This window comes from Gigantopelta aegis, chromosome 13 (genome assembly GCF_016097555.1).
Source record: "Gigantopelta aegis isolate Gae_Host chromosome 13, Gae_host_genome, whole genome shotgun sequence".
In the NCBI taxonomy this organism is placed as follows: Eukaryota; Metazoa; Mollusca; class Gastropoda; order Neomphalida; family Peltospiridae; genus Gigantopelta; species Gigantopelta aegis.
The window spans coordinates 38,722,870-38,867,048 of record NC_054711.1 but is presented as its reverse complement, the minus strand read 5'-3'; the positions used below and the strand labels follow the sequence as shown (position 1 = coordinate 38,867,048).

Below are 144,179 nucleotides of genomic sequence, written 5' to 3'. Positions count from 1 at the left end.
GATATTAAACATGTTTCTGATCGATCTAATATTTGTACTAGGTTAAATTTCATTTTATTTCCTAATATATTATTTTTTCGTACTTACGTAAGTTTAATCGTAGAAATATTTTATTAGTCAGAAACATCTTACAATGCAGCAAACTCAGGAATGTCCCTTTAAGAAACTGTTTTATATTATTATTGATGTAGACAGGGGTTTTTTTTAATTTTAAATATCTTTTGGGAGTTCCTCTGGGGTGTATGTTTTTATATAGCTATATAGAAAATACTACATGAGTAGCTAATAGATACTATTTATTTTATTGAGTTATTTTAAAACGTATCTAACGAGCAAAAACGTCTAGCTCTCTTACCGTCAGAGTTCTCGGGATAGCAAACGTACTACAATAAAACTAAACACCGTTTGCCCAGCACTTATCTCCCTTGTCGCACCGGTGGGACAGGATATGTTCATCTTTCGCGAACACCCGGTATCATCACTGTTTTGAAAGTGATTCTTGAGTACATGTCATCACAGCTGTACGTATTCCAATGAGCTCTGTCCTGTGCTAGTTTTGATTTAGTAAACTAGTATCGGAGTGGCAGTCCTCTTTGCGCGGCGCGTGAAGGATGTATTGAAAAGGTCTCCTCTGGAGTGGCAGTCCTCTTTGCGCGGCACGTGAAGGATGTATTGTAAAGGGTCTCCTCTGGGGTGGCTGTCCTCTTTGCGCGGCGCGTGAAGGATGTATTGTAAAGGGTCTCCTCTGGAGTGGCTGTCCTCCTATAGACCAGGGCCCTGTTCCACGAAGCGATCTTAGCGCTAAGATCACCTTAAGTGCATATGTCAGGTGTGCAGTTACGGTGATCTTAAAGGGACATTCTCGAGTTTGCTGCATTGTAAGATGTTTCCGACTAATAAAATATTTCTACGATTAAATGAAGGAAATGTTTTATGTAACGACGCACTCAACACATTTTACTTACGGTTATATGGCGTTGGACCTATGGTTAAGGACCACACAGATATTGAGAGAGGAAACCCACTGTCGCCACTTCATGGGCTACTCTTTTCCATTAGCAGCAAGGGATCTTTTATATATACCATCCCATAGACAGGATAGCACATACCACGGTATTTGATGTATCAGTCGTGGTGCACTGGCTGGAGCGAAAATTAGCCCAATGGGCCCACCGTTAGGGATCGATCCCACACCGACCGCACATCAAGCGAGTGCTTTACCACTGGGCTACGTCTCGCCCCTCTCTACGATAAAACTTTCATATTAAATATATTTTCTTGTTTAGAATATTAGTGTCTGTATATTCAATGTGTTTCTGGTCGTCTTAATATTTGAAAGAAGCCCAAACTGGATTTTGTCTTCAAATATATATTTTTTTTAGGAAATAAAACGAAATTTAACCTAGTACAAATATTACAACGATCAGAATCATATTTAATATAGAGCCACTAATATTTTATGCAGAAAAATATATTTGATATGTAATTACAATTGTTAAAAAGTGTCTGTTGGTCGATAACATTTTAAAAATTGCAGCAAACTCAGGAATGTCCCTTTAAGGCTAAGATCGCTTCGTGGAACGCGGTCCAGCTACTAGATAGAGATTCGTGGCATCAACCACTATTTTGCTAAATGCCCATTCGACTGCATTGTGCAGAAATACGGTCTTGATCATGGACAGTGGTTTTGCCGTTCAGAATTGTTGAAGATTTCAAGACAAAACCTCGGCTGATTTAATACAGCAAATATATGTGAGCATTCAAGGTTTACGGTGTTACTAATGCCCTTCGTGAAAACATTGATGTCAATTTTATGTATTTTATTGCATTTTGTTTTCCGCCATCTTGTTTTTCAACATATTGGACAATTAAAGGGACAATCCTGAGTTTGCTGCATTGTAAGATGTTTCTGACCAATAAAATATTTCTACGATTAAACTTACATATTAAATATATTTTCTTGTTTAGGATATCAGTGTCTGTATATTCAATGTGTTTTTGTTCGTCTTAATATTTGTAAGAAGCCCAAACTGGATTTTGTCTTCAAATAATTTCGTACGTACGAAAAACATTTATTGTAGGAAACAAAATAAAATTTAACAAATATTAGAACGATCAGAAACACGTTTAATATACAGCCACTAATATTTTATGCAGAAAAATATGTTAGATATGTAATTACAGTCGTTAAAAAGTGTCTGTTAGTCGATAACATCTTAAAAATTGCAACAAACTCGGGAATGTCCCTTTAAACAATTTTCAGATTTTCAACATAGATTTTTTTTTTATAAATGTATACACATATATGTTAATGCCATAAACATCACATAGAAATCGCCGTGGTGACCAATTGAATACTTTTTATTTGACAGTTTTCTGTCACTTTGTTCTTCACCATTTGGAACCATAAAACGTAATTTTGTATATATATTTTAGGAGGATTCAGCATCCCCAAATTAAGTTATAAATTTACTATGGACCCAATCCTCAACAAAACTAAAATATTCCCACGTTTCATTCCTGGGAACTGATATGTTTAGTAAAATATCCTACAGGATAGTGAGATAAGACTGTTTATTAAAACTGCAGTTCTGTTTATATTTTGCATTAGTAAATGATGTTTTAATCTGGTGGTGAGAGATTGTGAGTTTATTAAAACTGTTGTAACATCCATTAGTAAATAATATTATGCTATGATGAGTTGAGATTGTGTTTGTATTTTGTATTAGTAAATGATATTTATAATATAAGGCGATATTGTAATTATTGTGTGTTTTATTTTTATTTTAAATATGTTTAATTAAAACAAAAAGATTTAATTTGTGTGCTGTATGTGTGTGTGCTGTGTGTATGTGTGTGTGTCGTGTGTGTGTGTTGTGTGTGTGTGTCTGTGTGTGTTGTCTCTTTCTCTGTGCGCGTTGTGTGTGTGTGTGTATGTGTGTTGTGTGTGTATGTGTGTGTGTATGTGTTGTGTGTGTGTGTGTGTTGTGTTGTGTATATATATATATATATATATATATATATATATATATGTGTGTGTGTGTGTGTGTTGTGTGTGTTATGTGTTGTGTGTGTGTATATATATATATGTGTGTGTGTGTGTGTGTGTGTGTGTGTGTTTTTTTATTATGGGGGGGGAGGACGTAGCCCAGTGTTAAAGCGCTCGCTTGATGCGCAATCGGTCTAGGCTCGATCCCCGTAGGTGGGCCCATTTGGGCTTTATCTCGTTCAGATAGTGCACCACGACTGGTGTATCAAAGGCTGTGGTATGTGATATCCTGTCTGTGCATATAAAATATTCCTTAATGCTAATGGAAAAATGTAGCGGGTTTCCTCTCTCTAAGACTATATGTCAAAAATTACCAAATGTTTGACATCCAATAGCCGATGATTAACAAATCAGTGTGCTCTACTGGTGTCGTTAAACAAATCAAAATTTAACTTTTGGTTGTTTATTTGTTTTATTTTCTGTTTTGTTCGATGGGACAATAACCACACAATTAACTAACGTCATATATACACACTATCAACGTTTAGTAATAAATCGTTTTACCTCACTTCACCCATATAAATAAACTGACAGATCAAATAAACACGAATTCATTTCTGGTTATTCACCCGTTGTCCATGTTGTAACTAACCCGTCGTACAAAGGACTTGTTTTGTATATACTGAGAGGCATAAATAACATATTTCACGTAGAGCAATGTCATATCATATATTAGTATTAAGCATGTGAACAAATGACATATTGGTAACACCTGTAAGTGAAAGTGGATTCTATTCAAATCGGAAAAAAATGGAATAAAATGCGTTTGAAGCAAAAAACATAACTTCTTGTTTATTGTAAATTTTGCGACTGTTATAATTTTATTATATATTAATTTAAAAAAAAAAATCATGTCACCCCCAACCCCCCCCCCCCCCCCCCCCCCTCCCCAAATGGATTTTCTGGATCCGCCACTGGTTGCCTACACTCGTCTCCCTATAAAAGCAACCGTATGCCAGTATAAGTAATAAGGTCTAAAATTAACGAGCTACTCTCGATTCACTAATATCAAAACCTATATTAGCTCGGCCATTTACCTTTCGACCGACCGTTCAAAATTGCGCCAAATTCCCTCAATCAAAATTGCGCACCCTTTTCTCTTTGGCATTTAACTGCTCCATTCAAATTCCATAGCACCACCACCACCACCACCACCACCCGCCTGCTACCGATTTGATCGGGCTGCTGGTGCTCCCTTGCACCTGCCAGTGCAGGCGGTCCCTCCTCTCCCCTCCCCCACCTTTCCTGTCATGGACGGAGGAGCCGGCCAAGGCCGGCTCTTGCGCCCACGACAGGCGTGCGCTCAAACAGCTTGTTCTGAATGTGCACGTAAAACCCTATGACATGACATGGATAAGTAATGCTGGGGGGACAAATGCTGTTTTTAAACACATTTTATTCCTTTATTCCGATTTGAATAAGATCTTATTTCGGTTACAGTTGTTACCAATATAGCATTTGTTCACATGCTTTATATGATATTACATTTCTATAATAAAATATCAATGAAACACCCATTGCGTTATTTATGTATCTCTGTATAGAGGGATTAACCACGATGTCGTTCATTGTGTGTAATCTATTAGAGGCTTCTGTTTGTACAGACTTTCGCCGACTTAAAAGGAAACTATCATGAGACCTGTTTTTTAGATTTAACCTGTGAGAAAAGACACTGAGTTCGGTTAATCTACAAACTTGTAACACGTCATAGTGAAAGAAGACTGAGGCGTTAAAGGGACATTATTGAGTTTGCTGCAATGTTTAAGATGTTGTCGACTAAAAGACTTTTTGACGACTGTAATTACATATCAAATATATTTTTCTACATAAAATATTAGTGGCTGTATATTAAACGTGTTTTTGATCGTTTTAATATTTGTACTAGGTTAAATTTCATTTTATGTCCTAAAAAGATTACGTACGTACGAAATTATTTGAAGACAAAATCCAGTTTGGGCTTCTTGCAAATATTAAGACGACCAGAAACACATTGAATATGCAGACACTGATATTTTAAACAAGAAAATATATTTAATATGTAAGTTTAATCGTAGAAATATTTTATTAGTCGGAAACATCTTACAATGCAGCAAACTCAGGAATGTCCCTTTAAAGTGGGAAAATATCCTCTAAAAATAGACTAGAGCTCGTCTCCATAACCGTTACCCCCGTCGGTGGGCCCATTGGGCTATTTCTCGTTCCAGCCAGTGCTCCACGACTGGTACATCAAAGGTCGTGGTATGTGATATCCTGTCTATGGAATAGTGTGCATATAAAAGATCCCTTGCTGCTAATCGAAAAGAGTAGCCCATGAAGTGGCGACAGCGGGTTTCTTCCCTCAATATCTGTGTGGTCGTTAACCATATGTCCGACGCCATATAACCGTAAATAAAATGTGTTGAGTGCGTCGTTAAATAAAACATTCCTTCCTTCCTTCCATAACCTACCGGCCTCGATGGTGTCGTGGTTAGACCATCTGTCTACAGGCTGGTAGGTACTGGGTTCGGATCCCAGTCGGGGCATGGGATTTTTAATCCAGATACCGACTCCAAACCCTGAGTGAGTACTCCGCAAGGCTCAGTGGATAGGTGTAAACCACTTGCACCGACCAGTGATCCATAACTGGTTCAACAAAGGCCATGGTTTGTGTTATTCTGCCTGTGGGAAGCGCAAATGAAATATCCCTTGCTGCCTGTCGTAAAAGAGTAGCCTATGTGGCGACAGCGGGTTTCCTCTAAAAAAAAAAACAGTGTCAGAATGACCATATGTTTAACGTCCAATAGCCGATGATAAGATAAAAAATTAATGTGCTCTAGTGGCGTCGTTAAATAAAACAAACTTTACTTTTTTTCCTTCCATAACCGTTAGTTGAAGGGACTTGCTTCTCCAGGGGTACGCGCGTTTCTAGAATTATTTTAAAATGTATTTCGTAGTGTTACAAACACCAGGATGTCCTGAAACATTTCGGATGTATGGAAATGGTTAATCTAAAAGAAAAACATTTCAAAAAAAAAAATGCAAGTAATGTCTAATTTGAGTTATCCACCACCATCCTCATTATCATCATCACCACCACCACCACTACTGCCACCACCATCATTATCACCATCATCATCATCCTCACCATTACCACCACCACCACTACATCATACCACCAATCATCCACCGTCATCAGCAGCATCATCCTCACCATTACCACCACCACTGCCACCACCACCATCATCCTCATTACCACCACCACCACTACTGCCACCATCATCATCAGCAGCATCATCCTCACCATACCACCACCACCACCACTACTGCCACCACCATCATTATCACCAGCATCACATCTCACCATTACAACCACCACCATCATATCATCATCACCATCATCACCACAACCAGCAGCACCACCACTCATCATCATCATCATCAACACCACCATCATAATCACCAGCATCACCACCACCATCATTATCACCACAACCACCATCATAATCACCATCCACCATCATCACCATGAACCACCATCATCATAATCACCAGCATCATCATATAATCACCACCATCCACCACCACCATCATCATCCACCAACATCACACCATCATAATCACCATCATCATAATCACCATCACAACCACCACCACCACCATCACCACCACCACCATCATAATCAGCAGCATCATTATTACGAACACCACCATCATAATCACCATCACCACCACCACATTCACCATCACCACCACCACCACCACCATCATAATCACCAGCATCATTATTACGAACACCACCATCATAATCACCATCACCACCACCACCACACCATCATTAGCCATCATTACCACCACCATCATAATCACCACCACCACCATCATAATCACCACCACCATCACCATCACCACCACCACCATCATCATAATCACCAGCATCATTATTACGACCCACCACACCACCATCATACCACCACCATCCATCACCACCACCATCATAATCACCATCACCACCACCACCACACCACCATCATATCACCAGCATCCATCATGAACACCACCACCATCATAATCACCACCATCACCACCACCATTACCATCATTATCACCACCATCATAATCACCATCACACCACCACCATCACCACCATCACCACCAACCACCACCACCATCACACCACCATCACCACCACCACCATCACCATCACCACCATCACTACCACCACCATTATCACATACCATTACCATCACCACACCACCATCATGAACACCACCACCACCATCATAATCACCACCACCATCATAATCACCACCACCACCACCATCATAATCACCACCATCACCACCACCACCACCATCATAATCACCACCATCACCACCACATCATAAACACCACCATCATAATCACCATCACCACCACCACCATCATAATCACCACCATCACCACCACCATCATTATTACCAACACCACCATCATAATCACCATCACCACCACCACCATCATAATTACCAGCATCATCATGAACACCACCACCATCATAATCACCATCACCACCACCATCATCATAATCACCAGCATCACCACCACCATCACCATCACCATCACCACCACCACCATCACCATCACCACCACCACCATCACCATCACCATCACCACCACCACCACCATCATCATCACCACCACCATCATCATCATAATCAGCAGCATCATTATTACCAACACCACCATCATAATCACCATCACCACCACCACCACCATCACCACCACCACAATCAGCATCATCATCATGGACACCACCACCATCATAATCACCACCATCACCACCACCATCATTATCACTAACACCACCATCATAATCAACATCATCACCACCACCATCATAATTACCAGCATCATCATGAACACCACCACCATCATAATCACCATCACCACCACCACCATCATTATCACCAACACCACCATCATAATCACCATCACCATCATGAACAACACCAACATCGTAATCACCATCACCACCACCACCACCACCAACATAATCACCAGCATCATCAGGAACACCACCACCATCATAATCACCATCACCACCACCATTATCATCACCACCACCATTATTATCACCACCACCATTATCATAACCACCATTATCATAACCACCACCATTATCATCTACACCATTATCATCATCACCACCATTATTATCACATCATATCACCACCACCATTATCACCACCACCATTATCATTACCACCACCATTATCACCACCACCATATCATCACCACCACATTATCATCACCACCATCATCATCCACCATTATCTTCATCATAACCACCACATTATCAGCATCAACTTTCACTGAAACCAGTATCACACCACCACCATCGTCATCCTAACCACCACATCAGCATCAACAACTGTATCACCACCACCACCACCACCATCATCAAACACCACCATCACCACAACCACCATCACCATTGTATGGTATATACAGAACTGAGTGACAGTCACTGGCGTAGACAGGGTTTAATATTGGGGGGGGGGGATGACCTCCCATTTTGTGGCGGGGGGGGGGGACCAGTCTTCCTTTACACATGTAATGGGGCGACAAGTAAATGTAAAAAAGTAGCGAAAGAAGAAAAAAAAGTGTGATTGGGGACCATTAAGTCCTCCAACCCCACCCCTCCCTCCACTCTGGCTACACCAGTGAGGTGAATGTTTTACATGACTGTGTGTTCCCAAGCTTAACAAATCTGCACTTGCTGAGTTATGTCCCCTGACAAAGAGGCGGACATCTCGACACGTCAGAGCCACACGTGGTTGGTCGTAACTTGTTCTCCAAGTGGACTGATACCGCGCTGACAAAATTAACAGAAGCGCCGGCTTACTCATAAAGCGCAACACGTGTCGGTACTGGTGTACTTTTTTTGTGTGTGGACAGTGTGTCATACACTTCAAAGAGGTCAATGAACTGAAACCAAACACCTGTATATTGTAGGTTTTCAAAGAGACGGTTCCCACTCTTGATAAAGTGTAAGATGTTTTACATAATTAAAGGGATGCTCGCGCAAGGCTTTTTGGACTGGTATGCATATTCAACGATATATAATGCCACTGGTGTAGGAAGGTGGGGAGGGCATATATCAGATATTTTGCTTTATATTTGCTTTATAATAGTGTAAAAGTGTGTAAATATAAAAGTGTGCCCTCTCCACTTTTTGGTACCTTCCTACTCTAATGAATGCACATTATTGCTTAATATCAAGTATAACCATATAGTTAATTAATAAAACGGTTAAATGTGACGGCTATTATATATATATATATATATATATATATATATATATATATATATATAACGAGCGCAGCCATATTGTACCATCCCAGTGAATACGCCATCTGGCGAACCAGTGGTTACGTAATACTTAACGTATTACGTCAGGAATTAGTCTTAGAACTGAAGAAACAAAACGTGCCTGATTTTTGTGGATGGATCGCAATGTTCTGTAATAATATCCATCCCAGTAAACCAGCAATAAGTGTCTTCTTAGTTAATTGATATTTTCTTTCCGTGGCCTGTACCTGTGGTTCCTGATTGGCAGGTGTATATTTAGACGGTCCCCAGTCAATGTGTCTAGATAAACCAAAAATACGTGCCTCTGTTCTTAAGATCACAGGGTATTATGTGATAACCGCGCGTACACCCTAAAATCGTATTATCAGCCGTCCCGCTTTATTACTGTAAATAAATCTGTAAAACCCTTGATTAAGTAGACTTTCCCATCTAAAATCACAAAACTGACCAAGTACGTAGTCTAAAAGAAAAGAAAATGATCAGTTTTTCTTTGGATTTTTAAAGAGAGAAACATACTATAACACCATTTCGTTCTATTGCTGCAAATTGAAATATATTTAGTTAAATAGTTAATTACACTATCAAGTCATTTATGTTGTTTTACAAGTCAGGTTGATGAAAGCGAAGCGCCTTTTCGTAAATTAGAGCGTTTGTTTACACTGTGTTGGTCGGAGCTGACGTCACTTCGCCCCAAGCTATAGCACCGGACGCCACAAAAACGAAACAAAATGGCTGTCCCCAGATAGCAGGAATAATCACGGGTTTTTTATTAGGTCTAAAATTACGCGTTTTTCATTTGTTAAAGTGTTAGTATGTGTTGGTGGTCCGGATATGCATCTTTCCAACACAAAGGCTCTTGTTTGAGTTGACTGTCTCTTTAATGCATGGGTATTTGGAATCACCCCCAGCACAAAGGGAAATCATTGAGTATTGGACAAGCAAAATTAATATGAATCAATCAATCATACTGAATCAATGAAAAACAATTGTTTTAACAGTTTTATAATCGTTCTGATCGCTTCTCCTGTTTTATTGTGTACTACCGCCCGCCGCCTTTGTACTTACCCCATGTGCACTTCGCAAGGATCTTTTGTTGCTCAGGCCCAGTCGACTACTGTACCACACATTGTACTAAATGTTGCGTACAAATTAATGAATGTTTAACGACACCCCAGCACGAAAAATACATCGGCTATTGGGTGTCAAACTATGATAATGCAAACAAACAAAGTGATGATCAACATCAATATAAAAATTCAAGATTTAAATAAAAACAGTGTAAAGAACTGTGCAAAAATACAAATATCACAGATAGATACTGACTTTTAGTCAAAATTTCAATTGTATCTCGAAGAAAACAAGGGGATTTGTGCTGTATTGGCCATTCTCAAAGAGAATGTTACACCCCTGCACCACGGTGAGGTTACAGCACGCGCAGGGGGGTTGCGTACAAATAAGAATTTTATACATTCATCTGCAATGGAAATCGCCACCTTTGTCACTTAATATAGTGTTGAAAATAAATGGAGATATTCCATTTCAAATATCAATAATTATAGAATGAAATGAGATATAAAACTCAAAATAAATATAGAATGAAATGAGATATAAAACTCAAAATAAATGTTCTCACTCAAAAAGCATGAAAAAACGCACCGATTGTTTTGATCGCGAATCACGTGACGTGACGTTGCACGTACGAAGGGTGTGATTTAAAATTGAACACTTAGTTTGTGTGTTCGTTGTGTGCACACTGTGGAAATATTATTTCTTGTTTGTTACTGAAACACTAAATCATAACCTTGCTGTCACATTCTTTATAACATTATGTAACTTTTCAACAACGCGATGTCTCCAATGTCAGGAACGTCACAGGGCTGTAGGCATGCTCCAGCCAGCGAATTGTGGCACCACCCAGCGAATTGTGGCACCACCCAGCGAATTGTGGCACCACCCAGCGAATTGTGGCCTGTAGACTTAATGTGTCACAGTCAGTCATTAGCCGATTGTGGGCCCGATATCGACAAACCAGAAATGTGGATGATCGTCCCCGTTCAGGACGGCCAAGTGCCACAACTCCGGTTCAAGACCACTTCATTAGGACTTCATGAGGAATCGAGGTCAAACAACCAATCAAATCGCAGTAGAAGTCCGTGTTACAACTGGCGTTACAGTGTCTGGTCAGACTATTCGTAACAGACTGCATAGAAGTAACATCCACACATGTCGACTCTACGTTACCTCACATTTGACTGCGAGACACATTGCTGCCAGACGTCAATGGTGTACACATCATAGACATTGGGCTAACATGCGTTGTGCTCGAGCACTGTTTTCAAATGAGTCCAGATTAACACTAGACTTCCATGATCGAAGACAGCGTGTCTGGCAACGTCCCAATGTACGCTACGCCAACGTCAACGCTCGTCCTCATGACCGATTTGGAGGAGGGTCCATTATGGTGTGGGGTGGCATCACCCTGACTGCCGGAACCCAGCTCCATATTGTTCATGGGAGGGTCACAGGGAAATACTACAGTGACAACATCCTTGCATCGATCATTGTGCCCTTTGCACGTCAGGCTCGATGCTATGTTGTTTTTAAGGACGACAACGTTCGTGCTCTCCGGAGTCTACTGGTCACCGTGTATGCATCAGAACATCACAACACTATCGTGGCCAGCCCTAAGCCCAGACCTTTCACCCACTGAGCACATGTATGTCATCATCGGACGACGTTTCCGAGAACGTCAACGTCATCCAACCAACTTGGATGAATTAGGTGCCTCTCTCCAAGAGGAATTGGACAGCATCCCCCAAAATGTTATTGGACGTTTAATCAGGAGCATTCGGATTCGTGCGTGTTTGGCGAACCGCGGGGGGGGGGGTTTACCCGTTAATAAAGTAAATATTGAAAACGTTCAATTGACAAGCACCACCCCTGTTGCTTAATTGTGTCTCCTCCGGACCTACATCACTATTTTGGCTATAATATTTATTGCCAATCCCTTATAACATGAGTGCTCGTGTTTTACCATTGATTAATATTGCAATGAAAATTAATACATCTCTGTTATATTGTGTTATATTTGAATATCCTCTGCTTATTTTGAACATTATATAAAAGTGGATATAATACACACACACACACACACACTCTCTCTCTCTCTCTCTCTCTCTCTCTCTCTCTCTCTCTCTCTCTCTCTCTCTCTCTCTCTCTCTCTCTCTCTCTCTCCCATAGGCGTACGGGCTCTCATTTTTGTAGGGGGCAGGCTGATCCCCGTCTGTGGGCCCATTGGGCTATTTCTCGTTCCAGCCAGTGCACCACGGCTGGTATATCAAAGGCCGTGATATACACTACTACCCTGTCTGTGGGATGGTGCATATAAAAGATCCCTTGCTGCTAATCGAAAAGAGTAGCCCATGCAGTGGCGACAGCGGATTTCCTCTCTCATTATCTGTGTGGTCCTTAACCATATGTCCGACGCCATATAACCGTAAATAAAATGTGTTGAGTGCGTCGTTAAATAAAACATTCCTTATTTTTTTCTACTGACTGTGAGGCATAGCTGCAATGGCCGCATACCATCAAGTCTCTATCGTAACTTCTTTTGGAATCAGTCTTCTGTGGAGATATGGTATTGAATATATATGTTAATGAAAGGCTCATAATGGTCATGCACGTTACGGCTTCTTGAACTTGTGCACACTTTTAAAATTTTACATATGTTTGGTTTGTTAGTGGCGAATACTTATACGTTAAAGCATATTATTATTGTCAAATTTCTCGGGGGAAAAGAATCTTCTTTTTGAGGGCAAAATCGTCTTTGTTTTCCTTGCGCAGTTTGACCCGATTTATGACCCGATTTATATACGATTGATCTCGGCTAAAAACGAGACCCTCTCAGAACACGTGCTACTGCGACAATGCAGACACCTGCTTTTCGTGCTTTGAAAATATGCCAGTTTTAGCTGTGGGCTTTATTTGGTGGATTAACCTCCTTCCGTAAGTACATGCATTAACTTTCTTGCTTTAACCCAGTCACCAGAATCACACGCCAAACACTAAACTCTCGTCCGGCTGGGAAAAGCTAAAGTGAGGTCCTGTCAGCCAGAATGACAGAGCTCGTTTTTTAGCAGCGCCGAAAAAAGACGCAACGCCCTATATGTAAAAACACAGGTCAGAGGTCAGAGGTCAGATGATTGACTAAATTACTACTGGGTCTACGCATCGGAAATGAAATAAAATGTTTCGGCTGTTTTGTTTTGTTTTTGTTTTTGTTGGCATTTTTTTTGTTGTTTTTTGTTAAGGGCTTTTTTGTTTGTTTGTTTTTTGTCTTGTTTGTTTGTGGGGTTTTTGTTTTTTTTGTTTTTGTTTTTTTAAATCGAGGAGGAGGAGGTTAAAATTATATTTCAGAATGATTGTTTGATATCCAGTAGCTGATGATTTATAAATCAATCTTCCCCTAGTGGTGTCGTTAAACAAAACAAAACAAACAAATAAAACACTGCCCATAGTAAGTCAGCTATGTGGCTCTATTTGAAATCCATAACTGGTTCAACAAAGGCCATGGTTTATGCTATCCTGCCTGTGGGAAGCGCAAATAAAAGATCCCTTGCTGCTAATCGGAAGAGTAGCCCATGTAGTGGCGACAGCGGGTTTCATCTCAAAATCTGTGTGGTCCTTAACCATGTCTGACGCCATATAACCGTAAATAAAATGTGTTGAGTGCGTCGTTAAATAAAACATTTCTTTCTTTCTTTCTATTTGACATCCAATAGCCGATTATTAATAAATTAATGTGCTCTAGTGGTGTCGTTAAACATAACAAACTTTATGTGGCTCTACTTTTTATTTAATAAGTCGCACGCCAGCATATTCTCCTGCCATCTAAAATAGGGCACTTCGACCTGCATTAATCAACCATCTTAAGAGATCGTTTCATTATCACCTACATACTTTAATCTAGAACACACTGACGTAGGCTAGGCCTACAATAATCGCTGACTTTTCTTAAGAAGTCGCATTAATACTCTAGATCTCCGTGTAATTTATTAAAGAGTCTGTCCTCACAGTTTGCTGACATTTTTCGAAATACTGCCGTCCTGACCGGTTTTTGCCGGAACCGTTTGGTTTAAATATTCACACATTAGTCTACGTCAGACATGTTTAGTCTGACCGGTTTTGATTCGGCAGAATTTGTAGCTTGCCGGACCTATTCATATCATTTTGATATCAACTTCTGTTCGTGCTTATAATCCAATTAAGGTTCAAGCACGCTGTGCTGGGCACACACCTCAGCTATCTGGGCTGTCTGTCCACGACAGTGGGTTAGTTGGTTGGTGGTGTTATGCAGGCGTCACACTGTTCCGAAATTGACACCAGATGGACACACGATAAAGGAAATGTTCAAATTCGGATCTGATCGTAAAAACATCGGGCCATTCGTGAGGGCATCTTAAGCCATCGTATGACCGCCGGTTGAATTTCTCAGGCTCCGGCAGCAACTTCGTGAACGGTGGCAAAATCTTTGGCATGCCAAAAAATTGCCGAAAGACCTTGCGAAGGTTCATTTTCGTGTTGAATTCGTGTGTCCATTTTGCCCTTCGTAAGGCCATCGTGAGGACATCTTGTCAAATCGTGTCATCTTCGTCTTTACTTCGTGTGATCATCGGTGCCATCGGGCATTTTTCGCCTCACGAAGACAATACGAAGGAAACAAGAAGCTGCCCGATTGTCTTAGGAAGGCAACACGACTACGTGAAGCCCTCGCAATGCCGTCGTGTAGCCATCGTATTATAGTACGATGACATCGAGATGGGACCACGGTGTCGGCGAAGACAGCCGAATTTGAGTAGCTCAAGCGTTTCACATGTGTCATGGTAACGTGGACATATAAAAGGCCAGCCTCAGAGCATCTTCCTCAGTCAGTCCTGAGCAACTCTACAGAGCAGAGGCGTGTGTAACTCCCAAAGCTTCAATCACAATTAATCACAATTCAGTTCCTGCAGAATGGCATACTTTGATGATGAGACAACCAGGAAAAAGAAGGCAACAGCATTGCTTCTTTTGATGCACCTCAGAGAACATGATGAGCAACTCTTACAGGCCCAGCACCTCCTCTTAAGGTAAAAATAGTCTTATTTCACTTTGTCATTTCTTGCTATTTGCCTTTCTAGCATTCGACAATGTACTTATCTTGTTTTGCTTTTTATTTTCCAGGGCAGGGGCAAACTGAGGCGAAGGAGGGAACCGAGGTCTATGTGGGTCAGGAAATGGCTGTCTGACAAAAGAAGAGAATGCTATGGCCACTATAGCACTCTACTAAAGGAGCTGAAGACAGAAGATGAGAAGGCCTTCTACAACTACACAAGACTTCCCAGAGGCCTCTACGATGAGGTCCTGCGAAGGGTAGAAGGCAGAATAGAGAAGAAGGACACATGGTACAGAAAGTCTCTCCCTCCTGGTCTCAAGCTGTCCATCACTCTACGACACCTGGCCTGCGGTGACAATTATTCAAGCCTGTCCTACAACTTCAGAGTTGCTCCAAACACCATCTCTCTTATCATTAATGAAGTCTGCGATGCCAGTAAAGCCGAGTTTGCTGCTGAGGTGATCCAGTGTCCTACTACAACTGAAGAGTCGACCGCCATTGCTGAGCAGTTTGAGATGAGATGGCAATTTCCACACTGCTGTGGTGCTCTGGGTGACAAGCATGTGGCGGTCACCTGTCCTTGGAATACTGGCTCTGTGTACAGAAACTACAAGGGCTTCTTCTCCATTGTCCTCATGGCCCTGGTCGACGCAGACTACAAGTTTCTCTGGATTGATAGCCAGTGTACTTCTTGGTGGGCTCCCTGGGTTCGTTTGCAAGACTGCCTGCCATGCTACTGTCGTCACTCCCAGCCAGCTCACCCGTCTCAGCCAGGGCCAACTGTCCTTAAACTGCAAAGACAAAAATAGAAAACAAACATAAGTACATTTGAAAGTTGTATTTGGAAACAAAAATTTTGGAAATTGAAAATTTTCAACAAAGTTCAGTTTGAATTTAATTTCAATGATATACTCACACTAGCTGGTGTATCCTTCTTGTAACGTCTGATGTGTGGCTTCAGGAACCCAAAGACCCGGCGGATGAACTTGTCACGGTCACTGTCATTCTCACTGGCCTCCTCAGCAAGGATGGGGTCTTCCTCGTCACCACTCGACACACCATCACCGGACCTCTTCTGGGATTTCTTTTTGGGTTGGCCCTCCCGCAGCTTCGAGAATCGAGTCCTCTGTGTGTTGTACCATTTCTGAATTGAATCATCTGCAATGACAGAAATCAAAACAAATAATTAGTACAATCATTGAAATGTTCATTGACAGCAATGTATGTCAAGTATCTGAAATATATTTCAAATATTTCAAAGTAATTGAAATGTAAATTTTATTATACTTACAATCCACCCCGTACTCCGCAGCCTTTCCCTCCCATAGTTGCCTCCTTGATGCCTCGTCTTTGTACTGTTTGTCCTCCATGTCATACAGTAGCTTCTTACTCTCCACCCAGCGATCGATTGCCTCCTCCTGCGCCTCTATAAAGCTGTATGGTGCACCAGGGGGTAGGTTCTCATTCTGGGCCTTGCCTTTCCCTTTGTCGCCCTTGCCCTTGCCCACTTGAGGCTTGGACTTGGACTTGCCTGCAGGGAGGGTGGGGGAAGCTGACTCATCTGAAAAGATACCAAATGGAAAATGTTTTAAGTACATGCAGGACAACAATGTATGGGAATATATAACAAAATCAATAACCCCTCTTGCCCCCATCCATACCAAAAATAAGTTATAAATATTTACCTTCATCATCCGAGGATTCGGGCTGTCTGTTACGAGGAGGAGGGGGAGAAGGTAAATGCTGGCGAGACTTGCGACTGCTGAGGAGACCTCCTAGACTGCTGAGGAGACCTTTCAGACTGCCGAGGAGACCTGGAACCCTCTGGGGACCGCTCTGGAGTTTTACTTGGACAAGGACTGACATCTTTCTAGAATTTCCTCCTTCTCTCTCCGGTTGGAGACTCAATGCTGTCTTCTTGGACCTCTAAATCCTGTTTCCTTTGCTTTCCTCTTCTGAGTTCTGTATTTACCAGCCAGCCTCTTCCCCCTGCCTCTCCCTGTCTTGGGTGGCATGTTAAAGTTGAATTACAGTTGAATTAAATTTGAAATAAAGTTGAAATGTACTGTGTGTTCTGCTCCCAATAATCTCCGACCAGCAATTGAATTTCCCACGTCATGACAGGAAAGGTGGGGGGAGGGGAGAGGAGGGACCGCCTGCACTGGCAAGTGCAAGGGAGCACCAGCAGCCCGATCAAATCGGTAGCAGGCGGGTGGTGGGTGGTGGTGGTGCTATGGAATTTGAATGGAGCCGTTAATGCCAAAGAGAAAGTGGTGTGCAATTTTGTTGAGGAAATCTTGGCGCAATTTTGAACAGTCGTGCTCGTTAATTTTAGACCTTTACGATGCTGTGGTGTCTCCCTAGGTTGCCCATCGGGCCGAATTTCCCACGGTCAGCCGAAGGTTTTATACCATCGGGAGGTCACGTGACGCCTTCGTGACCTAGTTCGAACGCATCGTACTCTCAATACGACGTCGTGTAGCCATCGTGTGGCCTTCCTGTGGCCTCCGTGTGTCCTGCGGGTAAACTACTTAATAAAAATTCACATCTTTGTGTTGCCTTCGTGTGTGGTTCGGGTGCCATCGTGTGACCTTCTGTAGGCATCGTACTTGCTTCGGCTGTTGACCAAGTTCGGGGCCATCTTCGCGCGAAATTCAAAATTCCATATTCGTATGGCCATCTGGTGTCAATTTCGGGACAGTGTGACGCCTGCATTATAGTGAGAGAGAAGAGGGTGTAGTGGTCGTTACAACTCGCTCTGGGTGGGATCAGGTACCGAGCTGTGAACCCAATGCCTACCAGCCTTATGTCCGATGGTTTAACCACGACACCACCGAGGCCGGTGCCGGACCGATGGACTTGTTTAGAATATGTATGATCAGAGTGTCTCAGATTGCTGTGATGTTTGTAATATGTAGCAGTGGCGGATCCAGAAAATCCATTTGGGGGGGGGGGGGGGGGCAATGACATGAGGCGGAATGCCAATGGAACTTTGTGGAGGTCTGGAGGGAATTGTAAAAAAAAAAAAATAATAATATATAATAAAATTATAACTCTCGCAAAATTTAGGGAGCCCTGCCCCCTGCCCCCCCCCCCCCCCCCCCCCCCCCCCGATCCACCTCTGTGTATTTCAGTCGTAAACAACAGAAGGGCCGTTAATATAACTGGAAGGATAAGAAAGGGCAGAATTTATGTCTTATTTAATACACAACACATTTTTATTTATGTTTATAACATTTAAATTTTGTTTTGTTTAACGACACCACTAGATCATATTGATTTATTAATCATCGGCTATAGGATGTCAACATTTTCGTAATTTTGACATATAGTCTTAGAAAACAAACCCGCTAAATGTTTTCCATTAGTTAGGGATCTTTTATATGCACCATCACACAGACAGGATAGCAGGTCAGGTCATAGGGTTTTAAGTGCACATTCAGAACAAGCTGTTGTAGTGCACGCCTTAGAATAGCACATTCCACGGCCTTTTATATGCCAGTCATGGTGCACTGTCTGGAACAAGAAACAGCCCAATGGGCCGACCGACGGGGATCGATCCGAAACCGAACGCGCATCAAGCGAGCGCTTTACTACTGGGCTACGTCCCGTCCCTATATAGCTGGATGAATAAAGAAAGAAAGAAATGTTTTATTTAACGACGAACTCAACACATTTTATTTACGGTTATATGGCGTCAGACATATGGTTAAGGACCACACAGATTTTGAGAGGAAACCCGCTGTCGCCACTTCATGGGCTACTCTTCAGATTAGCAGCAAGGGATCTTTTATTTGCGCTTCCCACAGGCAGGATAGCACAAACCATGGCCTTTGTTGAACCAGTTATGGATTACTGGTCGGTGCAAATGGTTTACACTTACCCATTGAGTCTTGCGGAGCACTCACTCAGGGTTTGGAGTCGGTATCTGGATTCAAAATCCCATGCCTCGACTGGGATCCGAACCCAGTACCTACCAGCCTGTAGACCGATGGCCTAACCACGACGCCACCGAGGCCGGTCTGGATGAATAAGAAAAGGAAGTATTTATGTTTTATTTAACGACAGACTGAACTCATTTTTATTTAATTTTATCAAACGTCGGACACATGGTTAAGGATGACATAATGATAATAAGAGGGGAAATCCACTGTCGCCGCTACATAGGCTATTCTTTTCAACTATAATTAGTAGATATTTTGTATACACCATCCGGGATCCCACGATAGGATAGTACATTACCACAGCCTTTGTTACACGAGATGTGAAGAACTGGCTGAGGCCGGCTGTCGTCGTTAAGCCATCGGACATAAGGCTAGTAGGTACAGGGTTCGCAACCCGGTACCGGCTGTCACCCAGAGCGGGTTTTAACGACTCGGTGAGTAGGTGTAAGACCACTACACCTTCTTTTCTCTCACTAACCACTAACAACTAACACCTAACCCACTGTCCTGGACTGACAGCCAAGACAGCACAGACAGCTGATGTATGTGCCCAGGACAGCGTGCTTAAACCTTAATTGGATATAAGCACGAAAATAAGTTAAAATGAAATGAATGAACTGGCTGAAACACAAATTAATCCAATGGATCCATCGACGGGGGTCGATCCTAGATCAATCGCGAATCAGGCGAGCGCTCTATCACCGGGCTACATCACCCCTACCCCCAGGTTGAATAAAGTAATCTACTTTTGAACATTAAATGTTCAGCATTGCTATGTCGAGTTATTTGGTAGGTACCGTAGTTCACGTTTTGTTCGATTCTGGCTTTACGTCAGGTGAATGGTTAATACACTCCACTCCACCCCACACCACTCCAGTCCACCGCACTCCACCCCACTGCACTCCACCCCACCCCACCCCACTGCACTCCACCCCAATCCACTCCACCCCACTCCACTCCAACCTACCCCACCGCACTCCACCCCAACCCAACCCACCCCACTCCACCACCCCACCACCGATAAAAAAAAACAATTTATGATCAACAAGATATATTTTTTTAAATGCAATTGCAATGAGACAGATGTCAGTTCCTACTCACTTTATGGTACAGATAAATATTTTGGGTTGGTTTGGCAGTCACGTGTCCGGGATATTTTATTGACATTGTTAAAATAAGTCGACATAGAGATGGAAAGATGATTTGTGGAAAAAACAACAACAAGTAAATAAATAAAATTTATTTTGTTTAACTAGAGAGGAAACCCGCTACATTTTTTTTACATTGGTAACAAGGGATCTTTTATATGCATCACCTCACAGACAAGATAGCACATACCACGGCCTTTATTATACCAGTCGTGGTGCACTGACTGGAACGAGAAATAGCTCAATGGTCCACCGACGAGGATCGTTCCTAGACCGACCGTGTGTGTGTGTGTGTGTGTGGTGGTGGTGGTGGGGGGGGGGGGGCAGATTTTAGCCCAAATTAAACAAAAATGCCCGTATCTGAATAACATGTTTTTTTTCTTCCATATTAGCATTACCTCCAAATGTCTATGCAGGGTTGCAAACGAATCACTACGTATTTTTATGTGGATTTGGTTATTATGACTCGTAGTCATCAGAGGAAACCCGCTACATTATCTTCTAATGCAACAAGGCACTTTTCCCCAGACAGGAAAGCATATACCACGGCCTTTGATCAGTTGTGGTGCACTGGTTGGAACGAGAAAACCCTCACTCTGTTGAATGGTTATGGGTAGAATGATGGAAATACACGCTGAAATAGATTCAGGCCAGCTAATTTTGCTCGAATTTCTCTATCTTTTTTGCCCCATTTTTGAATTTGCTCCAGCACTGGGGGAGGTAGGGGGTGGCGGCATTAACTGTCCACCCCCTCGTGTTTCGTACGCCTATGGTTGTCTCACATTCCCACCCCATCCTCGCTGAACCGTTAAAACTCGTTACAGGTCGGATTTTGTACTGAGAGGTGGCCTCAGACCACAATTAATTTCGCTATATGTTTCTATATAGCCTTGGTGGCTATAACATTTGTATTAATATCAGCAGGCCCGTGGATTTTTGTATGTACCTTTGCCTGCCTGGGGGACACATACCCTGAAAAGGACAACCCCTGTTGTCCAGCTCTTTCTCCCAGCATAATGGTTTAAACAAACACACCCTTTAAACCAGGCGGGAGTACTCCCATTTTACATAAAAAGCATTACTTTTGCATGGGCCGGAATTACCACAAACAAGTCTTCAATGTCAACAAGTTACACATGTTTACAAACTACATGATCTCCCCTGTCACTTCATTCAAATAGTTGCCACTTCATAGCTGTCTGCCATGAAATAATCACAGTCAAACAGCAGACTACTTGCGTCAAATTTCGGGATTTTCGACAACCAAATGGGAAGATAACTGTAATCTGAGGCCAGGTGAACCCAGTGCATGTATTTTTTTCAGGGGGGGGGGCATGGCTTTACCCTTTATAAACTTCGCTAGCTGGCAGTCTGGACCCCCCACCCCCTCCTACTCTTCACACAGAGCCCAAATTGCACCCTCCGGAGTAAAAGATATGCACATTATCTGGGTTTATTTTGTTACAAAGGGAGGATACTCTGCATGTGTTGGTTATGAAAATAGACATTCATTTCGTTTCAACTTATTTTCTTGCTTATATCCAATTAAGATTCAAGCACGCTATCCTGGGTACCTCGACTATCTGGGCTGTCTGTCCAGGACAATGGGTTAGTGGTTAGTGACGGAGAAAAGAGGATGTAGTGGTCTTACACCTACCCATTGAGTCGTTGAAACTCGCTCTGGGTGGGAGCCGGAACAGGCTGCGAACCCAGTACCTACCAGCCTTAACCACGACACCACCGAGGCCGGTGAATATAAACAAACAATTGTTGAGTCTAAAATAAGGTTATCTCCCTCGAATTAGTGGTATTGAATATAGCAGTCATTATTTTTGTGTTGGTTCACAGTGGGAATATTATCGATTAGCTTATTATTTTAATATTGTTTGGGCATGTATAAAGAAATAGGAAGCGGGGTCAGCCCCTACTACTCTTTTTCTAGACTTTACTTTGTTTTATTGTGATACCATCTCGTATCCTCCGGAGTCGGGCCCTTCCGCACCACTATACCAACCCATGACGATTGGACTATACCCTAGTCTGATTCTCTCTCTCATTCAGACGGATCCGCCTTCTCTAGCAGATCTGTATTTCTGCACAGCACTACACCTTCAACCATGGGCGTCGATCGGTGGGGGACAGAGGGGACGCGTCCCCCTCACTTTTCAACGCCAGCAAAAGCCACCACCACCACCAGCACCACCAACAACAGCAACAACAATTTTGTTTTAAAGTTTAATCACTAATGTTGTACACACACATACACACACACACACACACACTCACACACACACGCCCCCCCCCCCACCCCCCACTTTTAAAGCCGGATTGACGCCCATGCCTTCAACGTCTATTGACAGTCAATCTAGGGGTTTTCTTGACGGGATGCAACCCATCTCGTCCCTACAAGCTGTGCACCCTAACGGCCTTAACGAGGCCACTCACGTGGACATATAGATCTGACTTTAAACTTTTAGACCTTCGTTCAAAACTTTATGTCGAAATTACTTTCTTTTTTTAATATTATTAAATAGTCCGATCCTCTCTTTTTTCTCTTATTTATTTTTGGACTGTCATTCTAAAATGCTCCAAATTATATAAATATTCGACCGAGCAATCAATTCTTTTTAAATTTGGCTTGTAAGTTTTTACCTTTTTACTAATTGCTATTTTCAAAATTATGCCCATTTTCAACTCTACCCCCTCCCCCCATCCCGAGTCAGGTGCCCGATCTTATCTAATTTCTTTTTGGCTACCCCATCTAATCTAGCGACCAAATTTAATGAGTAGATATTTTCTTTATTAATTTTATTAATTAGAGATGCGCATCAAAATTTTAAAGGCCCACTATTTAATTTTTGGATGTTAATTTCAAAATTGTCCGCTTAATTTTGTTCTGTCCCGGGACAGGCCCCGGGACGGACATGCTCGAAACTATAGTCTCTAGTGGTATATGAGCATGTAAAAATTATTCACACTCGCACTCGCATGTATAACCTTGTTGAACCTTGTATTCTGTCAAACGGGTTTGAGAGATTATAATATTCAGAGCCCGCAAATTGCATTTTAACGTGTGTGTGTGTGTGTGTGTGTTTTAATAACCGAGTCCGTATCTGCCCGTGTTACAGTCCCGGCCCGAATTAAGAGAGGTTTTGGTGCATGCGCAGTACTCATGACAACACCGTAAACAAAAATGGCAGCTCGTTGATGAATTCATCATAGTAATTGGTTTTATTTTGTAGTTTTCAGTGTTATTAACAATCATGAGCAGAAGCGCGAGCAGAAATAAGAAGGTTAAAGTGTGGGGGAGAATAAGACCCACTGCACAGTTTGCTACTAATAACCTGGAACTTTTGCAAGACAAAAAGGTTTGGAAATGTTAAGAAATAATGAACTTATGTTTTCTCTGTACACTTACAATTTAACAGTGCTATGACTATGGGATAATGTAACATAGGTTCAATAATAAAACGTCTGCATTTGCGTCTGGAATCAGTGGCCCAATAATACACTTTTTTTGTTTATTTTTGTACCCCCTCCCCCTCCCTAATTTTTCAAGCTATTTTTTCACTTTTATGAAGTGAATTTATGCTGAATTCACTGAAAATTAATTATAATACCCATGAGTATTTTAATTTTGAGACTTTAAGGTTTGTTGTGATTGAATAGACACAATATTAAAATTTAAAACAATATAAATGTCACTTAAATTACCATCACATATAAATTTGTTTATAATACTAGTACATGTAACATACTTTCATATTATACAAATAAGAAATGCTTCATTTAATGCCACACTGAACACATTTTTATCTGTGGTTATATGGTTATGGACCGCATAGACAGTCCTCGAAATTCGTGGTGGCAATCGGCAGTGCTGTCGCAAAAGCTATCGCAAAATTGATTTGCGACAGCATTTCATTGCCATCGCAAATCTGAGAGTGGTGAAAGGTCTGTAGGCATTTTTCTCTGAACTCTGTCCAATTACAAATCCCAGAAAAAAAAATCATTTATAATCTAGTGTTGCCCAATGTTTCCTCAATTAATATAAATTGGTTTATTCCGGTATAGAAGCATACTAAAGTAAAGATGAGATGTCATCTTTTAGCATATTATTACTACAGTGGATCATATAGTGCTGTTGCAAAACTGATTTGTGATGGCACTAAACTGTCATAGCAAACTTGTCAGAATTTCAAGGACTGCATAGATAAAAAGAGAGGAAACCTGCTGCCGCTACTCCATTGACTGCTCTGATTAGCAGCAAGCAGGCTGCAAATTAAACAGGATTCTGTCTGATACTGTATATTAACTGTAAATAAGAATATGTGTTGAGTGCATCATGAAATAAAACATTTTTCTTTTCAAAGGATATCCAGAATGGTACATGCAGGGCTTTTTGTTCAGTTTTGCATCGCAATTTCCTACCGTATACAAGTTTCAGAGATTGCTACACCATTTTAAAACATTAAACAGTAGTTGCTAATCAATTTTCAATTGACTAGAAATATTGCTACTTTGCTCAATATTTTGAAAACAAAGTCTTCCCTAGTTAACCATAAATAATAATGTGTTGAGTTCATCATTAAATAAAACATGTTTCTCTCCTATTTATAAAGATATCAAGAATGGCATGTCATGGAAGAAAAATAAAATTGCATCTATATTATAAAGAAAACTCAGGAATAATCTTTCACAGAAAGAAAATGAAAATGGGTGATCTATTAGTGTTTTCCCTAGCTTGTTTTAGCATGGTGCAATTTCCTGCATTCTACAAAGTAAAATTCATCTCTGCCGTAAGATTTACTACCAATGAATTGTCCAATGCAGAAGATTATTGAACTGATATATATATATAATGTGATCTGTAAATGTGGATATTCATGAACTAAATACTTTAAAAAAAACCTTGCCCACAGTTTCAGCTCATCTTGGTTTTCCTCATGACAAAGACTGATACAAGGCTCGAACTACAGCCATTTTAAAATGTGTTTACACTAGGCAAAATGCTCACCTAAAGCAAGTTTAAGCTGTAACTTTTCCTACAAATATAAGAATAAACATTTATCTCTTCAACATATTAATTGCAATAATTTTTATCCAGTGGCAAACAAACTGCCTTTGCATGGTAAAGCCCATGACCTATGGTAGTTGCTGTCAGTGCCATCATTAAAAAGTCTGTTTTTTGTTTAACGACACCACTAGAGCACATTGATTTATTAATCATTGGCTATTGGATGTCAAACATTTGGTAATTTGGACATATATTTTTAGAGAGGCTACATCTTTCCATTAGTTGTTGCAAGGAATCTTTCATATGCACCATCCCACAGATTGGATAGCATATATACCACAGCCTTTGATATACCAGTTGTGATGCACTGGGTGGATAGAGAATTAGTGCAATGGGTCCACCGACGGAGATTGATCCCAGACTGACGGGAATCGATCCCAGATTGACGGGAATCGATCCCAGACTGACCATGCATCAAGTGAGCACTTGCCAATGGGATACGTTTTGCCTCATGCCATCATTAAGTTCAAGCCTTGTTATGTTATATTTGCAGAGCATCAGCGTCCATCAATACCGCGATCCGAAGAAGGGCGTCGTCAACAACCAGATAGTCGACTGGGCGTTCAAGTTGGATGGGATATTTCACAACGCCAGTCAGGATGAGGTGTTCGACACAGTCGCATCCGAGATTGTCACTGGAGCTCTTGATGGCTATAATGGTATGCTGTGTAAAACCGCTTTTTAAACATGTCCTGCAAATCCTGAAAACTTAGTGATTGCATGAATGTCATGATTTTAATATCCAGGTTGCATATTTTTTCAAAGCTGTCTTATCGCTATGATATCGTAAAACCATCATAAGCTATGGCATCACTGTATGGCATGTGTTGTACTGATGTCATAGCCTATATGGTGGTTTTACAATTTCATAGCACTATATAGACTGCTTCGAAAAAGGTCTGTAGCCTGCATGGATATTAAAATAATAGTCACCCAAACAAAAATGCATGCTTGCGGCTAGGTAGTTATAAGGTTGTTACAAGGTAGTACAACCAATGCAAGCTAACATTGAGCTCGCGTAAGGTAGTCAGTAATTCTGCAAGCTTGCCGCATGCATGTTTTCATTTGTACAAGCATGCTGCATGCATATTGTCAACTGTGCAGACTACAGATTTTTGAAGCTGTCTTAGGGACGGTCCATAAATGTCAATGGTTTTCATAATCCTAACAATGTTAGGATTGGGTTTGACCCCCTCCCCCCTCCCCTAATCCTAACATAAAAAAATTGATATAATGTGTACTACAAGATGACTTTTATTGATGCAGTAGATGACAATTGTAGAGAGCGCCACCGCAAAAACTAGCCCCCAAAATACTGATGTTATGGCCTGAAAAGCAATCAGAACATGGCGTTTACCCCCTCCCCCTTGTTTCGAATTGTAAGAAACATTGACCTTCGATGGACCATACCTGAAAAGCAATCCGAACATGGCTTTTACCCCCCCCCCCCCCCCTTCCGAACATTGTTCAGATTGTGAAGCACATCGATATTTATGGACCGTCCCTTATATAGTGCTATGATATATTGTAAAACCATTGTTGGCCATGATGTCACTGCAACACACACCATAGTGATGCCATAGCCTACAATAGTTTTACGATACCATAGTGCTAAAATGTAGCTTTGAAAATATGGACCCAGAACTGGAATATCCTGGGAAAACTATGTTACATTGTACCTACATGTATGTTGTTCTAGAAAAGTGATTGAAGTTCACTAAAACCAAAAATAATTAATATTAATATAATTTAAATATTAAATGAAAAAAAAAAGGAAAAGTTTTTAATCACAGTTGTAGTTTTGGAAATTGTTATAACTTGTTTTAACCAGTCTATGAATTTGATAATTGGTCAAGGAAATATACAGTATAGACATTAAGTATCATCAATATAATTAGAACAGTGATATGAATGGATATGAATGAAGAACAAAGTATCATTGTGTCTGTATTATAAAGGAAACCTAGAGCAAACCAGATCCTCTGTATCAGCAATGGACATTCTTTTTAAATATCGGTACATAATAACTCTAAACCAAATACTCCTTAAAAGCATACTGTCACAGACCACTGACCTACATGTATTTAATGGTCTAACAACGCATTATCTGAATAAACATAATTTGATTTGTTTCTAAATGTACTTTATTCAACCATCTTCGTAACCACCATACTCCATTTATTAATGATATTTTGTAAAAATAATTGAATTATGGCAATGGTCCATAATTCAAATACTAAAATTGACGAGAGGGTTGACTTAAATTTCACTCCATCATGGTTCAGTTAAGGTGATGCGATAGCTAGATTTGGTTTCCAACAATTAATGTAATTTTTATTTATTATCCATTTTTAGAGAAATAAGGTCCTTGAATCTGTAACAGTATGCCTTTAAAACCAGACTTTTATCTTGGTTCCATGGGTGTCCACTTTAGATGGGTGTCCACTTTAGATGGGTTTCACTGTAGTAATAACAGGAATTGTAAACTTTAAAAATGTGTCACAGCTTATATGTTAAAGTTTGTTTTGTTTAAACACACCACTAGAGCACATTGATTTATTAATCATCGGCTATTGGATGTCAAACATTTGCTAATTTTGACATATAGTCTTAGAGCGGAAACCTGCTACATTTTTCCATTAGTAGCAACGGATCTTTTATATATATCATCCCACAGACAGGATAGCACATACCACAGCCTTTGACATACCAGTTGTGGTATATGTTACCAGGCCTTTATTTTATGGTAACATGTACATGCTTATATCAATGTCTGGGGGCGGGATTTAGCTCAGTGGGTTGAGTGCTCACCTGATGTGCTTGCATCGCAGGATCGAATCACCTCAGTGGATGCATTCATTTGATTGGATTTTTTCTCGTTCCAACCAGTGCACCACAGCTTGTCAAAATTAAGCCATAGTATGTGCTTTCCTGTGGGAAAATGCATATAAAAGATCCCTTGCTGCTAATGGAAAAATGTAGTGGGTTTCTGGACTACAAGTCAGAATTACCAGAATGTTTGACATCCAATAGCTGATGATTAATTAATCAATGTGCTGTCGTTAAACAAAACAGACTTTAACTTTTTTTTAATATCAATGTCTCTTTAAAGTGTGCTGATGTGTTCTTAAACAAATACAGTGAAACTCCCCTAAACCGGAGACTCATGGGACCAAGTAACAAATCCGGTTTTAAGAAGTATCCGGTTTACAAGGTTATAATTATAGGACTGTGAAAAATTTCTGGTTTAGAGAAATTTCTGGTTTATAGTGAGTCCAGTTTAGAGGGATTTCACTGTATGCCTTACTTTGTGCCTCCCTCCCTCCAGGTACCCTGATGTGTTACGGGCAGACAGGAGCAGGTAAAACATTCACGATGACGGGAGCCACAGAGAGTTACCAGCACCGGGGATTGATCCCGCGCAGTCTCTCCAAACTGTTCAAGGAGATCGACGATCGGCCGGAAATGGCCATCACCATCAGGTAGGCAGTGAAAGATGTGTGCTGTAACCTGCTTTTTTTAATGGCAAACAAACCAAACCCCAACATATTTTGGTTTTTAAACTCGATTTGTATTATTTGCAGTGTCCCGCCTATTGGAAAGTTGATATAAAACCATGTCCCTTGATGCTTTGTGTCTGTCTCTCTATCTGTTTCTGTCTGTCTGTCTGTCTGTATGTCTCTCTGTCTCTCTGTCTCTCTCTCTCTCTCTCTCTCTCTCTCTCTCTCTCTCTCTCTCTCTCTCTCTCTCTCTCTCTCTCTCTCTCTCAGTTTTTAAGCTAGTTCATTAATTTTTAATTTTTAATAATTTGTTAATACATTTTTTTCCAATTTATGTGTATGTGTACACCACACCAGGTTACGTTAATCAAGACATTTAACAATGTTTGATCTGCTGGATTGTGTTAAACAAAACATATAAATATTTTGTATTTATCAGAATCTCGTACCTGGAGATCTACAACGAGTCGATGTTTGATCTGCTCGCGACGCTGCCCGAGTCGTGGGCTCAAAGTTCGGCAGAGACAATGGTCGTCGTGGAAAACCAGGACGGAGTCTACGTCAAGGGGCTGTCGTGTCACCTTGCGCAGAACGAGGAGGAGGCTCTCAACCTCCTGTTTGAGGTGAGACTTCAGAGGTTAATGGGTCATCAGAGTGGGTCTTCAACCTCCTGTTTGAGGTAAAAGATCAGAGGTTAATGGTCATCAGAGGGAGACTCAAAATCTCCTGTTTGAGGTAAACGTTTGAGGTAAAAGATCAGAGGTTAATGGGTCATCAGAGGGAGACTCAAAATCTCCTGTTTGAGGTAAAAGTTTGAGGTAAAAGATCAGAGGTTAATGGGTCATCAGAGGGAGCTCTCAACCTCCTGTTTTGGGTGAGAGTTCAGAGGTTAATGAGTCATCAGAGGGGACTCTCAACCTCGTTTGAGGTAAAAGATCAGAGGTTAATGGGTCATCAGAGTGGGCTCTCAACCAGTTTGAGGTAAAAGATCAGAGGTTAATGGGTCATCAGAGGTTGCTATCAACCTCATGTTTGAGGTAAAAGATCAGAGGTTAATGGGTCATCAGAGGGGTTCTCAACCTCCTGTTTGAAGTAAAATATCAGAGGTTAATGGGTTGTAAAAGTCATCAGAGGGGGTTCTCAACCTCTTGTTTCAGGTAAAAGATCAGGTTAATGGGCCATAAAAGGTCATCAGAGGGGGCATGGTCTTGCTCAGTTGGTAAAACATTTGTCTGAGGTGTTTGGGACATAGGGTTGAAGCCTCTTGTTGAACCCAATCTCTTATTGATTTTTTTCACCCAGCCCAACCAGTGCTCCACGACTGATACATGTATATCAAAGTCTGTTGTGTGTGCTGTCCTGTTTGTGAGAAAGAAAGAAATGTTTTGGATAACGACGCACTCAACACATTTTATTTATGGTTATATTGCGTCAGACATATGGTTAAGGACCACACAAATATAAAGAGGGGAAACCCACTGTCGCCACTGCATGGGCTGCTCTTTTCAGTTAGCAGCAAGGGATCTTTTATATGCACCATCCCACAGACAGGATAGTACATGCCACGGCCTTTGTTACACCAGTTGTGGAGCACTGGCTGGAACGAAAAATACCCCAATGGGTCCACCGACGGGGATCGATCCTGAACTGACCGTGCATCAAGCAAATGCTTTACCACTCGGCTACGTCCTGCCCCTGTTTGTGAGAAAGTGCCTATAATAGATTCTTTTCTGCTAACGCAAAAACAAACATAGGGGTCTTCCTTTGAGATTACATGTCGCAATTAAAAAAATGTTTGACATCCAATTGTCGTAGTTGATAATTAATCAGTTAATGTGTGCTCTATTATGGTGGCCAGCAAAACAAATGTTAACTGTCTATCAGTTATTTTTCATGCCTACGTACATATTCTCTAGATTAAGTATATCAACAAAGATATTAATTTGACATATACTCTCTTAATTTGTCTGTGAAAGAAAAAAAAAAGAAAAACGTTTTATTTAACGACGCACTCAACACATTTTATTTACGGTTATATGGCATCAGATATATGGTTAAGTACCACACAGATTTGGAGAGGAAACCCGCTGTCGCCACTTCATGGGCTACTCTTTCCGATTAGCAACAAGGGATCTTTTATTTCCGCTTCCCACAGACAGGATAGCACAAACCATGGCCTTTGTTGAACCAGTTATGGATCACTGGTCGGTGCAAGTGGTTTACACCTACCCATTGAGCCTTGCGGAGCACTCACTCAGGGTTTGGAGTTGGTATCTGGATTAAAAATCCCATGCCTCGACTGGGATCCAAACCCAGTACCTACCAGCCTGTAGATCGATGGCCTAACCACGATGCCACCGAGGCCGGTTTGTCTGTGAAAAAAACCCTATAAGAGATCCCTTGTTGGTGTTCAAAATAAGTTGTGTTTGTGGTGTCTGTGGGTTTTTTTTCCTCTTGGCGAAGTGCTCCACAACTGGTGTAACAAAGGCCGTGGTATGTACTATCCTGTCTGTGGGATGGTGCATATAAAAGATCCCTTGCTGCTAATCGAAAAGAGTAGCCCATGAAGTGGCGACAGCGGATTTCCTCTCTCAATACCTGTGTGGTCCTTAACCATATGTCCGACGCCATATAACCTTAAATAAAATGTGTTGAGTGCGTCGTTAAATAAAACATGTCCTTCCTTCCTTTTTACCTCTTGGCGAAGTGTTGAAATAACTATGATAGCCATATAGTTTAAAATGTGCTTGGGTGATATCAAATGTTCCTTTAATTTCTGGAGTTAATTGATTGTTGTGTATGTTCTACTCCTCAGGGTGAAACGAACAGAGCAATTGCAGCACACAGTCTTAATCAGATGTCTTCGCGATCTCACTGCATTTTCACAGTCTATATTGAGGTGAGTCTTGTGGTGGTTTTTACACTTTATAGACCAGGGCACTGTTCCACGAAGCAATCTTAGTACTAAGATCGCCTTAGTGCATAAGGTAGCTATGCACTTAAGGTGATCTTAGGGCTAAGATCGCTTTGTGGAACGGGGTCCCAGGGCCCGTGCTTATAAAACTTTTAACGACTCAATGGGTAGGTGTAAGACCACTACACCCTCTTTTCTTTCACTAACAACTACTAACCACTAACAACTGATCCTCTGTCCTGAACAGACAGCCAAAATAGCTGGGGTGTGTGCCCAGGACAGCGTGCTTGAACCTTAATTGGATATAAGCACGAAAATACGTTCAAATGAAATGAAATGTGGATCCATTCTCTGATTGTGTTTTTTTCTCATCCCATCTACAATCTATGGTATATCAAATGTGTGGTATGTGCTATTCTGTTTGTGGGAAAGTCCATGTATAAAAGACCCCTTGCTACTAAGACCATTGTCATCAATATCTAATTTTTGACATCCGACAGCCAATGATTAATTAATCAATGTGCTCTAGTAGTGTTGTTAAACAAAGCAAACATCCAAATAGTTGTAATACAGGTTTAAGCTTTTGTTAGCCAGTTGGTCAAATGCAAATTAATATTGAATTTAACAATTAAAATTACATATGTTTATGTCATTATTAGTTTGCTAAAAAGCTCATTTTAAAATCAAATAAATACAATTCACCAAATTGTAAAATTAATATTTGAGGTCAAACCTAAACCCTGGTCACTAACTGATATAACAGGGTATGTTCTTTAGTAATTGGTTTTCTATTTAAACATTTAATTACATACATGTAGTTTTGGTTTGTTATCGTGTAACACTCGTGATTTTTTTTTTATTTTTTTTCCAGTCCCGATCTCGAGTCCAGTCAAATGCCAGGTACACCGTCTCCAAGCTGAACTTTGTCGATCTGGCAGGATCCGAGCGAATTGGCAAAACAAAGGTGACAGTAACCACGTGATGTTTACACTTTAGGCTTTGTTGACTGGTTTCTTAGTCCCCTACCAGTCTAACCTGTCTGTCTGTCTGGCAAAACAAAGGTGACATTAACCACGTAATGTTTACTTTCAGCTTTCTTGGACTGTTTTCTTAGTCCCCTACCAGTCCAACCAATCTGTCTGTCTGTCTGTCTGTCAAAACAAAGGTGACATTAACCACGTAATGTTTACTTTCAGCCTTCTTGGACTGTTTTCTTAGTCCCCTATCAGTCCAACCAATCTGTCTGTCTGTCAGTCTGGCAAAACAAAGGTGACATTAACCACGTAATGTTTACTTTCAGCTTTCTTGGACTGTTTTCTTAGTCCCCTACCAGTCCAACCAATCTGTCTGTCTGTCTGTCTGTCAAAACAAAGGTGACATTAGCCACGTAATGTTTACTTTCAGCTTTCTTGGACTGTTTTCTTAGTCCCCTACCAGTCCAACCAATCTGTCTGTCTGTCTGCCTGTCTGTCTGTCAAAACAAAGGTGACATTAGTCACGTGATGTTTTCTTTAGGCTTTCTTGGACTGTTTTCTTAACACCAGTCCAACCAATCTGTCTGTCTTTTTGTCTGTCTGTGTGTCTGTCAATCTGTCTGTCCCACATATAATTTTCCAGAATTTTGTTTGCAATGCCATGAGATATTGAGCTGGAATTTTGTGTTCAGCTCTATCATTTAGAGTTACATATCAAGTTTGACTTTCCTAGTATTTACCCAATTTTGACAGAGTTGTGGCCCTTGAATTTACAGGAGATATGAAAGTTGGTTGGGTCCCAGTAGGGGGGAATGTATTGCTTTATCAGCACTTGCATAATGTGTGTTGTAACATATTGATGTTCTAAAGTGTTATTTTATATAATGAGACAAATAAACTGACTCAGATAGTTAAAAGTATGAGAAACAAAATGATCTTCTTTTTGTTTTTTTGTAGAAAATATATACAAATATATAATTATTATTTATTTTGTCACTGTTTTATCAGTTTAATTATACACCTCAGATATTGTACATAGGGCTTCTAGATTATGGTAGCCCCACTCCCATAGCTAGTGATATTCAGTGTTGGGCTAATAAATAACTACTATTGCCGTGCCCGACGGCTAGTGAAAAAAGTTGTCAAATGCTGCATTTAAGTCTATTTTGTCAATTTGATTATCTAGCACCCACCCTCAAACCCCAATCTTAGTTTTTTTTAAAACTCTATCTCCCACTTTAGGTGACATAATGATCTGGCGTCTAATTCACAACGGTCTCTTAGGCTCTGCTAGACAACAAAGCATCCTCTTTGCAAGTCTTTTAGCATTGCACTGCGAGATCACAAAGTTGCGAGAGTTTAGTGAATTAGGCCCCTGATTATTACTATTAGTAAAATTGTATTAACTTAAAGTAAAGTAGGGCTAGGAAATTTTTAATAGTGGCTAGGAAATTTTTTAGAAATTCTAGAAGCCCTGTTGTACAAATAGTTCACTGAAATTTTGCACTATTTGCAGATGTTTTAAAAACCATATGAAGTGGAATATCAGTACACACGGATGTTTTACTTGTTTTTAAAAACCATATGAAGTGGAATATCAGTACACACGGATGTTTTACTTGTTTTTAAAAACCATATGAAGTGGAATATCAGTACACACGGATGTTTTACTTGTTTTTAAAATCCATATGAAGTGGAATATCAGTACACACGGATGTTTTACTTATTTTTAAAAACCATATGAAGTGGAATATCAGTACACACAGATGTTTTACTTGTTTTTAAAAACCATATGAAGTGGAATATCAGTACACACGGATGTTTTACTTGTTTTAAAAACCATATGAAGTGGAATATCAGTACACACGGATGTTTTACTTGTTTTTAAAAACCATATGAAGTGGAATATCAGTACACACGGATGTTTTACTTGTTTTAAAAACCATATGAAGTGGAATATCAGTACACACGGATGTTTTACTTGTTTTTAAAAACAATATGAAGTGGAATATCAGTACACACGGATGTTTTACTTGTTTTTAAAAACAATATGAAGTGGAATATCAGTACACACGGATGTTTTACTTGTTTTTAAAGACCATATGAAGTGGAATATCAGTACACACGGATGTTTTACTTGTTTTTAAAAACCATATGAAGTGGAATATCAGTACACACGGATGGTTTACTTGTTTTTAAAAACCATATGAAGTGGAATATCAGTACACACGGATGTTTTACTTGTTTTTAAAATAGGGGGCAGGAGGTAGCCCAGTGGTGAAACATTTGCTTGATGCGTGGTCGATCTGGGTTTGATCCTCGTCAGTGGACCCATTGGGCTATTTCTTGTTCCAGCCAGTACACCATGACTTATGTATGTGTTATTCTGTTTGTGGGATGGTGAATATAAAATATTCCTTGCTACTAGCTAGTGGGAAAATGTAGCGGGTTTCCTCTCTAAGACTGTATGTCAAAATTACCAAATGTTTGACATCCAGTAGCCGATGATTAATAAATCAATGTGCTCTAGTGGTGTTGTTAAACAAAACAAACTTTAACTTTAACTTCATTTGTTTTCAAAACAGATTTTTGTTTTGTTGTTGTTTTCAGTCTGAAGGGAAGACCCAAACAGAGGCGATGTACATCAACAAATCGCTGAGCTTCCTCGAGCAGGTGATAATCGCTCTGTCGAACAAGCACCGCGAGCACATTCCGTTCCGCCAGTCGAAGCTGACGCACTACCTGAAGGACTCGATCGGAGGCCAGTGTAACACACTACTCGTCGCCAACATGTGGGGCGAGGCCACCCAGCTCGAAGAAACGGTTAGACACTGGGTTACTGTTGTCAGAATAGTCATGGTTACTTATGATTATATCATGTGATGTGATGTGATGTGATGTGATGTGATGTGATGTGATGTGATGTGATGTGATGTGATGTGATGTGATGTGATGTGATGTGATGTGATGTGATGTGATGTGATTATGATATATTGATATATTGATATATTGATATGGTATGATATGATATGATATGATATGATATGGTATAGTATGATATGATATGTTATGATATGATATCATATATCATATCATATCATATCATATCATATCATATCATATCATATATATCACATATATCATATCGTATCGTATCGTATCGTATCATATATCATATATCATATCATATCATATTATATATCACATATATCATATCAGTCAGATATCATATCTGATATCATATCATATCATACCTGTCTTACACGTGTGTAACTACATACATTTACAATACATTTATAAACTTTATTACCCCAGATCACTGGCAATGTCAAGGTTGGGGTGCCTTGAGTCATCATCTTACAAATGTACAATCATAATAAAATTATAACTTATTTCATATATACATGTACATATATGCACACATACACATACATATAGATACACACACACACACACACACACACACATACATATATATATATATATATATATATACATACACACATACATACATATACATAGACATACACATATACATACATATACATATACACACATACATATACACATAACCATATGTCTGATGCCATATAACCGTAAATAAAATGTGTTGAGTGTGTCGTTAAATAAAACATTTCCTTCCTTCCTATGTTCCTCACCAAAAAGACAACAACAACAAAAAGTCCGTCCATGATGTATATATATATATATATACATCTTTTATGTTGCTACTCGATGGTCGTGTCTGCAGGTGGTGGGTTTCGGGGGTCATGTCACAACCATAATATGAAATTCACTCACCATAGTCTATATGCTACAGACCCCCTTCCTGTTACAATTCCTGCACACATGCCTGCTAGTCTGAGAATTGTGACTTGCATCATGTGTATTGTTGGCGTTAATGTATGTTGAAGTGGTGTCGTTAAACAAAACACTCTTAATGTATGTTGATGGCATTAATGTGTATTCAGTGGCGTAGTATGGGCGGGGCCACCGGGGCGGTTGCCCTGGGTACAAAATTCAGGACTGGTGGAAGGGACTCGGGGAGTGCTTAACGGTCCACTGGTTAGGGTGTACAATACAACCCACGCTACACCACTGTGTGTATTGATGGCATTAATGTGTATTCAGTGGCGTAGCGTGGGTGGGTCCACAGGGGCGGTTGAAGGACTGGTGGAAGGGACTCGGGGAGTGCTTAACGGTCCACTGGTTAGGGTGTACAATACAACCCACTCTACACCACTGTGTGTATTGATGGCATTAATGTGTATTCAGTGGCGTAGCGTGGGTGGGTCCACAGGGGCGGTTGAAGGACTGGTGGAAGGGACTCGGGGAGTGCTTAACGGTCCACTGGTTAGGGTGTACAATACAACCCACGCTACACCACTGTGTGTATTGATGGCATTAATGTGTGTGTATTGATGGCATTAATGGTATTCAGTGGCGTAGCGTGGGTGGGTCCACAGGGGCGGTTGAAGGACTGGTGGAAGGGACTCGGGGAGTGCTTAACGGTCCACTGGTTAGGGTGTACAATACAACCCACGCTACACCACTGTGTGTATTGATGGCATTAATGTGTATTCAGTGGCGTAGCGTGGGTGGGTCCACAGGGGCGGTTGAAGGACTGGTGGAAGGGACTCGGGGAGTGCTTAACGGTCCACTGGTTAGGGTGTACAATACTACCCACGCTACACCACTGTGTGTATTGATGGCATTAATGTGTATTCAGTGGCGTAGCGTGGGTGGGTCCACAGGGGCGGTTGAAGGACTGGTGGAAGGGACTCGGGGAGTGCTTAACGGTCCACTGGTTAGGGTGTACAATACAACCCACGCTACACCACTGTGTGTATTGATGGCATTAATGTGTATTCAGTGGCGTAGCGTGGGTGGGTCCACAGGGGCGGTTGAAGGACTGGTGGAAGGGACTCGGGGAGTGCTTAACGGTCCACTGGTTAGGGTGTACAATACAACCCACGCTACACCACTGTGTGTATTGATGGCATTAATGTGTATTCAGTGGCGTAGCGTGGGTGGGTCCACAGGGGCGGTTGAAGGACTGGTGGAAGGGACTCGGGGAGTGCTTAACGGTCCACTGGTTAGGGTGTACAATACAACCCACTCTACACCACTGTGTGTATTGATGGCATTAATGTGTATTCAGTGGCGTAGCGTGGGTGGGGCCACAGGGGCGGTTGAAGGACTGGTGGAAGGGACTCGGGGAGTGCTTAACGGTCCACTGGTTAGGGTGTACAATACAACCCACTCTACACCACTGTGTGTATTGATGGCATTAATGTGTATTCAGTGGCGTAGCGTGGGTGGGTCCACAGGGGCGGTTGAAGGACTGGTGGAAGGGACTCGGGGAGTGCTTAACGGTCCACTGGTTAGGGTGTACAATACAACCCACGCTACACCACTGTGTGTATTGATGGCATTAATGTGTATTCAGTGGCGTAGCGTGGGTGGGTCCACAGGGGCGGTTGAAGGACTGGTGGAAGGGACTCGGGGAGTGCTTAACGGTCCACTGGTTAGGGTGTACAATACACCCACGCTACACCACTGTGTGTATTGATGGCATTAATGTGTATTCAGTGGCGTAGCGTGGGTGGGTCCACAGGGGCGGTTGAAGGACTGGTGGAAGGGACTCGGGGAGTGCTTAACGGTCCACTGGTTAGGGTGTACAATACAACCCACGCTACACCACTGTGTGTATTGATGGCATTAATGTGTATTCAGTGGCGTAGCGTGGGTGGGTCCACAGGGGCGGTTGAAGGACTGGTGGAAGGGACTCGGGGAGTGCTTAACGGTCCACTGGTTAGGGTGTACAATACAACCCACGCTACACCACTGTGTGTATTGATGGCATTAATGTGTATTCAGTGGCGTAGCGTGGGTGGGTCCACAGGGGCGGTTGAAGGACTGGTGGAAGGGACTCGGGGAGTGCTTAACGGTCCACTGGTTAGGGTGTACAATACAACCCACGCTACACCACTGTGTGTATTGATGGCATTAATGTGTATTCAGTGGCGTAGCGTGGGTGGGTCCACAGGGGCGGTTGAAGGACTGGTGGAAGGGACTCGGGGAGTGCTTAACGGTCCACTGGTTAGGGTGTACAATACAACCCACTCTACACCACTGTGTGTATTGATGGCATTAATGTGTATTCAGTGGCGTAGCGTGGGTGGGGCCACAGGGGAGGTTGAAGGACTGGTGGAAGGGACTCGGGGAGTGCTTAACGGTCCACTGGTTAGGGTGTACAATACAACCCACTCTACACCACTGTGTGTATTGATGGCATTAATGTGTATTCAGTGGCGTAGCGTGGGTGGGTCCACAGGGGCAGTTGAAGGACTGGTGGAAGGGACTCGGGGAGTGCTTAACGGTCCACTGGTTAGGGTGTACAATACAACCCACGCTACACCACTGTGTGTATTGATGGCATTAATGTGTATTCAGTGGCGTAGCGTGGGTGGGTCCACAGGGGCGGTTGAAGGACTGGTGGAAGGGACTCGGGGAGTGCTTAACGGTCCACTGGTTAGGGTGTACAATACAACCCACGCTACACCACTGTGTGTATTGATGGCATTAATGTGTATTCAGTGGCGTAGTGTGGGTGGGGCCACCGGGGCGGTTGAAGGACTGGTGGAACGGACTCGGGGAGTGCTTAACGGTCCACTGGGGTGTACAATACAACCCACGCTACACCACTGGTGTACTCAGTGGTGTAGCATGGGTGGGGCCACCGGGGCGGTTAAGGACGGTGGAAGGGACTCGGGGAGTGCTTAACGGTCCACTGGTTAGGGTGTACAATACAACCCACGCTACACCACTGTGTGTATTGATGGCATTAATGTGTATTCAGTGGTGTAGTGTGGGTGGGGCCACAGGGGCGGTTGAAGGACTGGTGGAAGGGACTCGGGGAGTGCTTAACGGTCCACTGGTTAGGGTGTACAATACAACCCACGCTACACCACTGTGTGTATTGATGGCATTAATGTGTATTCAGTGGCGTAGTGTGGGTGGGGCCACCGGGGCGGTTGAAGGACTGGTGGAAGGGACTCGGGGAGTGCTTAACGGTCCACTGGTTAGGGTGTACAATACAACCCACGCTACACCACTGTGTGTATTGATGGCATTAATGTGTATTCAGTGGCGTAGCATGGGTGGGGCCACCGGGGCGGTTGAAGGACTGGTGGAAGGGACTCGGGGAGTGCTTAACGGTCCACTGGTTAGGGTGTACAATACAACCCACGCTACACCACTGTGTGTATTGATGGCATTAATGTGTATTCAGTGGTGTAGTGTGGGTGGGTCCACAGGGGTGGTTGAAGGACTGGTGGAAGGGACTCGGGGAGTGCTTAACGGTCCACTGGTTAGGGTGTACAATACAACCCACTCTACACCACTGTGTGTATTGATGGCATTAATGTGTATTCAGTGGCGTAGTGTGGGTGGGGCCACAGGGGCGGTTGAAGGACTGGTGGAAGGGACTCTGGAAGTGCTTAACGGTCCACTGGTTAGGGTGTACAATACAACCCACTCTACACCACTGTGTGTATTGATGGCATTAATGTGTATTCAGTGGCGTAGCGTGGGTGGGGCCACAGGGGCGGTTGAAGGACTGGTGGAAGGGACTCGGGGAGTGCTAACGGTCCACTGGTTAGGGTGTACAATACAACCCACTCGGTCCACGCTACACCACTGTGTGTATTGATGGCATTAATGTGTATTCAGTGGCGTAGTATGGGCGGGGCCACCGGGGCGGTTGAAGGACTGGTGGAAGGGACTCGGGGAGTGCTTAACGGTCCACTGGTTAGGGTGTACAATACAACCCACTCTACACCACTGTGTGTATTGATGGCATTATTCATTATGTAAACACGTGATATATCTTTCAGGTTTCTACTCTGAGATTTGCGACTCGCATGATGTGTCTTATGTGTGAACCAGCCGTCAACGAAGTCTACGATCCAGCGGTATTTTATATTAAATGGACATGCCTGAGTTTGCTGCATTGTAATATGTTTCCGACTAATAAAATATTTCTACAGTTAGACTTACATATTAAATATATTTTCTCGTTTAGAATATCAGTGTCTGTATATTCAATGTGTTTTTGGTCGTGTTAATATTTGTAAAAAGCCCAAACTGGATTTTGTCTTCAAATAATTTCGGATGTACGAAAAAACCATATTTTAGGAAATAAAATAAAATTTAACCTACATGTAGTACAAATATTAGAAAGATCAGAAACACGTTTAATATACAGCCACTAATATTTTATGCAGAAAAATATATTTGATATGTAATTACAATCGTTAAAAAGTCTCTGTCAATAACATCTTAAAAATTGCAGCAAACTCAGGAATGTCCCTTTAACAATTCTATATTCATCACTGTCTTCTTGTACATTGTGCAGTGTGCGATTTTGAGGAGAGTCCGGGAGCCCGAGGCTCGCAAAAATTATATAGGACTCTCTAGATTGGTTAGCATACGAGCCCGCATGACTCATAAAAATTATTTGTACAAATTACATTGATTCTTCATAATGACACAGTCAACATATATCTTAAAATCCTTGGAAACCACAGTCTTGAATAGCGATCTTTTCCATGGTTTCATGCAAAATATTTAGCGTATCTTCTTTTCTACTGGAGATGCACAGAAGGACTCGCTGTGTTGGTGGCGGGCTCTAAATTGCAAACAGGGAGTCCTTAATTATGACACTTAAATTTTTTAAACCAAAATCGCATACTGTTGTACATCATATTTTAGTTAAAATATAGAATATAAAACATTATTAATATTATAATAATTATAATTAAAGATTGTCTGTTATTTCTTTTATGTTCATTGGGGTAGGAACAAAAAATATCTTCTGCAAATTGTGTGAATTGGTGAAGCCGTTCTCACATAAGTTTACATATGATTTTTGTTGTTCATACCCAGATGAACGTAAAAGAAATAACAGACAGTACTTATAATTAAATTTGAATCATACTTGCTAATAATTACACTAAAAGTTCATACTTTATATTGATTTATTTTTGGTCTGTAAACTATGATGCCCATTAAGACAATTAACTTGCTCATATAAAACGACGTCATCAGATAGATGTTCCCTGACAATGTTATTTTTACGTTCATCGAGAATTGCACAAACTCCTGTTGCTGCATCTGGACCAATGGGATGATGTTATATTGTAAAGAATGTAACAGAAATTTAATTATTTATACATGTATTTATATAAAGAATACTACTAATGTTTTATACCAAGTCATATCTGGGACGTAGTGAGCGGGGGGAAAGTATTATAGAAACTAAAGAAAATTCTCTTCTTAGCCGTTTAAGGATTTTTAGACTATTAACTACTCAGTTGCCCCCCCCCCCCACCCCACCCCCCCACCCCACCCCAAGTTACGGCCCTGCATATATACTGGGGCTGCAGAACATAGGGGAGGTGGCTGCTAGGTCATGGTGCCTCCCCCCCCCCCATCCTTTCCCTGTTACTGTTCTCGGGGCATTGGAAATGCTGTTTTTTAACACCTGAAATAAAAACATTGCTTGGGGTGGCATGCATGCCTCTGACCCTCCCTAACAAGTCCAGATCCTTGCATACATGTATTTTCATCTCCCAGCCCATCTAACTGACATTGACCCCCCCCCCCCCATTTTCAAATACACACTGCAGGTCATGATATAGATATATCCAGTCAACCACCAGAAGTGTTCTCTTCCTTCACAGCTTGTTCTTTGATGACAAGCTCATGGTAACCCCGCCTATGTTTCAAGAGCCTGCAAAGTATTCTGTTTTTTTTTTTTTATCCAGTGTAATATGTTTATCTTTGCTTGTTATATTTTACACCATCTGTATCATATTGGCTATACTACCAAACAGATATATTGAGTTCCAGACGAATCATGTACACATTTTTCTGGATTCTGAACTAATATTGTGTTTAGAATGATGGAAATAACATGGTGAAAAGTTTTTCAGGCCAGCTAATTTTGCCCGAATATTTCCATACTGTTTGCCCGATTACGAATATTTGCTCCAGAACTAGGGGGAGTGAGCAGTTAACCCCCCGCTGACCCCCTCCCATCTCACATGCTTATGGATATAAAAGACTCCTTGCTGCTAAAACTATATGTCAGAAAATGTTGTCAAATGTTTGACATTCAGTGGCTGATGATTAATGAATTAAACAAAAAACTCTTAACTTTTACATCATCTGTATTTTATGATGTATTTAAACCGTACCCTTAGTCATAATGCTAGCTATATTTTATACTAAATATTTAAATGGTATATTTCTAGTCAAAGCAGTATTTGATATCTTGTAGTATTGACATTTAAAAGTTCTTATTAATGATTTATTAGTGTTTTTTTGTGCTGTTAATTGTGTTTGTATGTTTTTTTCTTGGATATATATGCTAAAGACTTTTGTGTATTATTCTTTGATTGAAGATTCTTGTAAAGAAGTTACAGAAAGAAATTGCTCATCTGAAGCAAGAATTGGCTATGCATGATACACTGGTAAGTATGTGAGCTAGGTCTTATTAGGAATTTGTTTGTAATATATTATTTAATACTGAGTGAGCTACCATTTTATAAGGTAGCACGTACTTTATATTCTTGTTTGAAGAATCTTAACAGCTGTAATTACACCAGTTTGCAATGTTTGGGGTCAAATTTTCTTTTAGCATAAATTATTTTATTTTATCAAGTGAACCTTTTTTATTACCATTTAAGGCTACTATCATGTGGGTTTAGCATTTCAGTGGGGGGGGGGGGGTTATTCTGGAACTTATTTGAAAAACATAATAGATATAATTACATAATTTTGCAACATTTGAGGCACATTTTTTTTTGACAAATACAGAGCAAACAGGTTGTGTGCAGTGGGAGGGTTTTGAGGGTCGAAACCCCCTCCTGCTCAAGCAAAATTTTATTTTTTCTCAATATATTTTTTGAGTGGAGCATGATTCACTCCCCCCATCACTATAAAGTTCAATCGCCACAGTCTAGACCATCCTGCTAAAATATCACACTGGCAAAATTATTTGACCAAAACAATCTTATTTGGTCTCCCCATGCTGAATTGGGCTATTTCTCGCTCCAGCCAGTGCACCACGACTGGTACATCAGAGGCTGTGGTATGTGCTATCCTGTCTATGGGATGGTGCATATAAAATATCCCTTGCTGCTAATCAAAAAAGAGTAGCCCATGAAGTGGCGACAGCAGGTTTCCTCCCTCAATATCTGTATGGTCCTTAACCATATGTCCTACGCCATATAACCGTAAATAAAATGTGTTGAGTGCATCGTTAAATAAAACATTTCCTTCTTCTATTTGGTCTTCAATGGGTGGTTCAACCGACCCACTCTCTCGACTATACATGCAGGCCTGCTGTGAGTGTGTTTTTCTGTCTGTCTATTTCAGACTAATCGCAGTCAGATTTTGTACGACCCACTGTCGGAACAGCAGAAATACGAAGTGAAGCAGCAAGTCCGGAAATACCTCGACGGAATCCTTGAAGACATAGACGTAAGTTGTTTAGAAGCATTTATTATTACACATATGGTTTAAAATATCTTGCTACATATATCATCCTGATTATTATTGCCCATACCATCAAGATAAAGTGGGAAAATACAATATTTCTGTAACCGTTTATTATAGACCATATGGGTAATACATAGAGGATAATAAACGAGTTACCAGTTATTATCAAATTTATGTCCCGATTGAAATAATTTTCAGTTGTCACGAGCTTTAGCGAGTGACAAATGAACATTATTTCACTCGGGACATAAATTTGATATAACTAGAACCGAGTTTGTTATTCTATTTATTACCTCAGCTATTTTTTTTTCTTCTAAAAACCTTTATTTTCCACGCACATGCACGAAGGCCAACCTGTATAGAAATGATGTAAAACACTAAATACGCACTGTTCTGAGAATTACTATAACATTGTAATTTAATCACGTTCATAGATAATTAAAAAAACACACACGTTCTCTTTATTCTGCTTCAAAATCTATAATGAATTGCATTCAAATGACATTTTGTTATTAATTTAACACCAAAAACAGAGACCCGTAAACGCAAACTCTTTACACTACATGACGTCATTTTGGGTTTGTCAAATCGTAATGACGTCATATTTAGTACCGACAAAGTCATTGGTTTGTAAGCGTCAAGTTGTCCTATAGTATTGTTCGTTAAACCAATGCAGAATATTTCTCAGGGAAAATATTTTCCCTGTTATGAGTGACCGCTGGGGTAATAAAAACAATTATAGCCCAATATGAGCTAAACAATCTGGGCTAATATTAGGCCTCTGTTTATAGAAAATTTGCATAACCCATTTATCGGTTATGCAAAAACAACTTCAGTAAACCATTTCCTTTTTGTATAACCTGTTATGTCCACATAAATGATATTCTTAATTTAATGTACTTAAGAAAAATAGGTTCCGCAAAATTAAATTTACATGCATGACGTGCAAATGAAGTAATTTTTCGAGGTCAAAATATCGATACAATATGACAGTATATAAACAAATATATAATCGGCTTGTGTTCATATATCTGTTTATTATTTTTCCTTACAGATTGTAAATCTTCGTCAGATTCAGGGAACATTCGAAGCCTTTAAAGAGGTTTATTAGTGAGTATCATTATATTATTAGTTTTAGTAGCAGATCCAGCAGGTGATTTTGGGTGTGTGTGTGTGTGTGCACCACCTCAGAACCTCTGGCAGGCAGGTCCATATTGGTGACCTATATAAGAACAGATTGGGCTGAATTTATGAAAGATGCAGGCAGGCCCATATTGGTGACCTATATAAGAACAGATGGGGCTGAATTTATGAAAGATGCAGGCAGGCCCATATTGGTGACCTATATAAGAACAGATGGGGCTGAATTTATGAAAGGTGCAGGCAGGCCCATATTGGTGACCTATATAAGAACAGATGGGGCTGAATTTATGAAAGGTGCAGGCAGGCCCATATTGGTGACCTATATAAGAACAGATGGGGCTGAATTTATGAAAGATGCAGGCAGGCCCATATTGGTGACCTATATAAGAACAGATTGGGCTGAATTTATGAAAGATGCAGGCAGGCCCATATTGGTGACCTATATAAGAACAGATGGGGCTGAATTTATGAAAGATGCAGGCAGGCCCATATTGGTGACCTATATAAGAACAGATGGGGCTGAATTTATGAAAGATGCAGGCAGGCCCATATTGGTGACCTATATAAGAACAGATTGGGGCTGAATTTATGAAAGGTGCAGGCAGGCCCATATTGGTGACCTATATAAGAACAGATGGGGCTGAATTTATGAAAGGTGCAGGCAGGCCCATATTGGTGACCTATATAAGAACAGATGGGGCTGAATTTATGAAAGATGCAGGCAGGCCCATATTGGTGATCTATATAAGAACAGATGGGGCTGAATTTATGAAAGATGCAGGCGTTTGTGCAGGAATTTTAGCATGGGATCCGGGTCTAGAACGTGGTGACCAAAGTCTATAGGGGGTTGAGTAAAGCTCACCTGGAAAATATAGTGAGTAAAAATTAAGAAATATGCTCGAGCACAGGGAGGTTTAAAACCGTTTTAACCCCCAAAATTCTCCCCTGGCACACGTTTCTGAGATGATTATTACATATTTATTTTAGATGTGTTGAAGTTTTAAACATGGAAATAATAAGGCATTTATCATAAATCAGTAAATATACAGTGAAACTTCTCAAAACCGGACCCTCTGTAAACAGGAATTCACCCCAAACCGGACATTTTTCACGGTCCTTTTTTAAGAATCAGTACAAAACTTAACCTCTCTAAACCGGAAACCTCTTAACACCGGACATTTTACTTGGTCCTGAGGGTGTCCGGTTTAGAGGGGTTTCACTGTACATGGCTGTTTAGGAAAGTTACATGTGACTAATGAAAACATTATTTTTTATAAATTAATTTGGCCTACTGGTATTAAGTTTTAAATCAATGTAAACTCACCCACTCCTGAACTTCACAAGTCTCTAATACAACTCTAGCATATAAAAAATATTTTTGTTCAATTTACTGAAAATTGACACAGGCCGTGTGCAGGGGGAGGGTTTTGGGAGTCGAAATTCCCTTGTAGTGTAAGCAGAATTTCTTTTTTCTCGATATATTTTCCAGGGGAGCATAACTCGACCCTCCTTTAAACTTCGGTCACCACAGTCGAGACCCCCCCTGCTAAAATTCTTGCACACATGCTTAAACATGACAGCTCAGCAAGTACCAAACTATTTTTCGTTTTTGAGGGGTACAAACATGACCATACCCCTACCCTTCCATCAATAAATGAGGGATGTGAAAAACAGCACTGATGCCCCCAATATTCCTGGATATTCCCCAGTATAGTGTCAGTTTTAATGTCAGTTTTAGTGTTATTGATTACCATGTTTTACATCAGGGCTGCATTCAACCGCTATTTCTCTCTCCAGCCAGTGCACCACAACTGGTACATCAAAGGCCGTGGTATGTGCTATCCTGTCTATGGGATGGTGCATGTAAAAGATCCCTTGCTGCTAATCGAAAAGACGGCAGGTTTTCTCCCTCAATATCTCTGTGGTCCTTCACCATATGTCCGATACCATATAACCGAAAATAAAATGTGTTGAGTGCATTGTTAAATCAAAATCATTTCCTTCCTTTAACCAGACCGAGAGGAAAAACATCTGCTAGACTGGTTTATGCGCTTCACGGTAAAACAAATGGCTACATTGGGAACCAATCAAATACTTCGCGAACCTTAGTGAAAACATTTGCTGGCTGAACTGGCAGTTTATTGGGAGTGTTTATAGAATATGTAAAAAAAATTCTTTTTCTGTCTTCACAGCCAGATGGAACAAACTGTGGAGGAGAAACTGCGACAGAAGTACACACTTATAGATAAGACTGACTCCGCAGCCATTGCCGCTGCTCAACAGGTACTTTCTGTCAGTTGTTTAGAAAATAATACTTTAAATTAATTGTATTTTGCAACATAATGTCTATCAGTCCTTTAGAAAATAGTACTTTAATTGTAGTTTACAACATAATGTCTAGATTGGTCCTTTAGAAAAAAAGTACTTCCTTTGTATTGTACAACATAATGTCAGTCCTTTAGAAAATAGTACTTTCATTGTATTTTACAACATAATGTCTATTAGTCCTTTGGAAAATAGTATTTTCATTGTATATTACAACATAATATCTATTAGTCTTTTAAAAAATGGTACTTTCATTGCATTTTACAAGATATTTTCTATACAGTATAAGTTCTTTAGAAAATATTACTTTCATCATAATGTTTTGCAACATAACAAACAGCTAGAAAGGAAAGGAAGGGAATGTTTTATTTGACAATGCACTCAACACATTTTATTTACAGTTATATGGCGTCAGAAACAAACAACAGTTTCTGCTGCTTACAATTTTATGCCTATTAGTCCTTTAGAAAATAGTACTTTCATTATATTTTACAACACGATAAATTTCAATCTCGTCCAACTATTTATTAATCTCAGTTCTGCATAGACAACATGCTTGAACCTTCCTTGAATGTTAAAAATAAGTAATTATGATATATATCTTTGTGTATCTTTTACTGGCCTCGGTGGCATCTTGGTTAGGCCATCGGTCAACAGACTGGTAGGTACTGGGTTCGGATCCCAGTCGAGGCATGTTGAGTGCGTCGTTAAATAAAACATTTCTTTCTTTGTGTATCTTTGTGTTGAGGAGTGGGACATAGCCCAGTGGTAATAAGCGCTTATCTGAGATTGATCCCTGTCGGTGGGCCCATTGGGCTATTTCTCGTTCCATCCAATGCTCCACACTGCATGGTGTAGCAAAGGCTGTGGTATGTTTTATCCTCTCTATAGGATGATGCTTATAAAATAATCCTTGCTTCTGATCAAATAGAGTGGCAACAGGTTTCCTCTCTAATTTAAATTATCTCTGTGGATATGGAAATGTCCAACTGTAATTAAAATATATATCAAGTGCATTGAGTTCCATCAAATGCTCCACAACTGGTTGTGATATGTTCTCTCCTGTCTATAGGATGATGCTTATAAAATATTCCTTGCTTCTGATCAAATAGAGTGGCAACAGGTTTCCTCTCTAATTTAAATTATCTCTGTGGATATGGAAATGTCCAACTGTAATTAAAATATATATCAAGTGCATTGAGTTCCATCAAATGCTCCACAACTGGTTGTGATATGTTCTCTCCTGTCTATAGGATGATGCTTATAAAATATTCCTTGCTTCTGATCAAATAGAGTGGCAACAGGTTTCCTCTCTAATTTAAATTATCTCTGTGGATATGGAAATGTCCAACTGTAATTAAAATATATATCGAGTGCATTGAGTTCCATCAAATGCTCCACAACTGGTTGTGATATGTTCTCTCCTCTCTATAGGATGATGCTTATAAAATATTCCTTGCTTCTGATCAAATAGAGTGGCAACAGGTTTCCTCTCTAATTTAAATTATCTCTGTGGATATGGAAATGTCCAACTGTAATTAAAATATATATCAAGTGCATTGAGTTCCATCAAATGCTCCACAACTGGTTGTGATATGTTCTCTCCTGTCTATAGGATGATGCTTATAAAATATTCCTTGCTTCTGATCAAATAGAGTGGCAACAGGTTTCCTCTCTAATTTAAATTATCTCTGTGGATATGGAAATGTCCAACTGTAATTAAAATATATATCAAGTGCATTGAGTTCCATCAAATGCTCCACAACTGGTTGTGATATGTTCTCTCCTGTCTATAGGATGATGCTTATAAAATATTCCTTGCTTCTGATCAAATAGAGTGGCAACAGGTTTCCTCTCTAATTTAAATTATCTCTGTGGATATTGATATGTCCAACTGTAATTAAAATATATATCAAGTGCATTGAGTTCCATCAAATGCTCCACAACTGGTTGTGATATGTTCTCTCCTGTCTATAGGATGATGCTTATAAAATATTCCTTGCTTCTGATCAAATAGAGTGGCAACAGGTTTCCTCTCTAATTTAAATTATCTCTGTGGATATGGAAATGTCCAACTGTAATTAAAATATATATCAAGTGCATTGAGTTCCATCAAATGCTCCACAACTGGTTGTGATATGTTCTCTCCTGTCTATAGGATGATGCTTATAAAATATTCCTTGCTTCTGATCAAATAGAGTGGCAACAGGTTTCCTCTCTAATTTAAATTATCTCTGTGGATATTGATATGTCCAACTGTAATTAAAATATATATCAAGTGCATTGAGTTCCATCAAATGCTCCACAACTGGTTGTGATATGTTCTCTCCTGTCTATAGGATGATGCTTATAAAATATTCCTTGCTTCTGATCAAATAGAGTGGCAACAGGTTTCCTCTCTAATTTAAATTATCTCTGTGGATATTGATATGTCCAACTGTAATTAAAATATATATCAAGTGCATTGAGTTCCATCAAATGCTCCACAACTGGTTGTGATATGTTCTCTCCTGTCTATAGGATGATGCTTATAAAATATTCCTTGCTTCTGATCAAATAGAGTGGCAACAGGTTTCCTCTCTAATTTAAATTATCTCTGTGGATATGGAAATGTCCAACTGTAATTAAAATATATATCGAGTGCATTGAGTTCCATCAAATGCTCCACAACTGGTTGTGATATGTTCTCTCCTCTCTATAGGATGATGCTTATAAAATATTCCTTGCTTCTGATCAAATAGAGTGGCAACAGGTTTCCTCTCTAATTTAAATTATCTCTGTGGATATGGAAATGTCCAACTGTAATTAAAATATATATCAAGTGCATTGAGTTCCATCAAATGCTCCACAACTGGTTGTGATATGTTCTCTCCTGTCTATAGGATGATGCTTATAAAATATTCCTTGCTTCTGATCAAATAGAGTGGCAACAGGTTTCCTCTCTAATTTAAATTATCTCTGTGGATATTGATATGTCCAACTGTAATTAAAATATATATCGAGTGCATTGTACAATAAGATGGGTGGGACGTAGCCCAGTGGTAAAGCACTTACTTGATGCACGGTCTAGGATCGATCCCCATCGGTGGGCCTATTGGGCTATTTCTCATTCCAGCCAGTGCACCACAACTGGTATATCAAAGGCTGTGGTATGTGCTATACTGTCTGTGGGATGGTGCATATAAAAGATTCCTTGCTGTTAATCAAAAAGAATGGTCTATGGAGATGAGGCAACACATTTCCTCTATAACTATCTCTCTGGATATGGATATGTCCATTATTATATAACTCTTATTATTACCCCAGTAGGCACTCATAACGGGGAAAATAAAAATCATATTTTCTCACTGAGAAATTATCATGCATTGGTTTAACGTACACTACTATTGGATGATTTGACACCAACAAACCAATCACCTTGATTGGTACTAAATATGACATCATCACGATTTAGCAAAGCACACACAATGACGTCACGTAGTTAATTAAAGCGTTTGCATTTACGTCTTTCTGGTTTCAGTGTTAAACTTGTAATAAAATGGTAGTTTAATGCAATTTATTATAGATTTGTTTTTTTTACAGAATATATAGAACTTTGGGTTTTGAAAATTATCTGTGAACCGTGAATAAAATACAAAGTTAAAGCAATACCCAGAACAGTAAAGTAGTTTACATCATTTCTATATACATGGACGTGTAGCCGATGTAATTATATTGAAAATAAAGGCTTTTAAAAAACCAAATAGCTGGGGTAATAAATAGAATAACAAACTGTACTAGTTATTATAAAATTTATGACCCTTGTGAAATAATTTTCACTTGTCAATCGCTAAAGCTCGTTATAAGTGAAAATTATTTTACTCGGGACATAAATTTGATAACAACTGGTAACTTGTTTATTTCCCTCTATTTAAAATATGTTGAGTGCGTTGTAAAATAAGACATTTCTTTCTTGTACACGTTATTTCAGGCTGGGATCAGTATTGCAGACGACGGGTCACTGGTCGGAGAATCGGACGGGTCGGGTTTCGGTGTCGGAACTGCGCCCAAGTCTTTGAAGGCAGAACCATCGGCTGTGGTGCAGCTAAAGAAAAAGGAGCGAGAGAGAGACAGGAAGAAGAGAGAGAGAGTTGCTACTGTCCAGAGGTATCACTGGCATTCAGTGTCAAAACATTAATTGTAATGTAATCGGAGTATGTTGGTAATTGCAGGAAACAAAATCCTTTAAAAATACTATAAAAGGATACATAAAATGCCTTTAAAAAGTTTTACCATTGTTTGACAACCCAATGGCTGTTGTATTTTTGTGCTGGGTTGTTGTTAAATATTTATTCATTCACTCACTCACTCACTCACTCACTCACTCACTCACTCACTCACTCACTCACTCATGCCTTTAAAAGTTATAACATTTGGTTGAAAACTGCATGAAGCCGAGGACATGGACAAAAAAAAGAGATAAAAAGTCAGATTTTTATTGTGGTTTACATAATAACCGTACATAGTTCAGAATTCATACAGAGTTATAGTATTATACATAATTATGAATGATCCAACATAAATTGTACACACCTACCCTATCTACAATCAAACCCCACTTAGAATTATTAGTTAATTGTTGAATGGTCCCGAATTGTCAACATAGGCATTCATTTGGAAGTGCCGGGGGCATTGCCTCCAACCCAACTAGAAAGTGTATTCATTGCCCTTCCTACTCCCCAATTGAAAAGTAAATTAATATATTTCACCCCCCCCCCCTCCCCTTCTAACCTCCCCCCCCCCCCCCCCACAGTTAAAGTTAAAGTTAAAGTATGTTTTGTTTAATGACACCAGTAGAGCACATTGATTTATTGATCATCAGCTATTGCATGTCAAACATTTGGTAATTTTTACATATAGTCTTAGAAAGAAAACCCGCTTCATTTTTTTCATTAGTAGCAAGGAGTCTCTTTTTTTTTTTATGCACCATCCCACAGACAGGATAGCACATACCATGGCTTTTGATATACCAGTCATGGTGCACTGGCTGGAACAAGAAATATAGCCCAGTGGGCCCAGCGATGCATCAAGCGAGTGCTTTACCACTGAACTACGTCCCACCCCCTATAGTCTTACAGAGGAAACCTGCTACATTTTTTTTATTAGTTGCAAGGGATCTTTTATATATGCATCATCCCAGAGACAGGACAGCACATACCACAAACCTTTAATACACCAGTCGTGATGCACTGACTGGAACAAGAAATAGCCCAGTGGGCCCACCAACACATCAAGCGAGTGCATTACCACTGAGCTACGTCCCACGCCCTTATATAGTCGTACAGAGGAAACCTGCTACATTTTTTCATCTTTTATATATGCACCATCCCAGAGACAGGACAGCACATACCACAAACTTTTAAAGGCATACTATCACAGATTTAAGAACCTCATTTCTCTAAAAATGGATAATAAATGAAAATTACATTAATATTTGAAAACCAAATCTAGCTATCGCATCACCTTAACTGAACCACAATGGAGTGAAATTCATGTCAACCCTGTTGACAATATCAGTTTTTCAATTATAGACCATTGCCATAATTCAATTATATTTACGAAATATCATTAATAAGTGGAGTATGGTGGCTGCATAGATGGTTGAATAAAGTACATTTAGGGACAAATCAAATTTATATATTTTTAGGTGACACTTTGTTAGGCTATTTAATAGGTCAGTAGTCTGTGACAATATGCCTTTAATACACCAGTCATGATGCAGTGACTGGAACGAGATCTTAACCAATCAAAACCATTTTTCAGTCCCGTTCCGGGTGGCAAGTCTGGCTCCAGCCCGTCCGGGAGTGCGAAGGGTGAGCGCGACAAAGACCGTGAGCGTGAGCGTGACCGTGAGCGTGACGCAAAGTCGCCGCAGACGTCGCTGGACCGTGAGCGTCGTGTTGTGGACAAGGACATGGAGGAGTCTGCGTCGTCGGTCAGCTCCATGGGGGTCCGTGTCGAGAAGCTGCAGAGACCAAGGTCAGTCGACACGATCTCTTAATTACTCTCTAGTTTCTTCTTCTCTTTCTCCTTCTTCTTGTTGTTTTAGAGCTGTCATTGATCATGCATTCGATGTGGAGTTTGGATGTGTTGTAACTAGTACTTGAGTTCTTGGGCACGGGCAGAGTCCAGCAAGACTTGAGTCTGTTCGCAATCTTTTACTCTCTCGTTTCTTCTTCTCTTTCTCCTTCTTGTTGTTTTAGAGCTGTCATTGATCTTGCATTTGATGTGGAGTTTGGATGTGTTGTAACTAGTACTTGAGTTCTTGGGCACGGGCAGAGTCCAGCAAGACTTGAGTCTGTTCGCAATCTTTTACTCTCTCGTTTCTTCTTCTCTTTCTCCTTCTTGTTGTTTTAGAGCTGTCATTGATCATGCATTCGATGTGGAGTTTGGATGTGTTGTAACTATGGTCTCCATGAGTACTCGAGTACTCGGACACCGGCTGCATCAAGCAAGACTCGAGTCCATTCACAGGACTTGAATACCCATGCAAGGTGGCCCTGTTTTGCTCCATTTGCCAATCATTGCTTTGACATACAGGAGACAGGGCTGCAAGAGCACTCTCATTAAAAAAAAAAAAAAAAATTAACATCATTTTGCCATATTTGCTTGTTGCCTGTTACATTATAGGGTTATGAGACATGGAGGGAAAAACAAAAGTGGAATGTGTGGAATGCAATACAATGGCATGATTTGGCATCCATGTTCAGTGCTGGAATTAAGATGCATAATGCTATTTTACTTTATTCCTCAGTCTCATTTTCATCTAGTCAGGTACTCGGGTCCGGGTCGAGTTTGACCCTCAAGTAACTCGATTCCAATATTTTGCACTCGTGGAGGCCCTAGTTGGAACATACCGCTGTTTGGAATATACCACTGTTTGGATCAAGTCTTGTTTGTATGGTGGCCAAAAACCTGTTTCTCCATTTGGCCAGTCTTTTATCATTGCTTTGACATACAGGAGACAGGGCTGCATGCAGTTTGTAAACCCTATGGAAACATTTATAGGGTGTGGGATGAGTTCTTTTATAGATGTTTTTCATGACATACGAGTCTCAAGAAGGTCAAGTGAGCATTAGTAAGATTGATTTTCTTGAGACTAACGTATGAACCATATTGTTAACAACTACGATAAATTACTCTCCTACCTTTAATTACCATTAGGTTGTCCCCACACTTTGTTCAAACACAGATCATGAAAAAACCCATTACAGTGACTGCAGATTCCACATACGAGACCACCGATGTCGACTTCGCAGAGATTGCATTGGGCAAAATACATGCATTTTTTTTGCCGTCTGCCATTTTGGCTTGTTTATGGAATACTCTTCAAGAGGGACAGAAGCCTCCTAAGTATGTGACATAAATAATCTTATGATGAGTGCTTTAACCTTAGCACATGTCATGACGTTTTTAGATTACGTCATATCGACACACCCCACTTGAAAAGTATTCCATAAACAAGCAAAATGTAACAGTTTGGTTTAGACTTTGGTGTCAGAAAAGCCACCTATAGAAAAGGAAGAGGTCTAGAAATATTTTCTAGTGCATTTAGTCTTGAAATCTTAGAATAATGATTGGATAAAATTCTTGGCATCTTATTTTTTAAACTGATGTTGCTCCTTCTCTCACCTGAGATGTATTGCATCATGTCTTGTTTTAAATAAGGTCTCACTACACAGTTCACTGCTGAGTGAGAGTTCATTGATCACAGTTCACTATAGTTCCCAATTGTGACATAAGTTATGGTTCACATATTCACTTCTAGGAAATGGAGAAGAATTAAAAAAATATGTATATTTAATGGTAAGCCTTCTGGCTGTATTTTGCCCATGTTATTTTGTAGTGTTGTGCATTGACCTTTTGGGACATGGGTGTATAGCGCAAAAGACAGCTGGAATGAATCTATTAATGAACTACCTGTTCGGACTGGTACTACAGCCAGATGCAGTCATATAGCAAAAAACTGAGATGGAAATGTTCTCAATTTTGTCATGAAAATAAATGCTTACATAATGTATGTTCGCAATGGTGTATGTTGTTAGTACCAACGAGAACTCGTTCTATTGGCAATCTTCGTTTGAAGTTGGGCAATTTAACATGGGTTTCAATGGCATATGACATCTGCATGTGTAGTGAGACCTAAGCAATAGTTAACAACAGCCATCTAATGCTAATTAACCAATGAAATAAGTGTATTACCAGCAAGGCACATGCCAGGCATTTATTGTAGCACCTTTCTACCAGTTGATTGCCCTATAGTGCTATGAATCCGAATTTAGTTTTTTGAAAAGCTGAGAAGTGATAGTGAAAAGTGATATTTGGATTCCTTAAAATAATTGGTGTTAAGAGAGGAAGTGTCATTTGTTCAAACATTAAGGGGCATGATATTTCACACCGATTGGATTGCATGCAGGGACATGATATTTCACACCGATTGGATTGCATGCAGGGGCATGATATTTCACACCGATTGGATTGCATGCAGGGGCATGATATTTCACACCGATTGGATTGCATGCAGGGGCATGATATTTCACACCGATTGGATTGCATTGCACACCGATGGATTGCATGCAGGGGCATGATATTTCACACCGATTGGATTGCATGCAGGGGCATGATATTTCACACCGATTGGATTGCATGCAGGGGCATGATATTTCACACCGATTGGATTGCATGCAGGGGCATGATATTTCACACCGATTGGATTGCATGCAGGGGCATGCACAGACATGACTGCACTCAATTCCCTGGAAAAGGAAAATGATTAAATATCTAATGAAATAAAATACAAAATATGTAAAAGCTGATACATTTAATTCAGATGGAATTCGTGCTTTTCAGATACCATAATTCTAAATGTTGAGGTTAATCTTTTGTGAATTTTGGGGGACAAGGCTAGCATGGAATTCAAACACAAGCTCAGTATTTGGTGTCACTAAGTATTATTTAGTTCATTATTACATCTCATACCTGGACCCTGTTTTAAGATGATCTCAGCACAAATGGTAGTGATGTAATGTTTTTAAAGTTTTTATATAATATATTATACATGTATATATATATATATATATATACAACATGTATATATATATTTTTTTTTTTATTACTTGTTTTTAGCACTCCTCCAAGCAGAACATCAGCATTTGAAGAATTTAAGCAAGAAAAAGGCTCAGAAATTAACCGCATTTTGATTGAGAATAAAGGTTCGTATTTTGTGAAATATACTCATGTTTAAAGTTACTGTGCTTGTATTGTACGTGGTATATAACACACGTTGAATTTCAAATCATTTTCAAAAAATTATTTCTTGGTCATTCATATAAACATTATGGATAATTTTACACATTTATGGCGACATCATTTCATCATCTTTGTCCAATTTCAATCATTTACCATCTTTGCATTTGGTTTGAGACCATTTTAATTGTGCACAGGAACTTCTCTCCAAGATTATATAATACAGTAATCTTGTGTGGCAGTCAGGTCAGGTCATAAGGCTTAACATGCACATTCGGAGCAAGCTGTTGTAGCGCACGCCTGTCATGGGCGCAGGTGTTGACTTGCACCAGCTCCCATGAGGGATGCAGGATGAGGGACTGCCCACGCTGGCAAGTGCAAGAGAGCACCAGCAGCCCGACCCAGGTCGGGGGTCACTGCATGTGGTCAGAACTACATGTATTTTTGTGCTACATAATAATTAATGGCTTTACGGATTGATCCCTGTATATATATTATCGGGCTATTTCTAGTACCAGCCAGTGCTCCACAACTGGTGTTAAAAAGGCCATGGTATGTACTATCCTGTCTGTGAGATGGTGCATTTAAGCAATCCCTTGCTGCCAATAGAAAATAACAGCTCACTGTGTGTAAGCTGCAACTGTCGTCTATTATTATCTGTGTGGTCCGTAACCATATAATACACGTACATGTATGTCCAATATTATATAACCGTAATTAAAATGTGTTGAGTGTGTCATTAAATAAAACATTTCTGTCATTCTTTTGTTCTCTTTCTTTCTTTCTTTCTTTTCAGTCCAAATGTCCATAAATGTATGAGATGAGGAAGGGGGTGTCAGAGGGAGCAACTGCCTCCTATATCCTATTGCTTAAGCAAAATGAGCTGGTCTAAAACCTTTCCACCATGTATTTCCATCATTCTACCAACAATATTAATTAATAGTCCACAGAAATTGTGTAGTGCTTTCTTTGGAACCTTATATACATGTAACTGTTTGGCAGTGATGCTAATGGGAATAAATGTTGTCATCCAGATTTAGACAAGAAAATATCCTGCATGTCCCCCCTAAAAAGAAAATGGGATCCCATTTGCCTATGCAAATTATGTCTTATGAAGATATCGCAATGTTTCAGAAATCCTGGCCAATAAGAAGAAGGCGTATGCGGACTTGGCGCGCCAGATAAACAACATCAAGGTGGAGATTGACGGCTCCAAGATGAAGCTCGATCAGCTCAAGGCCGAGAGAGAGGCCAACGGTAAAACTAATACTTTTATAGTCTCCCACCTCCAGAATTAATTGTAAAGTTTTTAAAACACTTTGACCTCTATTCAAAGTTTTAAAATATACTTGCCTTGATTTTATGTATATTATAATCTTCACCCACAGCTCCTTACATTGTGGTTTTATATAAATATATATAAATAATACTTTCATATACTTACCATTTGTGACACCCAATAGCCGATGTGTATTTTTGTGCTGGGGTGTCGTTAAACATTCATTCATTCATTCATTCAGGCCCACTTACTGTTTTGTGGGCCCTTGTTATCTTAGTGCTATGAAATCGTAACCCCATGTCGGTCGTTTCAACCAGTGCTCCACAACTGGTGTAACAAAGGCCGTGGTATGTACTATCCTGTCTGTGGGATGAAGCATATAAAAGATCCCTTGCTGCTAATTGAAAAGAGTAGCCCATGAAGTGGCGACAGCGGGTTTCCTCTCTCTATATCTGCGTGGTCCTTAACCATACGTCCGACGCCATATAACTGTAAATAAAATGTTTTGAGTGCATCGTTAAATAAAAACATTTCCTTCATTCATTTCATTATCAGCGAGTTTTACTTGCAATGATTTTAATCTGTGTTTTATTTGTAACTGTTTTAATTCAGGCCTTCAGTACAACGAGGATGGTGACATCATCATCAGTGAGGCGGAGTTTCTCGAGATTCAGACCCTGAAGAACCTGAAGGAGCAGTACCGGATGAGTTACGACGATCTGAAGAATCTCAAACTTGAAGTCCAGTACTGTCAGAACCTCGTCGACCAGTGTCGCCAGAAGTTAATACAGGGTGAGACTTTCAGTACTCATTTCAAAATGGGCGGGACGTAGCCCAGTGGTACAGCGCTCGCTCGATGTGCGGTCGGTTTGGGATCGATCCCCGTCGGTGGGCCCATTGGGCTATTTCTTGTTCCAGCCAGTGCACCACGATTGGTATATCAAAGGCTGTGGTATGTGCTACCCTGTCTGTGGGATCGTGCATATAAAAGATCCCTTGCTGCTTATTGAAAAGAGTAGCCCATGAAGTGGCGACAGCGGGTTTCCTAGCTCTCAATATCTGTGTTGTCCTTAACCATATGTCCGACGCCATATAACCGTAAATAAAATGTGTTGAGTGCGTTGTTAAATAAAACATTTCTTTCTTCCTTCATTTCAAAATCTCAACATTTATGTATAATAACAATAATACATTATTATATATAGTCCGGGTTTAAGTTGGAGGCCAAAAGTTAATTATTAGCAATTATGTGAATTTGGTCAGAAAATGTGTTTCCAAATTCATAATTATATTAACCAAGTGAAATAAGTATTTATATCAGTTTTATACAATCGTGTGCTTTGTTACATGATTTCTACCAATTGTGTGCTAATTGTTACATGTTTTCTACCAATCACGGTTTTTGTTACATGTTTTCCACCAATCACTTGTTTTGTTACTTGTTTTGTACCAGTCGTGTGCTTTATTACATGTTTTCTACCAATCGTGTGCTTTGTTACATGTTTTCTACCAATCGTGTGCTTTGTTACATAGAATTTGACACGTGGTATACGGAGAGTTTCATTGGTCCGACTGACGACCCTCAGACCAGTCAGAGAGCAGGTTATGGACAGAGACTGGGCAACCTAATTCCGTTCAACCCAAACAACATCGTGAGTAAACCTTCATTTTATATTAACCTTCTCACTACTCCAGTCACTTTATATTAACCTTCTCACTACTCCAGTCACTTTATATTAACCTTCTCACTACTCCAGTCACTTTATATTAACCTTCTCACTACTCCAGTCACTTTATATTAACCTTCTCACTACTCCAGTCACTTTATATTAACCTTCTCACTACTCCAGTCACTTTATATTAACCTTCTCACTACTCCAGTCACTTTATATTAACCTTCTCACTACTCCAGTCACTTTATATTAACCTTCTCACTACTCCAGTCACTTTATATTAACCTTCTCACTACTCCAGTCACTTTATATTAACCTTCTCACTACTCCAGTCACTTTATATTAACCTTCTCACTACTCCAGTCACTTTATATTAACCTTCTCACTACTCCAGTCACTTTATATTAACCTTCTCACTACTCCAGTCACTTTATATTAACCTTCTCACTACTCCAGTCACTTTATATTAACCTTCTCACTACTCCAGTCACTTTATATTAACCTTCTCACTACTCCAGTCACTTTATATTAACCTTCTCACTACTCCAGTCACTTTATATTAACCTTCTCACTACTCCAGTCACTTTATATTAACCTTCTCACTACTCCAGTCACTTTATATTAACCTTCTCACTACTCCAGTAAACCTTCACTTTATATTAACCTTCTCACTACTCCAGTCACTTTATATTAACCTTCTCACTACTCCAGTCACTTTATATTAACCTTCTCACTACTCCAGTAATTTTTGAGGGTCAGGATGTAGCCCAGTAGTAAAGCGCTCGCTCAATGCGCGGTCAGTCTGAAATCAATCCCAGTCGGTGGGCCCATTGGGCTATTTCTCGCTCCAGCCAGTGCACCACGACTGGTACATCAAAGGCCGTGATATGTGCTGTCTTGTCTATGAGACGGTGCATATAAAAGATCACTTGCTACTAAAGGAAATAATGTAGCGGGTTTCCTTTCTAGGACTATATGTCAAAAATTACCAAATGTTTGACATCCAATAGCTGATGATTAATAAATTGATGTGCGCTAGTGGATTGATTTTTAACAAAAACTATGTCACTCGCATATTTTCACTTAATTTGTTTTATAAATAGGCTACATAAAATAATGTTCATCAGCTGTCAATAATTAAATTTCCATTATATTCATTACAATATGACATCATCCCATTGGTTCAGTCATAGCAACGAGAGTTTGTTCACATATCGATGGATGTAAAAATTACGTCGTCGGGGAGCGTCATACCTGATGACGTCATTTTATATTGGTAATTTGTCTTACTGAGCGTTATTGTTTTAACCCAAAAAAATAATTCAAAATAAAATATGAACTTTTAATGTTATTATTAGTATGTTTCTAATTTAATTATGGGTCATTCTGTGTCAAATAACCCAAAAAACCGGATATTTTAAACCCGACCGTCTCAGATTTTTATGAAACTTGGTATACTTGTTGATTGGGTTCTGGTTTAACCCATTGGGTGATTTGACACAGAATGACCCTTATAAGTAATGTCTGTTATTTCTTTTACATTCATCTGGGTATATGAAAAAAAAAAAAGATCCGTAAACTTATGTGAGAATTGCTTCGTCGATTCACACAGTTTATGGATCTTTTTTTTGTTTTGTTCATATATACCCCGATGAATGTGAAAGAAATCGGACAATCCTTAAAAGGTTTAAGTATTATTTGTGAAGTTTTTCTATTTTAAATGATATTTTTTGCAGTTAAATTTGAGAGTAGTTGTCGAAAATTATGTGCAGTGTGTGTCGATGTAAACGTGTAGAGTGCGAAGATGTAAATGTGTTTTAGAGTGTGTCATTCAGTAAAACCTTCCTGTCTTTGTACCGGCCTTGGTGGCGCAGTGGTTAAGCCATCGGACTACAGGCTGGTAGGTACTGGGTTCGGATCCCAGTCGAGGCATGGGATTTTTAATTCAGATACTGACTCCAAACCCTGAGTGAGTGCTCCACAAGGCTGAATGGGTAGGTAGGTGTAAACCACTTGCCATGGTTTGTGCTATCCTGCCTGTGGGAAGTGCAAATAAAACATGTTACATCCCTTGCTGCTAATCGGAAAGAGTAGCCCGTGTAGTGGTGACAGCGGGTTTCCTCTCAAAATCTGTGTGGTCCTTAACCATATGTCTGACGCCATATAACCGTAAAAATAAAATGTGTTGAGTGCGTCGTCAAATAAAACATTTCTTTCTTTTTCTTTTCCTTTCTTTGTTGCAGCCCCAGGATGAGCAGGAGAAGTTTGACAACCTGCAGATGGATTTGCTAATGAACAACCCGGACTCGGCCGCCTTCTACAACGCCCAGATGCGCACACACAGGAGGGTGAGAACCGACAGCTGTAAAACAAAACACTAGATCTACATGGCCCCATGCTTGTAAAACATCTATAGTCCATCCCATCCTTTTACAAAAATGTTTTTTTTTTTGTAAATAATTTCGGTTTGGTTTGTCATATAAGAAGAAAAGTAAAAGTGTTTTGGAAAAATAACAAAAACCAACCATTTTTGTGTTCAATTAAACAAAATACTCAGTTTAGAAATAAATAATTCTGTAATGCAAGCCATAGTAAGAAAACGGCACTTACAGCGTTATGGCCAGCATTTTGTTTTATGGACTGGTATAGTCTTGCTATATGAGATAACTTTTTATTATTTTCTTGTTGCTCCCTCTGTGATGAAATTAATCAAATAAGAGTTATCTCGTATGAAGACTACCAGTCCATAAAACCAAAATGGCTACCATAACGCTGTAAACGTCGTTTTCTTACAAAAAACATTTCTATAGGAGGATGGGACATGGCTGCGTGCTTGTAAAACGTCTAGGGCCGGATTTACACAGCCAGTTTTTGGTTTCCTTGTGGCTGGCTGCATGCATCGCACTCATCGCACGCATCCAGTCTAGACGCTCTCCCTGAAACTAATGTATTCCACATCCAGTCTATAAGAGCCTTGGTTTTACATAAACAGATAAGCTTACAAGTGCATTCACACAGTTTTACATAAACAGATAGACCTACCCAGCTCCCTTGATTCCTATGGGCCTGATGCCTATATGATTAACTGTCCTAGAGTTTTGGTGGGGGTGCACAGGACCCCTTCACCCCCCCACCACCTGCCCAGCTCCCTTGATTCCTACAGGCCTGGACCCATATTCACAAAATATCGTAAGCCTAGTTTTACACGTAAACGTAAATCTACGACTGAAGAGCTATTCACGAAACCACGAAAACTTAAGTTACGTGTAAAGTTGGACGTAAATATAGGAGTGCCTCAGGTTGCAACTAACGCTGCACGTAAGTTGTGTACATATAATAAATCAAGCACGATCGCCGTTATTTACTATTATTTACGGAAACTAGCAGTATTTCCAATAAATGAAGCAGTTTGCGATGGCGAATGCCCACGGATTGAACATATTTTTGTTCGTGATCGAACAGATGTTTTCGACTCGGCCAATTTCTCCTGAGTTATCTTTTCCTTTTTAAGAAATGTCCTCAAGTTCGTACCAAAACGCGGATCCCCACCAATACCAAAATGCCATGGTTCACTGTTCGCAATGTTATTGTTAGCAGACGACAAACAAAATTGCGTTTTGCGCATTTGTTATTTACCCGGTAGCCATCGTTTCTAATGTGTTTTTATTAATTACTCCAGTGAGAGTGTTAAATCGTAGATTTACGTCCAACTAAGTTACGTTTACATTTACGACCAGCTTTGAGAATAAGGTGCTTCTTGCACGTAAACGTAAATCTACGGCAGACGTAAGTGCTAGTCGTAGACGTAAATTTACACTTTTTTGTGAATATGGGTCCTGATGCCTATTTGATTAACTGTCCTTGAGGTTTGGTGGGGGTGCACAGGACCCCTGCACCCCCCACCAACCAGCTTCCTTGATTCCTATGGGCCTGATACCTAAATAACAAAATTGATTAACTGTTTCAGAAAACGTATGAGTCTGCAATGAATCAACCGCAACCAGCATTTAGACGCAAGGCTGGAATGCCGACAGTGTACGTGCGCAATCAACCGCCATCCATTCTGCAAGTTCAGCCCTAAACGATTACACGGACATTTCGTTACAACGTACCCCAGTGAAACACTACTCCTTATAGGAAACTGTGGACTTGGAATTATGTGCTGTGAAATATATATATATATATATAATATTAATTTATATCGTTATGTTGACATGAGTATTGACTATTGGTAATGTTATGGTAGGGGCCATTCAAGTATAATGTAATACTCGAGGGGTGGGTAACTAACTAAATGTACAAATGGTTATGTGGCATATTACAGGGGGGTGGGTGGACAGAACATTATGTAATGCATTTTCGAAAATGAAATGCTTTTTTCTCACCTATACACAGTAATGTACATGCATACACACAAAATAATGATTATAAATTGAGTTGAAATGCAGTCCTGTGCTTTCCCAGATTGTAAAATGTATTATACCCATCACATACAAGCAGTAATACATTTTAATGGGACTTGTTTGGTAAATTGGTTAGGGTGTTATGGTGTGGTACATCTCCATGCATTACATACTATTTTTGAATTGCTCAGTATATGGTCCAACACTACGGGGGGGGGGGGGGGGGGGTGGGGGGTTCCAATTGTGACAACATAGAGTTACTTATATTTTAACAGACTTTTAAATGTATATTAATAGAAAAAAAGTCACAAAAGGATGAATGGTGTTTAAAATCATCTGGTGTGCTGTGCAGCTGAAAACATTGCTTTTGTAGTCGGTTACTTTCGAAACACTTACCGGTAGTGTTGGCACCAGTCATATTTAATACTATACATATAATATTATGTACTCTGATCTTCAAGCTAGGTTTTCTTATCACAGGTGTTCAAGAGAGGTTATTGAGAAAGTTGTTTTGTGTAAATAAAGTATTAATACATGTATACTTTATCAATACATATATTTTACAAAATCAGTGTCTAAAGTTATCTACTTTTTGCTCTTAATAATCTAGCATCACAAATATATTGATCTGTCAAAAAACATTTTGTTGAAGAACATACATTCGTAATAATTTTTATATACCTAAAAAAAAGAAGAAAGGAGTACATGGTATAAAATGTATTATGTATTATATGTAGACACCGAATAAACATAAAAATGAAGTTTGAAAAAGCTTATGCCCCATAAAAGTATTAAAACACAAGATCTTTTCGAGTATAAAATTGAAAATTATTTTCTGTATATAGACACTTTTTATTTCATGTTTTTTGTTTTATTTTTAAGTAAATTTTTAAAAATCACGTAGTAACAATTATAATGAATCTGATGTTTACAGCCCACTGTAAAATTTAAGACTTCACTTTCACAAATTTAAATTTAGCTTGTCCTGGACTTTTTTAAATTTGTATTTTCAAACCTTGATGTATGTGCTTCCTTCCCAATAGTTAGTAACAAATGCCAAAAATAATAAAACATGTTAAAAAGTATATATTTACAAAATTGACTTCTTATTTATTCTACTTTCCCTATTTATAAAATACACTTTTCTATTTATTTTATGTAAGGACAGTATTTTTATTTTTTAAAAGCTTGACGATGTTTGTTTTAATGTAAAAAAAAAAAAATGCTGTGATATTGGTTGTTCATTCATTTAGCTTAGTTTTCACTTATTTAAGATTTGTCATTGCCAAATATAGCCTTGATGTTAAGTCCATAATATGATTATTGTTATATTTATGATTATTATGATTATTGTTAGATTTATGATCATTAAATGTATGTTGTTATCCATATACTTTTAAAAATGTTAAAATATGATCACACATTTTTGGTTTGAAACAAATGAATGAATTGGTAAATAAGTATTATTGAAATACATGTATTAAGGGCTCAAGGTAAAACATTTAACAATACATGTTAAGGGTTAGTCACAATTTTACAGTACATGTTAAGGGCCATGAAGAAAACATTTTACAATACATGTAAAGGATGAGGGAAACTTAACAATACATGTTAAGGGCTAGTCACAATTTTACAGTACATGTTAAGGGCCATGACGAAAACATTTTACAATACATGTAAAGGACCACGAGGGAAACTTAACAATACATGTTAAGGGCTAGTGACGATTTTACAATACATGTTAAGGGCTGCCAGACATTTAGCAACCTGTTGGCTAAACATTTCGATACCCATCTTACACAGAAATCTGCTTGCATCATTCTTTGATGGAAGCACGACACAAATTACCAACATCCACAAACATTCAACAATACATATTAAAGGTTTTCAGAAAGGTGGGATCCATAATTATTTATTTAAATCAAATCTCAGTTTTAAAATGAAACATACTTAAGAGCTATTTAAAATGTCTTGCAATACATCTAAGAGAATTTAAGATTAAAAAAAAAAACCCGCAAACATTCCAGAATAGAATGTTGTCAGTCCACTCCCCAAGGTTGTGGATATACTTGTGTAGGTTGCCAATATATCCGCGATTTTTGTTTACATTTTTGAAGAAAGATCCTGAATAATACTTGTTTGTGTGTAATTGTAGACTTGTTACTGTTTTCTTGTCTGGTGTGCAGCATTGCCACAACACAGTGGCTGAATAAATGTCTCCCATTTTATAACTATAAATCCAGTCTTTATTTTCTTGTCGATTATAGTTTATAACAAAATGAATATACAGAGAATTGTACATGTCACCGAGTGATCAATAGATACAATGTACCCTTAAAGGGACATTCCCGAGTTTGCTGCATTGTAAAATGTTTCCGACTAATCAAATATTTCTACGATTAAACTTACGTATTAAATATATTTTCTTGTTTAGAATATCAGTGTCTGTATATTCAATGTGTTTCTGGTCGTCTTAATATTTGTAAGAAGACCAAACTGGATTTTGTCTTCAAATAATTTTGTATGTATGAAAAAACAATATTTTAGGAAATAAGATAAAATTTAACCTAATACAAATATTAGAATGATCAGAAACATGTTTAATATACAGCCACTAATATTTTATGCAGAAATATATATTTGATATGTAATTACAATCGTTAAAAAGTCTCTGTTAGTCGATAACATCTTAAAAAGTGCAGCAAACTGAGGAATGTCCCTTTAATCTTACAGGTTATTTGAAAAAGTATCTTTTTAATGAGCTAAATCAAATTAGATACATTTTTAAATTGCAAGATGGAAGGTACCTAATGGACTTGAGTGTTGTATTCTATTTCTTACACATCTTCACAATTTGCAATATGTTTTTCAAATAGAACTTACCTTTGGCACTTGCAAGGTTAACATAATGCTAATTTCATTGGATGGGGTGGCTTTGGCATTTGGGTCATCACCATAGAGCAGCCTTGCAGATGTCTTTCAGATCTCTCCACAGGTAATACCAAAAAGGTCAGTGTTCTTTTCATGAGGTGTGCATGAAATCAGCTTATAAAGTTTGTTTATTTTGTTTAATGACACCACTAGAGCACATGGACATATTAATCATTGGCTATTGGATGTCAAACGTGTTAATTGTAACAGTCTTAGAGAGGAAACCTGCTACATTTTGTTCAGTGGTAGCAAGGGATCTTTTATATGCACCATTCCACAGACAGGATAGCACATACCACGGCCTTTGATATACCAGTCGTGGTGCACTGGCTGGAACGAGAAATAGGTCAATGGGCCTACTAACCGAGATCGATCCCAAACCAACCTCTCATCAAGTGAGCGCTTTACCACTGGGATACGTCACAACCCTTCTTTTGTTGATTACTGTTCATAACCAACTTAATATACAGAGAATTCTATATGTCAGGGACTGACCAACAGATACAAAGATGTACCATTGATAGTACAGGTTATTTGAAAAAGTGTCTAATGAGCTAAATTAAGTTGGATATGTTTTTAAATTGGTATCTAATGGACGTGAGTGTAGTATTCTTGTTTTACACATCCTCACAAATTTCATGTTTTCCAAGGAAAACTTACATGTATCTACAGCACTTGCAAGGTGAACATGATGCTAATTTCATTTTGTGGTGTGGCTTTGGCATTTGGGTTATCACCATGGAGCAACTAAGCAGCTGCCTTTAAACCAATCTCTCGACATGTCTTTCCAAAAATGTCAGTGCTCTCAGCTTATAAAGGTTGTTTGTTTTATTTAACAACACCACTAGAGCACATTGATTTATTAATCATCTGCTATTAGGGATGTCAAACATTTAATCATTTACATAGGTATACAGGATCCCATTTTGTAAGGGGGGGGGGGGGGGCACATGCTGGCTTTTGCCCAAATTAAACAAAAATGCCCAAATCTGGATAACATTTATTCATATTGCTATTACAACCAAACAGCTATACAGGGTTGCAAGTTAATCACTATGCATTTTTACATGGATTCAACTAATGTTGAGGGTTGAATGGAAATACATGGAAAAAAGGTCTCAGGTTAGCACATTTTTCCCGAATATCTGTATCATTTTTGCATGAATTAGAGGTTATGCTCCAGCAATTGGGAGATGGCTAATGGAAAAATGTAGCGGGTTTCCTCTTGACTACAAGTCATAATTACCAAATGTTTGATATGCAATAGCCGATGATTAATTAATCAATATGATCTGGTGATGTTGTTAAACAAAACAGACTTTATAACTTTGATAAATAGCTAAATGATGTGACCACAACATAATGTCATTTCGTAATCAACATAATTTTTATACGGCTGTCTATGATGGGTTGTATTATGGTATGGTGTTGTCAGTGTTGTTAACTTTTTCTTGTCTGGACAATATTTTGCATACAGATGCATACAGGACCATCAAACCTCACACGTAGGAACAACTTGGGATGACAACTTGGGATGAAGGTGTGTCGTGTGCTATTACTAGGTCACTGTGACCTACTTTTCATGGTCTACTGCACATAATAGTAAATCCTTGTCCAGATCATATCTTGCATACAGGTGCATACAGGACCATCAAACGTCACAAACAGGAACAACTTGGGATGGTGGTGTGTCGCATACTATTACTAGGTCACTGTGATCTACTTTTCATGGTCTACTGCAAATAATAGTAAATCCTTGTCCAGATCATATCTTGCATACAGTACCATCAAACGTCACAAACAGGAACAACTTGGGATGACGGTGTGTCACATACTATTACTAGGTCACTGTGACCTACTTTTCATGGTCTACTGCACATAATAGTAAATCCTTGTCCAGATCATATCTTGCATACAGTACCATCAAAGCTCACATGTAGAGGAACAACTTGGGATGGTGGTTGGTCAAAAACAAACTGTTCACATAATTAGAATTGAATCATACCCGTAACGTATTCATTAATATCTCTGTTTTTCCATCAAACTCCTGACGGGCGTATAATATACCTCACCGGTACTCTTGTTTTGTTTATTAATCTGTGCATTTTAATGTCTTGTTTAGTTCATTTGGAAGTTATTCATCGATAATCAGATGTTATAAATAAAATACTATACTCGTTCCCATGCGAGACTCTTTATATCACAACGCATATTTGTAATTGTACATCACTCGCTTTTGCTCGTGATGTACAATTGGAAACATACTCGTTGTAATATAAACGGTCTCACACTGGAACTCGTTTAGTATTCTCAATGTCCCCTACTGGGCCCAAACAAATATTTGCATATTCAAAGTTCAAGTGCCATAACTGTGAAAAATGAGTACGTTGTATATACAAGTCAAACATGTTCTGTAACAGTAGGCTACATGATAAAGCTATACACAAAATGTCAGCTCAATATCTTGAGACATTGTGGGGGAAAAGTCTGAAAAACTATCTGTGGAACAGATGAACAGGTAGTACTAAACCAAATAACTTCCGGCTGGGTCAAAGTTTGAGGTGCACCAAACTTTTGATAGAGAAGTGAACACCACAAGTCCTGTGATTGGTGATAAATGTGAGTGTGTTGGTTGTAACAAAAAAATAGATTTATCTAGGCAAAAAATGTATGCAATTTTATTTCATCTATTACCACTGTGTTAAGTAGCCTTATGCTTGAAACATGTATGGGGTACCTGTAAAAAAAAAAAAGTACTTGAATTTTGTGTGGAACCAGGGTAGTCATAGACGTTGCCCATAATCTCAGAAATGAGCAGCTTGACCCCCATTTTTTTCCGATTCACTTTAAGGGTGAGGGGTGGTAGTAGTTATGTCGATTGATATGCTGCAGGTAGGAGTTTTAGCTACATACATGTATGTTACTATTGTTGCCTTTGGGATTTGATTTGGTAGTATACACCCAACAGATGGATGGAAACAACACCTATAGTTCCCTCTGGTAGGACTGGTAAGAAACATTTTTGAATGAGAGGTTTGGTATGATTGAGCACAGGGGATGAACATGTGTTGCTGTTGGAAAGATGGCCTTTGTTGAACCAGTCATGGATCACTGGTCGGTGCAAGTGGTTTACACCTACCCATTGAGCCTTGCGGAGCACTCACTCAGGGTTTGGAGTTGGTATCTGGATTAAAAATCCCATGCTTCGACTGGGATCCAAACCCAGTACCTACCAGCCTGTAGACCGATGGCCTAACCATGACGTCACCGAGGCGGGTGAACGAAAAGGAGAAATAAAACACAAACACCTGCACTTTTCAAATTAATTTAAATATTAAATCAAACAATTGAAATTCAAACAAAGTAGAGATTTAGTATTTGAAAACAATTATCTTTCCTATATACACATCACAGTAATAAATGTAATAAAAAAACAGTGTAATAATAAAAAAAAGTAATAAAAGACAACACATTGTATAAAAGTGCAAACAATTTTCATACAGGTTGGTTAGTGAGATCAGTAAAGTTATTTATCACAGACTATAACATCAAGGGCTTCTCCACAATAGTCACCAGGGAGGTGGGGTAGGGTGGCAGAATACATCATAATTATTCTTCAATGCCTGCTGGGTTTGATGTATCCCCCCATACCTTGTGATACCTCCCTCCCACCCCCCACCCCACCCCACCCCCACCCCCAACCATGTGATAAATGCTGGAACAGCCCTAATGATTATCCAAACAAGGTCATGACGAATATGCATAGAATAAAAAATCTAAATGGTTAAAACAACAAAAAGCCATATATCATATATATTTAAAGTTTTAAAACAAAAACACATCATATTCAAAGTATATTATATTTTCAAAATGATATAACTGACTGTACGCAAATTTTAAGTTTCTAAATTAAACTGTACGACATATTATTACATATGGGAATTGGAATGTATGCTAAGTTTGACTAACAGCAGAACATAAATTGCTATAAATATTTCCATTAAAACTTGGGGTGGGCATAACTCAACTTACAGGTGTGGGTTCTTAATACTTTAAATATATATATATATATATATATATATATATATATATATGTAATATCTTACATTTTGAGTTCAATCAAAGTATGTGATATTTTTCAGATCACATACTTTAAGAATTTGATAACTTTGCAAATTAGATGTAAATTAGTCGAGGTCTCGGCACTAGGTTTATTGACATTTAAGCAAACGTACTTGGGTGACACTCCATGATTGACGTATGCATTCATAGTCATCAAATAAAAACATTTCAATGGCAATTTGACACTGAAAGCTGTCCAGCGTTCAGGAAACAAAAAACGTTAGGAATAACTTTATTTTGATGTAAGGACATCCAAAATGACGTCATTCGAGTTTGACGTCATTTCCATTCAAAAATACACTGCGCCACATATTCTTACGTCATTTGAATATCTAGTAATGGCGGACTGGAATTAAAGTTGCGTGTACAGTTTACAAAAACACGTTGTATTAAGCATGAGCTTATATGATAAAGAGATTATTACCCACGTGTATTTCGGTATCGTCAATATCATATATTAGGAATAAAAATAATGTATTATGCGAGCCAGAGGCTCCCATACATGTAATACAATTTTTATTCCTAATATATGATATTGACGATAAAGAAAAACACTCTGGTAATAACACCTCTCACTCCCTCCCTCCCCCTCTCCCTCTCTCTCTCTCTCTCTGGTAAAATTATAATATGTAATCCACAAATGGAAATGGTTAGTGAAATAAGTTATTACAAACATTATTCTAGAATAATGAAAATGTAAAACAACAAAACAATACAATGTAATAGATACACATACTTCATATACATGAATAATATACACAATATATAAGGAGATCCTCCAATGAGTGCATTATATTACAACTTTCACATAAATCTCATCAAATATAAAAATTCTAAAATATTCCATTGAGCAAATATCAGTACAAACCAAGTCTTTACAGAGAATTTGTCCTCAGTGTTTTTTAATATGGAAAATATCAATCAACATTAGGCAAGGCTCTGCCGAGACAAACTCCGATTAACTAGGCGAGGTTGATATTTTACGTATTAAAAAATACCAGTAGTGAATTCTGTTTATCCTATAACACTTCTAAAATAACATTTTAATTAGATATTTAGTAAATCACAGTTTTAAAGTCGCTGCCATCGGTAATATGACGTCATCACAATTGGCATAAATGTAGTTTGATGCCACACATTTTAAATCATATCAATCGTTGTGCTCCTAGGTGTGCAAGTCTTGTTGGCTTGTAAACAAATGACCTGTCACAGCAATAAGTATATTAACCGGGTTAACAAACATTCTGAGAGTATCTCCTAAATTCAAGGGCCATAACTGTAAAAAAAACTGAGCAAATCGCCATGAAAGTTAAACTTGATTTGTAACAGTACATGATAAAGCTATATACAAAATTTCATCACAATATATTCAGGTACTGCAAAAACAAAGTCTGGAAAACATATTTTTATATCTTCTAAGTTCAAGGGCCATAACTCTGTGAAAAATGAGTAAATTGCTATGAAAGATAAACTTGATCTGTAACAGTACATGATAAAGCTATATACAAAATTTCATCACAATATATTCAGGTACTGCAAAAACAAAGTCTGGAAAACATATTTTTATATCTTCTAAGTTCAAGGGCCATAACTCTGTGAAAAATGAGTAAATTGCTATGAAAGATAAACTTGATTTGTAACAGTACATGATAAAGCTATATACAAAATTTCATCACAATATATTCAGGTACTGCAAAAACAAAGTCTGGAAAACAAATGTTTATATCTTCTAAGTTCAAGGGCCATAACTCTGTGAAAAATGAGTAAATTGCTATGAAAGATAAACTTGATCTGTAACAGTACATGATAAAGCTATATACAAAATGTCAGCTCAATATCTCAAGACGTTCTATAAAAAGCAACCGGAAAACTATATGGGGGACAGACGGACAGACAGACAAACATGATGGAGAGGAGACATACAGACCCTCTGCTTTAAGGGACTAATAAGGTAAAATTTCAAATAGGTTTATGACATGGATATTATTGGGCAAGTACGTTACAGCAAAAATTCCAGTAGTACATCTCACTAATAAATTCAGTATTACCTTTGTGCTATATAATACTCAAAACTGTCTTAATGTGAAGACAGCACGCTGGGTTTGTGATCGATTCCGGTCAGTGGGCCTACTGGGCTATTTTTCATTCCAGCCAGTGCACCAAGACTGGTATATCAAAGGCTGTGGTATGGTGGTATGTGCTGTCCTGTCTGTGGGGTGGTGTATATAAAAGATCCTTTGCTACTAATAGAAAATGTAGCGTGTTTCCTCTGTATGACTAAATGTTGGAATACAAAATGTTTGACATCCAATAGCTGATGATTAATAAATCAATGTGCTCTAGTGGTGTCGTTAAACAAAACAAACGGTCAGTGGGCCTACTGGGCTATTTTTCATTCCAGCCAGTGCACCAAGACTGGTATATCAAAGGCTGTGGTATGGTGGTATGTGCTGTCCTGTCTGTGGGGTGGTGTATATAAAAGATCCTTTGCTACTAATAGAAAATGTAGCGTGTTTCCTCTGTATGACTAAATGTTGGAATACAAAATGTTTGACATCCAATAGCTGATGATTAATAAATCAATGTGCTCTAGTGGTGTCGTTAAACAAAACAAACGAACTTATGAAGACTCGTCTTGGTTTACTGTCATTTTAAAACTGTCCTCGAGTAACATAGCGTTTTTAACAATTGAAATTACATAATTATTGTAATAAATAAAATATTTTCTAATTTATACTGTCTGAGTAGTTGATGCATTTCATGATTGTCACAATATTTGTAGTTGCCCAAACTTAATTTCATATACAAAAGGAAGGAAGAAATGTTTTATTTAACAACGCACTCAACACATTTTATTTACGGTTATAGGGCGTCAGACATGGTTAAGAACCACACAGATATTGAGAGAGGAAACCAGCTGTCGCCACTTCATGGGCTACTCTTTTTCGATAAGCAACAAGAGATCTTTTATATGCACCATCCCACAAACAGGATAGCACATACCACGGCCTTTGATATACCAGTCGTGGTGCACTGGCTGAAACGAGAAATAGCCCAATGGACCCACCGACGGCGATCGATCCCACACCGACTGCGCATCGAGCGAGCGCTGTACAACTGGGCTAAATTGCCAAAAGTTATATAATTTATATCTCATCTTGTGAAGTTTGCAATCATATCACACTCGTTGTGCAAGTGCGACTCATGAGATATGATTGCAAACTTCACTCGATGAGACATACATGTAAATCATATTTGACAAAAAACATGAAATATCCTCTATTAATAGTATGTTATACCAACGGGTCTTTTCTCATTGATAAAATATAAACAAATATCTTCCACAATAAATGGTAAATGACTGCTGGGTAATAACTGTGGTGTAACTGTGGAGTGAGACCTTAGTATTTAGACACATCGTACAGATGGTTTGACGATGCACTGGATTGAGGTCGCTGGCGCAACTGTTGTTCTTTTTCTGATGTCTTTGTTTTTCGGCCATCTTCATCAAACACCAAAAACCGATCCTAAAAAGAACAAAACAAAAAATTAATAAAAACTGAATCATGATTTAGTATTGTTACAAAACATGCAGATTGTAATTGGCCAACACATTCTATAGTTATAGCCTACATGTATATATTAATTTAAGACCTCTTCCTACATTTTACAATACAAATATTTTTATCAGCAATATGACAAAAACATAATATTTTATTTGTTCCAATGTGTTAATTATAATTTATTATTCAATAAAATTTTAGTTCTGCAAAATACATGTAAGTAATATACCATGGTAATCTATAAATACATGTTTTTATACCTTTACCTGAATACGTACATACATGTATACATACATGTATATGTAAGAATATAATTATTTAATTTATCATGTACGCCAATTCAAATTATAAGATTACTATGCTGTCACAACTCTTTTCGATTAGCAGCAAGGGATCTTTTACATGCACTATCCCACAGACAGGGTAGTACATACCATGGCCTTTGATATACCAGTCGTGGTGCACTGGCTGGAACAAAGAAATAGCCCAATGGGCCCACCGATAGGGATCAATCCCAGACCGACTGCGCATCAAACGAGCGATTTAACCACTGGGCCACATCCCGACCCGATTAAGCATTTGAATGAAATATATAGGGGGCTGTAATAAACAAACATAGCACCAGTATCCATCATGTAGTGGTGAAGCCATTGAGTATAATTAAGACTGGTTAGTACTGGTTTCAAGCCCTGCTGGTACACTCAATAGGCCACTGCACCGACTTCTCTCTCACTAACCAAACACCCACTGACCTCTCTCACTAACCAAACACCCACTGACCTCTCTCACTAACCAAACACCCATTGGCTTAGACAAGACAGCTCCAGTAACAGAAACGTGTGTTCAGGACAGCCTACCTGAATCTTAATTGGATATAAGCATGAAAATAAGTTGTGTTTTAAAATATACCGAAGAACAATTAAAGAAGAAGGAGTTTGTTTTGTTGAACGACACCACTAGAGCACATTGATTTATTAATCATCGGCTATTGGATGACAAACATATGGTCATTTTGACAGTCATAGAGATGAAACCCGCTACATTTTTCCATTAGTAGCAAGGGATCTTTTATATGCACCATTTCACAGACAGGATAGCACACACCACGGCCTTTGATATACCAGTCATGGTAGAGTGACAAATAGCCCAACAGGAATTGATCCTAGACTGATCGTGCATCAAGCGAGTGTTTTCCCACTGGGCTACGTCCCACTTTCGAAATAAGAACAATTGAAGAACAATTGAAGAACAATTAAAGTCCATATAATAAAGTACTAAACTCCAGGGCCTATATTGTATACAGCGATACAGTACTTACCCTTCTTATTTCACGATACATGTCCAGTTTGAACCGTTTCTTGCGCTCATAATCCTTAAATGAAATATCAAAAATATATACCGGTAATACTGTAGTGTCGAAATGCATAAAAACAAGCTAGATGACTTCATATTTCTATTAATACAGCAGGGCTTCTAGATTATGGTAGCCCCACTCCCATAGCTAGTGATATTCAGTGTTGGGCTAGTAAATAACTTATATTGCCATGCCCAACGGCTAGTGAAAACAAAAGTTGTAAAATGCTGCATTTTAGTCTATTTTTTAAATATGAATATCCTGTAACCCACTCCCCACATACCCCCAATGTTAGTGTTTTTAAGCTCCATCTCCCTCTTTAGGTGACATATCCGATTATTACTATTAATTAGTAAAATTGTATTTACTTAAAGTAAAGTAGGGCTAGTGAATTTTTAATCATGGCTAGTAAATTTCTTAAATTACTGATCTGATGGCTAGTGAATTTGATAAAAATCCTAGAAGCCATGTAATACCAAATTGCAACAACAACAAAAGCTACTGCTAATAACAACAAGAACAACAACAAAAGCTACTGCTAATAACAACAAGAACAACAACAAAAGCTACTACTAATAACAGCAGCAAACAAAAGATGGTGCTTACCCGTAAAGAGAGGAATATACACACAGGAATCCACACAATCAGCGAGAATATCATCACAGCTCCCACTATGTTGTTACGGAAAAATTCCACTGAAATTAACACTTTTTAATTATCTACCTGTATGTATCAAAATAAAAATATTTCAGCACATTTTAAACTACATATACTTGGTATTTATATAATTATATATAAAAAACAAATATTAGTTATTTCAACACTTCATTGATAAAGAGTTAAATAGGAAAGGAAATGCATAGTTAATCTTGTCCTGGATGGAGGAGCCAGCATGGGCTGACACCTGCACCCATGACAAGCGTGTGTTACAACAGCTTGTTCTGAATGTGCACATTAAACCCTATGTCCTGACCTGACCTGACCTCACAGTTAATGTACGAATAGTCCGCAGAATAAAATGTGTCGCCTTCCATAAGATGTTCACGCAGCCCAGTGGTAAAGTGTTCGCTTGATGCGCGGTCGGTCTGGGCTCACCAACGGGGATCGATCCCACACCAGCCGCGCATCGAGTGAGCACTTTACCACTGGGCTGGATCCTGGCCCCCTATATACATCAGAAATGAAATTCACCACAAATCTATTTTAAAATATAGAATATCAGTTTACGTTTTGGTATTTAGTAAGGTTTAGATAACATAGCATAACGGTGTATTAATAGGCAAGCTTTAAAGACATGAACTTGATACTGTAATTAAATAGAATGTAATAGTTTAATAATACTCTGTAAATACATTGTTTTCAACTTATTTAATAACAATTAAATCTTGTAACAATTTCACTTGTGACATAAACTTGATAGTATAATAAAACTCCTCCAAACTGGACCCTCTGTAAACTAGAATTCCCTCAAAACTGGACATTTTTCATGGGCCCTTTTTAAATATCAGTATAAAACAACCTGTCCAACCTGGAAAACCCTTTAAACCAGACTTTTTACTTGGTCCCGTGGGTGTCCAATTTACAGGGGTTTCACTGTAATTAAATGAAATCTATAGAGATTGATACCACTGTTTTCTGGTATCGTCAATATCATATATTAGGAATAAAAATTGTATTATGCGAACCTCTGGCAAGCATAATACATTATTTGTATTCCTAATATACATGTATAATACTGACTATACTGAAACACATGACAGTAATAACCTCTTTGTCATATATTCTCTCATCCTCAGGTATATGGGACAGAGCTACCCCATGAAAGAAAGCCATGCAAGAAATTTCTATCTTACATGGGATATCATGCACTTGCGTTTAACATGACGTCGTTGGTAATATATGACATCATATTAATGTGAGGTGGCGACGTGAGGTCATTAGACACCGTTTTAAATTAATATTTGTTATTAAAATCTTCATTTTAAAAGCTATCTTGTTAATTTGTAGTGTTAAATTATTTCATTTAACACATGAAACAAACACAGCAAATACGATAGTGTAGTTTATTTATGATAAAATTATCAAATAAAAAAGTTACTTGTTCAGCCATCTTTAGTCTGTTCGTGTAAAATAATAGTCGAAATTTTCACCACCTCAGGTGTACTTTTTCTATCCCACATGATCGCATATGATGGAGTCTTATATTTTCAAACTTAATACAACATATTTATATAAACTGTATAAGCAACTATAATTCCAATCAGCCATTAATTGATATTCAAATGACGTATGAATATGTGACGCAGTGTCGTTTTGAATGGGAATAACGTCAGATATCCTTACATTAAAATGAATTAGTGCATGAATTTTTTATAACCCTGGACAACTTTCAATGTAAAGTTGCTATTGACATGTTTTTGTTTGACGACTGTCGATGCATATATGTCAATTCTGGAGCGTCGTCACAGTATGTTTGCCTGCATGTCGATAAGTGCTGTAACCTGATTAATTTACATTTAATTTGCATTTAATCTAATCAAATTCTGAAAGTATGTGATCTGAAAAATATCACATACCTTTATTACATTGATACAATACCTATTCTATCATAAAATTGTTTATCCTGCAACCACTGTTTCTATTGACAGATTATCATGACCGATTAAAGCCAAGTCATAAACGTATACTAGCAGATTATCACTTTTGATGTCACACATACGACGTCACACGCATGGTTACACATATGACGTCACACGCATGGCTACTTCTAGGTCATTGTACAATGTGGCAGAAATAACAGAAATAATAGCTTTGTCCCTTAATTTTTATGGTCTGCAGGATAATAATATCTAGTTACTGACTTCTGATATCTGCTTTATCCTGTTCAGGCCGAATGAGACAGTTCCAGGCGAGTGCGTGGGGTGGGGGTGGGAGTGGGGGGTGGGGGTGGGTGGGTGTTGTTGTTTGGGGGTCGAAACTCCCCCTGCTCAAGGCCAAAAAATAATTCATAACCCAATTTTTTACATTCCTGTGAAAGCAGCTCGGCTAGCCAGCAGAAAACACCTCAGAATAGCCCTAGAAGGGGTCAATTTTTCTAAATGTTCGGCGGGAGGGCCTCCCAGACCCACCGCCAAACACCTCACCCCCCCCCCCCCCTGCAAAATTTCCTGCGCACGCCCCTGAGTTCCCATTCTTACCTTCACAGGATAAAGCAGATATCTGATGTCATTAACTAGTTATTCTCTATTTAATAATATTCTATAAAAATATCATGTTCTCAACTTACAGATTTTGTCGATCGATAAGGTCTGAATGATGCTAAACAATCGTTCTATGGTGCTTTGCGTTGTCTTTTTACAAGAGCCCTGGAACGAGATTAAAATATAAACATTACAAGTGACCACATTGATTACTCTGTTTTGTATCCAAAGTAGACCCATGCAGGGTTGTGTCTAAAAGGGGTGAATGCATGGGTTTGATAGGGACTGAAACTTAAGGGGAAAAAAAGGTTCTGATGAAAAATGAATATGAATAAAGTGAGGGACATAGGCCAGTGGTAAAGTGCTCGCTTGATGCCTGGTTGATTTGGGATCAATCCCCGTTGGTGGGCCCCTTGGGCTATTTCTCGTATATAAAAGGCTGTGGTATGTGCTATCCTGTCTGTGGGATAGTGCATATAAACGATCCCTTACTACTGATGGAAAAACATAGCAGGTTTCTTCTCTATGACAATATGTCAGAATTACCAAATGTTTGACATCCAATAGCCGATGATTAATAAATCAGTGTGCTCTAGTGGTGCCGTTAAACAAAACAAACTCAACTTTTACTTATAAATATGAATATTATATATTGTTTCATTTGTTCCTTTTAAAAACATTAAGGTCTCATATATATATATATATATCAGGATTATAAACGGTAAGACAAATTTTAAACTTTAACTTAAAGTGTTGGTTTTTTCCCAACTTCTAGAACAAAATTTAATAATGTCGGAGACTGAAATGAAGTGAAAGTTTATCGACACCTCAGCACATTTTTAACAATTTCTATTTAGTGTCTAACATGTGGTTATTTCAACACTTGATATAGACAGGAATATTTGTTACACAACACCTCAGCACATTTTTAACAATTTCTATTTAGTGTCTAACATGTGGTTATTTCAACACTTGATATAGACAGGAATATTTGTTACACAACACCTCAGCACATTTCAAACTTGGGCTACTAATTTGGTGCCAGGCGGCCAAGATGTGGTTATTTTGACACTTCATCAAACAGAATTTAACCCCCCAACCCCTGCTTCCACCAGACAAGCTTGCTTCTTCCAAAAAGCAATTATAATGGATCTTTATATACATGTATATGCATGTTTCCTGGAGACAGGACAGCACATACCACAGATTGTGATATACCAGTCATGGGGCACTAGTTGGGACATAAAGTCCGAGATTCAAGACAGGATCACACAACACAACATAGCCCAAGAGAACAAAAGAAAGGAAGGTATATTTCCACTTATTTTTATGACACTCAACACATTTTAATTACCGTTATATGGTGTCCGACGTATATGGTCAAGGGCCACACAATTAAAAGAGGAAACCTGCTGACATGTAATTGGCTACTCTTTCTCATTAGCAACAAGGGATCCGTTATATACAAGTTCCCACCGGCAAGATAGTACATACCACAGCCTTTGTTACAACCAGTCGTGGTGCACTGGCTCTAATGAGAATTATAGCCCAATGGGCCTATACCAATGGTGAGTGCTTTACCACTGGGCTAACGCCTGTCCCGAGATTAAAGTAATTCACAAACCAAATCGACTAACGCCCATCCCAAGATTAAAGTAATTTACAAACCGAATCGAATAATGCCCGTTCAGAGATTAAAGTAATTTACAAACCGAATTGACTAACGCCCGTTCAGAGATTAAAGTAATTTACAAACCGAATCGACTAACGCCCGTTCAGAGATTAAAGTAATTTACAAACCGAAATGACTAACGCCAGTCCCAAGATTAAAGTAATTTACAAACCGAATCGACTAACGCCCATTCAGAGATTAAAGTAATTGACAAACCGAATCGACTAATGCCCGTTCAGAGATATAAAGTAATTTACAAACCGAATCGACTAATGCCCGTTTAGAGATTAAAGTAATTTACAAACCGAATCGACTAACTCCCGTCTTGAGATTAAAGTAATTTACAAACCGAATCGACTAACTCCCGTCTTGAGATTAAAGTAATTTACAAACCGAATCGACTAATTCCCATCTTGAGATTAAAGTAATTTACAAACCGAATCAACTAACGCCCGTCTTAAGATTAAAGTAATTTACAAACCGAATCAACTAACACCCGTCTTGAGATTAAAGTAATTTACAAACCGAATCAACTAACTCCCGTCTTGAGATTAAAGTAATTTACAAACCGAATCAACTAACGCCCGTCTTAAGATTAAAGTAATTAACACAAACCGAATCGACTAACTCCTGTCCTGAGAGTAAAGTAATTTACAAACCGAATCACAATATCCCTGCACACAAGGCCGACCATTGGGTAATGGAGTCGTGCTGTATGGTTCACACGCTGCACTTGTGTTACTACGACAACATCGCAAACAGGAAGTTGCAACTGCAAAAATTAAAAATATAAACTTAAGGAAGTAGCAGCTGCAATAATTAAACTGAATTCAAATTAAAAAGGAAGTAGCAACTGCAATTATATATAATTAAACTTAATTCAAAGTAAACAGGAAGTAGAACATTTATATAGTAAGTCTATACCGCCTGTTTACCAATCCACTTCTTTTATTTGAATAAACATTGCTTTTAAAAAAAAAAGGTGAAAATAGCCTGTTTACCTTCATCACAAACACAGCTTATCTTGTTTCTAGCCTCACAGAAAGGTCGACAAACTCCCTGGAAACATTTTCCACTGAAACCAACAAACAAAAACATCATTATTATTAGATAGTGATTTTCCTAGAAATTAGGCAAGGCATGGTAGACCAAACACTTTTGGGGGCATTTTCACCATTTTCGGGGCACTTGTTTTTCATTAAAAATACACAAAAATTAATTAAAATAAACATTAATGTAAATTATGTGTTTGCTTTAATAAATGAATGGCAAAAGATATAAAAGGCATATTTTATTAATTAATAATACCTTTTTTTGGGTGCTTTATAAAGGCAATTTTAGAATTAATTACTGAAAAAGGCTTGTTTAATCTCAGGGCAGCATGGCGCTGATTGAGGCAAGATGGTGCTAGACTAGTGAGGCATGTTGCTGCACCATGCTAAAACAGGCTAGGGAAAACACTATTAATATACAGCACCAATCACAACACTCCATCGTTTCACATCTTCATCTAATCCTTAAAACAAACCACAGACTAAATACATGTGTGTACTCATCAGCTAAGGGGCGGGATGGAAACCAATGGTAAAGCGCTCGAAAACTGATGTGCGGTTGGTTTGGGATCAATCCCCGTTTGTGGGCCCATTGGGCTATATATCTCATTCCAGGCAGTGCACCACAACTGGTATGTCAAAGGCCGTGGTATGTGCTATCCTGTCTGTGGGACAGTGCATATTATAAAAGATCCCTTGCTACAATTGGAAAAATGTAGCAGGTTTCTTCTCTGAGACTATATGTCAAAGTTACAACATGTCTGATATCCAATAATGATGTTTAATATACAATGTACAATACAATACAACTTTTATCAGCTAACTTTCCACCAAAAGGGGAGGAGGTAGTAGCGTTATTGCATTCCCGGAATTGAATCTTAGGATTCCGTAAGAATCGTAACATTTATGTAATCTGAATATTTTAGAATTCCATTTCAAAATCTGCAATTTCTGTAAACACAGAATCCCCTTCCCCAAATCTCCACAATATTTAATTTAATTATACGTAATGATAGAAACTAATTTTAACACAGGTTTGATAATCACCTGCTGTAAGCTCGTATCAACTCACCTGTCAAGGCACGTGGTATTGTCGTATCAACTCACCTGTCAAGGCACGTGGTATTGTCGTATCAACTCACCTGTCAAGGCACGTGGTATTGTCGTATCAACTCACCTGTCAAGGCACGTGGTATTGTCGTATCAACTCACCTGTCAAGGCACGTGGTATTGTTGTATCAACTCACTAGTCAAGGCATGTGGTATTGTATCAACTCACCTGTCAAGGCACGTGGTATTGTCATATCAACTCATCTGTCAAGGCACGTGGTATTGTCGTATCAACTCACCTGTCAAGACACGTGGTATTGTCGTATCAACTCACCTGTCAAGGCACGTGGTATTGTCGTATCAACTCACCTGTCAAGGCACGTGGTATTGTCGTATCAACTCACCTGTCAAGACACGTGGTACTGTCGTATCAACTCACCTGTCAAGGCACGTGGTATTGTGGTATCAATTCACCTGTCAAGACATGTGGTATTGTCGTATCAACTCACCTGTCAAAGCACGTGGTATTGTCGTATCAACTCACCTGTCAAGACACGTTGTATTGTCGTATCAACTCACCTGTCAAGGCACGTGGTATTGTCGTATCAACTCACCTGTCAAGGCATGTGGTATTGTCGTATCAACTCACCTGTCAAGGCACGTGGTATTGTCGTCTGCATTTTGAGGAGTTGGGCAGTCAAATCCATCACCAGTGAACATCATTAAGGAAAGATCAGAGGACTCTGTCTCATAGGTTAATTTACTAACCACTAACCAACTAACAACTAACCCACTGTCCTGGACAGACAGCCCAGATAGCTGAGGTGTGCCCAGGACAATGTGCTTGAACCTTAATTGGATATAAGCATGAAAATAAGTTGAAATGAAATTGAAATTGAAAGGTTATGTGTATTGTATATAAAATTTAGTAAAAACATTCTTCAGACGTCTGTTTTGTCATTTTGTAAGAAATGTTCTAGGCCTATATAGCTGAAATTTGGTAAATAGTTAGGCCCACCAGTGGGATTGATGGTATTAAACAATGGTGTTTATAGGTTATGTATATTGGCCTCTATCGCAAATTTCGTACTGTATGCCAGTTTCTATGAAATTTACAAGTAAAAACTCTTGAAATTCTAGATTTAATTTCTACTGTCTATCTACATAAAAGTGTCGTAATATTGAATTTATATGTTGTTTACTTCCTGGGAATTTGGATTTTTAATGTTAAGTCTGTTCCTTTTCAGGCAGTTTTTTCATTTTTAAAACACAAAAATAAATGTAAGTCAAGAAGTGTTTACGATACGCCAATTTTATTTTTACGGTTGTAGTCTACTCTAGAGTGTAATAAACTGTCAATTTACATTTTTTAATTTTTGAAAATAAATTTTCACATAGATTTTGCAAATGTGTGTGGGTAATTACTGCTGTAATTAAATGTCGTATAAATGTCTGAGTAATGTACAGCTATTATAGCTTGGGAATCCGGCATTACTGCTGTAATTAAATGTGTATAAATATGTCTAAGTAATGTACAGCTATTATAGCTTGGGAATCCGGCATTACTGCTGTAATTAAATGTCGTATAAATATGTCTGAGTAATGTACAGCTATTATAGCTTGGGAATCCGGCATTACTGCTGTAATTAAATGTCGTATAAATATGTCTGAGTAATGTACAGCTATTATAGCTTGGGAATCCGGCATTACTGCTGTAATTAAATGTCGTATAAATATGTCTGAGTAATGTACAGCTATTATAGCTTGGGAATCCGGCATTACTGCTGTAATTAAATGTCGTATAAATATGTCTGAGTAATGTACAGCTATTATAGCTTGGGAATCCGGCATTACTGCTTGTGGTTATATATATTATTATTATTATATTTATTATTATATTTATTATTATTATTATTATTATTATTATGTACAACAAGGATATATATATATATATATATAGATATATACATTATAATGGTTTATTGCAGCTTGTTTCACTTCCTTGGTTACACATCAGACCGATTATTATTATCATTATAATAATTATAATTAATATTATTATGTACAACAAGGATATAGACAATACGACGGTTTCTTGCAGCTTGTTTCACTCCCCTGGTTACATACCAGCCCGATCTGTGCTGTCTTGCAGTTCACACAGCACTCGTGGTTCACTGGACTGAAACATAAAATAAACATGTTTCAAAATACCACAGCAGGGTGTATATATATATATACCACCTAATCAAATCGCATATAGACAACAATAGTCACATACATATGTATACATGTATATATACCACCTAATCAAATCGCATATAGACGACAATAGTCACATATACATGTATATATACCACCTAATCAAATCGCATATAGACGACAATAGTCACATATACATGTATATATACCACCTAATCAAATCGCATATAGACGACAATAGTCACATATACATGTATATATATCACCTAATCAAATCGCATATAGACGACAATAGTCACATATACATGTATATATACCACCTAACCAAATCACATATAGACGACAATAGTCACATATACATGTATATATACCACCTAATCAAATCGCATATAGACAATAGCCACATATACATGTATATATACCACCTAATCAAATCACATATAGACGACAATAGTAACATATACATGTATGGCTAAAACTGAATTTCAACTTAACCCTTACAAAGCATGACAACATATTGTATGCTGTTAAATTAATAACATTATAGGACATGACGATACACTGTACACTGCTACTATTAACTCTTTCCCTCCCATTGTCGACTGCAGTCAAGACACACAAAACTAATGTAAAAACCAATTATTGACTGTAGTTGAGACGCACAAAACTAAAATAAAAACCAATTATTGACTGTAGTCGAGACACACAAAACTAAAATAAAAACCAATTATTGACTGTAGTCGAGACACACAAAACTAAAATAAAACCAATTATCGACTGTAGTCGAGACACACAAAACTAAAATAAAAACCAATTATCGACTGTAGTCGAGACATGCAAAACTAATGTACAAACACATTATTGACTAGTCAAAATGCTCAAAACTAAAGTAAAAATCCACTGTCGACTGTAGTCGAGATGCGCAAAACTAACATAAAAAACACTGACCTCGGTGGCGTCGTGTTTAAGCCATCGGACATATAAGGCTGGTAGGTACTGGGTTCGCAGCTCGGTACCGGCTCCCACCCAGAGTGAGTGTTAACGACTCCATGAGTAGGTGTAAGACCACTACACCCTTTTTTCTCTCACTAACCACTAACTGCTAACCACTGTCCTGGACAGACAACCCAGGTAGCTGAAGTATCTAGGACAGCGTGCTTGAACCGTAATTGGATATAAGCATAAAAATCAAGTTGAAAACGTAAAACCCATTCTCAACAGTAGTCGAGACATGCAAAACTCAGGTAAAACTCAGGTAAAACTCAGGTAAAACCCTTGTCGACTGCAGTCAAGACGAGCAAAACTGATGTATAAACCCTTTGTCGACTGTATTTGAGACTAGCAAAACTGACGTAAAAACCCTTTGTCGACTGTATTCGAGACTAGCAAAACTAATGTAGAAGAATTAGGCCATCCCATTGGCTGTTGGGATGTTCGGACCAGACTACTAGCTGTAGGAGGGGAGTGCACTTAATTGTTCTGAGGACAGGTAATGTGAAAAGAAATGAATGTGCTGAGGTGTCGTTAAAGAAAATGTTTTATTTAATGACGCACTCAACACATTTTATTTACGATTATATGGCATCGGAGTGTTGTTAAAGAGACCGGCCATGGTAGTGTAGTGGTTAAGCCATCAGACTTATGGCCGGTAGCTACGAGCTGGGTTCACACTACATACATGTAATATGTCTGGTATCGTACCTGCATTCCGAGCTGCCAATCAGACGACAGCTAGAACTGCAGCACGGGTCGAGTCCGAACTTGCCAAGGTATCCGGCATCGCATTCCTCATTTTTATCATACTCCAACACTGCATTCCCACAAGTTGTGGCCATCACGGCTTCTACAATCACAACACAACTTAACTGATAAAACTACAACCAAAACACAAAATAAATGATAAAACTACAATGAAAACACAAAATAACTGATGAAACTACAATGAAAACACAAAATAACTGATGAAACTACAATGAAAACACAAACTAACTGATGAAACTACAATGAAAACTCCAAAACTGCCTCTACAATGAAAACACAAAATAACTGATAAAACTCCAAAACTGCCTCTACAATGAAAACACAAAATAACTGATAAAACTCCAAAACTGCCTCTACAATGAAAACACAAAATAACTGATTATTCTTCAACTGTGCTCTATAAAAGACTCCTTGCTGCAAACTTCCTGACCTGGACGGAGGAGCCGGCACGAGCCAACACCTGCGCTCCTGACAGGCGTGCACTACAACAGCTTGTTCTGATTCCTATTCCTATGTCCTGTCCTAATTGAAAAGAGTAGCTCATAGAGTGACAGCATCAGGTTTCCTCTCTCAGTATCTGTGTGGTCCTTAATTATAAGCATATATGTCTGACACCATATGGCCGTAATTAAAATGTGAAATGTGTCGAGTGTGTTGTTAAATAAAATATTCCTCACTCCTTCCTATCAAGGCAGCTGAACCAAGTTCCTTCACAGTGAAAACCCTGTTTGATTGTCTTGCCAATTCAAGTATAGTACAAATCAATTAAAAACATCACATACCTTTAAAACAGCCCTGAAGTCCTTTGGCTTGCAAAACTTCATTTATCAGGAATTTACTACAGGAACTAAATTTCTGAAATAAAACAGTACGAAACAGACATATCATTAGACTAAAACCATTCATATAATGCAACCCGATCAATAAATTATTGTAACTTTTTAACATTTTATTTAATTATTATAATTATTATTTTAACATATGAACCTATTTAACGTATCTCCCTATATTGTACATTCAACAATATTTACAGAAACAGAGAGAGACAGAGACAGAGAGAGACAGAGACAGAGAGAGACAGACACACACAGACAGACAGCCAGCCAGGCAGATATACAGAAGGAAAGACAGACAGAGATAGAGAGACAGACACACAGACAGACACAGACAGGCTGAGGGAGGGGAGAGACAAACAGACAGACAGGCAGAGTTAATAAAGACAAACACTTATACATTTTTTTTTAATAAAAACCACAATTATTATAATATATTTGATCAGTTCATACACACATTAAATGACTGGCCTACTGCTAAAATGGCAGCTGCTTCCAACAGATCAAGCAAGTGTGATATAAGTAAGTTAATATAGATTATTAAGACACAATCACTGAACTCCCCCATGTAATAATTCTGGAATGGCCCTGACTCGCTCTCAGCACAAGGTGCACTGTTCAGTAGTCATAGTATCTAAATCACTTTCCCTTGCGTCACGATTTTCATTTCTACTTGGATGGGATCTGGCTCAGGTGGTAGAGCACTCGCCTGAGGTGTTTGAGTTGCAGGATTAACCCTTTAATGCCCGTAACAAAACTAGCATGAATTCAGAAAAAAATATTGATTTGTGAATAAACATAGCATGTTTATTTTAAAACACTTTCGAGGTTATTTGAAATAAATATTATTATATATATATATTTTTTTTTTTTTTTTTTTAATGTTCTCATATGACAGGGCTTCTAGTTTATGGTAGCCCTACTACTATGGCTAGTGATATTCAGTGTTGGGCTAGTAAATAACTACTACTGCCATGCCCGATGGGGCTTCTAGATTATAGTAGCCCCACTCCCATGGCTAGTGATATTCAGTGTTGGGCTAGTAAATAACTACTATTGCCATGCCCGATGGGGCTTCTAGATTATGGTAGCCCCACTCCCATGGATAGTGATATTCAGTGTTGGGGTAGTAAATAACTACTATTGCCATGCCCAACAGGGCTTCTAGATTATGGTAGCCCCACTCCCATGGCTAGTGCTATTCAGTGTTAGGCTAGTAAATAACTATTATTGCTATGCCCGACATGGCTTCTAGATTATGGTAGCCCTACTCCCATGGCTAGTGATATTAAGTGTTGGGCTAGTAAATAACTACCATTACCATGTCAGACAGGGCTTCTAGATTACGGTAGCCCTACTCCCATGGCTAGTGCTATTCAGTGTTGGGCTAGTAAATAACTACTATTGCCATGCCGGACAGGGCTTCTAGATTACGGTAGCCCTACTCCCATGGCTAGTGCTATTCAGTGTTGGGCTAGTAAATGACTACTATTGCCATGCCAGACAGGGCTTCTAGATTATGGTAGCCCCACTCCCATGGCTAGTGCTATTCAGTGTTGGGCTAGTAAATAACTACTATTACCATGTCAGACAGGGCTTCTAGATTATGGTAGCCCCACTCCCATGGCTAGTGATTTTCAGTGTTGGGCTAGTAAATAACTACTATTGCCATGCCCGACAGGGCTTCTAGATTATGGTAGCCCTACTCCCATGGCTAGTGCTGTTCAGTGTTGGGCTAGTAAATAACTACTATTGCCATGCCCGACAGGGCTTCTAGATTATGATAGCCCTACTCCCATGGCTAGTGCTGTTCAGTGTTGGGCTAGTAAATAACTACTATTACCATGCCTGGGAGCTAGTGAAAACACAATTTGTTAATGCTGTAATGAAGTCTCTTTTGTAAATATGAATATTCTGTGCCATCCTCACCCCCAAAATCCAAGGGTTTTTAAGCTCTATCTCCCTCTTTATGTGACACAACCAATTATTAGAAACTAAGTGAAATTGTATTTACTTGAAGTAAAGTAGGTCTAGTGAATTTTTAATATAGGTATAATCATTCAAGTAAATTGAAACCGGCCTCGGTTGCGTCGTGGTTAGGCCATCGGTCTACAGGCTGGTAGGTACTGGGTTCAGATCCCAGTCGAGGCATGGGATTTTTAATCCAGATACCGACTCCAAACCCTGAGCGAGTGCTCCGCAAGCTCAATGGGTAGGTGTAAACCACTTGCACCAACCAGTGATCCATAACTGGTTCAACAAAGGCCATGGTTTGTGCTATCCTGCCTGTGGGAAATGCAAATAAAAGATCCCTTGCTGCTAATCAGAAAGAGTAGCCCATGTAGTGGCAACAACAGGTTTCCTCTCAAAATCTGTGTGGTCCTTAACCATATGTCTGATGCCATATAACCATAAATAAAATGTGCTGAGTGTGTCGTTATATAAAACATTTCTTTTAAGTAAACTGAACTAATTTTTAGTACTTATTCATTGAGCTTTATAGGATTAACCTTCTTGGTGAATCCAATCTTTTGATTGGGTTTTTACCCTCGTAACAACCAGTGGCACAAAACTGGTATATCAAAGGCTGTGGTAAGTGCTGTCATGTTTGTGCTCTAGTGGTGTCGTTAAACAAAACAAGACTTCAACTCTCACTTCTACTTACATCGTTGTTTGACTCGTAGCCGCTCACAGAGTAGGAGTACATGAGATATTTTCCGTTTCCAAGAATAGATCCGGGGGCACACACTCCAGAAGCTGGGTCATGTTCACTTCCCCAATTGTGTCCTGTAAACAATAACAACAAGGTCTCAGTGGGTTTCCTCTCTAAGACTACATGTAGGAATTACCAAATGTTTGGGATCCAATGACTGATGATTAATAAATCAATGTGCTCTAGTGGTGTGGATAAATAAAACAATCTTTAACTTTTAGTTCAATAGCCAATGTAACTTTTTGTTCTGGGGTGTTGTTAAACATTCTTTAATGCACTGATTCAGAATAGAAGAAGTTTGTTTTGTTTAACAACACCACTAGAGCACACTGATTTATTAATCATTGGCTATTGGATGTCAAAACATCTGGTCCTTTTGACACACTCATAGAGGAAACTGTCTACATTTTTTTCATTAGTAGCAAGGGATCTTTTATATGCACCATCCCACAGACAGGATAGCACATACTTTGATATACCAGTCGTGGGGTACTGGCTGGAACGAGAAATAGTCCAATAAGACCACCAACGGGGATCGATCCTAGACCAACTGCACACCAGGTATGCATCTTACCACTAGGCTACGGCCTGCACTGATTTAGAGTAGATAACAAAACTATCATGCAGAAAATGATGTCACTTTAGAAAAAAATGGCATGTCATTATATATAAAGAAAGAAAGAAAGAAGTGTTTTATTTAACGACGCACTCAACACATTTTATTTACGGTTATATGGCGTCAGACATATGGTTAAGGACCACACAGATTTTGAGAGGAAACCCGCTGTCGCCACTACATGGGCTACTCTTCCGATTGGCAGCAAGGGATCTTTTATTTGCGATTCCCACAGGCAGGATAGCACAAACCATGGCCTTTGTTGAACCAGTTATGGATCACTGGTCGGTGCAAGTGGTTTACACCTACCCATTGAGTCTTGCGGAGCACTCACTCAGGGTTTGGAGTCGGTATCTGGATTAAAAAGCCCATGCCGCGACTGGGATGCGAACCCAGTACCTACCAGCCTGTAGACCGATGACCTGCCACGACGCCACTGAGGCCGGTGTCATTATATATAAATATACATTTATATATCCCGGGCCAAGCCACTGGCTATCCAGAGATTTAGCCTGTGACGGACATGCCTGAAACCGTAGTGGTATATGGGCATGTAAATAAATACTCTTTCTCTCTCATTATATAAAACAGATCATTAAAAAGAGGATGAAAGACACTGATTTGCGTATTTTTAACTACGTTAAACTTTATAATTAAAATAATTTTTATTTTTTAAAAATTGATCGATGTATCACAGTCACATATTTTATTTAGTATAAAACAACCATTCTGAGTACTGTTAAAAGCAATACATGTTCCCTTCCAGGCATAACACATTTTTGTATCTCCTAATTTCAAGGGAAGTAACTAGCTGTCAAAAATGGGCAAATCAACATGAAATAATTTGTAAAGCTATACACAGAACTCCAGCTCAGTATCTTGAGGCATTGTGGGTAAAAGATATTTGTGAGACAGACAAACATACATACAGACGAAGACAAAAAAAAGCCAATATTCCCCTCTGGATGGACCAGATGGGGACTAATACATTCACTATGCTATGTGATTTATATAATTTGTCACTGTTATATATTTGATAAATTCACAAAACATTGCAATTATTGTGTATATATTCAGGGGCGGAATCAATTGTTTTCCAGCTTGATCAATTTGACTAAAATACATAAGAGGCCATTTCATGGGTTTTTTCTAATACGATTTTTTATGTCAATGAATGATGTATGAAAATATGGTTTTCACATATCATTCATTGACATAAAAAATCGCTCGTTAACATAAAAATCATATTTGGAAAAAAACCCATGAAATGGTCTATTTATTATATACATATTTCCTAATTTTTGAAAATATCTTTCGCTGTTTGGTAATATTTTTCGCTTATCCTATCGAAAACATATAACGTCATGATATATTTCTTCCTATGGAACTTTGCTATTTACTTAACCATAGACTTTTAAAAAGAAATTTGAATAAAATTTATCTTTATTAACATTTATTTAACAATACTGCGGTGCAAACATACCTGACAAAGCGATCCTTCAAAAACTCCCACAAAAACAAAACGAGTCGAATGCCGTTAAATTCTTACACTTACACTCAATGACACTACATTGTGTCATCATTATTTAGCTTCCTATTCAATTAGTTTTAGATATTTTATCGTAATTGCACTTCGTATCCCTTTTTTTCATAAGTACAGTTGTTTAAATTACTTTTATTTTTCAAATACGATCAGAAGCATTGGTAATCATCAAATTTAAATATGAAGAAATGAGACAAAGGGAGATAATTTAATCATGCACTTTTACAAAAAAGTAAATACGATTTCTATATTTTCATTGTAGCTAAAATACAGTGAAAATATGACTTTTCACCGGATATCACTTTTATGGTTTCCGTAGATCTATATATTTCATTGCTATGTATATAATAAAATCACATTCTACGCATTAAATACTTTTTGCTTACCAAATTCTGCAGATATTCCAGGAATATGAAATAAGAAAAAAGAAAAAACATTCAGAGGATATAATATTATGTTACACAACTGAACAATCTAATGAAACATGCACACTGTTGATCATATAATGTCAAATTAATGGAGGAATAAGAAAATTGAAATTATATTAATTTATAATTTTTGAAAGAAATAAAAGAAAAACGTACAAATATAAGGATATAATAAAAGACAAATATATATATAATTATATATTAGTTTTGACCAGGAATAAGCTCTATAGTGACCAAAACAAAACACTATAAGCTTAGCAGGGGTGAGCTTATTCCCAGACAAGGGGGTCAGAGGGTTTTTAAAATAAAATAAAATAATGAAATGAATGAATAAATAAGAGAAAAAACTTTTAAAAATATTTTATTCAGTACCATATATTTTATTTTGTACCATTTGTTATTGAAGGGACATTCCTGAGTTTGCTGCATTGCAAGATGTTTCCGACTAATAAAATATTTCTATGATTAAACATACCCGGTACATATTAAATATATTTTCTTGTTTAGAATATCAGTGTCTGTATATTCAATGTGTTTCTGGTCATCTTAATATTTGTAAGAAGCCCAGACTGAATTTTGTCTTCAAATAATGTTGTACGTACGAAAAAAATAATATTTTAGGAAATAAAATGAAATTTAACCTAGTACAAATATTAGAACGATCAGAAACATGTTTAATATAGAGCCACTAATATTTTACCTGGAAAAATATAGTTGATATGTAATTACAATCATTAAAAAGTCTCTGTTAGTTGATAACATCTTAAAAATTGCATCGAACTCAGGAATGTACCTTTAATCTATTTAATCTAGGTACATGTAAGAACAATAAATCTGCCTGTTTGTGTATCGTCTGTGAGATACTGAATATATTATACACACCGTGAGCTGAAACCAAATCTGCCTTTCAGTAAGTATTGTCTGTGAGATACTGAATATATTATACACACCATGAGCAGTAACAAAGTCTGCCTGTTGCGTAAATATTGTCTGTGAGATACTAAATATATTATACACACCGTGAGCTGTAACCAAATCTGCCTTTGAGGAAGTATTGTCTGTGAGATACTGAATATAATATACACATCGTGAGCTGTAACCAAATCTGCCTTTGAGTAAGTATTGTCTGTGAGATACTGAATATATTATACACATCGTGAGCTGTAACCAAATCTGCCTTTGAGTAAGTATAGTCTGTGAGAAAGAAATGTTTTATTTAATGATGCACTCAACATATTTTATTTACGGTTATATGGCGTCAGACATATGGTTAAGGACCACACAGATTTTGAGAGGAAACCCACTGTCGCCACTACATGGGCTACTATTTCCGATTAGCAGCAAGGGATTAAAAATCCCATGCCTCGACTGGGATCCGAACCCAGTACCTACCAACCTGTAGACCGATGGCCTAACCATGACGCCACCGAGGCCGGTATATAGTCTGTGAGATACTGAATATATTATACACACTGTGAGCAGTAACCAAATCTGCCTGTTAAGTATCATCTGTGAGATACTGAATATATTATACACACCGTGAGCAGTAATCAAATCTGCCTGTTAAGTATCATCTGTGAGATACTGAATATATTATACACACCGTGAGCAGTAACCAAATCTGCCTGTTAAGTATCATCTGTGAGATACTGAATATATTATACACACCGTGAGCAGTAACCAAATCTGCCTGTTAAGTATCATCATCTGTGAAGTATATCTGAATACTATTATACACACCGTGAGCAGTGAGATACTGAATATATTATACACACCGTGAGCAACCAAATCTGCCTGTTAAGTATCATCTGTGAGATACTGAATATATTATACACACCGTGAGCAGTAACCAAATCTGCCTGTTAAGTATCATCTGTGAGATACTGAATATATTATACACACCGTGAGCAGTAACCAAATCTGCCTGTTAAGTATCATCTGTGAGATACTGAATATATTATACACACCGTGAGCAGTAACCAAATCTGCCTGTTAAGTATCATCTGTGAGATACTGAATATATTATACACACCGTGAGCAGTAACCAAATCTGCCTGTTAAGTATCATCTGTGAGATACTGAATATATTATACACACCGTGAGCAGTAATCAAATCTGCCTGTTAAGTATCATCTGTGAGATACTGAATATATTATACACACCGTGAGCAGTAATCAAATCTGCCTGTTAAGTATCATCTGTGAGATACTGAATATATTATACACACCGTGAGCAGTAATCAAATCTGCCTGTTAAATATATTATACACACCTGTTAAGTATCATCTGTGAGATACTGAATATATTATACACACCGTGAGCAGTAACCAAATCTGCCTGTTGTGTAAGAACCGTTTGTCCCTCGTAATTCATCGAACTGCTCCAGCCAGTGTTTGAATCTGAAACAGCGAATCAGATGTATTAGTAAAATAAAGTTAGTTTGTTTACTTTAATGAAATGACACCACTAGAGCACATAGATTAATTAATTATCACCGATTGAATGTGAAACATTTCATAATTCTAATATATACATGTACATATATTCTTCAGAGTAAATCTGCTTATGTTTGCCATTAGCAGCAAGGAATCTTTTATATGCACTTTTACAGACAAGACGGTCTTTGATATAATTACACATTTATCATGCAACCATATACATATACTTCCTGTGACCTGATAACCCCTACCTGATAACTCAAAGTGTTGTCATGTAAGTCCAGGCCTTGACCGTTATCGTTTTTCAGTGGGAGCCCACTGGGCTACTAGGTTATAAAATCTGGTAGTCCTCAGTAAAATTGGTAGCCCAATAATTTTAATAAATTAAAAAAAGTGAGAAAAAAGCAACATCATTTATTTTTGCAGAGTAACGGGATGTGCAAAAAAAAAATCTAGTAGCCCGACGGACTACTGATTTAGATGTCTGGTAGCCCGAGCAATATATTAGTAACCAAAATATCCTGGGGCTACTGCTAAGGTCGAGCTATGTGTCACTGCCTGATAACACCTCCGTTGCTAGCATGATAACCTTGTCGTTGCTATGTGTCACTGCCTTATAACACCTCCGTTGCTAGCATGATAACCTTGTCGTTGCTATGTGTCACTGCCTGATAACACCTCCGTTGCTAGCATGATAACCTTGTCGTTGCTATGTGTCACTGCCTGATAACACCTCCGTTGCTAGCATGATAACCTTGTCGTTGCTATGTGTCACTGCCTTATAACACCTCCGTTGCTAGCATGATAACCTTGTCGTTGCTATGTGTCACTGCCTTATAACACCTCCGTTGCTAGCATGATAACCTTGTCGTTGCTATGTGTCACTGCCTGATAACACCTCCGTTGCTAGCATGATAACCTTGTCGTTGCTATGTGTCACTGCCTTATAACACCTCTGTTGCTAGCATGATAACCTTCTCGTTGCTATGTGTCACTGCCTGATAACACCTCCGTTGCTAGCATGATAACCTTGTCATTGCTATGTGTCACTGCCTGATAACACCTCCGTTGCTAGCATGATAACCTTGTCATTGCTATGTGTCACTGCCTTATAACACCTCTGTTGCTAGCATGATAACCTTGTCGTTGCTATGTGTCACTGCCTGATAACACCTCCTTTGCTAGCATGATAACCTTGTCGTTGCTATGTGTCACTGCCTGATAACACCTCCATTGCTAGCATGATACCCTTTTCGTTGCTATGTGTTACAATATCACTAGGAAAGGAGTTGTGCACATAAAATAAATATAGCATTAATTACACTTCCCGTAACATCAAACTACCTCTTATTTTTCAATTCTCCATTATTTGCTCCCATTCGGAAATATAGCCAGTGTTTTGAATTAAAAATTTGAAACAAAAAAGCAAGTAGTTTCCTGCAAAGAATGTTTACAAATGGAACAGTATCTGACATCGAAGTCACTAGCAGGCAGTGATGTAGATTTTCACGTCACACATAAACTTGGAGTTTATTTTGAAAGAAAAAGGTACAAAAATTGTAATGTTGTGGCACAACAGACTGAAATATACAGGGTAAGCAAAGTATTTTATTTAAAATTTGAAAACACATAACCTTTTGGCTGGCTATGCCATTCCCAAGATGCTTTTGGGCACCTGCTATTATCCGACTTCCTGTAGTAGTTTCTACACAATAATACTAAAAGTTTCTATATGGCTTTTGACTGAAACTTATTACAAAAATATAGCTTGAAAGGGGTTGTATGATAAAAAAATATATCATGTTATTATATTTTGATATCGTGGTTATGTGGCTCACTAAAGCTTGCCTGTTACACTGTTATGTAAACCTCACCAAATAACCACAATATCATAACGTAATAACCTGATATTCTATATGTATCTGATGTGGGCGACTGGTTTGGATGAGAAAAAAAAAAAAATCCTATTAAAAAAATGGGCCTACCAAGGAGGTTCAATGCAATGAACCAAGCCCCAAGATATGACAGAACATACCATGGCCTTTGATATACCAGTTGTGGAGCTCTGGTTGGAACTGGTAAAAAACAGTTAAGGTTGACGAAAGTCACTTTCCACACCCTTGCTTTTGCTTCGTACACAATAAATCAGGGGTGGGAATTGGTGAACTGTAAAAAAGACGAAATCTAGAGGGGTCCCGGAAATTCTTGAAATCCTAGGTTAAAATCTGTGCCATCTGACATAATTTGGAGGAAAGGACCATTAAAATCCGAGAAAACGCAATGTTCCATGAGAGGAAAACAGCTGAATTCCACCCCTGATAAATATAGCATATCTTTCTGTAATTTCACTCGAAATTCATATTTCGTAAAATGTACAACTTTTTTAATCACAAGATTTTCTTCAAACAAATTCAGGTGCATAGTAATGTTCAAGCAAAAAAAATTCAATAGCAATTTTGCATTGAAATTTTTCAAGCATTCTTGAAACGGAAACGTCATGTACCCAGTTTATGATTATTTGAAGGAAATGCAAAGTGACGTCATTGGAATACTAATGCCATTCAAATTCAAAATTAGCTATATTATTACAATGCTTCGCCACATTAAAATAAAAACTGGTCTACTAACCTTGACCGCTGTCAAATTTCTATAACAAGCAGACAATGGTGTTTACAGTCAGTATTTTTTATTTTTCATAATTTTGGACAAAATATTAATTTTAAGTTTTAAAAGAGGAAAGAAATAAAAAGTACCTTTTGTCAAATAATATATATTATATCATATCAAAAAATTACCCTTGAATATCTAAGAGGTGGGAATTGGTGAACTGAAAAAAAGAGGAAATCTAGATAGGTCCCGGAAATTCTTGAAATCCTAGGTTAAAATCTATGCCATATCTGACACATTTTGGAGGAAAGGACAATTAAAATGCGAGGAAATGCAATGTTCCATGAGAGGAAGACAGCTGGTTAGAGGAGAATTCAGATCCCTGATATGTTTTATTTACTGTGTACAAAGCCCAGACAAAGGTCCAAAAAGTAACTGTCCTCGACCTTAGAAAATGAAAGGTTTTCAAGATGTACAACCATAAACCAGTTGAACAATGTCATAGATTGGGGCAGTCTGACATTTTTACTTTTACCTTGCATAAAGGCCTGTTCACACTGAATCTGAAAACCCCCCAGCAATTTGCTGTGTACAGTCACTGCTAAGCAAATTGCTCTGTATGTTATTTACTGAACTGTTCATACAAAACAACTGTACGAAAAACTAACATCTGAATTACCACTGAAACTGCTCATTGACTGAATTAAGGGTGGTTTCCGTTGTGGTTTTTGGTATGATATCTGCATGATTTGGTGTGAGTGCACCTTTAGGGGTTGTATACTTACTTGCAGAACAAATGCCCCCTGCAGCACCGGTGTTCTTGGAGGCGATGTAAGCGAGGCCAAGGACGTTGCCTGAGAACGCCTGGTGCGTGAACAGGTGAGCCAGACAGAATGAGTTGAAGTAGGTCTCCGTGCTGAAGGCCTGAGAATAAGGAAAGGAAAGGAATGTAAGTTTAACAACAGTAATAAAGGTCTAAGTCCAGGGAAACGAAACACCTCAGCACATTTTAAACTATGGCTATCAGGAAAGGAATGTTTGTTTAATGACACCTCAGCACATTTTAAACTATGGCTATCAGGAAAGGAATGTTTGTTTAATGACACCTCAGCACATTTTAAACTATGGCTATCAGGAAAGGAATGTTTGTTTAATGACACCTCAGCACATTTTAAACTATGGCTATCAGGAAAGGAATGTTTGTTTAATGACACCTCAGCACATTTTAAACTATGGCTATCAGGAAAGGAATGTTTGTTTAATGACACCTCAGCACATTTTGAACTATGGCTATCAGGAAAGGAATGTTTGTTTAATGACACCTCAGCACATTTTAAACTATGGCTATCAGGAAAGGAATGTTTGTTTAATGACACCTCAGCACATTTTAAACTATGGCTATCAGGAAAGGAATGTTTGTTTAATGACACCTCAGCACATTTTAAACTATGGCTATCAGGAAAGGAATGTTTGTTTAATGACACCTCAGCACATTTTAAACCATGGCTATCAGGAAAGGAATGTTTGTTTAATGACACCTCAGCACATTTTGAACTATGGTTGTTATGAAAGGAATTTATACGACACCTCAGCACATTTTAAACTATGGCTATCAGGAAAGGAATGTTTGTTTAATGACACCTCAGCACATTTTGAACTATGGTTGTTATGAAAGGAATTTATACGCACATTTTGAACTATGGCTCAGCAAATGTTGTTTAAACTATGGCTATCAGGAAAGGAATGTTTGTTTAATGACACCTCAGCACATTTTGAACTATGGTTGTTATGAAAGGAATTTATACGACACCTCAGCACATTTTAAACTATGGCTATCAGGAAAGGAATGTTTGTTTAATGACACCTCAGCACATTTTGAACTATGGCTATCAGGAAAGGAATGTTTGTTTAATGACACCTCAGCACATTTTAAACTATGGCTATCAGGAAAGGAATGTTTGTTTAATGACACCTCAGCACATTTTGAACTATGGTTGTTATGAAAGGAATTTATACGACACCTCAGCACATTTTAAACTATGGCTATCAGGAAAGGAATGTTTGTTTAATGACACCTCAGCACATTTTGAACTATGGTTGTTATGAAAGGAATTTATACGACACCTCAGCACATTTTAAACTAAAGGAAAGGAATGTTTGTTTAATGACTATGGCTATCAGGAAAGGAATGTTTGTTTAATGACACCTCAGCACATTTTAAACTATGGTTGTTATGAAAGGAATTTATACGACACCTCAGCACATTTTAAACTATGGCTATCAGGAAAGGAATGTTTGTTTAATGACACCTCAGCACATTTTGAACTATGGTTGTTATGAAAGGAATTTATACGACACCTCAGCACATTTTAAACTATGTCTATCAGGAAAGGAATGTTTGTTTAATGACACCTCAGCACATTTTGAACTATGAAAGGAATTTATACGACACCTCAGCACATTTTGAACTATGGCTATCAGGAAAGGAATGTTTGTTTAATGACACCTCAGCACATTTTGAACTATGAAAGGAATTTATACGACACCTCAGCACATTTTAAACTATGGCTATCAGGAAAGGAATGTTTGTTTAATGACACCTCAGCACATTTTGAACTATGAAAGGAATTTATACGACACCTCAGCACATTTTAAACTATGGCTATCAGGAAAGGAATGTTTGTTTAATGACACCTCAGCACATTTTGAACTATGAAAGGAATTTATATGACACCTCAGCACATTTTAAACTATGGCTATCAGGAAAGGAATGTTTGTTTAATGACACCTCAGCACATTTTGAACTATGAAAGGAATTTATACGACACCTCAGCACATTTTAAACTATGGCTATCAGGAAAGGAATGTTTGTTTAATGACACCTCAGCACATTTTGAACTATGAAAGGAATTTATACGACACCTCAGCACATTTTAAACTATGGCTATCAGGAAAGGAATGTTTGTTTAATGACACCTCAGCACATTTTGAACTATGGTTGTTATGAAAGGAATTTATACGACACCTCAGCACATTTTAAACTATGGCTATCAGGAAAGGAATGTTTGTTTAATGACACCTCAGCACATTTTGAACTATGGTTGTTATGAAAGGAATTTATACGACACCTCAGCACATTTTAAACTATGGCTATCAGGAAAGGAATGTTTGTTTAATGACACCTCAGCACATTTTGAACTATGGTTGTTATGAAAGGAATTTATACGACACCTCAGCACATTTTAAACTATGGCTATCAGGAAAGGAATGTTTGTTTAATGACACCTCAGCACATTTTGAACTATGAAAGGAATTTATACGACACCTCAGCACATTTTAAACTATGGCTATTAGGAAAGGAAAGGAATGTTTGTTTAATGTCGATCACCTCAGAACATTTTATATTTTGAATATTAGGAAAGGAAAGGAATGTCCGTTTTAATACAATTGATGCATTTTAAACTATGGCCATTAGGAATGGAATAAGACAGACAGACAGACAGACATACCACGGATATGACTGCAAATTAACATATAGACAGACAGAAACATGGTTATGACCTCTCAAAAGATGTATTTCACATTGCAAGAGATGAAAAATATCACATGGGTATGTCCTCCAACAGTGTAATAAACCTGCTGTAAGGTACAGACATACGTACATACACACACACACACACACACACACACACACACACACACACACACACACACCACACACACACACACACACACACACATACACACATACACAAATGCACATACACAAACACACACACACACACATACACATACACACACACATACATTGTACATACATACATACATTGTACATACATACACACACACACATTGTACATACATTGTACATACAGACAGACAGACAGACAGACAGACTACCTCTAGTAATGCTGCCGGTGTCCACGGAGTAGTGGGTGCCATGTTGTAATGCACACTGCCACCTGTTGGTACGGTGGGAAACTTGTTGATGATCATCTGTGAATATGAAAATAATTTTAAAAACCCAAATCAGCAAATGTCTTCAGAATATACTGTAAAGCATAGCACAGTGAAACCTCTCAAAACCAGACCCTCTGCAAACCGGACATTTTTCACATTCCTTTTTGAAAACCCCCGGATACCTCTTAATAACGGACATTTTTACTGGTCCTGAGGGTGTTCGGTTTAGAGGCATTTCACTGCATATATTAGCGACCTTACAATTTAATGAAATCCAAGTAAGTGATTAGCATCACAAATCTTCAGCAAGGTCTGCATACATAAGACATTAAAAAATAAGCTTTACGTTGTAGGACTGGTGGAGAGAACACTTTTGATCTCTCTTGATGTTCACGACTGGTATATCAAAGGCTGTGGTATATGCTGTCCTGTCTGTGGGAAAGTCCATATAAAAGATACAAATGTAGCGGGTTTCATCTAATGACTATGTGTTGGAATTACCAAATGTTTGACATCCAATAGCTGATGATTATTTAATCAATGTGCTCCAGTGGTGTCGTTAAACAAAACAATCATCGGCTATTGGATGTCAAACATTTGCTAATTTTGACATATAGTCTTAGAGAAGAAACCCGCTACATTTTTCCATTAGTAGCAATTAAGGGATCTTTTAAATGCACCATGCCAGAGACAGGGTAGCACATACCATAGCCTTTGATATATTAGTCGTGATGCATTTGCTGGAACGAGAAGTAGCCCAATGGGCCCAATGACAGGGAATCGATGCCATACCAACCGTGCATTAGGCTACGTCGTGCCCCTTAACTGAACAGAGATGTATTTACATGTATGTAAACGCATTGTAATACAGTCAGACCTCGTTACGACGACTACATTTGTCCCTGGGTCACTTTGTTATTATATTGAAATTGTCGTTACATCAATTTATTAATCATCGGCTATTGGGTGTCAATAGTAGCAAGTGATCATTTATATGCACCATCCTACAGACAGGATAACACATACCAAAGCATTTAATATACCAGTTGTGGTGCACTGGCTGGAATGAGAAATAGCCCAATGGTTCCACCAGCGGAGATGGATCACAGACCATCGTTAAATACTAAGTATATTTATTATTAATAAAAGCGCATTCACAGTCAATCTAATCGATTGGTAAATGTACCTACTTCGTTTACAAAGTGTCATAAAACTAGTAGACTTGATTGTTCAAAGTTAATCCTTTAATTGAATGACGAAAGGCATATGTTCAAAAGCAATACACGTCTATAGAGTTAGCCAACATCGGTAACTCAGACATCAAGTGACACTATCGGCTCGCGACAAGATCAAGGATGCCAAATGGCTGTGTGTACTGCCAACGTACTATGGCACATCTGTGATTATGTAATGTCGTAGTAAAGAGGTGCACGTTTGTTCCTAATTTGCTCTGTCTGTGTCGGAAGGTGTGAATTCCAGTGTAATGAACAGAATAACATTGATGTACGTTCGTTCCCGACAATTTGTGGTCGGATGTGTAAATGTCGTAGTAACGAGGTCGGACTGTATATTAATTTACTCACTTGTTGGATCTGAAACCCTAACCCGGTGAGTCCTGCTGAGTTCCATACAGTCCGTCTGTAAATAGCGTCAACCCGTTCTATTATCCCAGCCTAAAAATAACACATAATCAATTAAAGGTGCATGTTCTCAATCAACACAGCAGGGAACATTTTATATTCAATACGTTTCACATTGCGACTCACTACACACATTTCAGAGATCACTATACACAATTATATAACTGTAAATAGTAGTTGCTACTCAATTTTCAACTGATCATCAATTATAGTTAATAAAAATGTTCAAACAAAATGTTCCCTGCACAGAATTTCATGTGAACAGATTTTCTGTGCGTGTGTCTGTTACATACATTTATCCTCCAACCATCACTTCTGTTGGCCGATTATGAACATATCCTGTATACTAGCAGTCACATGCATAGCTACATGTATATTACAAAATTTTCATTTGACCTCTAGGTCATCATAATAACTAGTTTATGATGTAGGATATCGGCTTTATCCTGTCAGGCTGAATGAGAAATTCCCATTCTTACTTTCACAGGATAAAGCTGATATCTGACATCATTAACTACTTATTCTCTATTTAAATTCACAAGAAACCGTAAATAAGCTACATGGTGAACCGTCATATTCTAAAATTTAAAAGTTGCAAACTCAAATATCACTAGAATTTTATTAAAAATAAATTACAAAAATCCATGTATTCAAAGTTTTTGGCATATCGAAAATCAAAATGAAAAACAGTACCTCATAGCAAAATAATTGTAAATTATATAAATTAGAATTTTGAATTAGCATGAAGCATCACATCAATTTACTGCTGATTATCCACACAGAAATACATTTCACATGACTAAAATGTGAAAAAAGTACTATAATCTCAAAATAATAATCATGGTGTCTAAAATGTAATATATTACAACACAATGTTGAAAGAGCTAGGATCAAGTAGCTTAAAACAAAAAATTTAATTTAAAATTAAAATTAAAGTTAATTAAAATTGAATCCAACGAAAACGAAAACGAAATTGAAATTGAAAATGAAATGAAATGAAATGAAATTGAAATTGAAATTGAAATTGAAAAGAAATTGAAATTGAAAAGAAATTGAAACTGAAATTGAAGTTGAAAAGAAATTGAAATTGAAACTGAAATTGAAGTTGAAATTGAAAGAAACTGAAACTGAAACTGAAACTGAAATTGAAACTGAAACTGAAAAAGAAAAAAGAAAAGAAAAAGAAAATATGAACTCGCCATGTATGACGCAGTTGTATAAATATCACTGTTTCCCATCCCTTCATAGAACTTGTAGTCCGCTACTATCACCAGTTGACACGTGTTTGCGTTTGGAGTCTGTCGTTTCTGACGATGAAGTGAATCTAAAACAAAATATTGTTTTGTTTAATGACAACTGGAGCAAATTGATTTATCAATCATCCGCTACTGGGTGTCAAACATGTGATAATTCGGACATAAAACAGTCTAATAGGAAACCCTCTACATTTTGCCATTAGTAAAAACTGATTGTTTCTGGTACTGTGTTGGTAAAATCACAGAACCGAAATTTTGTTCCCCATAAGTATTATATAGAGAAAAAAGAAATGTTTTATTTAACAACGCACTCAACACATTTTATGTACGGTTATATGGCGTCAGACATATGGTTAAGGACCACACAGATTTTGAGAGGAAACCCGCTGTCGCCACTACATGGGCTACTCTTTCCGATTAGCAGCAAGGGATCTTTTATTTGCGCTTCCCACAGGCAGGATAGCACAAACCATGGCCTTTGTTGAACCAGTTATGGATCACTGGTCGGTGCAAGTGGCTTACACCTACACATTGAGCCTTGCGGAGCACTCACTCAGGGTTTGGAGTCGGTATCTGAATTAAAAATCCCATGCCTCGACTGGGATCCGAACCCAGTACCTACCAGCCTGTAGACCGATGGCCTAACCATGATGCCATTGAGACCGGTATATTATATAGAGTACGACTATTTAACAAAAATAATATCAGGGTTGCAGAAAGTACTCGCCTGCTCGCCAAATGCAAGTAAAATTTCTGACGGACGCGTTAAATAATGCAATGCGATCTGTCTTTTTGATTTCGTATGACACGTGATATGTTGATTACTTACCAAGTGCTATTAAAGGAACATTCCTGAGTTTGCTGCAATGTTTAAGATTTTATCGACTAACAGAGACTTTTTAACGATTGTAATTACATATCAAATATATTTTTCTGCATAAAATATTAGTGGCTGTATATTGAATGTCTTTCTGATAGTTCTAATACTTGTACTAGGTTAAATTTAATTTTATTTCCTAAAATAAAAAAATTTCGTACGTACAAAATTATTTGAAGATAAAATCCAGTTTGGGCTTCTTACAAATATTAAGACAACCAGAAACACATTGAATATACAGACACTGATATTCTAAACCAGAAAATATATTTAATATGAAAGTTTAATCGTAGAAATATTTTATTAGTCAGAAACATCTTACAATGCAGCAAACTCAGGAATGTCCCTTTAATAAAAAAATTTCACTATATCTATATATTCAGTTTGAAGTGAAGACACTGTATAATATTATAATATTATTAATAATGTATTGTTCTATAGATTGGCGGACTTGTAGTTGGTTCTGGTCTGGCAGGCTAGTTAAATATTTTTCATTTCTGCACCCCTGAATATAATACAGTTTCTGATGGGTTCCCATGATCACAAGGCATGGAACCGAAAAGTGTTTCCCATGCATGAAATTTGAAATCCTGTAGCCCATTCACACTTTGTCTCCTACTTTCAAAAATAATAAGCTATTATGATAAATTTGTCTAATGTTTACCCCGTATCTGAAGAGAAAGTTCTACGTGGTCAGTTGGAATAGATATTGTGATAAATTTGTCTAATGTTTACCCCGTATCTGAAGAGAAAGTTCTACGTGGTCAGTTGGAATAGATATTGTGATAAATTTGTCTAATGTTTACCCCGTATCTGAAGAGAAAGTTCTATGTGGTCAGTTGGAATAGATATTGTGATAAATTTGTCTAATGTTTACCCCGTATCTGATGAAGAGAAAGTTCTACGTGGGCAGTTGGAATAGATATTGTGATAAATTTGTCTAATGTTTACCCCGTATCTGAAGAGAAAGTTATACGTGGTCAGTTGGAATAGATACTGTGATAAATTTGTCTAATGTTTACCCCGTATCTGAAGAGAAAGTTCTACGTGGTCAGTTGGAATAGATATTGTGATAAATTTGTCTAATGTTTACCCCGTATCTGATGAAGAGAAACTTCTACGTGGTCAGTTGGAATAGATACTGTGATAAATTTGTCTAATGTTTACCCCGTATCTGATGAAGAGAAAGTTCTACGTGGTCAGTTGGAATAGATATTGTGATAAATTTGTCTAATGTTTACCCTGTATCTGATGAAGAGAAAGTTCTAAGTGGTCAGTTGGAATAGATATTGTGATAAATTTGTCTAATGTTTACCCCGTATCTGATGAGAAAGTTCTATGTGGTCAGTTGGAATAGATATTGTGATAAATTTGTCTAATGTTTACCCCGTATCTGATGAGAAAGTTCTATGTGGTCAGTTGGAATAGATACTGTGATAAATTTGTCTAATGTTTACCCCGTATCTGATGAAGAGAAAGTTCTACGTGGTCAGTTGGAATAGATATTGTGATAAATTTGTCTAATGTTTACCCCGTATCTGATGAAGAGAAAGTTCTACGTGGTCAGTTGGAATAGATATTGTGATAAATTTGTCTAATGTTTACCCCGTATCTGATGAAGAGAAAGTTCTAAGTGGTCAGTTGGAATAGATATTGTGATAAATTTGTCTAATGTTTACCCCGTATCTGATGAGAAAGTTCTATGTGGTCAGTTGGAATAGATATTGTGATAAATTTGTCTAATGTTTACCCCGTATCTGATGAAGAGAAAGTTCTAAGTGGTCAGTTGGAATAGATATTGTGATAAATTTGTCTAATGTTTACCCCGTATCTGATGAGAAAGTTCTATGTGGTCAGTTGGAATAGATACTGTGATACATTTGTCTAATGTTTACCCCGTATCTGATGAAGAGAAACTTCTACATGGTCAGTTGGAATAGATATTGTGATAAATTTGTCTAATGTTTACCCCGTATCTGATGAAGAGAAAGTTCTACGTGGTCAGTTGGAATTACATGCCCATCATGATCTGCTCCACAAAAACTTGCACTGAAAACAAACAAACAAACAAACAAACAGTGAAAAAACTAATAACTATCATATATCCTACCAAGAAAGATAGCACAGGTTTATTTAACAACATACTTACGACATTTAATTACAGTGGATGAATGGGTGGGTGGGTGGGTTTCGATGGATGGATGGATGGATGGATGGTGGATGGATGGATGGATGAATGAATGGGTGAATGGTTGATAGATGGATAGGTTTGGGTGGATGGATGGGTTTGGGTGGGTGGATGGATGAATTTGGGTGGATTGGAGGATTTGGATGGATGGATGGGTGTGTTTCGGTGGATAAATGGATGGATGGATGGGTGTGTTTGGATGGATAGATGGATTGGTGAATGGATGGATGGATAGTTGGATGAATGAGTATAGATGGAAGGATGGATGGATTTGGATTGATGGATGGATGGGTGTCTTTGAATGGATGGATGGGTGGGTGGGTGGGTTTGGATGGATGGATAGATGTGTATTTTTGGGTGGACTGATTGGATAGGTGAATGGATTCGGGTGGATGGATGATGGATGGATAGATGGGTGTGCTGATTACGGATGGGTGTGTTTGGGTGGATGGATGGATGGATGGATGGATGGAAGGATGTGTTTGGGTGGATGGATGGATGGATGGATGGATGGATGGATGGATGGATGGATGGATGGATGGATGGATGGATGGATGAATGGATGGATGTTTGGGTGAATGAATGAATGAATGAATGAATGAATGAATGAATGAATGAATCACCTCTTTTCACCTGACTGGTGTTTGTGACTGAAGTCTAACTTCATGTCACTGCTACGGTACACGATCATATTCCCATCGAGCATTCCATGACGCTCGTCCGCACTGAAATGTCGCCACGCTGGCTGAAACAACAAAACTAAAATCATAGATGGGATTATTATTATTAGTGTTAAAATGTATTCTTATTCAGCATTATCTATCATAACAGGAACGATAAACTTCAACAAGTAATTCTTTACAGATAAATACAAAATTATCCTTCTGATAGAAACTATTCTAAATACAATTTACAACTACTTAAAAAGTTAATATTGATTACATCAGCATTTTCACACCTGATATTTGTGATCACAAGCTACTGTCAGGTATAATGATAGTACAGTCTATTTCAAATGGTCTCTGTAAACATATTTGTTAAAGTAATAAAATGTCATCTATAAATGACAATTTTTTTCACTTTTATCAAAGTTAAAGGGACATTCCTGAGTTTTCTGCATTATAAGATGTTTCCGACTATTTCTACGATTAAACTTACATATTAAATATATTTTCTTGTGCAGAATATCAGTGTCTGTATATTCAATGTGTTTCTGGTCATCTTAATATTTGTAAGAAGCCCAAACTGGATTTTGTCTTCAAATAATTTGGTACGTATGAAAAAAAAGTTTTTAGAAAATAAAATGAAATTTAACCTAGTATAAATATCAGAACGATCAGAAACATGTTTACTATACAGCCACTAATATTTTATGCAGAAAAATATATTTGATATGTAATTACAACTGTTAAAAAGTCTCTGTTAGTCGATAACATCTTAAAAATTGCAGCAAACTCAGGAATGTCCCTTTAAAGTTTTTTTTTTTTAAAGACACCATGCACTATAGTACATTAATTTATTAATCATCGACTATTGGATGTCAAAATTTGAAAACCGGACGGTCACACCAACATCAATCATTACTGCATTACTTATACTTTAAATACCCACTCAGCCGATAACGTGATTGCGTACGCAGATGTGCAGTCGACAAATACCAAAATAAGGGATTAATTAACAGCTTTGATCTTTAAATGACTGGAGGAAACACATGTACTCCCTTTATTCTGAGCTCGATTGTTACAAAGTTAAATTAACTTATGAATTTGATCGAGATCCTTTTCATAGCCTACGTGTATGTCTCATGATTACCGCATTGAACGTTTGAACCCTTTTGTTGTTGTTGTTGTCAACCTCAATACCGAAACCTCTAAAAACCGAATAGCCCTCAAAACTGGTCCCATGGCTGTCCAGTTTTGAGGAGTTTCACTGTACATTGTAGTCTTAGAGAAAACCGGCTACATTTTCCCATTTGCAACAAGATATATTTTACGTGCACTTTCCAACAGACAGGACAGTTCATACCATGGTCTTTGATATACCAGTCGTGGGGCACGGGTTGGGATAGGAATAAATCCAATCAGAGAATAGGTCCACTACGGAGATTTGATCCTTCGGCCAAGTTGGCGACCTCGAGCGAAAGCTACATACAGATGAAGCTTTATTACGCATATGAGCAGACGGAAGTGGGGAGCGAAAAATGATCTTTCCCTAGGGAAAGAAACAGCCCCCCCCCCCCCCATTTCTTCCCTATGACATCATAAACAGTGGGGGCGGGATGTAGCCCAGTGGTAAAGTGCCCGCTCGATGCGCAGTCAGTCTGGGATCGATCCCCATCAGTGGACCCATTGGGCTATTTTTCGTTCCAGCCAGTGCACCACGACTGGTATATCAATGGCCGTGACATGTATTATCATGTCTGTGAGATGGTGCATATAAAAGATCCCTTGCTGCTAATCGAAAAGAGTAGCCCATGAAGTGGAGACAGCAGGTTTCCTCTCTCAATATCTGTGTGGTCCTTAACCATATGTCTGACGCCATATAACCGCAAAATAAAAAAAATGTGTTGAGTGTGTCGTTAAATAAAACATTTCCTTCCTTCATAAACAGTGCTTCACTATAGGCTTTGATGTCACAATTTTTAGGCAACAACAAACAACCGTAACTATTTTTTATCCATGTCAACAACTAAGTTACGTCATAAGCAATACATACATCACAGCTATGACGTAACGCTGTCTCTTGTTCTCAACTTTCAAACCTGTTTTCCATAACAGAATCGTTTGAAAATCTTCTGTAAAATGATAAAAGATTGATAATGGGTAATAAATAGAATACCTAACTTGCAACTCCGCAATACCGTTTATCTTGCACTCATGAATTAATGTTGATGTTGATGAAGGACAAAATCAATTCACTTGTGCAAGATTAAACAGAATTTCCTCGTAGCTCGTTGAGTATTCTCTAAATATTCCACCCTTGGAACTTACAGCCACTTAGCCTAGTCTTGCATATGACAGATCGATGTAATCAAACCGACACATTACAACCAATCAAAAACTACATAAAATTTACTTCAATAACAAAGATCTCCTTGGCAACAGTCACAGTTCCAGTGAAGACGCTTCCCTCAAAATACCCATGTACCTCGGAACTTTCCTCTCCTGTAATAAAACAAAAACAATTTGCACAAATTATTGTAAATATAAATTACTATAGTCATATTTAAATTATAATGTTTTGTATTTTATCCTGCAACCACTGTTTCTATTGGCCGATTATGATGACCAATTAAAGCAAAGTCAGAAAATGTATACTAGCAGATTATGACTTTTGACGTCACTCATGTGACATCACTGACATCACATGCATAGATACATTAATTATAAAATAGTTCATTTGACCTATAGCTCATCGTTACAATGTAGGTAAAATATCAGAAATAATTGTTTTGTCTCTTAATGTTTGATAGATTGCAGGATAAAAAATAATAGCTGGTTAATGACGTAGGATATCGGCTTTATATCCTGTTTGGGTCAAATGGGAAATTCAGCTTGGCAGAGCTTCGAGGAATGTCCCATTCTTACCTTCAAAGGAAAAAGCCGATATCCTATGTCACAGCCCTCTACATTAACTTTCCTATCTAGGAGCCAGATAGCGCCTACTTCTATATTTTATTAAATGTTTTAGGTGCAAAATAAAAAAACATTGTTGCTTATACGACCAAATCAGTTGCAATGTAGAGAGGCTTGCAGCATTAACTAGTTATTCTCTGTACATATTATAACTTAAATTTTAATTTACAGAACATTGCACTTTCATTTCTTCAGAGTGGGAAATGTGATTGCACCCATGCACTAGATAGGGGGCAGGGCATAGCCCAGTGGTAAAGTGCTCACACGATGTGCAGTCGGTCTGGGGTCGATCCCTGTCGGTGGGCCCATTGGGCTATTTCTCGTTCTAGCCAGCTAGTGCATCATGACTGGTATATCAAAGGCCATGGTATGTACTACCCTGTCTGTGAGATGGTGCATATAAAAGATCCCTTGCTGCTAATCGAAAAGAGTAGCCCGTGAAGTGGCAACAACGGGTTTCCTCTCTCAATATCTGCGTGGTTCTCAACCATATGTCTGACGCCATATAACCGTAAATAAAATGTGTTGAGTGCGTCGTTAAATAAAACATTTCTTTCTTTCTCAGCTGCACCTTTTATTGCTGTGGAATATATTCGATTTCTATTCCATGGCATGTTGTTTGCTGTGTACATTTTCTTAATTAAGTGCATGGGTTGTACATACTACAACCTACTCCCTGTAGTGAAAATACAGTTTATCATTCCTCCAGTACACAGTACAGTTCACGTGTCAGTTATGCAAGTTCTGTAAATCCACATAAACCCATAAACCACCAATCAGTTATTTCTTGAACTATTCGACCTAAAACACACCAAAGCTGGTTCTGGGTCTGGCGAGTGGCAAAGACATCATGTCTGGTGTATTTAAGACATCATGTCTGGTGTATTTAGACATCATGTCTGGTGTATTTAGACATCATGTCTGGTGTATTTAGACATCATGTTTGGTTTATTTAGTCATCATGTCTGGTGTATTTAGACATCATGTCTGGTGTATTTAGACATCATGTCTGGTGTATGTCTGGTGTATTTAGACATCATGTCTGGTTTATTTAGACATCATGTCTGGTGTATTTAGACATCATGTCTGGTGTATGTCTGGTGTATTTAGACATCATGTCTGGTTTATTTAGACATCATGTCTGGTGTATTTAGACATCATGTCTGGTATATTTAGACATCATGTCTGGTGTATTTTGACATCATGTCTGGTGTATTTAGACATCATGTCTGGTGTATTTTGACATCATGTCTGGTGTATTTAGACATCATGTCTGGTGTATGTCTGGTGTATTTAGACATGTCTGGTGTATTTTGACATCATATCTGGTGTATTTAGACATCATGTCTGGTGTATTTTGACATCATGTCTGGTTTATTCTGACATCATGTCTGGTGTATTTAGACATCATGTCTGGTGTATTTAGACATCATGTCTGGTGTATTTTGACATCATGTCTGGTGTATTTAGACATCATGTCTGGTTTATTTTGACATCATGTTTGGTGTATTTTGACGTGTTATCAATGTATATTAATACATTCATCTCTTTAGATACATTTACTTCTACAAATACCAAGAATAATTATGAGAATTTTGCATTGATTAATATATACCTTTTCAGTTATTAAGAAAAATGAATGAGTACGGTTTGAACACTGTGCAGCTGCCAGTGTTAAAATATAGTGAATGTTCTATGCTATCTGTTGCCAGATCTGTAGTTTGCGCTAGCACAGATGCGGTGTGTTTTGTCACATTTGATACAGTGCGTTCCATTTTCGACTGGTACCATATCTGGTACAGTGCGTTCCATTTTCGACTGGTACCATACTCGCCAAATCCAGACCCGGTGTGTTTTGGGCCTTAAGTTACAGTATAAAATTAAAACTTTGATCACACATTTTTACAAATCAATGTATTCAAAAACAATGTGACCTAAATTTCAAAATATTATCCCCTGCAACATGGAAACTTACCATCCACCTTTCCAGAATAAAAGTTGCCCTCCTGTATATGAGCTATTGTGTGTTCTCCGTGTTTTTCTACCACTGTGATGTTGAACCCGGGAGCAAATATTTCAGTCCTGGTACGCATATGACAGACAAACGATCTGAAAGAGATATGTCAGTTAACACCTTAAACGATCTGAAAGAGATATGTCAGTTAACACCTTAAACGATCTGAAAGAGATATGTCAGTTAACACCTTAAACGATCTGAAAGAGATATGTCAGTTAACACCTTAAACGACATAGTGAAGAAGGAAGGAAGGAAGGAAATGTTTTATTTAACGATGCACTCAACACATTTCATTTATGGTTATATGGCATCAGATATATGGTTAAGGACCACACAGATATTGAGAAAGGAAACCTGCTGTCATCACTTCATGGGCTACTCTTTTCGATTAGCAGCAAGGGATCGTTTATATGCACCATACCATAGACAGGATAGTACATACCACAGCCTTTGTTACACCAGTTGTGGAGCACTGGCTGGAACTAGAAATAGTAACATAGTGAGGTATTGACCATGGCCTAAAATAGGAAGTAAAATATGGCCTGCTGTTACTAAATTATTAATTTTAAATACCAAGCTCAAGAAAAATTGAAAACTTAAGAAAAAATAAGTCTTGCTGGAAATAAAGACAGGATGGGGTAACAGTGCCATACTACCATAGCTAGGATTTTTGGGGGGGGGGGGGGGGGGGGGGGCAGATGAATTCTAGGAACGAATAAGCAAGGAAGTCGCAAGACACAAAGGGATTCTGGGGTATGCCCCAAAGGAAATATTGAAATCTTGAGACTGAAATAACATTTTGCAGCCATTTCAGGAAGGTTACATGCTTAAAACTTAAATATCTATAACCAGTTAAAAACAATTGGGGTGGGGGCAACTACCCCGCTTGCCCTCCCCCTCCGCTAGTTTCGGCCCTGGGTAAGGGAAGGATCTGAGATAGTGTGTGAAAAATTAGGACCTCTGGGATTAGTTGAGCACTTGCTCAAAGTTCTTTTAACAATTTGTTTTGGTCACACAAAGCCAATCACATTTAATAAGTATTCTTTTTTTTAAATTATTGCAAGAAACAAAATAAAAAGTGTAAAATAAAACTGACTTACAGTGTTCTACACTCAGTTTTATAACTTACTCTTCTTTGGCTAGTGGACAAACAAAATTTACTAGCCAATCTTAAAATGTTACTCGCCAGTGCGACACTACTCATTTTGTATCATTTATGAATGTGTTGTAAGTATCTGGATTGTTTTCGCCAAATTACTAAAATCAACGATGAGTTCCGAATTGTACCGACAATTAATACGGAATTCACAGTGATCAATCGGACAACTTCGTAAATAGTGAAATGTTCCGACTGCACAATGATGTCAACAAATTTCACTTGTTTTCGCTGCTTGGACTCTGAACACACATAACAAATAATTTAATACGTTTTTGGAGTCAGTCGCCAGATGGCGACGATAATAAATTCAGTCAGTCGCCACGCCAACATTTTGGTCACATTGGCGACCATTTTGGTCGCAACGTAGAACACTGACTTACCTGTTAAAGGCAGAAAACGCAAATTCCTTTGTTAATAACTCGGTATCCGCCGTTTCGTCAATACTTCGTTTCGATCGTGTGTATATACTGATTGGACTGATCATCTCATAATAATACAACTTGCTGCTGAGATCCGCTGGAAGTGGAAATAAAAAGAATGTTTACATTTTCAGGAAGGAAGAAGGAAATGTTTTATTTAACAACGCACTCAACACATTTTATTTACGGTTATATGGCGTCTGACATATGGTTAAGGATCACACAGATATTGAGAGAGGAAATCTGCTGTTGCCACTTCATGAGCTACTCTTTTCGATTAACAGCAAGGGATCTTTTATATGCACCATCCCACAGACAGGGTAACACATACCACAGCATTTGATATACCAGTCATAGTGCACTGGCTAGAGCGAACATTTTCTGAGGCCTAATATATAATGGTTGTTATTTTAATTTGTTGGAAAATAAGTGTGAGATTTTGCAATTTTAAAAATATTTAATGAATAATTCTGCGAAAAAAATTTCTCACTCACAGCTTTCACTGTATTAAAGGGACATAGCCTAGTTTTTAAACACTAAGGCATATTTTGACTATTATAGCCGTTTTGGATAACTGAAATCATACTTTAATAAGATTTTATGGTTTATTATATCAGTTTCAATACATTCGAAGTGTTTTTGGCAATCCTGGTGTTTTTAAAATCACAAAATGCATTTCTCATATTTTTAAAAATGCACATGTGTGCGTCTGAGAAGTAACAGTTATGGAGTTGAGTTTTAGTCTATTTTTAGAGGGTATTTCACCATTTCAAAGTCACAGACTCATGTTTCCATCAATTGTAACTTAAACTTAATCCAAATATGTTACATATTTTGACTATTATAGCCGTTTTGGATAACTGAAATCATACTTTACTTAGATTTTATGGTTTATTATATCAATTTCAATACATTCGAAGTGTTTTTGGCAATCCTGGTGTTTTTAAAATCACAAAATGCATTTCTCATATTTTTAAAAACGCACATGTGTGCGTCTGAGAAGTAACAGTTATGGAGTCGAGTTTTAGTCTATTTTTAGAGGGTATTTCACCATTTCAAAGTCACAGACTCATGTTTCCATCAATTGTAACTTAAACTTAATCCAAATATGTTACAGGTTTGTAGATTAACTAAACTTAGTGTTAATTTTCATGTGTTGAAACTAGGGTCTGTCCCTTTGTTTTTCGAAAAGTTCCTATATTCTTTGCAAAAAGTCAGTGACATGTAACATATCTGATTATTACTATTATTTAGTAAAATTGTAGGTGAGTTCGAACCGTTAGTTTTAGAGTTAGGGTTAGACTTTAGAGCCTTGATATTTAATAGAGTGGTACAGGTCGAACTCCTTCCAAATTATATTAACTTAAAGTAAAGTAATGTAGGGCTAGTGAATTTTTAATTGTGGCTAGTAGGCCTAAATGTTTTAAATCACTGATCCCATGGTTAGTAGGCTAGTGGATTAAATTAAAAAAATCTATATTATAAGCCCTGCATTATCACTAAAAAAAAAGGACAAATTCATGGAATTCAATACAATAATCACATTCTATTTTATAATATTTAAAGAGTGGGATTAGCTCAAATCTGTCAACAGCAGCAACAACTGAAAACACTGAAATTATGATAGTCAATACACGAAAACGAAATAAAGTAAACCACGAAATCAGATATATTACCACTACATAACAACAGGCGCGCCAGGTGCCCGTGTTACTTGACTACAAACCTGATGTCATCTTGAAACACGGTCCACACAAAATGGTAACGATGCATATCAACTTAATCATCGTTATTATTTGTCAATATGGATCACACAGTTTTCACACAAATGCTTTATCTCATGTCGGTAGAATGTTTCTTGTCTTTCGTTGCCGTGAACGCCAATTAGCATTCGGCTATATTCGGCTTCTCAACTCGGTCGATTACGAAGATAATCGCTCACATTCGGAACATTTTGATCCTCCGTTGTTTCTGATTATACTGATGCTGTTTTCTTAGGGGTTTTTTTCTTTCTTTTTTCTTTTTTCTAATCTTTTTTGCTGTTTGTGTGTATGTGTATGTGTTTTGTATTTTGTTTTTATGGGGGTTTTTTTGGGGGGGTGGGGGGGATTTTGGTTTTATTATTTTTTTGGTAGTTTTTTCCTTCTTTGTTCGTTTACTTTATTTTGGGGGTTTATGGTCCATAAAGTTTTCGTTGACGTGATAAGAAAAGGAGAAGTAATTTGGAAAATACAAAAGAGTTCTACTTTATATGCAAACAAGACGACCTTTATAAGGGCCCCTATGGGCAACCTATGGCGACATCCCAAAACTAACTAGGTCCCAATAACGAGCTACTCTCGGCATACTAAGTTCTAGCTCGAGTACTCTGACTGCAGAGGGCTAGACGGACATTTGGACAGATATTCAGCTCTACAGACTCGCGCTAACTAGTCACGCGCTAAGTTCCAAAATATATACTCTTCAAAAGAAGAAACGCAAAACCACATTGTGGTAACATTTGGAGAATTGATTTAATTATTGAATGGCGAGTCCGATAATTACCAAATGTTGCAGGATTGTTCACAATTCACTCTAGTCCATTGTGAGTAAGTGATAGGACACACCACCAAGGTCAAGGTCATCTGGAGTCAATACCAGGTGTGGCCTCCGCGTGTGTTGACAACTGCCTGGCACCGCCTGCCCATTGAAGCAACCAGAGTACGGATGACGTCCCGGGGGATGGTGGCCCACTCGGCCTGCAAGGCTGCTGCCAGCTCGGGCAGGGTCTGGGGCTGTGGTTGTCGCTGTCGGAGGCGTCGGTCCAACTCGTCCCATAGATGCTCAATTGGGTTCAAATCCGGTGATATCGATGGCCAAGGAAGGACATTAATGTTGTTCTGTAGGAAAGCCGTTGTGAGACGTGCTGTGTGAGGCCTGGCGTTGTCATGTTGGAACACTGCGTTGGCGTTGGCCATAACTGGAACGATGTGTGGCCGGAGGATCTGGTCAATGTAGCCCTGTGCATTCAGGTTGCCCTGCACGTGGACCAGGTCAGTTCTGCCAGTGTGTGAGATGGCTGCCCACACCATGACACTACCCCCGCCGAATCTGTCCACTTCCTGCACGCAGTTTGCCGCATAACGTTCACCACGACGCCCATACACGCGACATCTTCCATCATGACGTCGGAGCAGAAATCGGGACTCGTCACTGAACCACACCTGTCTCCATCGCAGTTGAGGCCATTGTCGATGAATCTGGCACCACTGCAGTCGGAGTCGACGGTGTTGTGGTGTTAAGATGACACCTCGAACTGGACGTCTGGCACGAATTCCTACCTCACGTAGGCGGTTCCGTACGGTCTGGTCGGATATCCTGCGCAAACCTGGTATTGCTGCGGCTGTGGAGGTGGCAGTAGTCAATCGTTCCCGAAGGTGGCGTACCCGGATGTAGCGGTCCTGCCCGGGGGTAGTGACCCGTGGTCGACCGGATCTAGGGAGGTCACGTGTTGATCCATGTTGCTGGTAACGGTCCCACAGTCTGGAGATGGTGCTTGGGGACCGTTCTGGATTCGCCTGCGTCTAGTCGGCCGATGGCATTGTTTCTCTGCGGTTCACTGAGACGTGGCATGTCCTGGATTGTCAACTGTCGGCCAGATACAGAGGCCAGGCAAGCGAACACCCTGCACTTTTATACTGTCGGTGTTCATGTTGCACGTGCAGACAACGCACGTGCAGTGGTGACATGGTTTGCACGTGGCTGCGTTTTTGCGAATATTCACATTTTGGAACTTTATTGTACAGTAGCTGCGTTTTATCGAATGTAACCGTGGGAATGTGTTTGGGACATGCAATGACCTTATATTCACAAAGCATGAACCGGTAGGAAACATAAAATCGGAGTTATAACCCATTTGTACCCTTTTGCGTTTCTTTTTTTGAAGAGTATATATATAGCTTCCCCATTTCCATTCGGAGGACCGATCATAAATGCGCCGAATTTTCTTAATTCAAATTGCGCATGTTTTCCCCATTGCAGGCCCGTAGGAACGACTTTGCGAATGGGGGGGGGGGGGGGGGCACTGACAGATCGGGTACAAACTATGTCAGATTTTGGTTGCAATGGCAAACATTAATGTGATTTAAAAAAAGAAGAAAAAGGCTCACAAGTGGGGGGGGTGGGGGGGGGGGCGCACATCCCCCCCCCCGATTCATACGGGCCTGCATTGACATTAATCCTACGGGACATTCCAAATTCCATAGCACCCAAACCAACACTCCGCCTGCTACCGACCCCGGTCGGGCTGCTGGTGCTCTCTTGCACCTGCCAGTGCAGGTGATCTCTTCTTCCACCCACCCCAAATCTTCCCTGTCCTGGACGGAGGAGCCGACCGAGACCAGCACCTGTGCCCATGACAGGCATGCGCTAAAACAGGTTGCTCTGAATGTGCACGTTAATCTCTATACCATACCAATAAACAATAACAAAACAAAACAAAACACAAACGCACATACACACACACACACGGACACACACACATACAGACGCACACAGACATACACACGCACACAGACGCACATACAGACAAACACACACACACGTACACACACACACACACACACACACACACAAATACAGAGAGAGAGAGACATACACAGAGAAATACGCACGCACACACAAGGACAATCAATATACAAATTAAACTATTTCGTTATTTAAGCAAGTATTCCAAGAGTAATACTAAAGCAATATTTGTCTCCTACAGATAACCACATTCATTATACTTATTTTCGTGCTTCTATCCAATTAAGGATCAAGCACGCTGTCCTGTGCACACACCTCAGCAATCTGCTGTCCAGGACAGTGGGTTAGTTGTTAGTGGTTAGCGAGAGAACAGAGGGTGTAGTGGCCTCACACCTACCCACTGAGTCGTTAAAACTCGCTCTGAGTGGGAGTCGGTACCGGGCAGCGAACCCAGTACCTACCGAATTTATGTCCGATGGCTTAGCCACGACACCACCGAAGCCGTTCACCACGTTATTTTCATTAGCCTAGTTGAAGGGCCATTACTCTGTCAAGAATGGATAAATTTCACTTGTGACAGAGTTATGGCACTTGAATTACTTTCCATAATTTGTAACCGAAACATGCGCGGTTTCGGGGGATGGGTGCCTGCTCACGACGATAACAATATTTTACGCGCTTATTTTAAAGTGCATTTACCGCTAATATTTACAACTTCCATTTAACAATAGTTATAATATGATGATACGAGCTTGTGACTTTACGTTTTATATTATTTTTAAATATCCACTGTACACAGGTATTAAGAAATATTACTGGCGTAAACCATCTGTGTTTAAAATTGTGCAATTACTGTCTGGTCAAAACAGAAAAGAATTATGTAATATTGGGAAATATGTCAAAAATGCATTTATACGTACGTACTCAACACATTTAATTGTCCATCCTCCATATATGCACCCTTGTCGATTGAAATATGTTACCCCCACCCCCGAGGCCGGTGAAGGGTCCCAATTACCATGACACACAACTAATAACCCCTGCGGGTGCTGTAGCCTCACCGTGATGCAGGGGTGTAACATTCTCTTTGAGAATGGCTAATACAGCACAAATAAATTTTGAATAAAAGTCCGTATCTCTCTGTGATATTTGTGTTTTTGCACGGTTCTTTACACTGTGTTTTTGTTTAAATCTTGAATTTGTATATTGATGTTGCTCATCACTATAATTGTTTGCATTGCCATAGTTTGACACCCAATAGCCGATGTATTTTTCGTGCTGGGGTGTCGTTAAACATTCATTCATTCATTCATTCACAACTAATAACTGCGAATTAAACAACGTGATTGGGTCTCATGAACACACGTCGTGTCTTCCTTTCCTCTCTCACACTTGTAGACCAACTGTCAGTTCAAATAAATTCTTCTATTGCTTTAGGCTACAAGTTATTATTAGTTAGACGCCTAGTGACCGCTAATTAAAACACGTACTCCTTTATAATTTAACGTTTTTTTAGTTTTCAGGGCCGTAGCGAGCGTGGGGTTGGGCAAGGAGGGGAGCAATTGTCCCTTACCCTATGCTTTTACTGGTTATTGATACTGAAATGGCTGCAGAATGATATTTCAGAGTCTCTAGATTTCAAAATTTCCAGCAAACATGCCCCCGGACCCCCTAGCGTCTTGTGCCTTCCATGCTCGTTCGTTCCATAAATTCATCTGCCCTCTCACAAAAACAATCAATAATAAAAAAATAAAAAACATACATACATACATACATACATATGGGCGTATGGGGACTCTTTGATTTAGGGGGGCTGGAGGGGTTGATTTGCCCGAAATTTTACCCAGATAAAAACTTCCCGAATTTTTCCCACTGTTTTGCCCGAATTTGAGGGGGGGAATTGCCCCTGCCCCCCCCCCCCCCCGAGTCGTACGCCCATGTGTAACATACACACATACAAACTCGACACACATACACTCGTATATAGATATTCATGCATCAGTACATACTAGCCAGTGCCAGGTTTACCCACGGTTTCATGCACGTAAGCAGGATCGACCGCGTAGCTTGTAGGCCCAGTGAGTTAAACAGCATCCTTTTTCATGCATGTCTTGGATAGCTCAGAAGGTATCGTAGCAAGTCTGCAAGTTGCGGGCGGTGCCATAAGTTCGAGTCCAGAAACGGCGTGGGGCAATTTGTGAGGCCAGAAAGGATTTAATTATCCCCTGCGCCAGTGCGTTAATATCTATGTATGTAACAGTCAACCTCGACATACATACAATACATAAATATTCATACATACATACACAATATTGACTGCCTCCCTCAACATGAGCCCCCCCCCCCCCTAAAAAATCCTGGCTATGCCAATGGTGTCCTTTATACACGAGTTTATTGTATATCTAGAGCAAAATTAAAATAAAATAAAACGAAACAAATTATACAACAAAACCACCTTTTATATCATTTTGTAGAGTACATAGTCGTACACAATATCAAATACCAGTATTTGATCACAAACGAACAAAAGCAGTGCGCAGAATCACCGTACCCGCAAAGTTCGATGACGTCATTTAGTGTAATGTAGTGACAGGTTAAATATAACACAATCTAATAAACAACAACAATGGAATCAGACAAACGTTAGAAAGGCACCACTCCACCACTGCCCGTGTTGTTACTGTTGTATCTCTTGGCCAGGTTTAGAAAATAGGCATTCATAAAACATCAATGGCGCGTGTGCAGACATTTTAGTGTGTAGGGGGGGGGGGGGGGGGGGCAAGACTGATGAGCGAAGTTTATGGGGGAGGGGGTGGTGATTCGTGCTTTACCGGAAAATGTATTGAAAAAAAAGAACATTTATTGGGGGATGGGGTGGTCGACCATCCAATACGCCCCCCCCCACACACACACACACGCGTTTAATAAAACAAAGAAATGCATTTTCGATTTTTATTATTATTTTTTTTTTTTAATTACCAGTAGGTCGACCAATGTAGTATTGAAATAAGCCTGTAGTTTGAAGTTACTTATAGGTTGTATTACTAAATTTGAACGACAAAACTAGTTTTACCAAGCGAACGTACTTTCTATAAATACCAGCTGCACTGACATTTCGATATTCTGGTATTTTCCACACATAATTTATTCTGCTATGTTATTGATATGTATGCAAATGTTATTGGTGGTGTGCCTCTCTCGACCAAGGTCCATAGTTTAAAATATGCTCTAGTGTTAGGTGTCGTAATTGTCGTTAAACAAATGTTCCTGTGTTTGACACCCAATAGCCGATGTCTGTTTTTTGTGTGTGTGCTTGGGTGTAAAACATCCCTTTCCTTTTAATACATCTAACGCACGTTCAGGAGGGAGGTCAGTCGCTCGCTAGACTGATTTCTGCGTCTAACGTTAGATGAATGTGATGTGATAGAAGACGACGGTACCAGTCAGATTGTTCGCAAGCGCTTGACATCCTGAACATGTCACAGATATGTACCAGACGCGGGGCATTTGGTTGGGACGAAGAAAAAACTCGATACCATTAATGGCGATCGATCCTACGAGCTACCATACGTCATGCGACGTTGATTGGTTGAACAAAAATGCCATCTGTGCACGTGATTACATTAGCTGTGATTAGATCTGACAGAGACTTGTAGAAGGAGAGCCAGTAAACTGGTATAGGAATGTGCAGACACAGCGGAGCAGGGGGGAGGGAGGGAGGGCTGGGGATGGTCTCTAGCCCCCTCCCCCCCCCCCCCCCCCCAAATAATTCCGAATCAAAATATTACTGGTAGTAAATCTCAAGGCAGAGATGAATTTTACTTGTAGCATGCAGGAAATTGAATTTCAGGACATCTAAGTTTTCAACATTTGGCGGGGGGGGGGGGGGGGATACTTTGTGTCTTCAATATCAGTCACCCCCAGCCCCCACCCCCACCCCCCAATATCAACCTGCTTCCGTCGTGCTTGATGTGATACCATACACATTTAATGTTTTATAATGAATAAGTATTTACACTTCCAATATACAACGGCTTACTTTACCGTTATCTTAATATCGCACGGTTCGTTCTTATATATTGTAAAAGTTTCTGTTATATATCTGCACTATTTCATATCTGTAGTATTTCGCTGCAATATCTATTTATATGTGCAATATCTCACTGATGGTCATATCTGCAATATTTCGCCGATGTTCATATCTGTAATATATATTTCACTGATGTCTATATCTGCAATATTTCGCCGATGTTCATATCTGTAATATATATTTCACTGATGTCTATAACTGCAATATTTCACCGATGTTTATTTTTTAATATCTCATACATCTCTATATCTGTAATATATCACAGATATTATGACTGTAATATTTCCCTGATGTGTATATTTACAATATCTCACATATATTCATATCTGTAATATTTCACCGATGTCTATGTCTGCAATATTTCACCAATGTTTATATTTGTGACATTTCACTGATGTCTATATTTAAATATCTCACACATGTCTATATCTGCAATATATATCTCACAGATTTATATCTCTAATATTTTACGAATGTTTGAGTGTAATATTTCACATATATGTATTTTAATATCTCACACTTGTCTATATCTCGAAAGTCACACTATAACAGATGTCCATTGTATGTTATTCTGTAATATTGTACTGATGTCTATATTCGCAGTATCCTAGTATTTTATGTCTGTAGTAAAACATGTTCATATCTATAATATCTCCAGGGCCGTACCCTCCGGGGGTGGGGTGGGGGACGGCAACTGCTCCCCTGAGAATCTCACTTTTGTTTTTACTCTAGAAAATATACACATCTCAGGCTTTAATTAGTATAGTATTTCATTTGTTTATGAAAAGTAGTGCCCCCCCCCCCCCCCCCCCCCAGGATTTTGATCAGGGAACGGCCCGATCTCACACCTCCATATCACCCGTTGAACATAGTGTCACTGTATCTATGTATTATCTCACAGGCGTTGATATTTTCAATACTGCACCTGTCTATGTAATATTACACAGATGTCTATGTCTGTATTATCTCACATATGTTAATATCTCCAACATCGAACATATGTCAGTGTAATATCTCTCAGATGTTGTCGTCGATATTTCACATATAATTATGCAATATTTCACAGATGTCTATGTCTGTATTATCTCACAGATGTCAATATATTCAGTATCGCACACATGTCAATGTAATATCTCTCAGATGGTATCGTCGATATTTCACATATAACTATGCAATATTTCACAGATGTCTATGTCTGTATTATCTCACAGATGGCAATATATTCAGTATCGCACACATGTCAATGTAATATCTCTCAGATGTTATCGTCGATATTTCACATTTCACTATATAAGATGTCTGCATTATCTCATTATCAGTATCAGATGTCTATCGTCGTATTATCAATATTTCAGTCTATGTATGTATTATCTCACATGTCAGTATATTCAATATCGCACACATGTCAATGTAATATCTCTCAGATGTTATCATCGATATTTCACATATAACTTTGCAATATTTCACAGATGTCTATGTCTGTATTATCTCACATGTCAATATATTCAGTATCGCACACATGTCAATGTATTAACTCTCAGATGTTATCTTCAATGTTTCACATATAACTACTAGTATGCAATATTTCACAAATGTCTGTTTTCAAAATATTACATGTGTTAATATCTCCAGTATCGCACATATTTTGATGTAATATCTCGCCGATGTTGTAATATTCAATATCGAAATTGTCTATGTAATATCTCACTGTTGTCTAGGTGTGTTATTTCACAGATATCAATATCACCAATCAGTATCTCTCAGATATTGTAATATTACATTCGTGTCTGTGTAATATATCACTAGTATGTGTGTATCAGTGTGTGTATTATCTCACATATATTCGTATCTTCAATATGGCCAAGATGTCTTTGTGATAACCCACATCTGGTTATATCTGCAATACCACAGACACGTCTATTTCCACACATATTTACGATATTTTAATGCTATCCATCAAATACAGTATGATATTATATTTGTATTACTTCTCTGGTTCAGTGATTATAAACCTTTAACTCAACACCCAACGCTTCAACACAGTTTGGATATATATTTTAACGTTACGAGGCAACGCAGTGCGAAATGCATGTGGCATTTCAGACTTTACTGAATTCTCAAAGGCCGTGGTATATGCTGTCCTGTCTGTTGGAAAGCACACGTAAAAGAGTCATTGCTGTTACGGAAACATGTAGTGGGTTTTTTTTTCTTCTAAAGACTACGTGTTGCAATTACAAAGTGTTTAACATCCAATAGCCGATGATTAATAAATCAGTGTGCTCTAGTGGTGTCGTTAAACAAAACCAAACTTTATCTGATGACTACGTGTCACAATTACCATGTGTTTGGCATCTAGCAGTCGATCTGCTCTTGTGACGCTGTTATAAGAGCATACATTTTACTAGTTTGGACTTACAAGTTTTATAGGACCCCGTTTGTCTATCTGAGAAACCCCATAATATATTAGTGTATCGTTCGTTTTACTGACCCCGCACCCCCAGTATTTCAGGTTAATAAGGTCCTGCATCTCCATGTGTGTACTTTGTAATGTGTTTCCAGTTTTATAAACTCACAACACGTCTACACGATAATTAAAAGTACAATATTTCACACATTTTCTCTAATATGTAATCTTGTTCAACGTTACAGCTCTGCCGCACAGTTTCTGCGTCGATCCGCGTTCATTACCGATTTTGTGGAAACCAGGCTCGCTATATTTGGCCACAACGTCACTTGTAATTATTTACTGAAACACAACACAATGTGACACGCACATTTCTATGCGGTTGTGAACAACCGTTTGGTAAATACAAGTGCCGCAATGAACTGTGACCATCATTTTAGCTTTGTCGGTGCATATAATTATGCAAGTACAATGGCGTAGCCAGCACGAGGCAGACGAGGCGCTTGCCTTGTCTGGAAGTTCCCCAGATTTATGTTATTTTTCCCATGACACTGATATTTATTTTACAGGTCTGGGTTTTTCCTCGGCGTTTTTTTCCTCTCTAGCTACGCCCCAGAAGTATATGACACTGAGAACAATATAATAAAAAACGTTATACTTTGTGCATTTGTAGTGGCATACTATCGGTAATTGTGATTGCACAAAAAGTGAATTCATGAGAGAAAATATAATAAATAAATAATAAAATACAATCACCACGAAATATTTTTAAAAAATAATTCACACAAGACATGATATTCCAGAGATGGATTAATTATAGATCGGTTATGGGTTGTAATAGTTTACCAAATAACATCTCTGTTTGGTAAGATTTCAAGGTGACCAAAACAATCACTACAGCAGGTAGTAGAAATCGGTATCTGCAATGTTAACTTCAGTGGACGGTTTTGGATTTTGTCTATGTCATTACCATGGAGCACCCAAAATGAGAATGTCTTTAAATTTATCACAAACATGTTGGATACCGTCGTGTGATATCATATAAATCTCACACAGTGTTATTTCAAATGGGTATCTAACAATATATTTCGTCTAAAATAATTTAAAAAAAAGTGAGTACATTCCAGAATTGTTATTAAAACACTACGTGAACTATTGTCTGTTAAACACTATAAATACATATAATGTACCTACAATTGCACAATTCTTTAGTGTTTAAGTTAATTGATCGAAGGTTTGCCTTAATCGACATTAGATGTTTTTACCTCAACCCAGCCCAAGTACTTTTGGCGTACACTATAACCTAGCTACATAATTGTGCTGGTTGAACTATATTAAACAGAATTAGATACATCTGTGTTACGTAACTGATCACGAGTTTGTTTCTCTCCATGATGATCCAATCAGATTTTCGCTTCTTTCGAAACACCATTCAGGAATCTAATCATCCGCATGGATCTATTTGATTGGTTGCTGTAGGGTATACACATCTGCTAAATGAGCAAATGTCGAAACTTTTCCACAATTTTACATATTATGTGAGGTTGTGTGGTCTTTTAGCCCTTCCTTGTCCTCTTTATTTGACGTCACGTGCAGTTGAAGAATATCTTTGTCCGATTCCGTCAACTGTTGCCGAACGTACGGAACTCTGGCCACTCGTGTGCTTCCGGCGTCCGACGTCATTCGGATATCATCGGTTTCCGTGATGCTGGTGTATTCGGTGGCGGACGTGGGTCTCGGTGATTCGATCTTGCAGCACTGACAGATGTTATCGGATAATTTCCGAAATATGTAAACCCGTCTGGAATAGAAACAGAAAGAGACAAACTTTATTGATGAATATTCAAACAACAAGCATTTTAAGAGTATTGCTAAAGAAAGTTATATTATGTTCTCTACCGGGCCCAACAAAATTTTCATATCTCCTAAGTTCAAGAGTCATAACTCTGTCAAAAAATGGGCATATCCCCATGAAAATCAAAGTAGATCTGTAACTCTGTATGATAAAACTATACAAAATTCCAACCTCTATGTCTTGAAGAACTTCGAAAAAATTGTTTAAAAAAGCTATGTGAGACAGACAAAATGACGGTCGGACGGACAGACGGACGGGCAGGGAGAGACTGACTAACTGAAACATATTTTATTGATTTAAAAAGAAGAAGAAAAGATTTAATAACAAGTTTTCCAACTTTCTGGGTTGGACATAGCCCAGTGGTAAAGCGTTCGCTTGATGCGCGGTCGGTCTAGGATCGATTCCTGTCGGTTGACCCATTGGACTATTTCTCGTTCCAGCCAGTGTTGCACAACTGGTGTAACAAAAGCCGTGGTATGTCCTATCCTGTCTGTGGTATGGTGCATATAAAAGATCCCTTGCTGCTAATCGAAGAGAGTAGCCCATGAAATGGTGAAATACCCTCTAAAAATAGACTTAAAAGTCGACTCCATAGCTGTTACTTCTCAGAAGCACGTGCGTTTTTAAAAATATGAGAAATGCATTTTGTGACATTAAAAACACCAGGATGACCAAAAAACACTTCGAATGTACGGAAATTGATAATCTAAACAATAAAATCCAAGTAAAGTATGATTTCAGTTATCAAAAACAGCTCTAATAGTAAGACAGTAAAGTTCTATTCCCGAGGCTCGAAATTCCTTTTTGTGTATTGCAGTAGGAAGCAATCTGTACTTCTCAAATTGTGAAGCAATCTGTACTTCTCAAATTAGCAAGCAATCTGTACTTCTCAAATTGTGAAGCAATCTGTACTTCTCAAATTAGCAAGCAATCTGTACTTCTCAAATTGTGAAGCAATCTGTACTTCTCAAATTAGCAAGCAATCTGTACTTCTCAAATTAGCAAGCAATCTGTACTTCTCACATTAGGAAGAAATCTGTACTTCTCAGATTAGGAAGAAATCTGTACTTCTCAGATTAGGAAGAAATCTGTACTTCTCACATTAGGAAGCAGTCTGTACTTCTCACATTAGGAAGCAGTCTGTACTTCTCACATTAGGAAGGAATCCGTACTTCTCAAATTAGCAAGCCATCTGTACTTCTCAAATTTCAATTTGCAAGCAAATGTTAAAGACTGAAATGCAATTCGTACGAAGTATAGAGCCCTTATTGGACTTACATTGTAACGTTTTCAACAGCAAGGGTGCGGGACGTACCCCAGTTGTAAAGCGCTCGCTTGGTGCGCGGCCGGTCTGGGATCGATCCCTGTCAGTGGACCCATTGGGCTATTTCTCGCTCCAGCCAGTGCACGACGACTGGTATATCAAAGGCCATGGTATGTACTACCCTGTCTGTGGGATGGTACATATAAAAGATCCCTTGCCGCTAATCGAAAAGAGTAGCCCATGAAGTGGCGACAGCGGGTTTCCTCCTTCAATATCTGTGTGGTCCTTAAAGGAGAGGACAATTAAGGCATTTGGCCTGGTATGCATATTCAACGATATATAATGCACATTATTGCTTAATATCAACACGTATAATCGTATAGTTAATTAATAAAACGGTTAAATGTGACGACTATTATATATAACGGGCGCAGCCATTTTGTACCATCTCAGTGAGTACGCCCTCTGGCGAGCTGGTGGTTACGTGAGACTTAACGTGTCACGTCAGGAATGAACTAGAGAAACACAATCTACCTGGTTTTTGCGGGATGATAAATAGTCATACATTGCAATGTTCTGTAATAATACACATCCCAGTAAGCCAACAGTAAGTATATCCAGCACTATATATATTATTTTTGAATACAAAATAAAATACCATTGTCAAAGTGGCTACACAACAAGTCGAAACAATTAACAATGTTTTGCCCATGCATTAACCTACGTACTGAAATGATACACGGAGTGTTTTCTTAGTTAATTGGTCTATGATGTTAGTTGCTTCTACCTTTGATTCCTGATTGGCAGGTGTGTATTTGATTGGTAATCAGACGAGCCGATTAATTGACGCTGTCTAGACACAAAAATACATACCGGTATTGTGGAATATTACCTGTCGCCCCTAAAATTGTAATGGACATGGTTTATTACTGTAAATAGTTCTGTAAAACTATTGATTAAGTAGATTTTTTCCATCTGAAAACACAGAACTGACCAATTACGTAGTCCCAAAGAAAAGAAAATTATCACTTGGGTATCGTGGGTTGTCGTTTTTGCTCCAACGTAGCATATCAATAGGCGTAATAGTGTAAATTTTTCCTTTGGAAAAAACACTATAACCCCATTTTTTTTCCGTTAATGCAACTTGAAATATATTTAGTTAAATAGTTTATTATATTATTACGTCATTTATGCTGTTTTACAAGTCAGGTTGATCAAAGAGAAGCGCCTTGTCGAAAATTACTGCTTTTGTTTACACTGTACATACAGGAGATGGTCAGGAGCTGACGTCACTTCGCCCCAAGCTATCCCACCGGACGTCACAAAAACGAAACAAAATGGCTGCCCCCAGTTAGCAGGAATAATCATGTTTTTTTATTAACTCTAAAATTACGCGTTTTTCATTTGCTAAAGTGTCAGTATGTGTTGGTGGTCCGGGTATGCATCTTTCCAACACATAAGGCTCTTGTTGGAGTTGACCCTACCTTTAACCATAATTATGTCCGACGCCATATAACTGTAAATAAAATGTGTTGAGTGCGTCGTTAAATAAAACATTTCCTTCCTTCCTATCATAACTTCTTTTGAATCTGTCTTGTGCAGAGGTATGGTACTCAATATGTACTGACTGCAGAATCATAATCGTCATGCATTCTGGTATTATTGCTTCAATTACACATTTTAAAACTGTATGCTTTTTATGTATTATTGAAGAGTAGACTAAAATATGTTATCGTTAATTTCCTCAGGATAAAAAACTAAGAAAAACCAACAACAACAATTAAACAAAAAAGCAAATCTCCCATTTAAGGACTAAGTTGAAGCACTGTAAAAGGATAACGTTAACTACAACACTAGAGCACATGTTTGTATTAACCATAGGCTACTGGATGTCAAACATTTGATAATTCTGACATATAGTCTTAGAGATGAACCACTCTATATTTTTCCATTAGTAGCAAGGGATCTTTTATATGTACATACCAATAGACAGGATACACATACCACAACCTTTAATATGCCAGTTATGGTTCACTGGCTGGAATCATAAATAGACCAATGGGCCAACCGAAGGAGGCGATATTCTATAATATTTGTGTTAAATATTCATTTCGATAGTTAAAACAAAATGAAAACTATGATTGGTCTAAATACGTGATGTAAAGTAATAAATTTACGTGTCTGGCGTTATGATTGGTCTACACAAATGATGTAAAATAATACGACGTTATGACTGGTCTAAATTAGGGATATAAACCAATCTGGCATTATGATTGGTCCACATGACTGATGTACAAAATAAGCAGGCGTTATGATTGGTTTTGAGTTGTGATGTAAAATAATAAATATTGTTTTACACCTGATGTAAAATAATAAATGAACACGGAAATGGGAATCTGGCGCTATGATTCGTCCTACACGAGTGATGTAAAATAATAAATTAACACGGAAATGGGAATCTGGCGCTATGATTCATCTACACGAGTGATGTAAAATAATAAATTGACACGGTAATGGGACTCTGGCGCTATGATTCGTCTACATGAATGATGTGAAATAAGAAATTGACACGGAAATGGGAATCTGGCATTATGATTCGTCTACATGGGTAATGTAAAATAATATATTAAGACGGAAATGGGAATCTGGCGCTATGATTCTTCTACACGAGTGATATAAAATAATAAATTAACACGGAAATGGGATCTTGGCGTAATGATTCGTCTACACGAGTGATGTAAAATAATAAATTAACACGGTAATGGGATTCTGGCGCTATGATTCGTCTACATGAATAATGTAAAATAATAAATTAACACGGAAATGGGAATCTGGCATTACGATTCGTCTACATGGGTAATGTAAAATAATAAATTAACACGGAAATGGGAATCTGTTGATATGATTCGTCTACAAGTGATGTAAAATAATAAATTAACACGGAAATGGGATTCTGGTGTCATGATTCGTCTACATGGGTAATGTAAAATAATAAATCAACACGGAAAGGGGAATCTGGAGCTATGATTCGTCTACAAAAGTGATGTAAAATAATAAATTGACAGGGAAATGGGATTCTGGCATTATGATTCATCTACATGGGTAATGTAAAATAATAAATCAACACGGAAATAGGAATCTGGCGCTATGATTCGTCTACATGAATGATGTAAAATAATAAATCAACACAGAAATGGGAATCTGGAGCTATGATTCGTCTACAAAAGTGATGTAAAATAATAAATTAACACGGAAATGGGATTCTGGCATTATGATTCGTCTACATGGGTAATGTAAAATAATACATTAAGACGGAAATGAGAATCTGTTGCTATGATTCGTCTACATGAGTGATGTAAAATAATAAATTGACATACGGAAATGGGATTCCGAGGCGACCGAAACCGTTTTCTCACAGACAATCTGGCAATGAAAAGTGGAGCTTCATATAAATGGCACATTTATTTATTACCCACATGGTCAACAATAAACGGTTATATAAATATCGTATTTTCCCACGCTATCTTTATGACTTGAGCTATAACAATACATTGAACATTGTTTTGTTACACACCCGTTGGTGAGAACACCATTCGTTATTTATGATAACATATACCTGTTAACACATGTGCGTGTGTTAACAATTTCAAGACATACGACTGGCTACTCCTAGGTGATGACCAGGTCACCACTGCCATACGTCCAATGAAAAACTACACGATGGAAATCGATTACATTGTGACATATAGTTAACCTGACAATCATGTGTTTGTGACGCGTAAGTTAGCTACAAGTGCAACGGCTGTAAATAACGTTTAGTCGAAAAAGATGTTAAAATTTGCTTAAAACCTGGAGTCTAGGGGTTTTCTTGACGGGATGCAACCCATCTCGTCCCTATAAGCTGTGCACCCAAACGGCCTTAACGAGGCCACTCACGTGGACATATCGATCGGACTTTAAACTTTTAGATCTGCGTTCAAAAGATTATGTCGAAATTACTCTCTTTTTTTATTATTATTAAATAGTCCGATCCTCTCTTCTTTTTCTTATTTAATTTTGGACCGTCCTTCTAAAATGCTCCAAATTATATTAATATTATTCGGCCGAGCAGTCAATTCTTTTTATTTTGGCTTGAAATTTTTTTTTTATTATTATTATTATTTTTTAATTTATTCTATTAACTTTTTTACTAATTGCTATTTTCAAAATTCTGCCCATTTTCAACTCCCCCCCCCCCCCCCCCCCCCTCCATCCCGAGTCAGGCCACCGATCTTATCGGAGGTCGGACTCGGGATGGGCGTGTTCGAAACCCTAGTGGTATATGGGCAATTTAAACAAGTTATCATCATCATAAACCTGGTTTTTGAGGATATGTAAGAAATAGAATAATACATTCGTGTCCGTTAGATACAATTTATCTCACAACTCGTTGTTTAAAAACGTATCAAACACGCTTTCGCTCGTTAGATACATTTTAAAACAACTCGTTGTGAGATAAATGGTATTTAACGGTCACTCATGTCTTATTCTCTTTATCCATACTTAACGTTTGTTATAAAGCACACTTTGTGGATAATAAATAAATTATAACATTCGCGGGGGTGCCATACGAAATTTATGAACCTCGTTTGGAAATTGTTTTACAGCTCTTACTCTCGCACAGGGAATAAAACAATTCTAAACTCTTTTTTAATCCTTTTTTCATCATCATTATAATAATAATAATAATAATAATAATAATAATAATCATCATAATCATCATAAACATAATCATATTATTATTATTATTATTATTATTATTATTATTATTTTATAACGTCAAGAGATCCGACATAACTGAACGTAATTTACATGTTACAACTAGTTAAAGGCATACTGTCACGGATTTAAGGACCTTATTTCTCTAAAAATGGATAATAAATAAAAATTACATTCATTGTTGTAAACCAAATCTAGCTATCACATCACCTTAACTGAATCATGATGGAGTGAAATCCATGTCATCCCTCTCAGCAATTTTAGTTTTTGAATTATGGACCATTGCCATAATTCAATTATTTTTGCAAATATCATTAATAAATGGAGTATGGTGGTTATGAAGATGGTTGAATAAAGTACATTCAGGAACAAATCAAATTATTTTTGTTCAGGTAATACTTTGTTAGGCCATTAAATAGGTCAGTGGTCTGTGACAATATGCCTTTAATGGTTTTAATTTCCAAGAAGAAAAGAAGGAAAAAAAAACAGGCAGAAAAAAAATCCACATTTATCTATGTTGCTAGTACTAAATCATGATATTGCCCCTTCTGTACTTGTACAGGCATTAAAGTCATTAAAATGTTTAAAAATAAATAAAATTGAAGGGATACAAAGTTTGCCTAAAAGTAACACGCAATCGCAAGATATTTTGGCACAGAAATTATACATTCCTTGCAGTATTCAATAATCTGTGAACTACGATTTGTGTTTTTGTGTACTGGGGCGGACATTAAATCACAAGGGGGGCCACAGGTCCTTGTTCGTACGACATCAATATTCGTTTATGGAATCGTCAGTGCCTGTTCGAGTGATAAAAACACACTAGTTATTACGCAAGGCATTTCAGCGTCACATTGATGTTTATTCGTGTGTGAGAAAAAATGCATTCATTGTATATACAGGCGCCGCAACATGATAGCGTCTGTACAGACCAACTATATCTATAAATTCCATTTTCAACTGGGGGAAATGCATTATTATCAGAGTTTGGTGGGTGTTGGGTGGGGCGGAGGACAGTTATTGGTTGTTTTGTTGTTGTTGTTTTGTTGTGGTATATATATATATATATATTTAGCTTTTATTTATTTATTATTATTTTAAATTAGTTATTATTTATTTTATTTATTATTAATTAATTACTTACTTACTTAATTAATTAAATAGTTTACTAGTATTTATTTATTTGTTATCTCTTCTCTTTTGATTGAGAAGTTAACACCACAAGTCCTGTGATTGGTTATAAATGTGTTTGTGTTGGTTGTAAAGAAAAATTAGTTTCATCTGAGCTAAACATGTATGCAATTTTATTTCATCTAGTGCCACTGTGTCAAGTAGCCTTGTGCTTGGAACATGTATGGGGTACCTGTAAAAAAATACTCAAATTTTGAACGAAACTTGGGGTGTTGTAGAAACATCTGGTTATAACCGAAAATGAGCCATGAAAGGTACCATTTTCTGCAGTTAATACTTTGATGTAGGGGTTGTAGTACTGATATTTATGGGTCATAGTTTGGTTGATATATTACATATAGTGTTTTTAAGTACAAACGTTAACATGGTCGCCTATGGGATTTTATTTGGTATAGTCCAACCATAAAGCACCCCCTGCTGTGTTTCCGATGTCTTCTTTATTTTGTTCCCGTCCCAATAGGTGCAACTTGACTGGTACATCAAATACCATAAATATGTTTGAAACATTTTAATCAAGAGCAGACGACGATCTTCACTATTGGTATGACTGTTTTACTGATAGCTTGGACACTTTTTACAGAACTACATAAAACAGAAGAGTTTTGTTATTCCAAAATCTTTTTTCTTCTTTGCTTTTTTTTTTTTTTTTAACGCATAGCAAAATTGAAATTAAGACTATTGCAGAAACACTTTTTTCTGTAGTGTCTCGTGTTTGCTGAAAATGTAGCGGCAGATTATATATAGTATTTTCCTTAGACAGTGACAAATCTTAAATAACATAAATTACCTATGGTAGTGGCAAATGTTATGTAACATTTATTTTAAGTACCAGCAGAATGCTATATAATATTACCGACCTCGGTGGCGTCGTGGTTAGGCCATCGGTCTACAGGCTGGTAGGTACTGGGTTCGGATCCCAGTCGAGGCATGGAATTTTTAATCCAGATACCGACTCCAAACCCTGAGTGAGTGCTCCGCAAGGCTCAATGGGTAGGTGTAAACCACTTGCACCGACCAGTGATCCATAACTGGTTCAACAAAGGCCATGGTTTGTGCTATCCTGCCTGTGGGAAGCGCAATTAAAAGATCCCTTGCTGCTACTCGGAAAGAGTAGCCCATGTAGTGGCGACAGCGGGTTTCCTCTCAAAATCTCTGTGGTCCTTAACCATATGTCTGACGCCATATAACCGTAAATAAAATGTGTTGAGTGCGTCGTTAAATAAAACATTTCTTTCTTTCTTTCTATATAATATTTACCTGATGTAGCGGCAGAATACTATCTTGATATTTACCTGAGATCACGGCCAAATGCTATCTGATATTTACCTGAGATCACGGCCAAATGCAATCTGATATTTACCTGAGATCACGGCCAAATGCTATCTGATATTTACGTGAGATCGCGGCCAAATGCTATATATTTACCTAAGATCGCGGCAAAATGCTATCTGATATTTACCTGAAATAATAGCAGAATGCTAAATAAACAAAATTTATTATGAGATTGTGGCAAAATAATACATAACATTTACCTGATATATAGGTAGCGGCAGAATGCTATATGATATTTACTTGAAATAGTAGCAAAATGCTGAATAATATTTTTTTTATGAGATTGTTACAAAATAATATATAACATTTACCTGACATGTAAGTAGCGACAGAATGCTACATGATATTTACCTGGGATTATGGTATAAATTAGAATCGTATTATTATCTTTACTTGAGATAGCGGCAGACCCTAGCAGATTGCTCTATATTTACCTGATATGGCGGAATGTCGTGTACATGTATTTAAGATAGCCCTGAGGTAGCAACAGATCCTATACGTGTATCTGTGACAACAGTACAGTGCTATGTTTAAATACCTGAGGTAGCCTCATATGTTGTACGTTTATCCGAAGCAGAATGGGTAATTATGTTTACCTGAGATAGCGGCAGATTCTGGTACTGAAAATGCCGTATAGAACTGAAATATTATGTTTACCTGACGTAGCGGCAGATTCTGGTACTGAAAATGCCGTATAGAACTGTAATATTATGTTTACCTGAGGTAGCGGCAAATACTGGTACTAAAAATACCGTATAGAACTGTAACATTATGTTTACCTGAGGTAGCGACAGTTCCTGGTACTGAAAATGCCGTATATGGCCGGGTTAACTGTAATACTATGTTTACCTAAGGTAGCGACAGATCCTGGTACAGAAAATGTCGTATATGATCGGGTTAACTGTAATACTATGTTTACTTGAGGTAGCGACAGATCCTGGTACTGAAAATGCCGTATATGACCGGGTTAACTGTAATACTATGTTTACCTGAGGTAGCGACAGATCCTGGTACTGAAAATGCCGTATATGACCGGGTTAACTGTAATACTATGTTTACCTGAGGTAGCGACAGATCCTGGTACTGAAAATGCCGTATAGAACTGTAATGTTCTGTTTACCTGAGGTAACGGCAGATACTGGAACTAAAAATGCCGTATAGAACTGAAATATTCTGTTTACCTGAGGTAGCGACAGATCCTGGTACTGAAAATGCCGTATAGAACTGTAACAGTATGTTTACCTGAGGTAGCGGCAGATTCTGGTACTGAACATGCCGTATAGAACTGTAACATTATGTTTACCTGAGGTAACGACAGATACTGGTACTGAAAATGCCGTACAGAACTGTAATATTTTGTTTACCTGAGGTAGCTCAGATTCTGGTACTGAAAATGCCGTATAGAACTGTAATATTATGTTTACCTGACGTAGCGGCAGATCCTGGTACTGAAAATACCGTATAGAACTGTAACATTATGTTTACCTGAGGTAGCGACAGATCCTGGTACTGAAAATGCCGTATATGACCGGGTTAACTGTAATACTATGTTTACCTGAGGTAGCGACAGATCCTGGTACTGAAAATGTTGTATATGACCGGATTAACTGTACTACTATGTTTACCTGAGGTAGCGACAGATCCTGGTACTGAAAATGTCGTATATAACTGTACTACTATGTTTACCTGAGGTAGCGACAGATCCTGGTACTGAAAATGCCGTATATAACTGTAATACCATGTTTACCTGAGATAGCGACAGATCCTGGTACTGAAAATGCCGTATATGACCGGGTTAACTGTAATACTATGTTTACTTGAGGTAGCGACAGATCCTGGTACTGAAAATGCTGTATATGACCGGGTTAACTGTACTACTATGTTTACCTGAGGTAGCGACAGATCCTGGTATTGAAAATGCCGTATATAACTGTAATACCATGTTTACCCGAGGTAGCTACAGATCGTGGTACTGAAAATGTCGTATATAACTGTAATACTATGTTTACCTGAGGTAGCGACAGATCCTGGTACTGAAAATGCCGTATATGACCGGGTTAACTGTATTACTATGTTTACCTGAGGTAGCGGCAGATCCTGGCGTTGAAAATGCCGTATATAACTGTAATATTATGTTTACCTGAGGTAGCGACAGATCCTGGTACTGAAAAGTCGTATATGACCGGGTTAACTGTACCACTATGTTTACCTGAGGTAGCGACAAATTCTGGTACTGAAAATGCCGTATATGACCGGGTTAACTGTACCACTATGTTTACCTGAGGTAGCGACAAATCCTGGTACTGAAAATGCCGTATATGACCGGGTTAACTGTAACACTATGTTTACCTGAGGTAGCGACAAATCCTGGTACTGAAAATGCCGTATATGACCGGGTTAACTGTACCACTATGTTTACCTGAGGTAGCGACAAATCCTGGTACTGAAAATGCCGTATATGACCGGGTTAACTGTACTACTATGTTTACCTGAGGTAGCGACAGATCCTGGTATTGAAAATGCCGTATATAACTGTAATACCATGTTTACCTGAGGTAGCTACAGATCGTGGTACTGAAAATGTTGTATATAACTGTAATACTATGTTTACCTGAAGTAGCGACAAATCCTGGTACTGAAAATGCCGTATATGACCGGGTTAACTGTACTACTATGTTTACCTGAGGTAGCGACAAATCCTGGTACTGAAAATGCCGTATATGACCGGGTTGGCGGCGCTGTTGAGGGGCGCCAGACTCTGCACGAAGATGGTGAGTTTCATGGTGGCGGTGTTCCACGGCACGAGCCCGTACACCTGACACAGGTTGAAGATGAAGTAGGGGCTCCAGCACATGATGAACACTGGGGACGTAAACAACACCGAGATCATCAACTTTATTTGGGTTTTGTTTCATGTACCACTATCAAGCACGATTAATTACTCATCAGCTATAATATAAAGTGGCGGATCCACAAAATCCATTTAGGGGAGTGGGGGCAATGACATGAGGCGGAATGTCAATGGAACTTTAGTGGAGGTTTGGAGGGGATCGTAAAAAAAGAAGAAAATTAATATATAATAAAATTATAACTGTCGCAAAATTTAGGGGGGGGGGGCGGTCCCCTCCCCCCAAGATCCGCCTCTGATATTAGATGTGAAGCATTTGGTAATTCTGGCTCGTAGTCTTCAGGGGAAATCTGTTACATTTTTTTCTGTTAGTAGAAGGTTATATACCACAAAAACAAATCGCATAGACGACAATAGTAACATATGTGGCTGAAACTCCTACCTGCAGCGTGTCAATCAACATAATAGTATATACCATGGATATAAATACTACCACCCCAACCCTTAAAGTAAATAAGAAAAAATGGGGGTTAAGCTGCTCATTTCAGACATAACGGGTTGCGTCTATGACTACTCTAATTAATTCAACACAAAAATTGTCATGCTACTTTTAGTAGGACCCCGCACGTGTTTCAAACACAATGGTAGTTGGTACATGGACACGAGTTTAAGTTAAACTACAGGAATTTACTGGCCAGATGAACCAACATTTTATCACAATATTCTTGTCCCGAGTCAGACCCCTACTCTTATCGGAGGCCGGACACGAGATAAGCGTGCTCGAAACTATAGAGGTATATGGACACGTTAAATACCTAGTCAAGTTATCACAACAAATACTGTCACATTTATCACCAATGGCAGGACTTAGTGGCGTTAACAGCTCTATCAAAAGTTAGGTGCACCTCGAACTTTGACCCAGCTGGATATTATTTGGTTTAGTACCATCTACAGACAGGACAGCACATACTACGGCCTTTTATATACCAGTTGTGGAGCCCTGACTGGACCGTAAAAAAGGTACTCAGTGGGTCTATCGAGAAGGTTTGATCCTACATCCCAAGCACGTTAGGCGAGCGCTCTACCGACTGAGCTAAGTCCCGTCCAGGTAGCACAAGACAATGGAGAGAAAACGCAGTTTAGGAAACATAAAAGCTTGGTGAATGGTTAAGTAAATAGGAAGGATGTATTGTCCTGCTAGCAGCCGATTTTCCAATACAGTTCAATTCAATTTTACTTTTGCTTATTTCCAAATAACGTAATTATCTTACATTCTCTCTCTCTCTCTCTCTCTCTCTCTCTCTCTCTCTCTCTCTCTCTCTCTCTCTCTCTCTCTCTCTCTCTCTCGCTCTGTGTCTCTCTCTCTCTGTCTGTCTCTATGTCTCTGTCTGTCTCTCTGTCTGTCTGTCTGTCTGTATGTCTGTCTCTCTCTCTCTCTCTCTCTCTCTCTCTCTCTGTCTGTCTGTCTGTCTCTCTCTCTCTCTCTCTCTCTCTCTCTCTCTCTCTCTCTCTCTCTCTGTGTCTGTCTCTCTTCTCTCTCTCTCTGTCTGTCTCTCTTCTCTCTCTCTCTCTCTCTCTCTCTCTCTCTGTCTCTCTCTCTCTGTCTGTCTCTATGTCTCTGTCTGTCTCTCTGTCTGTCTGTCTGTCTCTCTCTGTCTCTGTCTGTCTGTCTCTCTCTCTCTCTCTCTCTCTCTCTCTCTCTCTCTCTCTCTCTCTCTCTCTGTCTCTCTCTATCTCTGTCTGTCTGTCTGTCTCTCTCTCTGTCTGTCTATCTCTCTGTCTGTCTCTCTTCTCTCTCTCTCTCTCTCTCTCTCTCTCTCTCTCTCTCTCTCTCTCTCTCTCTCTCTCTCTCTCTCTCTCTCTCTCCACCACCGAGGCCAGTTGTACGCTAATATATTGTATATTGTTACTGTTGCTTTATTACTGTGCCTATATCCAAAAGAGGTTCAAGCACGCCCATCTCACGCCCAGTGTCTGGCAACGCCAATATAACTACAGACCGTTACCTAGGACTATGATGAAGGTCATCTTTATAGTTCTGATTTTCGCTTGAGGTATCACTCCGCGTGAGCTGGAACAACTGTCACTGCTGGCTGCGACGGTGTTGCCGTTCATGAGAACTGAAAACATAAAGAAACGTGTAACTAGGGACGCGCCGTATTATTATCGGTAAACCGATGTGTTACTCAAAGTGTAAACACCGTGTAACTAGGGACGCGCCGTATTATTATCGGTAAACCGATGTGTTATTCAAAGTGTAAACACCGTGTAACTAGGGACGCGCCTTATTATTATCGGTAAACCGATGTGTTATTCAAAGTGTAAACACCGTGTAACTAGGGACGCGCCTTATTATCGGTAAACCGATGTGTGATAATTCAAAGTGTAAACACAGTGTAACTAGGGACGAGCCGAATTACGGGTAAACCGATGTGTGATAATTCAAAGTGTAAACACCGTATAACTAGGGACGAGTCGTAGGAACAGGTAAACCGATATGTTATTATTCAAAGTGTGAACACTGTGTAACTAGCGACGCGCCTTATTACGCGTAAACAGATATATTATCATTCAAAGTGTAAATAATATTTATTACAATAAACCGAACTTGTACCGAAACAGTTGGCAATTTCCGTATTTCAAGTTCGTTATCAGTCGGGAAACTCCGGTCTCAGATTCGACTGGTTTTCTTAACTCTGCTAATACATGGGATAAAATGAATTAACCAACATTACAGTAAACATTTCAAATAATAAACTTCCGCCTGTATTATGTACTTTCTTTATATTGTCTGAAGCCTTCCTTAAAATCGGTGGACGCTGCTGTCACTAACCACATCGCGATATATCGCAGTACAAACCATCTCATATATAATACCCATCCTAAAGACAACGTGGTCGTAATGTTCATTAACAGAGGCATATTCAGGAGGGCCAATATACCTTTTTGCGCATAACATTTTAATGAGTGAATGAAATGTTTTATTTAACGACGCATTCAACACATTTTATTTACGGTTTTTATATAGTAGGGTCCAGAACCTCAGTTCCGTGACCATTCTCTGGCTAAGGTGTTTTAAAGATTGATGTGACCTTTCATGAAAAATTTCATCTTCCGATTCTGACATCACTTTGACGTTATGACATCATTTTGAGTCTGAAATCCAAGATGGTCGCCATCCGTTATAGCGAAAACGTAACTGTTGAACGGGAACACCTAAGATCATGAATGAACACATTATTTCGGCTAAATCGATAAGCTGATGCAATTTATGAAGGTGACAGATTGATTGAAGATCAATGTCACATGGTACTGTCACGGTCATTCAAAGGTCATCTTCAAGGTCAAATATAATGGTCACTGAATAGAGGTCCTGTACCCAACTAGTATAAAGGGAGCGAGAACCTTGCAGCCGAATCTGATGAATAATGGTTCTAGGAGTGAGCTCAGTCCATCAAAGGCAACCTCTACTCCAGCATGGCCTAGGACTTGTGGATCGGGTGTATCATGAACAAGGGCAGCAAAATGAAGTCTGGCTGGCTCTCCATCCTCCAGAATGAGAAGCAGCTTCTGATGCACTCCAGCATGGCCTAGGACTTGTGGGTCGGGTGTATCATGAACAAGGGCAGCAAAATGAAGTCTGGCTGACTCTCCATCCTCCAGAATGAGAAGCAGCTTCTGATGCACTCCAGCATGGCCTAGGACTTGTGGATCGGGTGTATCATGAACAAGGGCAGCAAAATGAAGTCTGGCTGCCTCTCCATCCTCTAGAATGAGAAGCAGCTTCTGATGCACTCCAGCATGGCCTAGGACTTGTGGGTCGGGTGTATCATGAACAAGGGCAGCAAAATGAAGTCTGGCTGGCTCTCCATCCTCCAGAATGAGAAGCAGCTTCTGATGCACTCCAGCATGGCCTAGGACTTGTGGGTAGAG

At 38.5% G+C, this 144,179-nt stretch overlaps 3 protein-coding genes across 3 annotated transcripts; 1 reads left to right on the top strand and 2 right to left on the bottom strand.

The window, feature by feature from the left end:
* Nucleotides 1-14,760: 14,760 nt before the first annotated feature.
* On the bottom strand, nt 14,761-17,399 carry LOC121387305. Its single transcript, XM_041518327.1, has 4 exons — nt 17,219-17,399; nt 16,825-17,094; nt 16,450-16,691; nt 14,761-16,324 (listed from the first exon to the last, which is right to left on the bottom strand). Exons 1-4 carry the CDS (start codon nt 17,397-17,399, stop codon nt 15,896-15,898), a joined length of 1,122 nt encoding a protein of 373 aa, XP_041374261.1. The 3' UTR covers nt 14,761-15,895.
* Nucleotides 17,400-23,812: 6,413 nt separating this feature from the next.
* LOC121387419 (kinesin-like protein KIF9) lies at nt 23,813-65,522 on the top strand. Its single transcript, XM_041518529.1, has 20 exons — nt 23,813-23,993; nt 26,196-26,361; nt 29,031-29,184; nt 29,642-29,825; nt 32,018-32,101; nt 32,988-33,080; nt 35,701-35,913; nt 40,989-41,066; nt 43,560-43,628; nt 44,536-44,640; nt 45,713-45,768; nt 47,994-48,084; nt 52,097-52,272; nt 53,929-54,144; nt 57,292-57,377; nt 58,546-58,668; nt 59,303-59,482; nt 60,224-60,342; nt 62,607-62,711; nt 64,331-65,522. Exons 1-20 carry the CDS (start codon nt 23,889-23,891, stop codon nt 64,442-64,444), a joined length of 2,517 nt encoding a protein of 838 aa, XP_041374463.1. The 5' UTR covers nt 23,813-23,888; the 3' UTR covers nt 64,445-65,522.
* Nucleotides 65,523-74,987: 9,465 nt separating this feature from the next.
* On the bottom strand, nt 74,988-117,861 carry LOC121387804 (ADAM 17-like protease). The gene is made up of 23 exons (XM_041519016.1): nt 117,725-117,861; nt 115,960-116,095; nt 114,379-114,512; nt 111,844-111,932; nt 109,392-109,513; nt 108,550-108,629; nt 105,647-105,771; nt 104,391-104,480; nt 102,748-102,843; nt 99,633-99,771; nt 96,118-96,201; nt 93,762-93,767; nt 91,169-91,290; nt 88,453-88,525; nt 87,611-87,752; nt 85,788-85,889; nt 84,360-84,422; nt 82,610-82,683; nt 82,268-82,380; nt 80,023-80,101; nt 77,343-77,431; nt 76,701-76,754; nt 74,988-75,346 (listed from the first exon to the last, which is right to left on the bottom strand). The coding sequence occupies exons 1-23, from the start codon at nt 117,783-117,785 to the stop codon at nt 75,221-75,223; spliced, it is 2,199 nt and encodes a 732-aa protein (XP_041374950.1). The 5' UTR covers nt 117,786-117,861; the 3' UTR covers nt 74,988-75,220.
* Nucleotides 117,862-144,179: the final 26,318 nt, after the last annotated feature.

Excerpts from the sequence above, each read along its gene's own strand:
- LOC121387305 (XM_041518327.1), bottom strand. The coding sequence starts at position 17,399 with ATGTCAGTCCTTGTCCAAGTAAAACTCCAGAGCGGTCCCCAGAGGGTT. Across the intron at positions 17,095-17,218 it reads CGAATCCTCGGATGATGAAG|ATGAGTCAGCTTCCCCCACC; the intron begins GTAAATATTTAT and ends GTATCTTTTCAG. Across the intron at positions 16,692-16,824 it reads TGCGGAGTACGGGGTGGATT|ATGATTCAATTCAGAAATGG; the intron begins GTAAGTATAATA and ends CTGTCATTGCAG.
- LOC121387419 (XM_041518529.1), top strand. The coding sequence starts at position 23,889 with ATGAGCAGAAGCGCGAGCAGAAATAAGAAGGTTAAAGTGTGGGGGAGA. Across the intron at positions 33,081-35,700 it reads AGCGAATTGGCAAAACAAAG|TCTGAAGGGAAGACCCAAAC; the intron begins GTGACAGTAACC and ends TGTTGTTTTCAG. Across the intron at positions 62,712-64,330 it reads AGATGCGCACACACAGGAGG|AAAACGTATGAGTCTGCAAT; the intron begins GTGAGAACCGAC and ends TAACTGTTTCAG.
- LOC121387804 (XM_041519016.1), bottom strand. The coding sequence starts at position 117,785 with ATGATTAAGTTGATATGCATCGTTACCATTTTGTGTGGACCGTGTTTC. Across the intron at positions 108,630-109,391 it reads CACCAGTCAGGTGAAAAGAG|TGCAAGTTTTTGTGGAGCAG; the intron begins GTGATTCATTCA and ends GTTTGTTTTCAG. Across the intron at positions 88,526-91,168 it reads GCTACGAGTCAAACAACGAT|AAATTTAGTTCCTGTAGTAA; the intron begins GTAAGTAGAAGT and ends GTTTTATTTCAG.